Source organism: Tachypleus tridentatus, chromosome 1 (genome assembly GCF_004210375.1).
Source record: "Tachypleus tridentatus isolate NWPU-2018 chromosome 1, ASM421037v1, whole genome shotgun sequence".
Classification (NCBI taxonomy): domain Eukaryota; kingdom Metazoa; phylum Arthropoda; class Merostomata; order Xiphosura; family Limulidae; genus Tachypleus; species Tachypleus tridentatus.
The window spans coordinates 83,297,212-83,425,905 of record NC_134825.1 but is presented as its reverse complement, the minus strand read 5'-3'; the positions used below and the strand labels follow the sequence as shown (position 1 = coordinate 83,425,905).

The window sequence follows — 128,694 nt, the reverse complement described above, 5'->3', positions numbered from 1 at the left end:
AGGGGTTATTTTAATCAATTTTATCTTCATGGAATTAAAGTTAGACTTTGCAGAAAAATGAAAATGAGCAAAGTGATAAAGCTGTATTTCACTCATAAAAGTTGCAATGCCTATTTAAGATAAAGCTAAATATATCTTCTTAGCTAACTACTTATCCACCAGACTTTAAAGTAAATCATGCCAATGTGTTTTCAGGTAACATTTTTCTGAAGATCAAGTCTGATTTTTAATATTAATAATTAATATTAATATTAAATACCTTCACTTAAATTCCTTTAAAATGATTCTAAATCTTTAAAAAACAGTCTTGTTTGTAGTCATTCTCTTAAACCTGGTATTTTTATTAGATGTAACATTTATCTACACTTTATATCGTATAGTCCAAACAACAAAGTAGTAATTTTGCTCTCTCTCTCTCTCTCACTTTTTCTCTAAATTACTTGTCTCATTCTAAAATGTGTTTAAGTGTTTTGAAATATTTTTGAAGAATATTTACGTGTCATAAAATATTTACCTGTTAGGACTTCTTTGTCATTCAATTTATAAAATATCTCCGAATTGTTTTAAGAGATATATTTTGGTATTGTATTAAGTTGTCCAGAAATAAATGTTGGAATTCTCACGATGATATTTAGAACCTGAATATTGAGTAACTTATTGTTGGTCAGTTGGCTTAATCCAACTTTTGTCCCTTACAAGGTGTCTTAATTGTCTGTTATTTCAACTCTACTCAGTAAGTTTTGCAACCCCCAAGGCAGCATGAACAAAAAGGACTTCATCTTATTTTCCTCTGTGACTTCAAACTTGGACAAAAAGCTACTCAAAACTACATGCAATATTGACCAGACTATGGATGTGTTACTGAACTTACAATTCAATATTGGTTCCAAAGGTTTAGACATGGAGATAAGTCATGAAGACCACGAATGTTATGGAAGGGAGCCATCATTAGATGAAAACACATTTAAAGGAAGCAGTTGAGACAGACCCTTGCACAACAGTATGTGAGCTTGCAGAAAAGCTTGGCACAAGGTAATCAAGTATTGTCAACCACCTGAGTGTGATTGGAAAGACAAAAGTTTGAATAAGTGAGTTCCACATGAACTGACTGAAGATTAACAAAATTGGCATTGAGATCTGTCAAGGATGATGCTTCAAAAATTGAACAAATTGAAAATTGAGGTTTTGCTTCATCCACTTTTTCCCTTGACCTTTCTCCTACAGATTTCCATTTTTTTAAAAGTACTTTGACAACTTTTTGAACAGTAAACACTTTTAACACTATGCAGCTGCAGAAGAAGCTTTCGGGGAATTTATTGACCATAGAAACTCTTTCTGTAGCAGGGTCATAAACAGCATCATTACACATTGGCAAAAGTGCTGAAGCAAATGGTGCTTACTTTGATTAAAGCATGTTTTATAACACTGGTTTACACTTTTCCAAAATTTGCAGTTAAAAATTACATTTATTTCTGGACAACATAATATAAATAAGTTGTATATGTACACAAGTGTTTAACATTCAAAATTTGTGGACTTGCACTTCTAGAAACAAGTGATGGGCAGAGCAGACAACCTTTGTGTAGCTTTGTGCTAAAAAACATTTAATGCAGTGCAGTATAGTTTTAGCTTCTACATTTAATCCTAATGTGCTTTTTCTAATTATCATCCTGAAAAGGATGCTTACTGAAATCTACAATAGTACAGAATAACTTCATTTTAGTTCTATAACTTGATTTGTTATGCTAAAATTTAAATGATCTGTGTAAATAGTTGTAGCTGTTACAATTCTTGCCCTTTTGCAGGTATTTTCATAAATTTACGTTTAGAGCTTGCTTCTTGTTGGCTTGGAATATTGTGCATAAAACTGATTTTAAAAAGTACAACTTCTAAAAAAGAACTGTGATAACCTGTAAATACAAATGTCTAATATTATCGTGCACAGATTTGTAACTTGACGATACTGTTTAAAAGGTCCAACACAAATAGCCTTGATTAACATTTATTAGGAAATACAAAAAGTAGGGAGAGTTCGTTATATGGCTAAACAACCAAGACTCCCTCTTAAAACTTGCAATAAAAGGCCAACAACATTAAAAGAAATATCTGGAATAAGATAAAAATTAACACATGCATGCCTTTCTGGAAAAATGTTATTTCAAATATGAAATGATATGTACAAGTCTCAGTTCGTGTTACTTTATAATAAGTTAAATGTATGTGTTAGTTTTTTGGTGAACAAATCAGAAATTTTATTTTTGTGTCTATAAAAAAAAATTCATTTCAAGTACGGTATTTAAGCTTGTCAGGTAACACAGACTAACATTTGTATACTTTAATAAAGTTGTTTGGGTTTTAATAACGAAATTTCTGTAATTCATCCACGTATATTTCGAAACTTTTATCGTGTAAAGAATTTTTTTACAAATCGTCACACAATGAACATTTTTTTACTGTTTGTTAAAAAATACAAATCGAAGAAAAAAGGAAAACATCGATGTCAGACTAATATGCATCGTAATTCATCCATATTTTTTATGAAGTGCGTCATTTAGTGTGAAAACAACGTGTTATGGTCTTTTAGTTTTTGGTCTAGAAAATCCGCAACAACAACTAGCCATCTTCCCTGATACTTCCTCTTCATTTTCTTTAACTTTCCACACCTTACTTATGACGCCAAGATTTTCAGGGAAATATTCAATATACAAGTGAAAAAAAGTGAACTTTCAAGTTAATATTACAACCTTTAAATTTATCGAGTATGTCATTTACAATATTTTCGTAAATTGGGACCTGGTTTTGAAAAAAAAATCAATAACATCATGAAAGACAGTCCATGCTTCATTTTCAACTTTCATCGATGTCCTTTGGAACTGTTAAATTGGAGTAAATTTCCTAATCTGAGGCCCACATATGGTATAAATCTCTTAATTTTTGCTGCCCACACAAATACTTGAAGTATTTACAAACTGCTTCGTCAAGGTAATAGGACTGTGTGTGTGTGTGTGTGTGTGTATATATATATCAAACTTTCATGTTTGAAGATTTTCAATTTTTGTGGCGGGGTGATCTGTGTGGCTGCTGCTGCGTTATCCAAAACTGATTTCATCCTTTGCTGTCTCATCCACACACAAAATAAACTGTATTGTTGACCCAACAACATACGAAGGACTTCCACAAAATATCCAACCATGTTCTTGGTATTTTACCTTATTTAAGAATTTTAAAATCTTTGTTTTCTTTAAGTGAACCGAATGAGCAATGGGGACAGATGTATATGTGTTACCATAGTGAAAGAGAACACCTTTTAGACTTCTGTTGGTGGAATCAATGAACAACTACTTCTCACGTTGCTTATAGACTGTTGCTCCTAGCATGATGTTAATTTTCCACTGTTGTAATAAACCACTAAAACTTCTTGTGAAAAGTATGTTATAAACTTTCTCACGATATCTGTGTCAGCGATATGATGTCATTGAAGAAAGTTCTTAGCCTGAAGTCTTGACCACAAAATCTTTGAAGAATCTTTTGGAAGGCTCAAATTTCTCAACAAATTAAGTTTAAATTGTGTGGTAAGTTTTAATTTGCCAGATGTTTCAGGTTGAAAAGAATTCCTATTATTATTTCTATTAATATCAGACGAAACTGTATCAAAAGTCTCCAGTGGAGTAACAACAGGTGCATTATCAATATGTCTTATCCAAATCTTCAATCTAACTATAAGAAATTTCCTTTTTTATTTTAAGTGTTGTAGCTTTGTAAAAGTAGCAGTCATATCCATGGTTTCTAGGCTTAACTCAGACAATTGTAATACTAAAACGCAAAAATTTGTTATTTTTAGTCCATTGTCTAAAATCTGGCACAAATTGTACAAACAAATCTCATGATTTGACTTGGTCTCCAAATTTTATTCAAAAATACTCATGCACTTTGTATACTGTATTATTTACAACAAGGTTGCCACAAATATAACAGAATAAGTTTGGCATATTTACACAAACAATTTTTGCCTTAGCAACGAAAAAATGATATTGAGAAAAAAGATAATGTCAAAGTGCATGCATAAAGTAGCGGTGTGTTTCTACAATTAATAAAACTCGTACGTCACGATTATTTTAGAGAAATCTATAACCAGTAGTTGTAAACATTATAAGCATAATAAAATGTGATACAATTTCAATAAAAATGGTTCACATACGATGTTTTGTGATGGAAAATTGGATAATTTCAGATTCAGCGCACAGAACTTACTGTAGAGCATGTAACATTGCAATACAGTGAAACTATTGCAGGACTGTGTAATCAACAACACATGAACATAAATTACAACCAAAACAGTTCACAATTGTCATTTTAATGGGACCTTTAATTATAAATCAAGTGATTATTCATTCACGTTTCGTAAATCCAACACTGTATATCACTATGGAATATATTTTACAACAACAAAAGTGTAAAATCACAGACTTCACGAGCATATTAAAACAGTTATTAACAAAACTTCAAGGTATAGCTTGTATACTTTAAACATATTATCTTATAAAATAATGGATTAGTTTTCACACAACTTTTGTACATTATGTTCATATTACTATATAGAAAGTGAATTTATTACGACAGATTGTGCTAAAGATATGACACTACATTAATTAATGTGCAAAGGTTCCAAATAATATTTTGTCACACCAGCGGTATTTGTTCACAATGAATGTAAGATTTCAGTTTGTGAGTTCAGAAAAAACATATTTATTGGAGAGAATATGAAACTATTTTGGTGGCATGTACTATCATTAATTTAACTTGTATAACCATCGGTTACAAATCAGTTTTGCTTGGCGTTATCAGGTGGTTAAAGAGGTCGACTCGTAATTTGAGAGTCGCAGATTCAAATTTCCGTCACACAAAACATGTTTGCTCTTTCAGCCGTTATAATATAACGGTGGGTGGTGGTGATTGGCGTTTCATCATAGCTCAATATATTGGACAGATATTAATAAATGCAAATAAAATCTGATTTATGAAATATCGCGCACGTTCTTAAACATGCACTAATATACTATTTACAAAAAAATCATTGGATTATAAAAACACTGTATATCTTTGTCTTTTATGACAAACTGAGGTATTCATCCTTTTTTCGGGTTATGAACTTAAAATAATATGGGGGTGAATGCAAAATTAACATAAAAAACTTGCATGAAGTGAAAGTTAATAAATGTTCAATAACAACAACAGTGGAGATGAGGGGTTGTAAACCTTAGCAGCAAAACACAATTTCCTAAGAAATATCTTCTGCCTATGGAACCTTAATAGCATCGCCAACCTTTGCAAAATACAGATAATACAATTAAATACATAAATGAAAATTATAAACGTAAGTCGAGGCAGGTTGCAAGCTGTATAAAATCCTCTTTAACACTTATATTATGAGTGAGGTATTATTTAGGTGAAGATAAAATAAAACTGAATAAACTAGGCCTGTTTGTTGAATGTTTCAAAGGGAGTGTGGGTAATTGTGGAGCACAATCAGGATGTAAAGCGTGATAATTCTGTGGTGGTTTGGAGTCATTCGACTATTTTAAGCCAAAAAATGCTAAAGTTTCATGAGAATAATATAGACTATGTAGAAAATATTATAAGCAGTTGTGCTATAACTACACAGACACAGTTTTTTTTTAGATCACCGAAATAAGGAATTTGGCCGAATGTCCTTGAATACCAATACATTAGTGTTGAATTCAAAAGGTATATTGTGCTTTTTCCCAGCTTTACAATTCTTTATTCGCCCTGAGTGAAAAAGTTTGGATTTCACAGTGCTCAAGTACGTGTGTATATACTTGAAAACATTAACTGGTAAAAATGATAACTATGAGTCATGAATCATTACTTGAGATGATGAAATTACTACGACAAGATGAAATGTAACGACACAGAAAATTTAAAGAACTTCAATAACAGCAAAACAAACAAACAAAAATACCAAGAATAGGTTTACAGAAATTAAAAGAAAATCGAGAAGAAAGAGAGATTAAAGTAATGTAGATCAAGTGTAGATTTACAGAAAAGAAAGAGATAGGGAACAAAAATAACACTGATAACTATGAGTACTTTAGAGGAAGAGACGTACTATTTAACGAAGAATTATAATCCAAAATAAATCTGGTTGAAAACAAGATTGATGAAACAAAGGGAAACTTATAGAGAGATTATAAAGAGATGGTTGAAAATGTATGTCAAAAGTGAAGTAAGGAAAGAGATCAAAGAGCATAATTGAGGTAGAATTAACATTATCGAGAGAATAAAACATCTGGAAAATGAATTAGTAAATGCAAGCAATAAACCATTAATATATCTATTTTACTGTCACAGGAGTTCCAGTTTGGAATGTCATCTTCTACAAAATATGAAATAGGATAATTTAGTTGTCCTACATCTATTACTACTACTACTGTACCACCTGTTACCGAAGTACCTTCTTGGACTACTTCAGCCATGACAATACCAAATTCAGTTGAAGAGTTTAAAGGTCAGTTTAATACCAGCCAGTACAGAGACTAATGGGCAATGGCAGCAAGACACCTTGGAAGCCATACCATGGTCAGTTTGAAATAATTTCCAGAGTGGCGATTATAGTGATGAATAATAAGTTAAACATTTCACTACAGATCTAATTAAAAGGAACAGCTTTGATAACATTAAGTAACCTTCCAGCTGGGAGAAGTAACATCTTTTGAACATTTACAGCTGTCTTATCACAACAGGTTCAGAGTGTCACACTAGAAAGAAGTATTTAGAGCAAGTTTCTGAAATGGAGTATGGAAAAAAGAAAATACCTTAGCCAAACCTGCAGAAGATTTGAGAAAGCTTGCATAGTTTTATTATCTCGATGCTCCACATGAACTAATCCGTTCATTGGTATTTAACCAGTTTATAGATGCTATACCAGTCAAAAATATGATGATTGGACTGAAGCAAACCAAATGTACATCCTTAAAGGAAAATCCACAATTGGAAGTGAAATTTGAATCATACAAAGTTGCTGAGAAACAAGTAACAACATCTTGAAATTATGGGAGTATTAGGTTTCCCAATACTGAAACGTCAGATTCCATTATCAATACTGAAAAGAACTAAACGTATTAGTTAGAAAATTAATTGAACAGAACAGAGTAAAGAAAATATTGGACAATAGATGGTTTAAATATAACTTGACTAGATGTATTACAAGGAAATGCAGGCAAATGCTTGTAAGAAATAAGAACTCCTCTCACTGAAAACCTTAAAGAGATAATTATCATAAATGTGGGAAGTCTGGCCTTTAGAGAGTTGAGATGATAAGTAATCAATGGCCATTGTTAAGTCAAACCAATTAGTTCATGATATTACCCAAACCAATGAAAATACTCCTGCTACTGAAGATTCGAAAACTACAAACAAATTCGTATCTTAAATAGCATAGAAAAGCTGTTAGAGAAAATAATCACAATTCGTTTATCATGGTAGGTAGAAAATAACATAATATCAGAGATTCAAAATGCACCGCGCATTAAAATAAACAGTCTATCATTTTGTAAGAGTTACCGTCCATTATCTATGGACTAAAAAACAACAACATACAACAAGCTTTTGATTCTGTTTGGCATTAATGTTTAATATTTGAAATACTCCAATGCAAGTTCCACCAACAATCATCAGATAAGTATCTAGCATTCTTTTAAACAGAAAATCAAAAATCAAAATCAACAATGCAAAATTCAATCCATTTAACATACAAGCAAGTGTTCCACAGAATCATTATTAAGTTCCCTTTTATATATCTTGTTCATTAATGATTGTTAGATGTGCACAACTTTTTCAGTGTAAATTTAATGAGAGTGTTAAATCATTTTCAGAAGCGATAGTTTATCGCAGGTTTGTTTGCATAACTATTTACGAATCATAATTATGAACTAGTGATTGTTATGATATTGCGTCATGTAACTAGAACATTTTAATTTTTTTCGGTTTTTAATTGAATGCTATTGCATAATAATATTTAGTAGTCTGTGGAATGTTCTTGACTTCTGTTGGGATATAAATACGCGTCAGAAAGGTAGTTTGAAAGATAGATCTTGATTACGTAACTGTGAGTTTAGTCACAAAGAGCGTATAGTATTGTAATAACAGAGTAGAGGAGAATAATTTGTCTCGTCAGTTATGTTCTAAAGTAATTGAACTAACCTTTGTGGACTTTGACGAAAAACAGAAAATTGTTTAAAGCTCTGGATACAGCTGTGGTAACCAACAGTGTAACAAACGTATGTATAAAGGTTTGGCTGTATAACCACATATGTTCTGATTTCCCATCCACAGTAGCCATGACCGGGTACTAGTAAAGTAGTTTTATCAGCGCTCTACCAATGAAAGTGAATTTACTCGGGGTACTCCCATTTCTGGAACATTGGATTTGATCCCTTCCTCCCGAAAAGGGGCGACTCAATTAACACTGAAATATTATGAGTTTGAAATTTCTTTTTATTCAAATTTACAGGCTTTACTGCCCTTTTCGTAGGTTAAAGTTTAAACTTATTTATAACTTTCTCTCTCTCTCTCTATATATATATATATATTCTCTCTCTCTCTCTATATATATATATATGTAGTTAAAAATTTCCTCGAAAAGGGGCCGAAAGTTTTCTGGAGAAGTCACCTGTGTTACACACTCGCATCATTATACAGTAGAGTGTTGCCTGTCAATTAGTCAGTAGACACTAAAATAACGTTGCATACGGGACGCTTAACATTGTAATTTGTACTGTCATGCCGTGAACCAAGAAGAGAATTATTCATTCAGTAGGCTAAAACACCGCATGATATATGAACTTCAAAAGCATGAAATAAACATACTTCTTACTCTTAATTTTGATTATATTTACTTTTGAAACAGGTCACTTTCGAGTATAACACGGAACCGAATTTTTCCCAAAGCATGAAAACTTTATCAAAGAAAGACAGTACACATCAAAGACTTTTGGACTTTTCACGGCTTTTTTATTAGTTATCTTCGCTCCAAGAATAGTTAAGGTTAAAGTTAGCATCTTAGTTCCATTTTTAGGCATAAATACCCTTATTGAGTAATAATATATTTTAACTATGAACGTGATAAAGAGAAAATATTATTTTCTGAGCAGTTACAGTTGTTTTCTTTTAGTTCAAAGTCAACTGAAATTAGGAAAATTTATGCCAAAATTACTACCATGATCACTGGAGAGGATCAACTGTCAGCAAACCTAACACATTCTCTTAGGACAGTCCCTTCATGTCTACCTTGGGCCCGGCATGGCCAGGTGGGTTAAGGCGTGCGACTCGTAATATGAGGGTCACGGGTTCGCATTCCCATCGCACCAAACATGCTCACCTTTTCAGCCGTGGGGGCGTTATAATGTAACGGTCAATCCCACTATTCGTTGGTAAAAGAGTATTTCAAGAGTTGGCGGTGGATGGTGATGACTAGCTGCCTTCCCTCTAGCCTTACACTTCTAAATTAGGGACGGCTAGCGCAGATAGCCCTCGTGTAACTTTGCGCGAAATTAAAAAAAAACAAACGTGTCTACCTTGAGATGCCCCTATGTCTAGAAATAATATCGCGTTAAGATTTATATTTGAAATGATCCCGAACTTGAAATACAATAAATCAATGTAAGTAGTTTATATATTTAATTCTAAGTGTTTTTGTCATTATGAATTTTTAAAATTCAAATATATTTAACACAAATTTTATTCCCAATAAAATAATCATTAAAAGGCATGAAGAAACAAATAAAAACAGTTTGAATGTGCAACTTTTAATTTTGAAAGGTGGCGTATAAGTTCGTATGCGCCATCATCCAAAATTTTCAGTAGGTTGCTTACAGTTAAAAATTAACTTTCGTTCTTGGGTATGTATGTATTTAGTGAGGAAATTTTATTAATATTTATAACATAGTGTAGATTTTCTGTTTACAAATAACATATAAAGTTTTGCTTTTGAGTTCTTTTACGGTGTTATAAATTGCAAATAGCAAAATGTATTTATTTGAAATGTTAGCTGTAATTTGTAAATATGTATTTTACAGTTTAGCTTTATAATTTGAGTTATAATATATAATGTGATTAGGACACACTTACACAGGCTTTTTTTACAGTTTAGTCAGTCAGTTTAGTGAAATTATAAAATCCAGCAGATCCATTGCGAGATTACGTAATTTACAGTTTTCTGTCAGTACCGTAACTTGTATATTGCTGTTAGATTTTAAAAAATATTTGTATTGTGAATACTGCGATTGTACGATATTATTGTTAATAGTATTAGTATTGCTAGTGTTCGCATTTTAAATATAATTGATGATATGCAATGCATAGCTGATGTTAGTAGTGGTAGTAGTACTTTGTTAACTTAGTACATTCTCATTTATTTTTGATAATTCAATAGACAATTGCTACGGAAAATATAGACCAGTCAGTTTGATTTCTTTAGTAGAAAACTTCTAGAGGGTCTGATAAAATAAGTTTTGAAGTGAAATATTACAAAAGAAAATAAACATGGAGTCACTGAAGGAAAGTGTTGCTTTATTAAACTGTAAATTAATTTAGGACATTACTTGTTATCTGGATGATAGAAAACTAAATTTAAAAAAAAAAAAACTTTCAGAAAGTGCTAAACAAAAGATTAAGCAATAAAATCACATCAGGATTGCTTGGGAAGGAAGTAATAATTAGTTTATAGGGTGGTTGGGCGAGAGAAAGGAAAAAAAGATTTTGTTCATAGAGTCCAGTAAAAATGAACCTTCATTACTTGTAGAGTGCTTAGAAGAGTGGTGTTTGGTTTTTTGCTTTCATTTAAATTAATGATACTGATGGTAGTCTTGTTAGTATAGAATGACTTGGCAAATTACCTTAATTATAGTCATGGATTACATGTTCAATATAGATGAGAACTTATTTATATAACTGAAGAAAAGCATTTTGGCATAGTAATGGATAAGTCATTCAAGTTATTGAAGGAATGCACTGCTGCTAGAAGTAAGGTGTTGCTAAGAATTTTGTCTTAAATTAATCCCATACCTGTAGTTTTCTCTAATCATGAATTTTTTGTTTTCACCATTATTCTTATTTCAATGAACATTTTCTGCAGTGTGGTCACGTATACAATTTTACATTCAAAATCATATTAGTAGGTTTTCACACTAAGACTAAAAACTTTCAGCATACACAGTAAATGCAGTCTTTATTTACTTAGTTTGTAATGTAGTTTCTGCTGCACTATTGCCTTTAATAAACTCATAAAGCATTGTATGCCTAATGTGCTCCTCAGACACATCCATCTTCATAAGGGTTTATTTAATTAGTGATCTGAAAAAGTGGAGTTGGGTTAAATTCTTTTATTTGTTTGAACATTTTTATACATGTCCTACTACATATTTTAGTCATTAGAGCCTTCTACAAAGACAGAAATAATAATGCTCTTTCTGTATTAAATTTTTGGACATTATTTATGGGATGACCTTATAGATTAGCTCAGGAGTTTATTCCTTTGATGTGAATTAATGTACGTGGTGAGGGAACCTCCCAGAGAAGGTCCTGTTCTTTCAGTTTACCTCCTCTGGGATCCAAACATCCACTCACGTGTTTGCTGTGCCTGGTGACCCGTGAAGGGGAGAAGAGGATCTTGGTAGTTGAAGGGGTCCAACCCTAACACACCACTTTGGCCTTGAATTCTTGTAGGTGGCCTTGGGGTGGCTCCCCTAGGATCAATTGGCTAGTCCTCTTGGGCTAGGGTTAACCAAGTACCAGTGTTGGATGTTCTAACATGTGTTGCCCCTCGATGTGGATTCCTATACATGGTGAGGGGACTTCCCAGAGAAGGTTCTGTTCTTACTTCCTCAGGGATCTAACCTTCCACCTGTGTGTTTGCCATGCATGGTAACCCATGAAGGGAAGGACAGAATCCTGATGGTTGAGGGGTCCAACTCCGACACACCACTTTGGCCTTGAATTTGTGTAAATGGGTGGTCTTGGAGTGGCCCCCCAGGATCATTCAGCTAGTCCATTTGGGCTAGGATCAACTGAGTAGCAGCATAGGACATCCACAACGGGTGTTGTGGACATTGTGTCTGACACTGATGTTCGGATATAGTTCTCACGAAACCCTGGCGTTGCTGCAGTACCCTAAGGCACTGTTGTGCATCACCTTGTAGGGCTCCATGGTAGGTGGGGTCAGTGGGCATCAAAAAATATTCTATTTATTATGGATACTCCTAAAACAAAAATAAAAACACAACTTGAAACTATTGAGAAAAACCCAACTACTGGAAAATGACCACACATTGATGAATTTGTACAGCCGAACTCACCACTTGAATCTGTTCCGCAATTCCTAATTTTGCATTCCTTAAGTGACAAACCTCTAAGGCAGATGTCCCCATTTTTTATTCAGAAGGGCTTCCTGGCTCCCCTAAGTCAGTAAAAAAGCTATGTTCGGGTGACATCTTAGTAGAAACATCTTCACAGCATTCCAAACTCCTCCTGACATCAAAGGCCTTGGGGGACATACCCATTAATGTTACTCCTCATTCTACTTTGAATACTTCCAGAGGAGTCATAGTTGAAAGAGATTTAAGGACTGTTCCTGATTCGGAGATCCTCGCAAGTCTCACCAGTTAAGGCGTCACAGCAGTATGCCGAATTTTCACTTGAAAAAATGGAATTCTGGAACCAACAAATGTTCTAATACTAACATTTACTGTACCACATCCTCCCACCTCAATAAAAGCAGATTATCTGAATTGTAAGGTGCAACCTTATATTCCAAATCCTGTACAATGTTTCCATTGTCAATGATTTGGTCATTCAAAACAATCTTGCTGTGGTTCCTTGACCTATGCCCGTTGTTGTGGTAAAGACTATAATGCCACTGAATGCCAACTCGAACCACATTGTATAAACTGTAATGGTATGCATCCTTCTTATTTTACCTCTTGCCCTAAATGAGTAGAAGAAAAAGAAGTACAACGTCTCAAGACAGTTAACAATCTCACTTACACAGAGGGTCAAAAATTATTATTACCTATTCTGACCAGAACTTATACTACTGTAACCCATTCTACTGCTACAGTAGGAGTCCAAACAGACCTTGCCCTATCCCCTACACAAAATTCACCAGCAAATCTTAATAAAACACTTCCCAAAATCAACAAAGTTCATGATTCAGTGTCTCCTTCCATCTCTGTCCTGACCACACCTTCCAGTCATTGCCTAACTTCACCTTCTTCAAGTCAAGATGTTTCCATGGGGTCTCCCTCTTTTGATACCCCAAAAATTAAACAAACAACTTGTCTGCACCCTCAATTATTAGTACGTGTTCCGATAAATTCAGACCCGACCATTCCAGCTAGGGCATAATCCATAGAGGGCGATAGATGCATATTCAATAAAGAAAAAAAACACGGTCATGAGGAGAAAGACTCTACTGTCGTCTCCTGTGAAATAATTACACATGACCACACTAATCCAATGGAACTGTCAAGGTTTCCAATCAAATGTGACTGACATCAAAGATATGGTTGACTTTTATCATCCCATATGTCTTTTTTTGCAGGAAACATTTCTACAGCCTACAAATACAGTTACTATCTGCCACTATTTGTTATACCGGAATGTCAGGCTATGTGTAGGATGGGGACATGGAGGAGTTGCATTGCTGGTTGATCAGCATGTGTCCACAAGGTCCCTGTCCTTGACCACACCCTTGGAGGCTGTAGCCATCCGTGTCTCCTTGGGTTTTACCATCACTATTTGCTCTCTATACCTTATACCTGATATGAATTATAATCAGACCTTGATACCCTCATTGAGCAACTGCCTACCCCCTTTTTGATCTTGGGAGATTTCAATGGGCATAATCACCTCTGGGGTGGCTCCCGTATTGATATGCTCTTGAACCACAACCTGACTCTATTCAGTACTGGCTCTTACACATATTTTCATGCACCTAGTCAGTCATTTACAGCTATAGATCTTCCTGTCTGTTCCCCTTTGCTACTCGCTCACTTTTCTTGGGAGGTTGACATTAATCCATGAGGTAGTGATCATTTTTCCATCATCTTACGAGAGATTGGCCATGATCAGTACCACCTGACCCATTTACCTCGGTGGAAGTTGGTCTAGGCCAACTGGCTTTCTTTCACTACTCTCTTGGAACTAGATCCATCTTATATAAATCATCCATAGATGATTGTATAACAGCAGTAACCAACAGTATTATACAAGCTGCTACTCAATGCATCCCTAAAACCTTGACATTTTCCCTACGGCATCCCCGCCCATGGTGGAATTCTGTCTATTCTATAACATGGAAAACTCAGAAGCATGCTTGGGATAAATGTCGAAGATACCCCACGCTCTTAAACCGCATTGCATTTCAGCAAGTCCATGCACACACTCGGCAAGTTAGATGTCAAAGCCAGAAGGAATCTTGGATTAAATACACCTCCAGTATTTCTTCAACCATCAGCACAAAAGTTATATGGAATAAGATCTGGAGGGTGAGAGGAAGTTAAACTTCTGCCCCTCTCTCTATCTTAATATCTGATGACCATGAAGTTGGAGGTGAACAGAGCATTGCCAATACTCTTGAGGACTTCTCTCATGTATTTAGCTCTTCAAACTTATCCACTTCCTTTTCAGCCATTAAAACACAGGTGGAGCATCTGCCTCGTTCCTTTTCAACTGACCATTCCTGTGACTACAATCGCCCTCTTACACTGATGGAACTTAAACTTGCTGTTCATCGGTCTGACAATACATCAGTCAGATCTGATAATATACATTATGAGATGTTATGCCACCTCTCCCAGAACTCTTACTATTCTCTTTGCTGTCTTTAATCAGATATGGCAGGAAAATGTCTATCCAGATGCTTGGCGACAAGCTATCATACTCCCTATTCTGAAACCTGGGAAGGATCCAACGATTCCTTTGAAATACCATCCCATTGCTTTGACAAGTTGTCTCAGTAAGATCTTAGAGAGGATAATCAATGCCTGCCTCGTTTGGTTTCTTGAATCAAACAACCTCCTCTCACCTGCTAAGTGTGAGTTTCGAAGACAACGCTCTATGATAGACCACTTAATTTGCCTTGAAACATCAACCATAGAAGCCTTTTTAAGGTTACAATGTCTTGTTACTGTTTTTTTTATTTAGAAAAAGTTTACTATACAACATTGAGATGTGGCATCTCATGAGATCTTCACTCATATGGATTGCATGGAAACTTACCCCTTTTTATCTAGCAATTCTTAATGAAGCACCGATTCCAAGTCCATGTGGGCTCAACACTTTCTCATTTTTTTCCCACAGGAACTCGGAGTCCCTCAGGGCTGTATTCTGAGTGTCACACTTTTCATTAATCTTTTTAGATTAACCCCCTACAGTTGCAAACAGTCTTTTTGTTGATGACTTTCACATCTCATGTCAGTCATCAAACATGAGGTTTATTGAATGGCAGCTACAAACTGCAATCAATCAGATACTGAAATGGACCACGGCAAATGGTTTTAAACTTTCACTTTCTAAAACTGTTTGTATGCATTTTTGCCGCAAACAGGGAATCCACCCAGATTCAGAACTCCATCTTGATGATGTTGTACTTCTTGTCATTCCTGAGGCAAAGTTCTTAGGTCTTATATTTGATTGTAAATTAAATTTTATATTACACATCAAGCAACTTTGTATCAAATGTCTAAAAGCATTGAACATTCTCCATGCCCTCTCTTCTACTTCTTGGAGAGCAGATCGATACTCCATGCTTAAAATTTATCGTGTCCTCGTCCGATCCAAACTTGACTATGGGTCTGTGGTTTATGGTTCTTCTAGAACCTCAGCACTGAAAATGTTGGATCCTGTCCATCACCAGGGGCTTTGGCTTTGTATTGGAGCATTTCGTACTTCTCCTGTGCAAAGTCTGTATGTGGAATCTCATGAACCCCCTCTATATATTCGCCGTTTGCAACCGTCTCTAATGTATGCTTCTAAACTTCAATCCTTACCACAGCATCCTACCTGGAGTTCCCCCTACAGTTTCTGTTTTCACTATTGAATTGTATGCCATCTCTCTTACCCTAAAACATATTGAAATAATGCAATGTACAAATTGTGCAATATATACAAACTCACTCAGCTGTCTGTTGGCCCTGGAATCATTCCACGATAATCACTACCCTCTTCTCATCAATATCGAAAACAAACTGGCCTATCTTTCTCTCTCATCTGTCTCCGTCCAATTCTTTTGGATACCAAGTCATGTTGGTATTTGTGGGAATGAGCTGTCTGTTCTGGATCTATCATCTGAGTACCCATTCCATACATGGTCTATGGTCCAGTTATTAAATCCAGACTGTACACCAGATGGCAGGCAACCTGTAATGAGCAACACAATAACAAGCTTTTTCAAATCAAACCTTCCCTTGGTCTTTGGCCCTCTTGCTTCTGTAAGGATCAAAGAGAGGAGGTTGTTTTGACAAGGCTATGCATTGGTCACATTTTTTTTAACCCACCACTTCCTTTTATCTGGAACTGCTATACCAATGTGTGGTATATGTGGCACTCAGATCGCAATCATCCACATTTTATTATCATGCCATCGTTACAACCTAGAACGATTACACCATTTTAAAGATATTTGTAAGGTGGGTTTACCCTTGACTTTGGCCCATGTTATAGGTGATACTGCCCATTTCACTCACGTTTTTACATTTTAAGAGCCATTAGTATTTTACACTTAATTTAAGGTTTTTTATTGGACTATATTGTGTTTCAGCATGATGTCTTTTACACATTTTAATGTTTTAACACAATTTCTTTTACACATTTTAATGTTTTAACACAATTTCTTTTACACATTTCAGTTTTTATTTTGACTTGAACCCAGAACTGGAAAGGCCAACTTCAGGTGACTGACTGCAATTTCGATCTTGTTGCTTCAGTCTTCCTGGCAAGTCGTAATTTTATACATTTTAGTTTTCATTTTTCTTTTGAACTGAACCCAGGACTTGGAAAGGCCAACTTCAGGTGACTGTTAGTAAGGGTGTACTTTTTGCTTCAGTCTTCCTGCCAGTTTCTAATTTTACATATTTTACTTTTTACCTTAATTGACCTATACCTATACTGTACCACATCTTGTCTGATACAGATAGTCTTGTAGCTTTGTGCCATTAAACATTGAATACCTACCTACCTAGCAAGTGTTGTGGACATTGTATCTGATGCTGGATTTTGAGTATAATGCTCATGAAACACTGGCATTGCTGCAGTGTCCTTGTTTGGCATTGTAGTGCATCCCCTCATAGGGCTCCATAGTGGGTGTTGAAACATACTTTTTAATTATGGATCCCCCAAATATAAACTTAAATAAAATAGTGAAAAAAACAGTCCATAGGTAAATAGCACATCTTGACACCTGTACCTTGTTTTCTTATATTACATTCTTTTTCAGACAAACCTTAAGGGCAAATGTCTCCCTTTTTTATTCAGAAGGGACTAGAGGGACTTGCTGGTTCTCCAAAGTCAGTCAAAAAGCTTTGCTCTGGTGACATATTGGTGGAAACATTCACATTAAGACACAGTGAACTCTTACATTCAAAGGCAATTGGGGATATACCCATAACCCCATGCTACTTTGAATTTGTCATGAGTTATTGTGGAGAGGGATTTGAAGAACATCCCAGAGCTGATGATTATTGCTGATTTCTCCACCCAAGGAGTTTATGCAGTGAGGCATATCTCTACTTGCAGCTGCTCAGTCACTCGAAGACATCGTGTCATGGTTCCTTGATGAGTGTTCATTACAGTGGCAAGGATCATGATGCCTATGAGTGTGAAACAGATCCTCATTGTGTTAATTACAATGGCTCTCACCCATCCTACTTTCATTCTTGCTCTTAGTGATAGGAAGAAAAAGAGGTGCAGCATTTGAAAACAATTCAAAACATTACTTGCCCTGAGGCTTGAAAGTAACTATCCACCACTTCATATTAGGTGTATGCTGCTGCACTTCATTCCACCACTACAGTGGGAGTGCCTTTAAAAGAATTATTCTCAAATCATATGAAAAGTCTTTTGACTTCCATAGTTAAAAAAGTTGATGAATCAACATCAACACCCAGTTCTGTCCCTAACATACATTCCTTCAAACCCCAAGATACACTTCCTTTGGTTCCAGGTATGGGTATTTCCTCAGGTGTATCTTCTTCTCACACCCAAAAATGCAAAATGATCATTTGTTCATGTCCTCAGTCACTTGAATACTCTTCCAATGACAGATCTACCCAATCAAGCCAGTGCAGGATCCATGAAGGTCGAAAGACCTCTATCGAATTAAAAAATAAAGAAAAAGACGTGGTTGAAAACAGAAGGGCTCTCCACCCAATTTGTCTACACATAAATAAAAATGGCCACTTTGATGCAATGGAACTGTCAAGGTTTACATTCTAATCTGGATGACATCAAAGCACTGATTGCTTCCTACCATCCTGTATGTCTTTCCTTACAGAACACCTTTCTGAAACAGTCACCTTTCGTAGTTTTCTTTATACAGAAATGACAAGTTGTGTGATGGACGAATGCATAGAGGGGTGGCACTGTTGGTTAATCATCATGTACCCATCCGTGTATCCTTGGGTCGTACCATCACTGTTTTCTCTCGACCTGTCTCCTGAAAAGACTTCTTATCAATCAGGCTTTGATGTTTTCATTGAACAGTTGCTATCTCCATTTTAAATCCTGGGGGACTTAAGTGGACATAATCCCCTTTGGAGAGGTACTGATATTGATGGGAGGGGTTGCTCTGTAGAGCATATGCTCTCAGATCACAACTCTTTTCTTTTAAATACTAGTTCTTTTACTTATTTTCATACACCTGTTCTGTTCTATACTGCTGTTGATCTCTCAGTTTTCTCCCTTTCACTATTCTTTAACAATTCATAGAGGGTTGGTGATAACTCATGAGGCAGTGATAATTTTTTTGTTATTTTCAGAGAGACTAGCTGTGATCAATGACACCCGACTTGTGTGACCTGGTGGAAGGTGGATCAAGCCAACTGGTCCTCTTTCTCTGCTTGTGTAGAGCTTGATCCTGTTATTTTATGTAAGCCATCAGTAGATATCCTCATCTGTGGTGGAATCCTGCCTGCCACATGGCATGGAGAGCTCAAAAACGAGTGTGGGATACTTTCTGCATTGTGCTCCAGCGAGCCCATGCACATGCTCGATGGGTAAGACATCAAAGCCAGAAGGAATCTTAGATTAAGTTCACAACCAGCATATCCTCTATCATCAGTTCCAAAGTCATTTGGGACAAGATTTGAAAGGTCAGTGAGCAATATCACTCTGATGGCCAGGAAGTAACTGATACCCAGAGCATCACTGATACTCTAGGTGAAAGCTTTTGCCAGGTATCTAACACTTCTGCCTCTTCCACCTTTTTAGCCATCAAGACTTGGGCAGAGCAATCACCTCTTTCCTTTCGAGCTAATTGTCTCTATGACTATAATCGTTCCTTTATACTGGTGGAACTGAAACTGGCCCTTCATCAGTCTGGCAGTACATCAGTTGGAGCTGATGATATACACTATGACATGCTGTGCCATCTATCTAGTGCAGGGGTTCTCAACCTTTTGGCACTTGCAACATGAAAATGTAATTGATGAAATAAAATTAATGTTATCCCAAGCTACTTGTAACAAGGGTACGCGACTCCCCTACCAAGGCTTTGCGACCCCCTTGGGGTCGCGACCCACCGGTTGGGAAACCCTGATCTAGTGCTTTTCTTGTTATTCTTCTATTTGTTTTTAACTGGATCTGACAGGAGAATGTTTTTTCTGATGCCTGGCACCAGGCTATTGTTCTACCTTTCTCCAAGCCTGGGAAGGATCCCAAGATTCCTTCAAACTACTGTCCAATTGCTTTGATGAGCTGTCTCTGTAAGAACTTAGAGAGGATGGTTAATGCTCATCTTGTTTGGTTTCTCGAATCAAACAACCTACTCTCGCCCACCCAGTGTGGGTTCCAATGACAGTGCTCCACTATGGACCACTTGATTCGACCTGAAACGTCAATCATAGAAGTCTTTCTCAAATGACAACATGTTGTATCAATATTCTTTAACATATAGAAGGCTTATGACACAACGTGGAGGTATGAAATTTTGCGAGACCTCCATATCAGTGATGTCGAGAAAACCCACTTGTTGAGAAATATATATGCAAAAACACGTTTGGAAGGTGTTGTGTAACTGAGTGTCGGAATGTAGAGGGCAGTGTTAGATGTTTGAATATATAATTTTATATTATTTATTTTATCATATTTAATATAGGTATAAAGGCGTTCCTTTGTATTGGTTTATTTTGGGTTTAATTTGTTGTATAAGTAAGGCTTTTTTAATTTTGCGTTTGTTTATGTTTGTTTCTTTATTTAGTGTTTGAGTGTTGTCTATGGTTATGTTGTGTTTATTTGACTTGCAGTGTTCGAAAACGTGTGAAGGTGACTTTTTATGTTCTTTGAATCTGGTTTCCATTTTTCTACTTGTTTCTCCAATACAGAAGTCGTGGCAGTTATCACGTATTTTATAAATAATGTTGGTGTGGTGTTTGTCAGTGTAGTTTTTACATAGTATAGAACTCAGTTTTGTGCCTGGTTTTTGAATAAATTTGGTATTAACTGGAATGTCATATTTTGTTACTAGTTTTTTTCCTGCTGATGTTGGGAATATATGGTATGCAGCAGTATATGTGACCAAACATGTGGTCAGCTTCCGGTCAGTTACCTCTTTCTTTCTTTGTGAACCTGACGATGACCGAAGAAGGTTGAAATGTTGTTCGCTCTTCTATGTAAAATATTTTCTCAACCCAAACGAGCTATTTTTGCATATATAGACCTCCATGTATATGGGTTATGTGTCTATTTGCCCATTTTTATTAAAAACTTTTTAATGGATAGAAGATTTCAAATTCGTGTGGGTTTGATACTTTCCCGTTCTTTTCTACAGGAACTTGGTGTCTCTCAGGGCTCTATTCTGAGTGTCACATTTTTCATTATAAAGATTAATGCCATCACTGAACAACTCCCTCTCACTGTTGCAAACGGGCTCTATGTTTACATTTTTCACATCTCGTGTCAGTCATCGAACATGATATATTGATCGGCAACTACAAACTGCCCTCAATCGTGTACTGAAGTGGACCATGGCAAGTGGCTTTAATTTCTCTCTTTCTAAAATGTTTGCATGCACTTTTGCCAACGGAGTATTCACCCTGATCCTGAACTCAGTATCGGTGAAGTTTCGCTGCCAGTGGTCCCTGAGACCAAATTCTTGGGGCTTATCTTTGACCGTAAGCTAATCTTTATACCACACATCAAGCAGCTATGGGTCAAATGTACAAGAGCATTAAACATCCTCCATGTCCTCTCTACCACCACTTAGGGAGTGGATCGATGTTCTATACTAAAGATATATTGTGCTCTTATGCAATCGAAACTCGACTATGGATCACTGGTCTATGGCTCTGCCAGACCCTTGGTCTTAAAGATGCTGGACCCTATTCATCATCAAGGACTTCAGCTCTGCACTGAGGCTTTCTGCACTTCCCCAGTTTAGAGCTTATACGTAGTCTTATGAACCTTCTTTGCACCTTTGTCATTTGCAACTGTCTTAACTATATGCTTTGAAACTTTATTCCTTATCAAAGCATCCCGCCTTGGGTTGTGTTTTCCTTCCTCGATGGGCCATGCTTTTTCAGACCAGAAGGTCTGCCATTGCTTCTTTTGGCCTTTGTATCCAGGCACAGTTAGATGAATTAGGTTTGTCCTTGGATAACATTGCTGTATCCACTGGTCAGCCCATCCCACCATTGCTTCTTACAGGCCACAAATGTGACCTATCTTTAAGTCATCTGAGATAAGTACACACTCCTGATTGAAAATACTGTCTGCTATTTGCTGAACATCTTTTGAACCATTCTTTCATTCCTATTTATACAGATGGTTTAACATCAGGTGTCTCTGTGGGCTCTGCTATGGTTTGTTGCAGTTCAGTGGTTGCATGTAGAATCCCCTCTACAGCTTCTGTTTTCACTGCTCAACTGTATGCCATTTCTCTTGCCCTGGATCATATAGAAGCTAAGCAGTTCTCAAACTGCATGATTTATACCGACTCGCTTCACGTTGGTTCACACCCTGTTCTTGCCGATATTTAAAACCGACTGGCCTGTTTCTCTTTAATGTCTACTTCTATCCAGTTTTTCTGGATACCGAGCCACATTGGTATTCGTGGGAACAAGCTTGTTGACACTGCAGCTAAAACTATCTGCTTTGGCACTATCACTGCTGTGCTTGTCCCATACATGGACTATGGTCCTGTATTCAATGCTTGGCTCTGTGCCAGCTGGCAGTTGACTTGGAGTGAGCAATGCGAAAACAAGCTTTTCCAAATAAAATCCTTCTATTGGACTTTAGCCATCTTGCTTCTTCAGTAAGGATGGGAAGGAGGAAGTTGTTCTTACTAGACTTTGCATTGATCACAGTTTTTTAACTCATTGTATTCTTTTATATGCAACTAATGCACTATTGTGTAACACTCAGATCACAATAAGCCACATTTTACTTTCTTGTCATCGTTATGATTCACAACCACGGCACCATTTTAAACATGGTCTGTTCCAAGGTTTGTTGATAACGTTAGACAGTGTTATTAGTGATGGTTACACTGTCCACCTTGGTAATGTTTATAGTTTTTTAAAGGCCATTAATCTTTTCAATGCCTTTTAAGTTTTTTAATTTATACTTTGCACCTTCTTAATGTGGCTCCCTTTTAAAAATCACAGTTTATCTGGTTCAATTTGAAATTAGAAACTGACCGTAATATTAAGTAAGTCGAAAACCAAGACTGGAAAGGTCAACTTTAGGTGACTAACGGTGGTGTTTGTACTTACTGTTAGTCATTCTGGTGTGTTATAATTATTACAGTCACACTACAGAAAATCTTTTACGACTTGAATTACTGTAGTTTTTCTCTTGACGTGGTAGACTAGATTAAACATTGGTTTTATGCTATTTATTTTTTAACTTTGTTTTGTTTATCTTTATTTCATTTTAATGAATTTTACTGAATTTACTTTTAAATTTTTAACGGATGTACGGTGCAGATAGCCTAATTGCTTTGTGTCATAAAACACTAAATCAATCAACCAACTTTCTCAACAAAGTGTTATGCATTGTCTCATTATGGATTGTGATTTTTGCACAACCTTGTATGTTTCAGTACAATTATAATTTAGAAAAACATAAATTAAGATATTTGCAGATGTGGATTCCCATATTACTGTTGTTGGCAAGACTGCTAATCTGACCTTTCCTACTCCACTTTTGACATGTGACATCTATGGTTGGAGGGGGGAGTAATTTTTGTTTGAGACTGTCTATGTTTTTATCGGATGAGTGATGGGGACATTCATGTGGCCTCGTATGGTATTCCTAGGGCTTGTAAAGTTGCTTTTTTTGTTGATAGTGGGAAGAATTTGGTTTCTTTACTTATGAGTAAAGACTTATGAGTCTGATTTGGATCCTATTCATTTTACTCAATTAATCATTTGGATTTGTGAGAGTTTGGAGCTTTTCTGTGTCCCCATCATGTATACTCCTTTATTGGTGGTGTGTGTGGGTGTGTGTGTTAGTTTCTCTTCCTTGCTTAATTTCTGGTTCAGGCTGTTAGCTATACTGTTTTATTACGTGATGGGATAGATAGACCTTACACCCTCTTTTGTTTATTTTGCTTGTCTTGGTTTGCCACCTCCTGATGGAAGTGTATTTATTGGTTGCTAACATGTTGGTGTTATGACTTGGAGTTGACACGGTTATAGGACTTTCTCTCCCCCCTTTAAGCCCTGATAGGTCCATTCTTTATAATTCTGGCAATTAGGGAAGGTGATATATCCATCTCTGAAATTGTTTGTAATCTATTTCTCACCTTTACTATTGATTGTAATCTCATAATTTGTTTTGGCCAGTCAGGCCTGTTAATGTTATGTGGCCCACTTTAGCTTCTTTTGCAGTAATTGTCTTCCCATGTATTACTCATTCATTGGAATCCTTAAGTTTCCCTTGACTTTCCTCATTTTCTTAGAGGTGCTTTTCAATTATCCTTTTTACATATTTTTGTCTTTACAGGTGAATTGTCTTTTGAGATACGTCTCATCAGATTCAGTCTTTTTTTCATTTTCTGCCTATTTCAATTATCTAGTTGAGGACATTTTATAGGCTAGTATTCAGACTTTTCGCAGTGCTTTTCTCTTACTCTCTTTACATGCTTGTTTCCCTTGCCTTATGGCTGTTTTAAACAGCATTTGCTGGGTATAAGGAGGAAGGGTTACTTTTGTTATGATCTTGTCTCTGTTTTCCAGGTTCTCTTACATCTTGCTTTCACTATATCCCACATTTTAGCAAGTGTTGCCCAGGCAGTTGTGCTTTTACAAATTCAGTTCCACACTGGCAACCAATTTGATTATTCTTACTACTAGTTACAACAACCACAGTAGAAATGAAGTGTTCCACAAAACCATCTTGGCACTTACCAGATGGTAAAATCATGGACTGCCACTCATTGGCTGTCACGAATAAAGTTAAAGGGGATTCTGTCTGCTCCTGGTTCACCTGTTGCAATTTCTTGTATATATTTTTTTTCAGAAAAAAGTTTTTACTCTCCAGGTTTTATTAGTGGAGTTACGGAGCCCTAACTACACCTAGTTTCCAGTTCCTGGTGTGATACACAGAGGCTTTTCCTCAAGACTGTTAGTGTGTTTGTCCACTCTTGGAGAAGAGGGTAAAATTGAGGGCCATTTTACTTGGGTCCTTAGATAATTTTTCTAGATGTCAGTGGGAATGGCATCACCATTCAAGGGAAGTCTATTCAGAATTTTGCTTCAGATTTTACCTTACATTATTCTGTTGAGGTGTGCATGGGCCATCTCTTTGATCAATATTAGTTTTGTATATTGTTCATAAGGTTCATTATCTCCTTATAATTCTAAATGTGTAGTGGTTCCATCCAAGGGTCTTGATTGAACACAGGTTCTACTTTCTTTCCATAGCTTCAGGAGCAAGTGGAATACTCCTTTACTAATTGTGTTACCCCTGCTAGTACAGCGGTATGTCTCCGTATTTACAATGCTAAAATCAGGGGTTTGATTCCCCTCCACCTTTCCTAATTGATTAGGGAATAAGGTTGAAAGTTCATAATTCCAGACAGGATGAGTTCTGCTCCTTTGTTTGAGTATGGCATACATAATCCTGACATTCTGAGCCTGGGATGTTGCTCTTTGTACTTCTTCAGGTGGAGGAAAAAGTTTGTCCACTTATGTTCATCATGTTTCTTACTCTGTGGCTGCAGGTTGGAATCCATTTAAAATTATATATATCTGTGACACTGTGGTCCAATAGTTTTGACACCAATGTTGGATATAGGGACCAAGACTCCTTAATTTCAAACTTGAAATGTGGAACCTTGGCTGTCTGGTTGGGGCTGGCCTGTAATGATGATTACTTGTACTATTCCACCCTTGATACAAGAACTAGGTTTTAGGTAAGGAGTATATTTTTATCGTGGTACAACACTGTTCTGTCCAGGTGTTTTGTGTATGGATTGTCTTCACTGGACCCTCTGATTTGTCAGTGTGGGATACTTGCATTATTGTTAACTTTAGTTTGAAATAAATCATTTCAAAATGAGAAAAATGTTTTCAAATGATACATGTTTAAGTTCTAAAATAAACTTCATACTAGCCACTTTGATTACTCTAATTATGCTATATGGAACTCCTATACCTTTATTATGCTCAAGAAAGTGTCCATTGATTGACTTTTAAGTTTTTATGAAATACAAATGTATGCCATAACTAAATCATTGATATGTGTTTGTATTTATGGCTGAAAACACATCAGCTTTTCATTGTTTCTTTTTAGAGGTAGTTATAGTTTATTTTTTGATGTAAAATAGTTACTTTACAGAACTGTAGATTCCTTTGAATAGTTGAAGAACAGTTACCAGATTTTTATTATTAAGTACTAATACATTAAGTACTATAATGTGAACAGGTTTTTCTTTCATATGCTCTTTTTGTTGTTGTTAATTGTTGCAGTTAAGTTATGGATTAAAAAAGATGAAAAATTGAAACATTTGTTAGTGAATATCCCAAAAAATGGCCCAGGCTGGTGATCCAGCAGTAAATGTGAGTGAAGATGATGAAAGTGATAAGGAGGTTAGTGAATAGATTTAGTCCTACTTTGCTTGACACTTTTTTATTTCTTTATAGAAAAATAGTTTTAAAGTTAAATCACATGTTTATAGAAAGGCTTTAGCAACAAAATGTATTAGAAATGACAGGCCTGAATATACAGAATGACTCCAATTATATGTGTGTAATGAAATGTTTAAAATAACAATCATCACCATTACTTTTTCTTGTTTTTTTTTTTATTTATTTTCAAAAGGTAGGGTATGTGTTCATTTCTGGATCCACCTATGCTACTGTCAATATTGTGTTATGGAAGATTATCTTTTGATAGTTGAAAATGTGTTTGCAGAGCTTCTGTTTTTATGTCCCGAAAAACAAATTTTCTTGATTAGTATACTGACATGCAGAAGGTCTTGTACTGAATGGTTTCATTTAAATATATTGTTGCTACTACTGTTATGAAAGCCACAACAGTGGGTAAAATAATGAAATTATTGATTCTGCTATTGTTTTTTTTTATAGTCATCAATGATTGTGTTTTTCTACTGTTACTCTTTTTAAAATTCCTCACTTTTAAATAATAAGTTTAAAAATGTGTATCTTTGCTTTGCTTCCTACTAATTTTGCTTTATGGTTTTATGATTATTTGCTCTATGTGATGTGAAACAGGATTAAATATTTAATAAAATATGTTTTCATGTTTTATAAATTAGTACAGCTTTAAAATTAGAACATAAATTAAAGGAATTATATTATTTTAGAAGTATGATATATATTTCTGACAGCATGAAAATAATTTTTAGACTTCTGAGTATATTAAAATATTTTAGACCTAAACTTATGATAGAAACAATTATAGACTGTAAATCAACATGAATTTCAGAACTTTGTATTTGAAATGTGGAAATCATTAGTTTCATGAGCATGTACATTATTAAAATGTGAACATTAATCTAAAGCTTAGTTTGTACTTTAATAGTAGGATTATATCTGAAAAATGAAACAATATTAAGATTACTTTAAAATGTTTAAAAGAACTCTTACTGTTAATTTAAGATAAATAGCATTACACGTACATGAAAAGATAAAATACCAGTTTTGTATTATCTAGGATACTCTTCAGTTACTAAAGTAAGGCACACTCTAACAAGACCTGCAAAACAATGTATCACTTCTATGATTTTACCTTAAAGCTATATGTTTTAAACTGACTCAGTATTATAAACTGTGTAATATTCAATGTGGTTTTAAGTTTATTAATAAAATAATTTTCATAGAATTATCCATTATTCTTTTCACAAGCATAATACCACAATGGAAATACAAAATTTGTATAGATTTAGTTAAATATGTAAATTTTCTGTTTCTCTAACATATATTTGCTAACAACATGCACAAGATAATAAAATAATATTATATGAATTACAATTAAATATTTCTCCCCCAGTAGGGCTTGTAATATGTTTAGTATATGTAATGTAACCTTTTCCACATATAAAACAGTTTGGTTTATTGCAGGAAAAAATATCTTGGTTAGATTTCTTTTTATTTCTCTAATTTGAAAAACATGCATTTATACAGTCTAAAGTATTTAATACCAAATTTGAAGATTCAAGTTAAAACAGCTTAACTCTTTCAACTGCTTTTCAGGTAACAATTTTATGGGTTTTTTTTTTTTGTTTTGTATGGAGCTTTATGTCTTATTACTGATCTTAACAAACACTCGTGAACCTCGTGGAGGATAGATATAATAAAATTATATACATGTAATTAGCTAATGTTTCATTGTGATTGGACTGAGCAGATTATAAATTATTTTCATTAGTGTTGAATAAAGGAAGTGGTTTGAATAGTAATTTATTATTTCTTCAAATATTGGCTACATGAAACTCTTGTAGGATTGAAAGAATCAAAGTTTAGGAGAATTAAGAACGAACCATAGATCTGAGAATGTTGAATAGTTCATTTAGATATTCTTTTCATTCCTGAAAGTATTCTTGTTAAATTAGCTGTTTGAAAGCTACAGAAATTTTCTCCTATTAGAAGACATCAGATAAACTTAGGTTTAGCATGTACAGAAAGCAGAATTAAAATATTACAATGACTCAGATGTTTCTTAATTCAGTATTAAGTTTCAGTTTCAATCTCGAAGAAATAAAATAAATTATTGTTTAATGAAAACAAATATTTATAGGATATAAATTGATTTTAACCAAGAATATTATTAAAAATGAGGCAAACACTGGCATTTTGGTAGAATAAAGTGTCAAAATAAATGTTATATTAAAACATACTTATCTTACACTACAGTTATTACTCGGCTGTTAGTTTCTTTTCATTTGCTCATCCAAGCATTAGTTTTGATTTTTTCTCACTTCAGTCTTTTAATTCTCCATTTAATTGCTCTAGTGGTATTTGTCTCGTGACACTCCACCTACATCAGTGCACTCTTTATCCTGATACTGTACATGAGTACTTCGTTCAGATCATGTTGACTTTTTTTTTTCAACAAAACATTCACTAACAGGTTTCTCTGTATTACAGCTGCTGGAAATACTGTGAACATTCTTTATTACTTGTTTGATTTTTATACAAAACATTTTTTTTTTTGTAAGCCAATACACAACATGAATTCCTGGATTAATGTATCTAACATTGAAGCAGATTGGGTCTCTTCTATCCCACCTGTAATATCTAGCATTGCGTAAGAATTAGAGGAGGAGTCAATCTCAGTTGAGACTGTCTATGACCTTCTTCATAGTGAGATGGAAACACACATTTGGTGTGGTGATGTTTCTCTGTGGATGTCTAAGGCTGCACTTGAGGGTGATTCTAGATGTTCCAGAGAAAATTTAAATTCGCTTTTTCCACCACTTTACTCCTTTAGCTTCTTGTGATGCCAATTTGGATCAGTTGCCTCTGGATTCTTTTTCTCAGCTGGTAAATTGAGCGTGTGATGTTTTGGGTCTTGTTTTGGTTGCTTTTGACTGTGCCTTCCTTGATGATGGAAAGTCTCAGGGCATGTACTTAGTTCTTCCTCTATCCATTTATGTTGCAGTTAATGTGAGAGTTTTACTGTTCAGTTACATGAAGAGACATCTATGCCTTGTCTACTACATTTGTCAGAACAGCATGATTTAGCCTATCATAACGAGGTGGAAATGTATTCTCTCAAAGAACAGACCTTCTCATGGAAATGTAGGGGTTCTCAAATGGAGTCTCTGGTCAACCTGAATAGATCACAACTTTGTCATTTTTTGGAACTCTAACTATGGTGTTGAGATGTTTATCCTTTTACCTTTTTCCTTTTCAGAAGCCTCTTGTGGATCACCACATCAATTTGATTATGTGTTGGGGCCACTGTTAGCATCCAGCTTGGCTTGATTGTCAGCTTATGCACTTTCCCTAGTCTTCTTGACTTTATGTGTAGATGTGTAGAAAACCTTTACCATAGATTCATGGGCATTACAGGTCGTTACATCAAGATTGGTCATTCAGTTTACATTACCACTACTATTATTCCACCTTTCCTTCCCCAATCTGTAATGTTTCTACCTCTTGGAGATCCTTGGATTTTGTTAGTTAAAGGGACTGTGGAGAGAGTCATTCTTCCAAGATTTCATTTCTGTTTGTTTGTTGTGTTAAAGATGCGAGATGTCTCTTATCTAAATCAATTCTTAGATCCATCTAAGTCCACAATGGAGTCATTACTTAATCTGCATTGGAATTTTTGCTAGGACTGTGGATGGCCTAGTTTGATGTTGCCAATGCCTATCTATAATGGATTTGTCTTACCATTGTCAACATTTTTGTGCATGATGGTCAGGTACTAGAGTTCAGGACTTTGCTCTTCAGATTAGCTTTGTCAGTGCATGCATTCTGCCAGGTATTATGAAATTTTTCTTGTCACCTTATTCCCTGGGCCTGTGTATACACCATAACATGAAGGATTGACTGCTATTGATATCATTTTGCTAGTTGGTGGAACATCACACCCAGATTCTGCTTTCCAGAGGAAGCAGTCTCCTGCGAGTACAGCGATAAATCTATGGATTTACAACACTAGAATCAGGGGTTCAATTCTTTTCAGTGGCTTGTATCAATATTCTTTGACATTGAGAAGGCTTGTGACACAACATGGAGGTATGTCATTTTGTGAGACCTCCATATATATGGGTTACGTGGCCATTTACCCATGTGTATTAAAACATTTTTAATGGACAGGAGATTCCAAGTTTGTATGGGTTCGACACTTTCCCGTTCTTTTTTATAGGAACTTGGGGTCCCTCAGGGCTGTGTTTTGAGTGTCACACTTTTCAGTATAAAGATTAATGCCATCACTGAACAACTCCCTCTCACTGTTGCAAACAGGCTCTATGTCGCCGACTTTCACATCTCATGTCAGTTGTCGAACATGAGATATATTGAGCAGCAACTACAAACTGTCCTCAATCGTGTACTGAAGTGGACCACAGCGAACAGCTTTAATTTTTCTCTCTCTAAAACCGTTTGCATGCACTTTTGTTGCCAACGGGGTATTCACCCTGATCCTGAACTCCATATCCAAGTTCTTGGGGCTTATCTTTGACCGTAAGCTAATCTTTATACCACACATCAAGCAGCTATGGGCCAAATGTACAAGAGCATTGAACATCCTCCATGTCCTCTCTACCACCACTTAGGGAGTAGATCAATGTTCTATACTAAAGATATATCGTGCTCTTATTCAATCGAAAGTCTACTATGGATGAATGGTTTATGGCTCTGCCAAACCTTTGACCATAAAGATGCTGGACCCCAATCATCATCAAGGACATTGATTCTGCACTGGGGCTTTCTGCACCTCCCCAGTTCAGAGCTTACATGTAGAATCTCATGAACCTTCTCTGTACCTTTGCCATTTGCAACTGTCTTTACTATATTCTCTGAAACTTCATTCCTTATCAAAGCATCCCACCTGAGGATGTGTTTTCCTTCTTCGGTGGGCCATACTTTTTCAGAAGAGATGATCTGCCATTGCCCCTTTTGGCCTTCGCATCCAGGTGCAATTGGATGAATTGGGTCTGTCCTTGGATAACATTGCAGAATCCACTGGTCAGCCCATCCCACCATGGCTTATTACAGTCTCCAAATGCGACCTTTCTTTAAGTCATCTGAGAAAGGCAGATACTCCCGATTGGAAGTACCATCTTTTATTTACTGAACATCTTTCAAACAATCTTTCCATTCCAATTTATGCATATGGTTCCAATTCAGGTAACTCTGTGGGCTCTGCCATGGTTTTTTGCAGTTCAGTGGTTGCATGCAGAATCCCCTCTACAGCTTCTGTGTTCACTGCTGAACTGTATACCATTTCTCTTGCTCAGGATCATATTGAAGCTGAGCAGTACTCCAACTGCACTATTTATACTGACTCGCTTAGTTCTCTGCTGGCCCTGGAATCGTTTCACGTTGGCTCACACCCTGTTCTCGCTGACATTCAAAATCGACTGGGCCATTTCTCATTAACATCTACTTCTATCCAGTGTTTCTGGATACCAGGCCACGTTGATATTCGCGGGAACAAGCTTGCAGACACGGCATCTAAATCTATCTGCTCTGGCACAATTACCACTGTGCCTATTCCATAAATGGACTATGGTCCTCTATTCAAGGCTCGGCTTTGTGCCAGCTGGTAGTCAACTTGGAGTGAGCAACGCAACAACAAGCTTTTCCAAATAAAACCCTATATTGGACTTTGGCTGTCTAGCTTCCATAAGGTTTGGAAAGAGGAAGTTGTTCTAACAAGACTATGCATTGATTACAGTTTTTGAACTCATTGTTTTTTTATTTGGAACTGATGCACCAGTGTTTAGTTTGTGTAACACCCAAATCACTGTAAGCCACATTTTACTTTCTTGCCATCGTTACGACTCTCAATGACGGCACTATTTTAAACATGTTCTGTCTCAAGGTTTGTCCATAACATTAGACAGTGTTATTGGTGATGGTGACACTGTCCACCTTGATAAAGTTTTTAGTTTTTTAATGGCCATTAATCTTTTTAATGTCATTTAAGTGTTTGATATTTATTCATTACACCTTTTTAATTGTGGTTCCCTTTTAAGAGTCTCAATCTCTCTAGTTTGATTTGAAATTGGAAATTGGCCATGACACTAAATAACTTAACACCAGGACTGGAAAGGCCAACTTCAGGTGACTAATGCTGCTGTTTGAACTACCCGTTAGTCATCCTGGTGAGTTATTATTACAATTTTGCTGCATGTCTTTTAACACTTTTATTACTTTTTGATACTGACCATAATAACACATAACCCGGAACCAGGACTGGAAAGGCCAACTACAGGTGACTGACGGTGGTTCATGTACTTACTTGTTAGTCTTCCTGATGGGTTATGATCATTACCATTATGCTATAGAAAGTCCTTTACAACTTCTCTTACTCTGCTTTCTCTCAACATTGTAGACTAGGTGTCAACATTGGTTTTATGCTTTTTCTGTTTTTCAGTGCTGTTTTGTTTTTCCTTCATTTCCTTTTATGAATTTTACTACTTTATTTTTACCTTTTTACTGGACGTTTGGTGCAAATAGCCTAGCTGCTTTGTGCCATAAAGTACTAAATCAACCAACCTACCAACCTCTCAGTGGACTCAGCAGATAGGCTGATGTGGCTTTGCTATAAGAAAAACACACACATACACCCTGAGGAAGCAAGGCAGGATTTCTCATCAGATCTGAGAAATCTATCCTTACACCAACACAAGATATCATCAAGATACCATCTAGGTATCTCTTTTAACATATATCTCAGTTTGGCTCAACTGGCTCCTATCCATTTCCACACAAGGAACAGACAGTTCAAATTTTACTTACATATCACACACTCATTGCCCAGATGGTTCTCTCTCTTTTTGAGGTGTGGGCATCACTTAAATTTCATATTCCTGTACTTAGACAGGTCCTTCTTACTTGAGACACTGGCAGCCAGTGAAGGGGATAAATTCTTTTCTCTAATACATCTGACTAATTGGGTCCTGATTGTTTGTTATATACTCTTGAAAAAAAGAAACGCAAAAGGGATATTTTTTATTTTAAAGAGAAATATGTAATAACGTTACAAGCTCAGAGTATGTGATGTTACACGTGTCAAGGCACTGATTATCAGACCAAAATGACAATAAAATTTGTGCATTTTGAAAATGGAGGAAAACATCGGATTTTTCGCCAAAACGCATTTGTGTCCAATAAATTTGTTTGAGAGATCTGCATGTTCTGCAAGTGCAATATGTGCAAAATCCCTATAAAAGTGACGGGTTCTCGGTTTCCATAGTTCAGTGTTAAGCCACCGACACGCAATACAGTTACACCAAGACTGACTGAAGCACAATGCAACAACGCCACTGGTCGCTTGGAAGCAGGCGAATCTCGATCAGATGTTGCCAGAGCTGTGAATGTCCACGCAAGCACTATCACAAGGCTATTGAATTGTCACCAACAACATGGATCAACTCGTGACCGTCCACGATCTGGCAGACCTCGTGTGACCACGCCCGCACAAGATTGCAACATCCAGTTACATCACCTTCGGGATAGGACCACCACTGCGACGTCTACTGTTTCAACCATACCAGGGCTGCGTAGGATTTCCGATCAGACCATACGCAACTGTCTACAAGATTCTTAGGCCCCATGTGCAACCCATCATGGTGAACGTCAACGACGTTTTTCAACATGACAACGCCCGTCCTCACACCGCCCGACTCACCACTGTCTTCTTGAGACACCACAACATCAACGTTCTTCCCTGGCCCTCCAGATCACCAGATTTAAACCCCATCGAACATCTTTGGGACGAGTTGGACCGACGTCTGCGACGGCGACAACCTCAACCGCAGACTCTACCTCAGCTTGCAGCAGCTTTGCAGGCTGAGTGGACAGCCATTCCACAGGATGTGATTCGTCATCTCATCGCTTCCATGGGCAGGAGATGCCAAGCAGTTATTGATGCTCACGGGGGGCATACTCGTTATTGACATTGAGTGATGTTAAACTTCAACTAGTGAGCATGGACTTTGCTTTTGCAGACTTTGGATGTTCAACAGTGAATGTGCAAAGTTTCACACATGTCATACAGAACTACCCGGAATAAACGTGTTAACAGTTTGTCTCAAATTTTGCCTTTTGCATTTCTTTTTTTTTGAAGAGTATATGTAGTGAGGCCCTTTAAGTGTCATGTTGCCCATACTAAAGCTCTTAGAGCTGTTAGGCAGTAGCTTTCTATTCTTTATGACACTTCATTTTCCTGGGATTATTCAGGGTTATTTTGATGGGGGTAGGTGAAAATTTATTCCAAAATGCTTATTCTGTGCTCTCTTTAGAGGTGAAGAGAATTCTGGAAGTTGGATCTCATTAGATTCTTTATATTCTGTGTTATTAGTGGCCTAGTTGAATTAGTCTATTAGGGGATGATATCTGGACCTCTCCCAATACTTTCATCTCGCATTATTTGTATGATCTGGCAGAAGTTTTCTCTTAAGGGTTTTTGATTACTCGTATAGTTATATTAACCACATTTGCTGGATTATAAATGGGAGTGAGTATTTTCATTACTAATCTCATCTTTTCTTTCTTTTCCATGGTCTCTTACATTCACAGGATCTCACTGTTGTGACCATTGTCCAGTCATGTGTGCTTTTGTCTAAACAGATGCATACTAGCATCAATTAACACAATGTACTTTATCTGGGTTCCAGTAGGCTCGGTAGAAATGAAGTGTTCTGTAAGACCACCTAATATTACTATATTATGCTGCACTGTAACTCAGGAACCATCATGAGTAAAGCATAAGGGGATTCTGCCCATCTACATTAATCAGTAGATTGTATAAATTACGGTTAGTTTGCTTTTAAAAATTTAGGGAACTTTGCTCACCTTTCATACTATTTCCAGAACATTATTCTTAATGTTTCTCCAGTGTCCAATATCCTCCCTTTCTGAGGTGGTGGATAGAGGTTATTCTTCCAGAATGTTTGAGTGATTTTTCCTCCATTCATGGGGAAGAAGGCAAAGATGGACACCCTTCTACCCAGGAACCTAGATATGTTTTCAGATGTCATTAGAAGAGACACTAGCCAACATGGGAACCTACTCATCTATCAGGTTGAGTGGAGTGCAGCAATTCGTTTTTATTAATATTGGTTCATTACATAGCTCATGGAAGAGGGTTGTTTGTCTCCTTGTAACTATAAATGCAAAGAGATCCCATCCAAAGTCTTTAGTTGAGTACAATTTGTTTCATGTCCTCTCCATAATTCCAGTGACATATTAAATTTACCTTGCCCACATGTTTGAGAAGTGGGGATGAGAGTTCATAATTCCAGACTGGATGAGTTCTGTTTCCTCAGTTTGAGTATGGTGTACAAGATCCTGTCATTTCAAGTTTGGACTTCTTCAGGTTGAGGAGAGGGTTTGTTCACTTTAGTGTTGCTTACCTTCTCATTGTGAATTTGAAGGCTCAGAATGCATTACTTTATAGCTGCAGGTTGGGATCAAGTCATAAATAAATAAATACATATATTGTTGTCCAAATGCTTTTACCACCAACATGGAATTTACTAGCCATGGTCCTATAATTGCAATTCTAGCAGTGTCATTTGCTACTTATTTGGGGCCAGGCCAGTGGTAGTGATGTCAAATTCCATGATTTAAGTTCTGGGTGAAGAGCATACTTGTTCTGGATGTAGTGTAGTTTCCCCACTAGGCACTAATCTTCTATTTCTGTTGGCTCACCCATAATTTATGCAGGTGCATGCTGTAAGGATGATGTCCCCACTGGTCCCTCCATCTTCTCATGTATTGGAAGTTAAAATTGTATTTCCAATAATTCTTACTTGCTTTCACACTCTTCTGTCCTTTCTCCCCACTAAGAGCTGGTGTTACAGACTGCACCTTGGGTCAGTCTTGAAAAAGTGGTAACATGATCTAAAGGAGGTGCTTATACACCAGAATAGAGGGTGCATTGACATAGGTGGAGATTGTTAGACAGATATTGCTAAATGCAGTTAAGTGGAAAATAAAAGACTTGAACTAGTGAGAAAAAATTAAACCAATGCTTAGAAGCAAAGTAAAAGAAACTAACAGTCAAGCAATAGCTGTAGTGCAAGCAGAGGTAAGCATTACTGGAAATACATTTTTGATTCAAGAGAATTCTTACATGAAATCAACTAAATTCAAATGGAATGTATAAATAGAATTTAACATTCTGATCAACCTTTGAAAAAACAATTAAATTTTGAGGTTAAAGGATGTACTTGTAAAAATACAACATGAAAGTTTGCAAGTTGAAAGTAGATCTATAATACTTATTAAATTTGTACTGAATGTCACACAATTTGGTTAAATATTTTCACTTTGAGAAAGAAAAAAATCTGGAATTTAAAATACATTCCTTTGTTCTAATTAGGGTTGAAGGAGCTTTGTATTAAAAATAAAATCTAACACTGCATGGATGAGTGATTTTGTTTCTTTCTAACTGAAAATTGTATGGAAAAGTAAAAAAAAAAATTATTTTATAATAAACCTTAACTGTTAAACACAATGTTGGAAAGTATCTTTTGTAACTTTTATGCAATTGTTACTGATATCCTTAGGCTGCCATGGCTCAAGTTAAACCCTTGGATGTGTGTAGTAGAGATAATCGATTCTTACTAAGACATGAAAAACGAATATTTGAAGAGAATCAAGATAATGAACTAAAAGGTCAGAATTTTCATAAAAATGATCATGTTTGGTATAATTTTTCTGAAGTACAGAAGAAAGAACATAGGACAAAGAGATGCATTTTTATTTTGCTATTGTAAAAGCAAGGTATACATTTTTGGAACATGAGTGCTGTGATTCTGGTATTTTGCTAACAGTATAAGAAAAACTTCTAAAATTTGTTAACTAGTTAAAATTTTTCATGTGAAAATTTACACACGTCAATCACACTTCATACAAGTATGTAGATACACTGCTGGCCAAAATCTTAAGGCCAGTGAACGTAAAGAAAAATATGCATTTTGCATTTTAGACTCAACCACTTATTTGAGTAGAGCTTCAAAAGATGAAAATAAGAAAAGGGAGAATAAAAATAAACTTTTTTTACCATTTAATAGGGAAAATGTGAGCATTATGAAATTAGCCTAAATATTAGCTGGTCAAAAGTTTAAGACCATACCAAAAAGAAGTCCTAAACAGGATAGGAAACGCCCAACAAAATGTCTCAGTAGCAAGTTGCATGGCCCAGATTGCAAGTAACTGTAAACATTTGCTTTGCCATGGTCAATATAAGCTTTTGCAAAAGGCTGGCTGGAATGTCATTCCAAATGGTGAAGATGGCTACACAAAGATCATGCACTGTTTGGAATTGATGTCCATTTCTTTAGACTTCCCTTACCATCCACCCCCAAACATTTTCTATGGGGTTCAGTTTGGGTGAACACACTGGATGGTCCAAAAGAATTGGATTATTCGCCATGAAAAAGTCTTTTGTCCTGTGGGCATTGTGGATTGCAGCATTGTCCTGCTGAAAGATCCAGTTATTTCCACACCATCGAGGGCCTTCAGTCAATAAAGATGCTCTCTTCAACATGCCAGTGTAGATAGCTGATGTTTAATGCTCCTGTATAACCTTAAGCTCCATTGTTCCATGGAAGGAAAAAGCACCCCAGATCATGATGCAATCTTCTCCACTGTGTTGTGTAGAAAATGTCTCCGGTTGGATATTCTTATCATGCCAGTAACGTTGGAAGCAATCTGGACCATCCAGGCTAAATTTTTTCTCATCAGAGAACAAATCCTTCCTCCACTTTTCTACATCCCATGTGTGGTGTTTCTTCACAAAGTTTAACTGATCTGTTTCGTGGTGTGGAAGGAGGCGAGGCTTTTGAAGACGTTTACGGTTTTTAAAACCTTTTGTAGTTGTCGTCTTATTGTTCTTGAGCTGCATTCTGTGTCCTTAAAGGCCTTAATCTAGTTCAACAATCTGCTGATGTCTTGCCCAACAATCCGTCGAGTCCTCCTGCTCAATGCCAGTGAATTTTTCTTGGGCTGACCACTTGAAATTCTCCTTCCGTATCCCTCAGGGTTTTTTCAGAAATTTACAACAGCAGTTTTACTATGCCTGATCTTACCAGCAATGGCACGTTGAGAGAGACCTTATTTTTGTAGGTCGACAATTTTGCCAAGTTAAAACTCTGTCAACATTTTAGCCTTTGCCATGTTTTTACCCAATGTAACACAGGAAATGTCAGTGGAAGATGTTGACAACGCTAATGCTCAAACACAAATGACTAAATTTTGTTACGTGTTTACCGATTAACGCTTCGTTTCAGTATGGTTTAAACTTTTGACCAGCTAATATTTAGGCTAATTTCATAGTGTTCACATTTTCCCTATTAAATGCTAAAAAAGTTTTTCATTTTTCATTTTCTGATTTTCATCTTTTGAAGTTCTACTCAAATAAGTGATTGAGTTGAACAATGCAAAATGCATATTCTTTCTTTATGTTCATTGGCCTTAAGATTTTGGCCAGCAGTGTACATCAGAGTTTCAAACAAAGAACAAGACATCATTGATGGTATTAAAAAGAATAAAATAAATATACACTTAAAACAATTAATGTGTAATTGTATTTTTCTGTATTCCAGCTATGACAAGCCACTACTTGTTACCAAACAGTATTGATGGCATTTTTGAGCATGTAGAATAATTAAGGAAGTTTGAATTTAATTTGTTTATGAATAAAAAGAGTAAATCAACATTATGTTGTGACATACAAATTAAAGAAAAGGACTTGTTTTGTCTAGTCATTTTCATAGTATGTAGTGAAGTAAGATTCTCTGTTTTAAGCTGTTTTCCAATTGTGTATTTCAAAATTTAGAAAAACTTACATTACGGTGTAATTGTTATTCAGTTTCATGATCCTTTGAATTTTTCTATTTTTTCAAGCTCTTGGGCTGTATGAAGAAGGAATGACAGTAGAACAGAAACAAGAATTATTGGTAATGTTTTGAGGAAACTGTTATAAATAGTTTATATCTATAAAAATGTGTGTGTGTAATATTGCAGATTTTGTGACAAGTCAAACACAGTTTTGTTTCTTTTAACCTTTAATCATTATTTACAAATGCACAGCATATAACTCATGTTTTTACAGCATGTAATAGCCGCTTCCAAGGAAACGGCTGAAGAAGAAGAAAGAAAACGTAAAGAATCAAGAGAATGTGGAAGTAGTGATTTCTTTGAATCTGATCAGGAGAAATCATTTCCTACAATCAAAGAACAAGGGCAATTTAGCTGTTTTCATACTCTTTCTAATTCTCCTGATGGAAGCACTTTGAGTCCTGATTCTGATGTGAGAATAAATAACATTTGTTTGGTGAGTATCAGTACCACAAGGAAGAACAACTGTTTGCTTTTTAATGTTTTATAGTTAACACCATTTCAATATATATACATATATGTACACATGTTTAATTCAGTTTCTAGACTTAGCTTCATAATACACAAACGTACATACACATCAACAGAACAAGAAACATCTTTTAGTTTTATTATACTTCTGTAATTTAATTTACCATTAAAATGTTAGTCCAATTTAAAGCATAATGGTAATTATACTTTTGAATACTTTGTCTTTTAAATTATAGAGCAAGGTGAGAATTATATCAGATAATCTGTATTTACAAATATTATAAAGCATGATTTTGTACTTAAAAGTGCATGTGTGTGTACACAAACAAATACACATTATACTTTGTTCATAGCCTTCTGTGTGAGTGTGCTTTATCACATTCTCAGTTATTTGTTGTAAAATCGCCAAAATATTTTTTTTTTGTCCTGAAATAGAACTGTGTAGACAGAACCACAGAACCATATTCATTTGAAAATGAAGAAGTAAACCACCCATCTCAAGGATCTCAAGACTTGTTTTTTTCGCAATCAGACAGAGGAAATCATCTCTTGGTAAAATTTGACAAATTCTTTAATGGAAAAGATTCCAGTGGTAATTTAAGGTTAAGATAATGGAAATTAATTGATATAGAAATGTTTAACATAAGAAGAAATTTAACTTCTTAAAGCTTCTACAAAACACCATTTTAAAGGGTCTTTAGATGTAATTTTTGAATTGCATTACTTGTGAATTTTAATTCTTATTTTATTAATTTCATATACCCCTTCCTTTTCCCCTGTGGCTTAGTGGTAAGCCTGAAGGTTTATGATTCTAAAAAGAGGTTTTGAGATCCATGGTGTACCAGCTCAGATACTCCAATGTGCAGCACTGTGTTTAACTACAAACAAATAAATGCTCATTTTATTGTTAGTTGTCAGTAGTTGATGTACTAACGTAAAAGTATGTTTGGGATGTAATGTTGTAAAATATGTCTTTACAGATAACAGGGTAAATCAGATTATTTGTGGTTAAGATTAGTTGTAAATACAGTACAAATGTCAGAAAATTAATACATGGTACTTTTTTTGCATATAAAGTGTAGAGAAATTAGTTGTATAGCACGATCTTTTATCAAAGTTAGTAGATGATATTGCTGTATGTCTTCTTTAGTTAATTGTATGGTACCCTGTGAATAAGAGCATTAATATACAATACTCTTAAACAGATAGAATGTTTAAATTATTTGACATGCTGAAGATATCAGAAAGTTATGAGATAGTATTGCTGTACATATAGTTTGCACTTAAGATAGCATAACTTTCAAAAAATAACAGCTGATGTGTCTGTATGTGTAGACTATATTTAAATAAATTGTATGACTTGGCAGAGAATTAACTGGTGCTGTATATGTAGTTAGTAGATAGTATTGCTGTGTAGGTCATAATGTACAATATAGGACAAATATTTGAGAATTAATAGGTTGTACCAGTGTCATAGAGTGACACGATAAGGACTGAAGCTCTAAGTGTTAATATTTAAGAGTATTAAAATTGAGAGAGATTAATAATGATGTACATGTCAAATTATCTGAATTTGTAAGCATGGATACTCTTTCAATTGAGATATGTATTATAAACTGTAGGCTTTGCATATTATAGGTGAAATTACTATAGTTAATATTTTATTCTCATTGGCAAGAAATGGTGCATAAAGTTTTAATGAAAAGGGGTCAGTTTTGCTTAGGTATAATGTTATAGTGTTGGATGGTGCTTTACTGTTGTACATGCTGGCTATAGACAGGTGATGCTGTTCCCATTGGATACCCTAAGAGGGAATATTTTTGGACCCCCCCTCCCTAATCTATCCAATTAATAGCATATATGTATACTAATTGCAATATTTACACAAACTAAAAATATTAATATACCTGTTAAAAAGTTATTTCTACTTGAACCTCCCACTGTTCTGGTCATCTGCTAGTAACTAACATATTTTTGAATTGCTTTCATTGAAAATATGTTTTTTCATATGAGTATAACACTAAACCAAGGGCCAAATCTTAGTGAATTGAAATGTGTTTGAAGGTTTTTCAAACTGCTTAGGGCATTGAGCAACTGTTTAGTTTGCTTATGTCTAGCACTACCATTGGATGTAGATGTATGAAAAAGAGAATCTTACTTAAAATTAAGACCATCCAAGGAATTAGTAAATGATAAAACTTGTATGGGAAGAGTGTAGTTATTTTTATGAAACAGTGAGATTTTAAAAGTTAGTAGATGTACTAGTATGAAAAGTAAGTTATTACTGATTAATCAGTTTACAGTAATTGATTGATTGTTTTAAGTTTCTCAGTGTTGCCTATTGAGTGTTTATATAGTCTTTGAATGCTATGGGGAAAGGAAGTAGGCAATTTTCAGGTACCAAAAATCTTTGATTTTTTTCAGTGGAGTTTATGGGAAAGTGTTTTTCTGGTATTACAATTAAATCAGTTTAGTATGGAAAGCATTTTTATTATTTAATCATTATTCCAGTGCTTGTCTTTCAAAAATGTGTAATATTTTGTTGATGGACATGAGTTTTCCTTAATGTTTCTTTTGCAAAAATGATTTTTAGATTTACATTTATTAACATGATGGTGCTCTAGGTCAGAAATATTTGTCCTGCCTCTGAATAAATAATGCCATGCATGAAACCTGGATGTGTATAACTCCATTATGTCAGCTGTATCGTCACCCAGCATTGTGAGCCTAATAATTTTTTAGAGGCTATATCAATGCTATAGTAAATCAAAAAAAAAAAAAAGGGGGGGCAATGAATTATAGCTCTATTCATTTTACAGCTAAACCAAAGCATATAGAACCTGTTGGAATTAAAACCAAGTGAACATTGAGTAAAATAATTTATTACAATATCAGAATAAATTGAAAGTATTATCATTTACAGGTGTATTAACTAATAAATTTGCTTTAAGTCTTGTTTAGTGAAAAATTATAAATCCTGCAATGTAGAAATTAAATTACGTATATATATAAAAAAATACACATTGCAGTTAATGGAAACTAAAATAAATAATAATAGATGATTTTTATTTATTTAGCACAACAGAGAATGTGGAATAAAATAACTTTTTGGTAGAATACTGTCTGTATCTTGGATATCATATGAAAAAGCCTGTTATATTAGTTAAAAATTTTATCAAATAACAAAAGGCATGAAAAATATATTAAAATTCTGAAAACTTTGTCCTTTGTGGTGTCCACAGCATTTGAAATAATCCACTGATTTATGAAAATTGATAGCTTATTTCTCATGGAGTGAACAGTAAAATGTGGTTCTTGAAGCTAGTAATTATTAAAAGTGATGCAAATTATAATTTTGATTTTTTCCTATAGAGCTTTCATTGCAGCATTGAAACATTTCTATTTTGCATGACATTTATTGGCAGGTAAACTGATTAAATAGCATATCAGTAATAAATGGCACTGCTGTACATATTGGTATGGTATAGGACAAATCCCAGGGAGAAAACATATGGTGCTATTGTGCATATGAGTTGCAGTTACGTTGTATAGAAAACACTAAGAATTTACCACAGGGTGTCTACAAATTGTTGTGTCCCCAACTGGTACAGCAGTAAGTCTACAGATTTGCAAAGATAAATTCAAGGGTTCAATTCCCCTCGGTGGACTCAGCAGATACCCCAGTGTGGCTTTGCTATAAGAAAACACACAGAAATTCTTGTACACACTTGAAAGTGTAACAACTTTATAAAAATGTTAAATGTGTTTGCAAAATGTACTCTCAGATCTATACTTCCTGTGTGTGTGTGTGTGTGTATAAAATAGCTGTGTGAAGTACAGATGTTACACTTGGTATAGTTTTATTATGCATCTAGGTTTTAGATTATGCTGTTAATGTAGAATAAACATCAGAGTTAATAAATAATATCACTGAATTTGTATAATGTAGTTAAGTTTGGTGTACTTGATGTAGTTTATTTTAATATATGGTACAAATATTGATGAGTTAGTAAATGACACTGTGATAATGTGTTTTATTTTAGCTTAATGCACAGTATGGATAACAGTGAGCTGGTAAATGGTATTGTTATATATGGTATAATTTAATTAATTTAATGTACAGCACAGTAGGAATATTAAACCTAATAAACACTATTGTTATTCATGCATATTGCAGATAAATTAGTTTTGTTACGCACGCATGCACACACAGATCAGATGTAGGCTCAAAGATAAATGTAGTAGAGTATAAATACCAAAGGTAGTACGTGGTAATATTGTAGTAATCAAGTCATTTTCAAGGCCATTGAGGCATATTGAATGCTGCAACAATCAACCTTCCTCCAATTCTTGGCTGGCTTCATGCATTTTGTTAGCTGAAGTCTTGTCTAGTCCTTGGTATTGATATTCCAAATCTTTTGGGTCTACATATTTTTCTCTTCATAGTGCCCTGCATTATTGTGTTAGTAAAGGTGTTTTGCCTTCTAATATGTCTAAGTTTGCTTCTTTCTAAAACCTCTGATAATAGTTTGTAGGTTTCAGTTTCTTGAATCATTTGCTGCTTGACAGACTTGTTATCCTGGTGCTCAGTGTATGAGACATGCAGCAGTCTTCTGGAGCAGCGCATTTCAAACATCTCTGTATTGTTCATATTAAACATCCATGCCTCACAATCATGAAGCAGATGTAACTTTATTTTCAGTAATTTTTCTACTTGTCCAGTAGATGGTCAGTAGATTGTGCTGCTGGACATGTGGGCTTAGAGTTAAATGTAGGACATAATAAATATCTGAGGTAATTCATAATAATGTTATAGTAGAGTGCAGTTAACTTGGATATGTTTCTGTATAAATGTTAGAGTTGATAAATGATATTACTGTGTATTTGAGGTGTAGTTAAGTTTGCACAAATAATACAAATATCAGTTATGATACAGCTGTATGCATGATAATTAAAAAGGTTTCATATTATTATACATTCAAGGCATTAGACATTCAAGAACTTTAGTAATGTTTACAGGAAGAAAACCAACGAAATAGGCAATTAGGTCAAACTATTTTGGAGGAACAACTGAAATCAAGGTTAGTGTTTTGATAGTATAATTTTATTTGTTTAATTTTAGAACAATTATCCTTTATTATATCCATTAGTATTGTTCAGAAATATTAGCCTAGTAATGATTTGTTACTATCAAGCTTTTCAAGATTGAGGTTGATATTACTATATACTAAAATAATATGATCAAAAAGTGATGTTCTTTTGAGATTCAAACAGAGTAATAGAAATAAAATGTTACTTTGAGTCTTAAAAAGAAGAACCACAACTAATATAGTTCAACTATGTAGTTCTCATTTTAAATTAAAAAACATATTTTAATTTTGAGAGCTTTTTTTTCCCATTACAAATGCCTCTCTTCTACTCTCTTCTGTTTTCCTTGTGTTTATGTCAGAAAGATTGCCAATAACCTTGCAACTCCCACCAATTTTTGTTATTTTATATGAATTATTCTATTGCATGAGGATGCCATTGTGCTAAGAAGCCCTGTACCAATAGGAGGGACACATACTTCTATGTCCAGTAACTCTTTTCCTTGACATTATGTTGATTATTTGTTTAAATTTCTTGTGTGATCTCACTTTATTGAGATTTGTATCATTAAAAAACTTTGGGTTTTTGAAAGCTTTATTTTTCATGAATTCTGAAATGATGATGATTTATACTTGGTCCTGAATGAGTGATTTTGTTCCTGTTTAGACCTTATTTCTAATATGAATTTTGGAGACTTGTTAACTATAACGATCATTGCAGCCATTCTTCAGTGTGTTGTGGACAACCACATACTTAGTGGGCTTTCATGCTCCTATTCTGTTGGCTAAATATTTTTCTCTTTGTTTAGGTATGATCTGTTGGTCTGTGACTTTCACTTGATTGGCTTTGGACTGTATCTTACTATTTATGAGATGAACTTACTCTTTTAATCTCTTTCTGTATTTTCTTTGTCAGGTATGTCTGTTCAGTTGTCTTTTAATTATGTTCTTGATTTTTTTCTTGTTTTCATACTCCCTGATTCTTGGAATTTACCCTATCCTTTTCCTGGCTTGTTTTTAGGATTTATACTATTTCTTTTCAATTTTATATTTTTTATACCTATACACTATATCCTTTTCACATTCATGATTACCTTGGTTCTGAATTGTGGTTTTCCTTTTCTTTCTTTATTCTGTGTTTTTAATATCTGTTTTGGGTATCAAACCTGTTACTTTCTATTTTACTTTCTGTTTCCTGGTTTAACAATTTCATCTTTTTGTGTTTACTGTCCTCTGTTCTGATTCTACCTTTTCTCAGAGGCACTTTTTTGTACTTCATATGAACTTCTGAAGACATTCATTCCAGTCTATGTTTTAGCCTCTCACTTTTGCTCTATCTCTATGTGCTTTGTTCTTCTGTTATTGGGACATGTTTGGTTGGTTTATATTACTATTTACTGTACTAGTTCCTTCTTGTTTATCTATTTAGCTCCAGATGTCTTTTGTTGGGGTACATTCTCCATGATATCCCTGTCTGATGTTTTGTGGTTTCTGTCCTCATTTTCTTCTTAGAACGTTTCTGCTGTTTCAAATTTGCTCTCTGCTCTTACTATTTGTCTGGATCAGTTAACTGATAATCTTTCTGTTGCAGTATCCTAGTCTTCTTTTTCACAGACTTTCTCATGCTTGCTTTTCTGTGAGTTCCCTTTTATTTTGCTGTCATTCTCATTTACACTTGTTCTGTGGTTGGCAATTTTTTTTGTATTAAACACCATCCTACATGTCACTCTTGTCTCATCATCTACTTTTTTTTTACAGTCAACTCCTCTTGTATTCATTAGTAACTTTAGAGCCTTTGTCCTGTTCATGACTCAGTGCTATCATTCCATTTCTTTGACTATTTACTTTTGTTTTCTCCTTCTCAGGTGTTTCTTCTGCCTTTCTTTTACAGTTTCTTGGATGAGGAAGTGCATGTCTTGGGATTTAAGTCTGTTGAAATGCCTACTCATGCCTGGTCATTTTCTTTCTCTCTTATCTCAACCAAGTTCAGCCTTCCTTTATTTGACTGTGAGCTATAATTTATCTGGTCACCAGGTTTTACGTTTCTCATTCTCTCTTTGCAATTCCCTGGTGGGACAGTAGTAAGTCTTTGGATTTACAATGATTAAATTAGGGGATTGATTCATCTTGATGGATAGAGCACATAGCCCAATGTGGCTTTGCTATTAAAAAAAAAAGGAGGTTCTTTCACTTTTGTAAACTTTGACTGGGACCTCTCATTTCTTTAGGCTGCACACTCGTATATTCTATAATGGACCTAGCAGAACAAGGGGTTTTTTGTTTTTAGGGTCAATTCTTCTCTTCTGTGAGCTTCTTTTTGTAAGTTGTTATGGTGATTGGGCCATGTTCTTTCTGCTTCCTGTATTTTTTTACTGTCTCTCAGACCTATCTCTTCTTTGATGCTTCCCTCGCTGAAGCACGTTTTTAGATGTGGACAGGACTTCTGACATGACATCAACAAGTTCAATCTTCTCAATACTTGTTCAGCTATGTTCCATACTGTCTATTCCATGGCTGTTTTTCACCAGGCATCTATGAGGCACTCATTCCAGGATCTTTTTGCTTTTGGGCATCAGACATAAACTTCTATACCAACTTGCATCAAGTAGATTTTATTGCTTGTCTTGGTGACAAGTTGCCTCTCTTAGCCAATCCACATTCTATCCATAGAGTTAATTTTCACACTCCCCAATCTTTTGTGGAATTTACTTTTGATTGGACAATGCCATTCTTGGACACAGTTGCGACCCTTCTTGACTTTGTGTTCTTTCTCTTATAGTCTCCTATTCCTGGCTGTCAATTTTCTCAGCCTGGTATGGTTTCATCTCTTTCTGTATGCCTTTTCCTGTATTAATCTTTTCTCTTTCATCTTTGTTTTTCACACTTTTCTTTTTCTTGGGCCCTATTTTTGGTTGTTTTTTGTTTTGGTCTACATCACATTTACACCCCTTTTCTTTCCCTATTATTCCTTAACTCTTATGTATCTCTTCTTCCTCAAGGGATATCTTCCACATATTCTCATGCAGGAATTATGCCTGACCTGCCACCTGTTGAGCCAGGCTTTACAACTAAGTGAAGTTCTTCTTGCTATTTTATTTTTGCCATTCTTTTTTCTTTGTCTTTTGTAACATGTTTTTTTGTCATTGGTCTTTCTGCTACTCCATTCCTTCTGGCCATTAGATTGTGAACAATCTTTATGCCTTTTTTACCTGACTTTTTGGTATTTGCATTGACTAGTTATTAGGAGGTTTTGTCTATGGCATTTTACATTTCCCAGTATCACAAGGTGTTTTACTCCTGTTCCATATACTCTGTTCTGTTCATTCTCCTGTACTCCTTAACCAACTGCTATGTCTATTAGGAAGTTTAGCAAGGATTTTCACCATCTCATATTTGCCCCATCCAAGCCATTTCTTTTTTTTTTTCCTTCTTATTTCTCTTCCTTTTTTACCTGTGATTACTGTTGTTCAGATTCCTGCCCTCTAGATGCCTCTTGTACCCCTCTTTCTGGACTGATCTTTCCTTTCTCAGCCTTTGTTCATTCAGGAGACTGACTATACTTCTTATATATTTCTTTTTCCTTCTGTCTTTCACCTGTTGGACTTTTCAGACTCTGTTTGCCTTCTGTGTCCTGTTGGACTTTTCAGTATGTCTTTACACAGACTTCTTATTTAAGTTCCTGTATTTATCTGTTTGCACTGTGGTAGTTCTCTTTTTCTACTCTTAATGGATGTGTCAGTTACATACTCCAGTTTGTATGTTCATCAAAAAATGTGAATACTTACTATCACATATTTCTTTACATTTGATTAATCACCTTTTTCATTTTCTTACATGTTTTCTTTGCTAGCCCTAAGACAAGCTCCTTTAGATGGGCATGTATGCATTCTCCACACATTAATCTCTTCTTGTACACCTTTTGGCTGTTTTATCTTCTGATGTTTTTTAGCTTCCACAGGCCACCATTCTTCAACCTCCCCACTGTCTTTGAGAAAAATGCTTACTGTTTCTCTTTCAGGGCCTCTTTTTCGTATAATAAAATCTCACCAGATGACTGATGTTGCTTCCCAGGGTATATTCAAAATCTGCATTGAGCAAGGATAATGGAAAGCATGCACTTACCCAAAAGCATACCATCTGCCCTGAATTTACCGATGCCTAATATGAGATGGGATGTTCTGCAAGTTTACTTGAGGTATATGTTTATCTATTTTTACTTAACTCACTGATCTACATTGTACCTATTCCATAAACTATTGTGGAAAAAGCCATCACCAGAGAAGTGTTCCATCAGCATCTATGGCTTGTACTTGCTGTCTTGTAAAAATAGGGTTTGTGATCATCCATTACACAGTCTCCACTAAAAGACCTTTCCAGACTGAAGGACAAATGGGGGGGAATACAGGTACTGTTTTCGAGTCTCCCATATGTCAGTTTCTTCTCTTCACTCTTTCATTGAGTGGAGCATGTGAGACTCTTGCCACTTAGAGTTTCTAACTGCTAGATTGATGGATCATGGACAATCCTAACCAATTGGACCCAGCTGCTGGGGTTAGACAAAGGAATACCTATACAATGAGAAGTTGGATAGTTGTAATGCTGTCACTGTAGTGTTGGTCACCTGTCATGTAAAACATATACTTCACTCGTCCACTTCAGTCCTTTTCTTGCTACCTGAGTCTGCTTATTAGAGTTGAGGTGAGCACATGCTATATGAATGTACCCTTCTACTACAGCCAGAGCCTATTCAGTAGAATTTAGGTGTTCACGTATTGTGTATAGACTAAGACCACATAACTATAATGCCTTCATCCTGCAGCTGGAGTAAGTCCTGTAGTCTGACAGCAGAGTTGAGGTGAGAACATGTTGTACAACAACAACTGCCTGTGTGCAAGTTTGTGGATGTTCATGTTTACATTCTCCCTGTTCCTGTTTCACATGTGACTTCTTGACCTTTTACATTTTCCTATATTGACATATATACATCTATATGAGGTATTAAGTGATCTCCTATGGGTGTGCCTCTGTAGATTGCATGCCAAAGAGAATCATGTCCTGTGGGCTTCATTTAGGCTTTTTCTGAAAGATTATCATTTAGGTAGGTTTTGCACCAATTCAACATGAGATCCTAGAGATGTGTGTGTAGAGGTGAGGTATTCTTTTAGAAGTTTACATTTTCACAACCTGAAAATATATTTCTGATAGATACTAACATCTTCACACAAGAGGCGAGTATCTATCAGAATACAGTTTCAGGAGAAGAAAATGTTAACTTTGATGACCTAAAATTTCATTATGGTTTTCTTCCCTATAACTCATTTAGTCTTTCTCTCTTCAAGAAAGCTCTATTGCTATCCCTGTAACTTTTCTATTAATATAAAAATCTATGTGTTGTTGAACTGCCTACCTTGTTTGTCTCTCTCTCCCTTTTCAGAATAAAAACAAATATATTTTTGTTGTGCCTGCAATGTTGCTATTACTATAATATTAATATGTTGATACACTCTCTCTCACTGCTTAAAGTTATGAATGAGGATTGTATGCTGCACCTGTAGTTATGCTATTAAGGTAACATTTAGGAATCTCTGTGTGGTTTATCTACAAATTGGGAATGACAGTCTTTCTCTTTGACTTTTTTTAGTCAGGTATCAAGTTTAGAACTACATAAATTAAGACAGGGGATAGAAAAGAATGATAATTCTCAATCCAGTGGAGCATCTGATGAAACCGAGCCATTTGTTAACAGCCCATGTCCATCTTTGGAGGTAATATCAAACCCTTTAATAATTGTTTATTCAGTTAGTTTTTTGCCAAAATATATAAAAATTCACTTTTAATGCATGTGGTATTTAATTACCTGATTTCTTAGATTTTAAAAAAAAAATATTAACAATGAGTAATCAATTTCATTATTTTATATCACATTGATAAAATAATTGAAATATTGCATTGTTAATTTGTATGAAAGACTGTTTTTACTGAGCTATTATTATTCTTTCTTTCAAAATTTTTGTGTTTCCAATTGACTTGTTGAACCTTTTTTTTATTTTTATCACACTTTGTATTTTTTTTTAAAGAATTGTACAAACAACTACAGAATAAAACAAAAATTGATAGCTATCCGTATAATTGATTTGAATGCAAATGTGTTTTTCTTTTCTCATGTTATGTCTCCTTTACATTCTCCATACTTTTGGAATTTCTTTATAAGTTACTGTTATGAAAAATTGGGTAATTTTCATCTCTGAGAAACCTTAACAGATTTTTTACTGATATGTGTTTAATACCATACTTTTTCATTGAAATTCATCATAAACTGCTTAATCCTTGTAGATCACAGAGAGAAATATCCAGTAAGCTGTAATAACTTTATCTTGAAAAAGTTGGAATAGTAAAGAATGATTATAATGTTAAACTTAAATGCCCTCATTATGCAAATATCAAGAAAAGATATTTACTATTTAATTACTAAAATAGTTGGTTTTGCACATTTAAGCTTAAAAACAGCCTTGTTTTGTGACTAGGCAGCAAGTCCACAGTTTAAGTTACTGATGGAAAATAACATTCAAGTGTGGCCACCTTCACCCGAAACAGTGCCGCCTTTACTGTGTAGAAAACGGTAAATTTGGATCGTATATATATATATATATATATTCTGAATATAAGATTTAGTGCTTTGAAAGGCTTGGTTTGGTTTGTTTAGTAACATTTTATTTATTTTTAGCTGTGATATTAACGAAATCAGTTTTTTTTGTTATTTAAGTATAAATTTGATGATACATTATTTAGCATGAAGATATTGAGAAGTAAATTCCAAATTTTTCATTTTGCAAAGTACTTATTGGAGGATATCATTTGATAAAAATTTTTAAATGACCTTGAATTTTGGAGGGGTGTATAATTACTTCATACCATTGTTTTAACAAGTTTCTTTGTTAGGGTATAAAACAGTTAAAACCTATTTTCAACTGATGTAAAATTTTGCTTTTTTTTTGACTGGCTGCTTACATTTGTTATCACACTTTAAATGAACCATGCTAAAATATTATTAAATTGTGATTGCACATTTTAGTTGAAAAATGTTTCTTTTTACAAATTTTGTGGGCATATTTTTTCTTAACTTATTACCCAAATTTGGTTATTGCTGTTATCTGAATAACTTCAAAATATTATGTTTTTTCAATAACTTCAGTTTTCAAAACTGCTTAGTTTTTTACAACATTGGAATTTTTCAATGAATTTATTAGAAGATTGGTTAAGAATCTTAACATTGTTACTTTTGCTTGCATTACATTTTGGTATTTTTCAAGAATTAACCTAATTTGACATTATCTGCAAAAGATTATTTTATTTAGTATGTGGAACTTTGGAACATAGGCAAAATTAATTGCCTTTAAAAAAAAATTAACCTCTATTTGGTGCAAATATATTGGTATATTATCATTGAACATAGTGGAAAGCACTGTGCAGATTAAGGCTGATAGACTGAAAAGTTCGATGATAGTAAACATTACTAGTATATTCACAAAGATTAATAAGTATTTTTGATATTATAGAAAGAAATGTCAGGCTTAATAATAAAATGATTTATTGAAACATTTTCTGCATTTCTCTTCATACATCACCTGCAGCTCATTTTGTGTTACAGTATATTATGCAGCAGTTTGCTTAATATTTTTATTGTAAATCTTCATTGAATTAAGAGTAAAGTGTTTTATTATGATGTGTTATCATGCAGATTACCTTATTGTAGAGAGCTTGTTTTCCAAAACATAACTTATCTCACTCTAACAACTATTATTTGACTGCTATAAATGTGAGAGGAGGTAAGTATTATTGGAAATACATTTTCAGTTTAGGAAAATTATTTATTTCTATAGAATTTATCTACAGTGTCATGTACATATTGTTTAGACATTATGTTTATTTTGTTTTTTGTTTTTCTTTTATGGTTGAACCAAAACAACAGAAGAGCTGTAAGTTCAAAGATTTCTGTCATTTTTTGGTAATATAGTGTTCTTGAATAATCCTTAAATAAAGTTGTTTCAAATATTTTCTTCCTTTATAATAGTTTTTTTTTTTTTTTAATTTTACTGTTAATGTTTAAATTACTTTCTTCTAAGTGGTAATGAAATCTTAATGTAAGATTTGTTTATCAGACTGATACAATATGCTAGTAAGCTTGTGTATCTTGATAAATTTATTTAAATACTTGTCTATTTATTAACATTTCTTAACTGATTACACAAGGTATAATTTAGAGGTAGTCATGCAAATTAGTATATTCTGAGGCAGATTTTAGTATTAAGTTCAACGTAGTGTTCTAATTGAAATTATAGGAACAATTGTTGAAAGGCATGATAAGAATTAAAATTAGTGATTTTATTAGTTTAAATGGGATTTTGTGTTAATTTTAAAATTTTCAAGAAATTTATTGTAAATAAAAGTAGGTTTAAATCTTTATTGAGTATAACTGATGTTTATGACTGAGAGGTTACATCTCCTACAGAGCCTTCACACTGTGCCTTACTTCTGTCCACCACACTGTGATCCTGCCCAACACACTCAACAAATTTTAGAGGCTATGGAGAACTACTATCTCCATTTAGCTAAGGTTCAACGCTTATCTTTGTTTCACAGGCCTTGGGGCCAACCTATTTGTGTAGGAAGACATCTACCAGGCACATTAGATCTTTATAAGCGAAAGGGTGTTACTCAGGGAGAAGATGACAATAAATCTATTCCAAAGCCTTTAAAGAAAAGATTTATTGCAGAGTCTGATGATGAGCATTCAGAAGAACTTCCTGGCCTTCAGGTTGATTGTCAAACAGTTATAGACAGTCATGAAGACACATCTTTCCTTGCGCTGAAAAGAAAATTGCGTTCCAGCGCCAATTCTGTTGTTGTTCCAGCCGAAAATTGTGATGAAAATTTGACACGTGATAACCATCTAGTAAACTATAGAAATAAGACAGTTAAGAATAAAACATCTATCATGTCAGATGAAGCTCTACCAAAACAAACATCCCAGCAGCTTTCTCGAAAAAAGAAAGGTGATATAGATGGTAATGGAGAAGAGTGGTTGGAAGCCAGCAAGAAACCAAAGGCATCACATATGTCTAAGGGACCAAGGAAAAGTAAGTTAAATGTAGAGAAAGAGAAATACAGTAGACAGAAAAAAATAGGTAAACTAGAATCATTGGAGATCATTTGTGAAAATAACCTTGAAACAAATAAAAAATTGAATTCCTGCCTTGGTTCTAAAATAAACGTGGTTCAAAAAGAAGAAAATAATGTCTTCTGTGATAACCTCAGTATTCCCTCCAGTACTCATGAATGTGGACTTGGTAAGGATATAAATGAGGTTCTGTTAACTTCTTTAGGTAAAAAAAGTAAAACCTGTGAAATCCGACATCTTTCTCCTAATATTTTGGAAAATCCTAGCCATGAACCTACATCATTTGTAGAATCAGAAAGTCAGAGACTGATAATTCCAGAAAGTCCTCCAGAAGTAAAACCCCAGTCAACAAAAAAAAAGATTCAACTGTTTATAGACAAAAATAAAACTGCAAATACAAGTTACAATGAATCGACTGCCCTTTTACCCCAAATTAAACATTCTTTTGAGAAGTCTGTTCCTGTAGTAGCAACTAATTCTGTTTTCAAGAAGGAAGCTCACAGTGAGTCTGCTATAAAAGATGAACAAGTATTTTGTATTTCCAAAAGCTCATTTGATAACTTACTTCTAGAAGATACAGAAAACACAAGAAAATAATTATCTGGTAAGTATTTAATATGATGAGTTTCATATGCATACAGCTATGTATAAAACAAAAATTTAAACCAAGTATGACATATAAGTTTATTAGTTAGCAAATTTAGTAGATCCTTCATTTGCCACATAATAATAATAAATAATGTTTGAATAACATTAAACAAGGGTTTTGTAAACCATGGTCAAATATTGAAGATTGAGTTACTCACATTATTACTTCTAAGTTATGCAAAAGATAGTAACATTATATTTTCTTTTCTTTTGTAAATGTTTATGATTTTAAATGTTATGACTTACTGCTAATTGGAATAAGGGATAATAAAGTGGTAAGAAAGTAGTCAGTGGCTAATTGAAATTCAGTTCATTAATGGGGTGAGAATGTGGACAAAGCCATTAAAACCTATCCTGTAGTGAGATGATCTGCATTCCTTAATATTAAACCTGTTAATCTAATTCAAGTAGAAAAGAGAAGCTGGAGGTTTTTAGTAAAGAATCTTTCATTAAATTAATAGTCTGCTTGAGGAGTGCAGTACATTATTTGTGAAAAAAAAGTGGATGTGAGGTGGTGCAGTTATCATTCACTATCTCACTTTGCTGTAGTTTCAACTAACAAATGACAGAACATTTAAATTTGTAATGAGCTTTTTCGTATTTGACAAGTAGTTTAGTGGAAGGATAAATTCTAACTATATTTTCAAAAATCTCTCACTAAACAGTGCTGACAAAAACCTTAATATTTGTTAAGGTTTCACACAAGTGTACCATGGGAATGTCAGATATCAATAAGCATGACAACAATTACAGTATCCAAGCATGAAACTTTCATATATTTATGCTAACAACAAAAAATTAATAATTTTAGTTACTTGATTTATATTTTAAAAAGTATGATTTGCATACAGGTTTTACTTTTTAATTTTACAGAGCAATTTTAAAATAAGATAATTAGATGGTGTTCATTTTGAGAAACATGTAGGAGTTGACCAGGAAGCTCATTATAAATCCAGTTGCTTATCTGCCAACAGTACAGTGACTGAACGTTTTTTTTTTTTAAGCCTCTTGTCACAGCTGAGTAGACTGAGAAGTTTGAGAAGTTAAACGGAAATCTAAACTTCATTTGCACTCTTTCTGTAACAGTTAAGGATGTTTCTGGTTGATACGTTACAATTAAACTGTAAATAACATTATAATGAAATATCATGGCTGTTAGACTTGCTATATGGTAGGAAAGATAAATTTGGTTACCAGGAGGAGTGAGGTGTTTGTTGTGAAGAGTGGGAACAAAATCTAACAGGCTTCTAGGAGAAGAGGAGAAATATATTTCGTTGCAAAGAGTAGAAAGAAGATCTAACAATTGGGTTCTAGGAGAGGAGGAATATATTTGGTTGTGAAGAGTGGAAACAAAATCTAACACGTGTATTAGATCATGCTCTTGGCAACTTACCATTCAAATGCTAGTTGCCATTAAGCAGAAGTATATTTATGATAACTGTGCTGTGACTTGCTAATTAGTAATGTTCAGAAATTCTGTTGTTTAAGGTTTATTACTTAGTTTATGCTGAAAAATGTTTTTATGTAAATTGTATGCAACAGAAATAAAGATTTTCTATATGATAATATACATTAAAAAATGTATATTGAAATAGCTGTCTTGAAAACACTGCAAGCTAAAATTGCCATGATTAATGCATATATTTTTAACTTGACACTTCTGTTATTAACATTAGTTTTAAACTGTTGCTTTCTTCCCTAGTTTATGGGTATAGTTTTCATATAGAACTGTGTTTATGCTTGTGTAACTTATGCATGAATGGGTTTTATTTCTTATCTTTACTTTAACCTTGTTTATCCTCAATTTTATATATGCCATTTTCCTGATCACCCTGTGAAATATCTTGTCTGCCTTAAATAGCAGATTTTATATTAATGTACCATTCAAAGTTTTTGGAAATAATTAGTTTGGATGCCCTGTAATAGAATTAATAAAGAATTCCATGTAGTGACTTCAAAGCTCATGTATTTATGTTGAGAATAATCTTTCTCTATGAATATGTATATGATAACATTGATGTTTTATAAATGTTAATATACTTGCTTATGCCAGTTTTGTATCTCAGACATTTCAGATTTTTATTACAGGAAAGAGCAAAACATAATAAATTGTTTTAAACCATTTGTATTAAGAATGATTTGCCTATCTTATAAGTACGGAGCATTCTACACACTATTAAAATAAACTCAAGTGATGGAAGCCGTTAATTATCTAGCTACTTTTATTTTTACAGTTTTCTCAAATACAGATCATAACATTTATATGTTCAGTTTTTGCCACTGCCACTTTTGAAAACCAAAAGAGAAAATGTTATTTTTTTCCATTACTTGTATGACACATGCACGTACTAACGAATCCATGCTATGAGAGGGACATACATTTGTGTGTATGCTTAGCAACTCTTTCCATTGAGGGAGGAAATAAACCCCAAAAGAAGAAGCACATGACCATTAAAAGTCAAGTGTAATTCATTTGCATAAGAAAGTCTTTATTTTTAATTTATATTACATTTCCTTTTATATTTCAAGGAAAGGGCAAGTCTGATAAGGAAATAGTTTGCAGAATATTAGTTGAAGATGTTTGCTATTTAAAATAGTAATGCTCTTGCAAATTATATTTTATTCTTTATACACATGTCAACACTTTATAGATTGAAACTTAATTGGTTGTAATTTTTGTTACTTGCTAATATAAAATGCATGGAACTTTTATCTAAAGAAAAGAAGCATGCATCTTACTCAACTTGACAGAAAAAAATGTTACACCTAGTGAGGTCACCAAATGTTTTGCCGTATTTTATGCCTTAAAAGATGCTATGTCGTGGAAGACACCCTAATTTTGGAATGTCAGTTCTCAAAAAAAATTTTTTTTGTCTCAACAATCAACACCTTGATGTAGCCTTGACTATATTTCAACCTACTGAGCAAATACAGTCAAATACATCATATTATTCACAGTATATCGATAATATTAGTTAAATGTTTTATGCTATTGATAATACTTGTAAGTAATGATATTATGATCTGTACGAGAAGCTGTTTTGAGTAGACCCTAAGCTAACCTCTTGCCTTCACCCATCACTTTTGTCTTGGAAGATGCATGGGAATTTTTCAAGGTATTTTTAAAGAAAAGAAATCCATCTTACAGGGCATAAAATATGGTAGTTGTATGTTTGTGTCAGCTTTATCTTTTAATTCAGTGTTCCCACCTTTCTGCCAGTGTTTGTTGTGTATATAGCTTATTAGGAGAAGTGTATACTTCTTTAGTATCAATTCTTAAGTTAGTTTCTTCAAGAAGCTTACCCATTTCACAGTGAATATAAAAGGAAACAACATTTTTCACCTATTCATAACACATGTACAACTTTCATTAAAATGTAATCTTTCACAATTATTTTTCTTTTTTCACTTGATATTTTTACAGACCAATGGTTAGAAACTGTACTTTTAAATTAGTTTTCTAGATTTCAGTTGAAGTTTCTGCTACTGAGAGTTGTCTGAAAGGATAGTGAATGTCAAATCCTAATCATATTTGAAATATTTAATATATGATTGTTCCATTTTGTAAAGGGTAGTGTTTTTGTATGAAAATGGTATACACTGATATTGGTGTTCCTAAAATGTGCCAACAGAAATTTGCCAAGCAAGTGATGATCCAAAAACAGATGTAGCTTGATAATATGAACACAATTACAAAATAACCTAAAAGAATTGGGCAGTATGAGGTAAATATTTTAACCCAATAACTTAAACTGTTAACTACTAAGTTGAACCAGTAATACATCAGTTCTTTCACAGCAGTATTACACAAAAAAATTAATTAACTCTATTTATGGCTTTATTGTGTATTTTAAAACACTTTATTTTGTATTGTGAACACAGTTAGTAGTTGTGTATTGTAAAAAAAAAAAAAAAAAGTAAATACAAAGCCATTATTCAAAAAGAACTTGACATCCATAATTACAATAACATGGTAATATGAAATGATTTAAACAAAAAGGATACAATACTGTTTAGTTCACAGTGACAGAGTTCTTTCTGTAGGTATTCTGAATTTCTTTAGATGTTTTATTGTGTTATTAGTTTTTCCATTTCAAAAAAACACAGTAAGTTAGCTTGTGTGTGATCTTCATTGTTTTCCCTAGAATGTTTTTTTTCTTTCAGATTTTCCTATTACTTTGGGTTTTAATTTATAGTCTTGTAAATTTCATTTGTATTTCTTAATTTTATCTGGTATTTGACTTGTTATGCAATCATTGTGAATTGATAAAGTTTATTACAAAATGTGTGATTGCAAGACGTGATAAAAACATTTCATTTGGTTTAATTTCTTTATAACTGTTTTCTAGAGGTCATATGAACCATGAATTAAAAATATAATATTTGTAATTTGGCAGATAAGTTGGTCTATGATACGAGATGAATGAAATATTCTGTCTCTGTTGCTTAACATGTATAAGCCAGACTAGCTTCACTTTGGAAAAAACTAAGGAAATTCAGTCAGTATGTGTAAAATCTCTATAGTCAAAAGCTTTTATTGTTCCTCTAATTTAATTAATTTTTAAGTCTGTTTTCTGTGTTGAAAGCTGTATTGTACATATTCAGCCTGAAATGTTTTGGTAGGAGACAACTGAAAAAACTTATCCTTTATTGTTTGCTTAACTTGTTATCTTCAGGGCTAATGAGATTACTCATGAAATTGAGATATTTCAACTATGTTTAGTTTCCACTTTGTCAGTCTAACCTGATTTAAAAAAAAAAAATTATTTGACCTGAGGTTTTTTATTTTTGCATGACATCTTCAAAATCATTAGTTTATTAGCTTTGAGTTACAAGTTACTTTAATACCATTGAAATTTCATGTAATGTTATTATATTGTAGTTTGTGTAGGCTTTTCTTGTGATGTTTATGTAAAAGTTTTGCCCAGTTGGAAATTTCATATCTGTTTGTATTGATAATGCTGAAAATTATTTCATCAGCTCTTTGTAAAGTTATTCATAAAAGTGAGTTTTTTAATGCACATTATCATGTATATCATAAAACTAGCAAACCAATAGGTTTTTCAACCTATGTGCAAAATACTTATTTTTTCAAGTAAACAGCTTTGAAGTTTCAATTCATATGGTGTATAATACAAGAAGCATAAATGTTAGATGGGTTATGTTATGATTCACATAAACCGTGTTTTACAGAGTTTGCATGTATTTCGTAATTTTAAAGCATATATTAGTTTTTTTACTTGTTTTGTTAGCAATTATTTTAGAAATGATAAAGTTCAGATATTAAATAAATGTTTATCACAAACTGTTGCATCTAAGATGAAACTTTTAAGTAGTCTGTTAAAAATGTTTAAGAATTAAAAGATTGTATTAGTTCCTGAAGTAAATGTACTATAGCTGTTGTTATCTTCTGATGAAATACTAGCTAAGCTAGCCTTTCTGTGACTAGTTTTATGTAAAGGAAGTTTTTCATGATCATTTGCTTATTGTGCAACATAAAGTAACTTGACGTCTACTGTATTTATATGAAACTTCTTGAAGAGCATTTTATCTTTTCCAAAGTATAACAAAATATTTTTCACAAACTCCATTTTCAAGGGAGGGCAGGGAGCTAAAACATATTTTAAATGTACATATTTAAGCATATTAAATAACACATTTTTCTTTTGTTTTCAGTCGAGTTGTTGGTTAACCTGTTTTTGAGCATCAGTGTTTTAAAGATACTTTTAGTAGACTACTGAAGTTTATAATATGATTTATTTTGTTGATTGTGGTTTAAATTCAGTATTTTATTAAACATTATTATTTTTGATTTGTGTGAAATTACAGTTGGTAAATGTTAACTTTTTTCTCCCTCTCAACAATTTAAGGGGTGATCATTTTGAAAAATCTTGAACAGTATTGTCAGTTATAGATTTGTATTCCACTAAACCGTACTGAGTTAGTGATGTTTACAGATGTTATTCAAAAAATTATATTAATTAGTGGAAATTTCAGTTTTGATGTTGATGTGGTTCTCTATGAACTTAAGTTCACAATAGAAAAACTTAGTGTAATTTTATGTAACCATCTGAATGTGATAGAATTTTATGAAAGTTCTGTAAAACTGTACCATATTTTAATTAAATAAATTTTATTCTCAAAGCTATGTATAAGATGGAGAGTATACTTTTGTGTGTGCACAGGTGGGGATTAAAGTGTGCATGTCATGACCCTACAGAGTGCAACACAATGTGGCATTGTGTATTTTGTCAGAATTATCAACTATTAAATTTTCTGTAAACTGTTGATTTAGTGACAGTTTGTGGTAGATGACAGTTAAATACCAAATGTGATATACAGGGACACCAATAAACTATATTTGCATTTCAGAATAAGTCAGACTAACATTGTCATTTCACAGACATATCTCAAGCACAAAAGACTTGGACATTGTACTAAGAGCTTGTCACATTTTCTGTGGTTAAGTATTGCAAATTGGACGTTATAGGCTACATTCCTTCTTCAAGCTTGGGTTGGCCCAATGGACCATCTCTGTGCATATCTATGGAGATGTGTACAATTGAAATTTTAGTTACTACACTAATTTTTAATGTAATATTGTGCTTAAAGTAGAAAATATTAAACTATTATTTGTAGTTAATACATGTGACAAGCTACTATATACTGTTCTGTACACACAAGTATAGTATAAACGTTAGGGCAAGGCTTTTTGTGTTGGTTTATATAATTTTCCTCTAAAAGTTTGGTTAATGTTAATATGCCCTTTGGCAGTTTTTATATTTCATGAAACTGAAAACAAGGCACATGCTTAAAATGGCAACAATGGTGTGTACATATTTCAGTAAATGATGTAAATATTTGTATAACATAACTAAAACTATTGTTACAGTACAGTACACACCACCAACTTGTAATTAGTTTATCTGCATTTAAATTGTATATTATTGTCATGGCACACTGCTGCATAAGCTGTACAAAGATCAGCAACTGCCACAACCAACCAGTTGAAGTTAAGATGCAATGAGGAAAGGAATGGCAAAGCACAACCTTTGATGAAGAATGTTATTGCAAGTAACAAGGGAAATAGGTGTCATAGACAGCCAGGTAAGAGAAGATAAAATGAAGAAATAATGCACAAATCTTTAAGTGGGGAATTCTTATTGGATGCTGCACTAGTAATGCAAGAATGTTAAACAGTTCCACATGCTAACTTATACCAAAATTCACAAAAGGTAATGGGCTGGAGTAGTGAAAGTAATCTTGAATATTACTGTCAGTGTGATTTAAAGTAAAGTAGTATGGACATAATCACGTGGGTAAATCTGCTACTTATTAGTGTACTTTGGTTTTATGGGAAATGCTTTGGATATTGATTGTTGACCAGACCATGAAGGGTAATTCTGTTATTTTCATGATTTTAGCCTTTTTAAGATGGTTTTGACTATAGCCACTAATAATAGTTATAAGAGCCATGAATGCCGTTTTATACTGAGACATTCCAGACAACACTGCATTGACGGAATTCTATGGAGAATGATTAGATTTCTGTTAATGTGTGGTAAAGTCATGTCATACTAGATGCAGTGTGAGAGGAATAACATTCAAAATCAAGAACTCTAAGCTAAATCCACTTGCACTATTTTATGATATTTTTGAATGCCACTAGGAGATACCTATAAATTTGTCTACACTTGGATTGGCTTTGCAATGGGAATGACAGTTTATTTGAATCAATTTTTAATTAGTATTGGTGGCATATATTAGTAACAAACTCCATTACTTTTCTTTAGGTTGTGAAGATACTGTTAGGCAAAATTAGGCTGGCTTTGTATTCAAATAGGTTTTCGCTGACAAAATACATATATTACTCTGTTCTTAAGGTGCACTGTCCTAATACTTTTGGCAGTTAATATAGTCTGTGTGTGTGTGTGTATGTACAAATATATATTTGTAAACTGGTCGACACATGAATGACACTTTACTGTGTAACAAGAGCTAAAAGTATACTACTGAAGTAACTATTGTGTGTAATCTTTCCATCAATCATGTAGGCATGTACAATAAATCCACCATTTAGAAGTTTATATATACTGTGTAATTAATTTCAATATGCAGCAATGTAGCATAATCATATAATATTCAGCTGTATAGTACTATTAGGTAGATATTTTGTATCATTGTCTTACTAAGCTTTTAAATTTTTATCATTTGGACATAAAGATAATTTTTCTTCACAATGTGTAGACATGATGACGTGCATAAATGCTAATATTCGCTGGTTTTATCTTTTCTCAATGTCGCTGAAAAGCGGTTTCGATATTCGTAGTGGGCATAGTACAGATAGCCGATTGTGCACCTTTGCTCTTAACAACAATAAAAACTTTTTCTCAGTTTTTTTACATTTTAATGAATTTACTGTGTGTTACAGATGAATAAGAAACGGTTTAGTGTGTTGTTTTTTTTTTGTCAATATTAACCCCCTTAAAAAGTTAATTACACATCTGGCTACGTGCCCTCAGAGGTAAATCTAGTGTTGAACGTGAAAATCTGCGCCAGTTTAGTTTTCTCTTTAATGTATTAATGGATTGATATAGTGAAATGTAACAAACTGTTACATATTTGTTGTTGAAATAGATGTGATTTCACAAGAATGAAACCCGGTTCTCAACAACATTCCAATCCCGACTTCGGTATTTCGGTTAGTATTCTCACTGTCGCGCCAATCAGGAGTTGTAGAGCTACGAAAATTTAACGATCTACCAAAACTATCTGAGAAGAGATAAAACCCCAAGGGCGTGACGACTACCCCACTCAAATGTGTGAACGGACAGTTTTTCCTCTATTAAACCACCTCAGCCGTGTCTCCGTGAGATTGATAAAATCTGTCATAAAGAACTGTGAAGTTCGTTGAGGCGGTTTATCGAAAGGCGCAAGATGTCGTACGCTAGATTGCAGTGTGAGATATATATTATATGGTTAATGAGGAGCGAAAACTCCAGACGTCAGTTTCGGCATCCATTCTGTCGTTGGACGTGTCGCAGAAGCACGACCTCACGTGCTGATTTACAAACATGATCTCACACAGCAAGATCACTACATCCGGCCGCCATTCTGACGGGAATGTAGAAAAACAGAAACTGAAGCGGGAACAGTCGTGTTCTTTCTTCAGTTGCTAGCTATTTTTTAAGAAAGTTTGCATGCATCTAAACAGTGTCTTAAGATTAAACTGACCCATGGTTATTTTTCGTCTGTTTCAGGTTCTAGTTATCGTAGTTTTCACAATCAACTGCGGCAAAGGCTACTTTTTTATTCTTGTTATAAACATCTCAATATTACCAGATTTAATTACACTTTCTAACATTGAAGTTTCGATTTAAAATCGGAATGTAGCTCCCCCTATGTGATCATAAATTATACAGTAAAGTTGTAATAATTGTATCAGTTATGCAAGCTTTAATAATTTGATAAACTAATAATATTTAAAATGCATGTATGATTTATAGGTAGGTATTTAGTCGCGAAAGACAAAAAAAAAATTAGTGGTACTACTGTTGTGGACAAAACGTTAATTTTACTTAGTTTTAGGATTACTGTTTGTTTTGGACAGCAACGCTATTGAATGGGTCTGAGTGACAACTTCCACATGCTTTTTTGTTGTTTGTTCAGGTGGAAAAGATTCCACAGAGCGTGTTGATATAAAGAAACTTCTAAAACATGAAAAGTGTGTTGTTGTCCATGATTTTATTTATTATCTTTGGGGAGAGGGGGGTTCTAACTTTCACTTAATGTTTCTCTACACGGCTGTGACTTGTTTCAGTCACTGAAGTTTTTCATCCTAGCAGTTTTATAAGATTTATACTAACCCATGAATCGTTACAAAAATTTAGTAAGGAAGCCACAGTCCACTAATGACATGTAACAGTAATCACGGTTTAATATTTACAGTTTCATATATTTTGATACAATGATGCCTGATTTTCATTATTATGAAATTTGTGAGATACTAAAAATTTGGCTTTTGAAATCGGAAATTAGTCAACTTTTGACTCCACTGAAAAAAACAAAATCCCCAAAAAGTTACATTGGATGTAAAACATTAACAACACACTTTAATGAAAGGTATGATTTTATAATTTGATCTGTTCAAAAACAAATTAATGCATAACGAAAAGTATAAGGGTTATTCACTTCTTGCTAGTCTGAGAGAAATTTGGACGCAGAAATTGGAATGTTTCGTATATTTTTCTAATTGGATGTACAGTCGTGAATGTGACTATAATAACATTTATAATTTGGGATAATGGATTTATGATTTTTACTTTAGAGCATTTTAGTATGATTAATAAAATGTATTAAAATACAAAAATAACATTTGTTGGCATAATAAATTCTTTATTACAGTCGTTTCAGCCGACTATTTTCGATAACATCATCCGGGTTTGTAAATACTGTGCCAGCTAACAGTATATACGCAAGACCTTATGATGATATTTGTGTTACCGAAATTAATCGGCTGAGATAGCTTATAAAGATTATCTTTCATTGTGTCAAAAAAAAACCAACGTTTTTTAAAACATTTTAATATAAGCAACACAATGTGCCTGAAAAGAAATTGTGACTAACATTATCTCATAGTTCATGAGATCTACAAATTACGTTTAAATAGAAATTAAAATGGAAACTAATCATCCTCAGGATCATAAAAAAATAGTTCGTATTTTCCACCTTATACAATACACTTTATGAACGTCTTGGTAGAGTTTAGGGTTAGCCATCCCTAATCTAGAACAACATATTCGAGTTGAGGAGGTAACCAGCACTCGCTTGTGCGGCTTTGCTCTTAATTGAATAGTGGATTCATTGCTACAGTTATAGCCTCTCTCTCAGTTGACTATACGGCACATGTTTGACGACTATCACGTCTCGAATCTTGAACCTTTCGATCAGCACACCAATCAATAAGCCCCGCCGTACCTAATAATAAAAGAAACTTATTAAAAGTGATAATAGTTTTCAGTCAGCATAAGAAAATATAACTTTTTTATTTATTTATATTATTAATGGGTGGAAGTAGCTAAGTGTGTTATTTACAAGCTTCTAATAATGCTATTTTGTTGACTGTGCAAAATATCATTTATTTACATTACATAATCCAGGCCATTTGAAGACATTAACTTATAAAGGTTGTTGTTAAAGTAACTTGCATGTTTCTACATAACTGTGGATCAAAAGTTTCTGAAGGAAATTTATGCCCTGAAGTAAATGAATTAATAACGAAGTTAAGCTTACATAATACGCTTTATGTCTGGCATATCCATTAGTCTAATCTATCCAGAAAAATAGAATTGCAAAAAATATACTCTAGAAAATAACTGTATTAAATTTAACATTTGCTCTCTCATTTTATGACTTATCAAACACTACACTTAAAGTACTTTGTGAAGGGAGCATTATCTCACTTCAGGTAGCAGGTGCTGCCGACTGGTTGCTTTTCTTTTGGTTCACAACTCCAAATCAAGGACGAACATGTCTGAACCATAAGGTTCTCTGATCTAGCTATTTAGACCATTGTGTATATAAGGTCTCGTTCTAGTAAACATTCTTGTACCTAGAATATTTTATATATCATGTTTGCCTCCCGTTTCTGAGCATCTCAGCTAATGAATACTCTTGAACGAAGAAAGTGACGTACTTGTTTCTAGAGTCCTCAGAATAGGTAAATAATCTATGTGTATACTCTTGAACCCAGAAAACATTCTTGCAGAATTCTGTTCTCTGTTGACTAAACACATTTTTTTACGCTCTTCTATGTTTATAAACTTTTGCTTCCCAGGGACTTAGCGGTAAGTATATATAGACTTAAAATGCTAAAAATCGGGTTTCGATACCCATGGTTCGAAAACACAAATGTCTCATCCTGTACCTTAACAACAACCTAACCAATATAAACGAGTTTCTGCGAAGGATGACGTGGTCAATCTTAAAACCACACTTCGTATTTCTACAGAAGCTGCAGTGAACGTGGAAGTTGGTTTTTAAGACTGTGTTACAGTAGACCAAAGACAAAAATACATTACAGCTACACCGAGGAACTTGACAGCTTTATGGTCAAATAGAATTTCTGTGATTCCAGTTCTTTGGCCATTCTATTTTCATAAAAAACTAGAAATTTGTAAACTATCAACTTGTATGTCTTGGTCAACTTAAATATTATTATATTCTTGTTTAAGGTACTAAGAGATATACACAGGTTCATAATAGTAGCGTGTTTGAATTGGAAAATTAATTTTCGTAATTTCACTTTGTAGGTACGGTTTTTGCTATAGAAAGACTTGGGATGTGCTTTGAGAATTTGCCTTCTAACACTTTACTTTTTTCCACTTTTATTAAGATTAATTTCCAAAATATCGTGTCTTTTGGTGATGCATCATTTAACTACCTTGGTATACGAATATTCTTTTGTATATGATTGTGACACATATCCCTTTATACAAAAGTGTATTCATGATGACGCTGGACTGTTACGTGATCAGGATTTCACTCTAGACCAGAAACAAAGATGTTAAACATGTCGCCCATGACACTGCAGTAACATGTTACAAATCATTCTTAGTCAATGTAATTAACAGGAGTGTCATTGCACAAAAGGCTAAAGGCTTGGGAAGAGGGGGTCTCCATTTCAGCTGGGGTGGGGTGGTGGACAATGTGTATATTTTGTGTATATATGTTAATCTCGCCTGATTAGAAGATGTCTTACAGAAACTGCCGTTTGGAGCCCCATTATGGGCGTGAAACCTTAACTTGGAAAGTTTGCTAAAGTTGTTGTTTTAAAAAACTATCTAGCTGATGATGGCTGGAATGTTTACAGGTTCTTCCATATGACGTAGAAGTAATCAGGGCTTTGAGCGTTAATGTCATTATTTTGAAGTTAGGTTTGAGCCATACACAGAGAACACTGTCCTGCATTCTGGCCTTAAAACTACGTTGACCAGTGGAGAGTGTGTATTTGGAATATCATGGGCATTTGTACATGTAAACGTTTCACAGGCATGTTTAACGCCTTATGCAAAGAGTGCAGTCCCTGCAGACAGCATAAGTCGTGTTATGCATAACAGTAGGTACTTACTAGGACTAAAATGTTCAACAGCTTGTTTTGGACGGATAGATATAATATACGTATAACTAACTATACAGTATTGATAAATAGGCGAGTAAATAAACTGACAAGCAGATAAGGAACAATCTACCTATCAGCTCATTTGTTCACCTATTCATGGATACTCAAAGATGTAGCACTTAAAAATAAAAATGATGTTTGAAAAGTAAGGTTGTGATTTTATTGGAAAACCAAGATAAAACTATTGTATCAGATATTCAGTGTCATTTAGTTAGTATATAGGTGACATGATTTTGGTGACAGGAAAATACGATACTTTAGAAAAACAGTTGGCTTTATGAATATTTGTTGCATTATTATTTGAACTCTGTGAAGTGGCTTAATATGCCAATTTTGATAAAAGTTTTGTAAACAACATACTGGAAAATATTGCCAGACTCGAAATATTTCACACAAAGAACTTGTTCTATCATATATGCAAATAAAGTAATTCGTTCGAGTCATCAGAATCTGTCAAAAAACAAAATGAGCTTAAATATATACCAGATTTTTAATAACTTTAACTGAGTTTTTTTATTCCTGTAATAACTGTAAAAATTAATTAATCTGGTGAAATATACCATATAATATTTTAGGGTCCTATGTAGAAGATCCTTATCTATATATAGTGGTATATCTGCGGGTTTACAACCCTCGAAACTCGATTTTGATACTCGAGGTAAGAAGAGCACAGATAACCCATTATCAAACAAACAAAACATATAAAGAAAGGAGAAAAATACTTCTTTTTGTGAAGGATTTTCACAAAAACAACAACAAAAAAGGGACTTTCTCCGTCGACTGATTGAAAGAAAAAAATTGAAGATAGGAGGATGAACGAAAAAAGACACACACGCATGTAAAGAGAGGAGAGCATGTGAGTATGTATTTGATGTTTTCCTGTTTATATGTGTTTTTATTTTCATGTCAATATTATACATATGCGCGATTTCATTATTCCATGTCTAATCAGTTGATTTGAACTAAACTGGATATCTTCACTTTGATAGTCCTTATACTAATGATAATCATCAAACAGACGGTAGTCGTCTTTTCTTGCACTCAATAAAATGACAAAGAACGATGGCATTCAGCGTAAAAAAAAATCTTCACGGCTATTTAGCGAACGTGAATGCTCTTTTATGCTGAGTTCACTCATTGTATTAAAATCCAAATATTTTTTTACCAACAACGTATTGCAGTTAGCTACCTTTATTAATCTATTCATGGATACTAAAAGATGTATACAAATATTTTTAAGCATTTAGAATTAAAAATGATGTTTGAAGAGCAAGCCTATGGTTCTATTGGTGCAATTTTCCTTAATGAATCGTATTGTATATATAGTGCAGATAGCCCTCGAGTAGCTTTGCGCGAAATTCAAAAAACAAACAAGCTTTTGCACAAATATGGTGTCTTTTATGTAGAGGGCGTCTGAAATTATGACCGAAATTATCATTCAAGTGATACTAATTTTTGCGCAAATACTAAAATTTAGCAAATAGTGTTCGCACGTGAATTCGAATACGAACTGTCGTATTGCCCTAATTAAAGCTCCCTCTCTAATTATTGCACGACAGTATTCTTATGAAGCTTACTTTGTGTAACAGTAACAGTAATCCAACATGTGATTAACTTTTATTGTCGTAACTTTGAAAGGAAAAAAAAAAAAACACACGAAGAAAACAAAAATACATACCCACGCACTTATTAGTATTGAAATCAACAAATTACATGTAAAAATTAGCGCCCTCTTGGCAGTTTGCAACGTTCCCGGGGGCACTAATTGGGCAACAAGGTACTTGTGTGTTAGAGCTCAGCATAAACGTAACGATAGCATACTTTCGACTTTGTTTCGTGCGGTTGTCATTTCTTGTTCCTTGCTGTTGCTGATCCTATACAAGTATTTTTCTTTCGATAAAACTGGTGTAAAGTGTGTTTACGTGTTAGTTTTAAAATCTGACTTATATAGTTAAGGCGCCGATATGGTATTCGTTTCAAATGGAGAATTTAGCGACATGCGTTTGGAAGGAATAACGATCAGCACAAAGGTAGACCTGTCGTAGCTGATTACGGATTAAATAAACAAGAGGTGTCATCGTAATCGACGACTGTAGTTTTCAAACGCTTATCGCTCTGAATTTTTCTGTCAGATGGCGTCAGAGACCCAAAAAATTAGTGTGGTACCCTTCTTCCCTCTCCACCAAGTAAGATCGCTGCGTTACAAACTCGTACCCCGCAGGCAATCGGCGTTTAAGAGCAGTAGGCATCTCCCGGGCACCGTCATTTCGTGAACAGGACAGGTTCGTGTCACGTAAAGAAGTGTGACTCCTCGTTTCACTACTTCGGAAAGTACGCGCAGGAATTGCTGTATCTTTCACTCAGGTAATGTTTTAAATATTATTATTTCTACGTCAGTTAAACATTTGGAAAATTAGGCTAACCGTTTAATGTTGCGTAATTAATAATTCGAAGCTAAGGTTGTTTTAAGATATATGTTGTGATATTAAACAAGTAGTAATAAACTGAAAATACCTCAGTCAAAAGTAACACTATTTTACTGTCCTCCCGAGCGGTGTGGTAACTTAAAAAACTGGGAACTGAGTTCTTGTAATGTAAATAGATGTTGGGTAATAACAACACGGCGTGAGTATTAATGCTATATGGTTCGCACAGAATGGTACAATAACGTACGCTTTACACAATATATACTTGTCAAATATTTGTGTTTTGTAGTATAACGCACAGCTTAGATAAACAGAATGAATGCCCACTTTAAGTTGTATATATATATATATTTACGATTACAGTATTTTAATTGTTATTTTGTATGGTGCCTAAGCTGGTAAAGTAAGAAACTTCTTAAACATAAAAGCATTAGGAGTCACCGTGAGACTGATCTAAGTTTCTTAGACTTCTTTCAACTTAGGCATTAAACATCTGCGGATTGATATGGTACAAATAATTTAAAGTGTTTTATTGAAAACTCTGGGTGTCGTAATCCAGGTAAGCTGGATGTAGATATAAACTTCATAGTATTGTATGTACTCTTGTACTTAAATTAATGTAAATAATATAAGTGGACCTAACGAGGACGTATGTATAGATATTTGGCCGTATTGTATATATTCTTGTGATTAGGATAATATAAACAATGTAGAAAGAACTAATTAGAACAATATATTTGGTTTAGTTGTATAGTAAACACTTTTGTACTTTGTATAATGGAGACAATGTAGGTGCAGCTAAAGAAAATGAGTACAGATGTAATCATATTGCGTATATTATTTTACTGTGAACAATATAAACAATGTATTACTAATGAGGAAGCACACATATACATATTTGTATATTATGTTCTTTAATACTGTCAATGTTTTGAGCAATACGAATATGTATTGCAAGATAAGGAACTACGTATAATATGGGAGTATATAATTAAATACAATGGATATTGTAAACGATCGTGCCAAAAATACCATTTACTTCACAAAATATGAGAAGTCATTATGATTTTAGGTTGGTTTTATTATCTTGGATTTTTTACATGTTCCACAGTACTTCCCATACACAAATCCGAAAATGATATCCATTTTTCTTCATCATATACAGATTATTACGAAACGTCATATGTACTTTTACATAAGTGAATCATTTTCATTAGTATCGGGTCACCTTTTGTTATGCTTCAAATTCTGGCAACCACTGACTATAGATTTCTGTAGACCAATCGCGAAACGAGAATTTTATCGATCGTTCTATAACCCATAAGAACACCACTAGTATATAAACAATTAACAGGTCTCATGACATGTTATTTTTGGTTAGTATTTATTTGTGCGTGCACTTTAACATTATTCTTTTCTTTCTAATATTATGTATTCGTCGCTATGGCAACAAGAAGTTATGTAAGTGACCAAAACATATTCTGTTATATATGTGGCAAATGTGTTATAAATTTGTTATAAGTAAGATTTTTTTCTTCGCTATTTGTAAAAAATCCTTATGTGATAGAAAAGAAAGAGAATGTTTTCGAAATCTGCGTAAATGAATTATGGAAAATCCGTTATTAAAACCAAAACATCGTCAATGAAGTTTAAATTCGCAGGTCTGTGTAATCCATGTTTGAATGTAAAGTTCTAAGTTGTTTTATTTTATGGTAAACAACTCGTGCGTAACTTCGTAAAATGAAGTAATTGAAAACTAGAGTATTTTATTTACTTATTTATCCTCATTGAATAACTCGTTGAGTTTTTTGAATTGATTCATTTCTGACTTGCTATATCAACTACCTTAGAGCATCGAACGAAATGAACGATATATTTGGCATTTAGAAACGTATTTATAAAATGTTCATACTTGTATGTTTAGGTTTCAAAATACTTTCATAATTAAGTACAGCAAACTAACTCACTCACGGATAGTTTTATTTCTTAAGTGTGTTAAAGTTCGGCAGACAAGAATGACCCAGACAACCTTGCCATTAGCTATACCTCCTGACAAAAATGGCAACACCATGTACGATTTAAATAAGATTTAAGCATTACTAGAGTATGCAAATGAACCATCATAGAGATAGCTCAAGTATATAGCAAGTGATGCTCTTAATATTATATAAACACGTATCTTATGTTCAGTATTACATTTATAATAATGAATAGAAATACGTTCTAGTACATTATACTTTTTTATTCATGTGTAGTGAATATCGTATGTTACGTTTTATCGAACTACCGTGTTATCTCTTTACAAATAAAAGATGTTAACACTACACTGCCATGAATCTGTGTTATCAGAGATCTAGCAGACGAACAGTAGTAGATAAAGTCATAATCTACAGACAAAACACGAATTTGATTTTATACTTAAAATGATAAATACAAGAAATTATGAGTGCTATATATTTGTCATTTTCACCTTTCTGGAGGGAGTTTAAGTGAAAAAGGAAATAATGTGTATAACAGTTGCTCTGTATATGTTTAAATATGTGCGTGTGTTTCAAAACGAACTTCAAGTCGCTCATATATGTTGTTTTAAACAACGGAGCGACAATCGCATTTTATAAGAGCTATCTTCCAGTGTATATGTAACCCTTGGAAGCGCTTCTTTCGCTATTGATTTGGGTCGGGTGTGGCTGAATAGGTAGCATGTTAAGACTATAAACTCGAGGACTCTCTAGCTTGCAACCCGTTGCCGCTAAAACGCAACCCACTCTGTGGTGCTGTGAATACTCTATAAGAGTGAAAGCCAATTTCAGATATTCCAACAGACAAGTGTGGTGGCAAACGCCGGCAAGTTCGAAAAAAAGAAAGAAAAAGAAATATTTGCCAATTTAAAAATAAAAAAATAACACTTTGTTCGTCACGTAATCATAGTCTTATTTTTAATTATTAAACTTTTCCAAACATAATTGGTCACCTTTGTTTAGTTTTAAGTCTTTCCTTTATAGAATTTTAACTAAGCACTGATTCATCGGTAGTTTTATTTGTAAAATTCCCAGCTTAGAAGTTCAAAATTAAACCTACTCTGAACCTAAATTGACTAGAATTATGAAAGTATGTTTTAATTCTGTTTCGTTTTATGTTACGATGGGTTTTGTTTTATAACTTGAGTTGTTGAGCACTACTATGCCAATCTTGGGTACTGAAACTCGAATTTTAGCGTTATATAAGTCTTTAGGCTTACCGCCGAGCCAACAAAAATTTTTCGATATTAATTGTGTCATTTCTAAGCAACTGTTTGTTTTTATTTTATTGATCCATTTCGTGTTATTAGTTTGTATTCTAACTCAGTTTAAGTTATTTTGTTTTCAGTAAATACCTGTGTAACTTGTACTGTATAAAGACTGAGTGTTTTAAATGTGTTTTTGTATATTTTTCATGTGTTTGTAGACGATTGGCTCTTGAAGATATTTGCATAAAGGCGTCCTTGATGATGCCAGGTAACGACGGAAGAATTTTTCACTTGCTAATCAGTCATTTATTGACTGGTATCTTGGCACTTGCTCAGAGTAAGTAAGACCTTGATACTGTTTTATTATCATAAAATTGTTTGTATACTTAAATCTTTACTTACCACTTGAAGCTTGTAATTTTTAATTTAGATAAAGAAGCTTCGTGTTCAAGTACATATTAAATAGCAAAACATACAGCAAGTTAATTCTGTAATAATAAATGTTGATGCAAGAATAGCTAGTATTTTGGTGATGATTGTATAAAACATTCAGGCCCCTCAGTGGCGCAGCAGCAGGTCTGCGGACTTACTACGATAGAATCCGGGTTTCGATATCCGTGCTGAGCAGAGCACAGGCAGTCCATTTTGCAGTTTTGCTTCATGCTTAATTACAAACAAACAAACAAACAAACATATCAGTCTTAACTAATGTGTTAACAATTGGAAATAACTACATAGGTTAGATATTACGCCAGTCCACTTCGAAATGATAACAAAAATATTGTTATTATCACTGACGACATTTTAAAAAGGGTCATTCACTTTTATAATAATTCCAACGCAACCAAAATATTTTATAAGATGAATGACATATGGTGTTTTATTACTATCCACAAGTAAGATCCAAACTTTTAGAAATCTATTGCAGACTTGTGTCAAAATTTCCAAACACATGAGACCTGAATATGAATGCGTTACTTTTAACATTAATTCAGCTGTAAGAAGTAAGTATAGTATAGGCAAAGGCTGAGGTCATCTGTATGGTAACCAATTACAAGCGTGATTCATGAATACACTTAAAAATCAGTTGCTGTGTAGTTGAAAAATGTGTTGCTCAGTGCTTGGAAAATTCAGTGGGTGTCTTGCTGAGAAATAAATCTTACTCTGCAAAAACACAAATAAAAACGTTGGTTTGCAACATCATGTCAGTGTACAGAGAATAATTATAATTGGTACTGTCAACTTGAATAGAACCTTGTGCGAAACATGGGCTAGCTGAATGTATACGTTAGAGATCCGTATGGTTCTAGCATAGACATTCCTAATTTATAACTGCTAACCAGTCAACAGCACCTACCAACTGTTATGTGTCTATTCCTAACCAAATAGTGGGATTGTTTCGGATATGACACTCTCACAGCTGAAAGTCAGGGAGTGTTCAGCGACATCTCGAATGTTTGGGCTTTTAAGAACGCAGGACAGCACGTTTATCATTAGGCCACACATTGGCTTGCAACAATGTGTTAGTGAAAGGAAATAAAGACATTAGTTTATATAGTACCATGCTATTTCTCTCTTTTACCTCTTCTTAATTTCAGATTTATTATTGTTATTACTTTTACCATTGATGATGAATGTATAGAGGTTGAGTACGTTGTATTAAAACGACTTTGAAGTCTCACCATGTTTTTACATTATATATTTCCACGTCTGGTCATGTTGTACCCGCTGACTGTGCATATTAACAATAGTCCTGCAGCGTAGTTTCATTGCAATAAGTTTTGTCGCAAGGCCATCATGCCCTAAGTACATCACTGTTCCCTGTTTACTTTATATAGTTTGTCTTGTATAAGAGGATGACGATTTCTCATCGTACGTTTCAACAGTCCGATCACACAGTCTCGTAGGGGCGTCTTGTCTATATGTCTTTACATGGAGAGTATCCTTGATACCAATATTTTTCTCAAATTCACTGAGGCAGATAACAGTGGAAGAGGAAATTTAACCAGAAGCTATATTTTATGAATCAGTACTATCGTCAGCAGTATCGTACTAGTCACCGTTCGTACTACAGAGTTAACTTCACTCGTATAACACATTCATAGGTATAAAGTGCCAGGAATATTTTGTGATATTGTAAGGATTCTAACTTGACTTACTAGCTATGAAACCACAGGGTCATCCCACGCCCTATAAAAACAACAAATTCAGACTGCGAAGTTCAGTGCACACTACGGCCGTATTATCTATTAGGCCTAGAAACAAAATAAACTTGTTTTCTTCGTTCGCATTTAAGCAACAGTATCTGTATTTTGCCAATATCAATACATGTTGTATTTAATGGAGTTGTAAATTTAGCTGTCTTTATTTTGTCTTCACCGATATTTGTGGTAATTAATGGAGTTGTAAATGTAGCTTTCTTTATTTGTCTTCACCAGAATATTTTGTATTTAATGAAGTTGTAAATTTAGCTGGCTTTATTTGCCTTTACCAATACATGTGGTATGTAATAGAGTTGTAAATTTAGTTGTGTTTATTTTGTCTTTATGAATGTATGTGGTATTTAATAGAGTTTTATATTTAGCTGTGTTTATTTTGCCTTCACCAATATGTGTTGTATTTAATAGAGTTGTAAATTAATTGTCTTTATTTGCTTTGATTAATATATGTGGTATTTAATGGAGTTGTAAATTTAGCTGTCTTTGTTTGCAATGATCATTGTATGTGGTATCTGATGGAGTTGTACATTTAGTTGTCTTTAGTTGCCTTGATGAATGTATGTGGTATTTAATATAAATGTAAATTTAGTTGTGTTTATTTTGTCTTTATGAATATATGTGGTATTTAATAGAGTTTTTTTTTATATTTAGCTGTGTTTATTTTGTCTTCATGAATATATGTGGTATTTAATAGAGTTTTATATTTAGCTGTCTTTATTTTGCCTTGTTTGCCTTCATCATTATATGTGGTATTTACTGGAGTTGTAAATTTAGCTGTCTTTATTTTGACTTCACCAATATTTGTGGTATTTAAGAGAGTTATAAATTTAGCTGTCTTTATTTGCCTTGATTAGTGTATGTGATATTTAATGGAGTTGTAAATATAGCTGAATTTATTTTGCCTTCTTCAGTATATGTATAGTTAATGGAGTTGTAAATTTAGATCTTTTTTATTTTGCCTTCACGAATATGTGCGGAATTTCATATAGTTGCAAATTTACCTAACTTTATTTGGTTTGATCAATATATGCGGTATTTATTGGAGTTGTAAATTTACTTGTCTTTATGTTGCTTTCATCAATATATGTGTATTTAATAGAGCTGTAAATTTAGCTGCCTTTAGTTTGCTTTTACCAATACATATGGTATATAATAAAGTTGTAAATTTAGTTGTGTTTATTTTGTCTTCACCAATATATGTGGTTTTTAATGGAGTTGTAAACTTAGTTGTCTTTATTTGCTTTCATCAGTGTCTGTGGTATTAAATGGAATTGTAAATATAGCTGTCTTTATTTGTCATCACCAATATTTGTGGTATTTAATAGCATTGTAAATTTAGTTTTGTTTAATTTGTTTTCATCAATATATGTAGTATTTAATATAGTTGTAAATTTATCTGTCTTTATTTGCCTTCATCAATATGTGTGGTATTTAATGGAGTTTTAATTATAGGTGTATTTATTTGTCTTCACCAATATTTGTGGTATTTAATGGAGTTGTAAATATAGTGGTCTTTATTTGCCTTCAATAGAATATGTTGTATTTAATAGAGTTGTAAATTAATTGTCTTTGTTTGCCTTGGTCAGTGTATGTGGTATTTAATGCAGTTGTATATTTAGCTGTCATTATTTGCCTTCATCATTATATGTGGTATTTAATGGAGTTTGAAATATAAGTGTCTTTAGTTGTCTTCACCAGTATATGTTGTATTTAATGAAGTTGTAAATATGGCTGTCATCATTTTGCCTTGATGAATATGTGTTGTGTTTAATAGGGTTTTAAATTTAGCTGTCTCTGTTTGTCTTCACAAATATGTGTGGTATTTAATGGAGTTGTAAATATAGCTCTCTTTCTTTGCTTTGGATAATGTATGTGGTATCTAATGCAGTTGTAAATTTAGCTGTCTTTATCATCTTTGTCATCAGCAATATATGGGATATTTAGTATAGTTGTAAATTTAGCTGTCTTTATTTTGCCTTCATTTATGTATGTAGTATTTAATAGAGTTGTAAATATGGCTGTCATTATTTTGCCTTGACGAATATGTGTTGTGTTTAATAGGGTTTTAAATTTAGCTGTCTCTATTTGCCTTCACAAATATATGTGGTATTTAATGGAGTTGTAAATATAGCTATCTTTGTCATCAGCAATATATGGGATATTTAGTATAGTTGCAAATTTAGCTATCTTATTTGTCTTCTCTCCAATATATGTGGTATTTAATGAAGTTGTAAATTTTGTTGCCTTTATTTTGCCTTCACCAATATATGTGGTATTTAATGGAGTTGTCAGTTTAGCTATATTTACTTATTCTGATAAATGTTTGTGGTATATAATAGAGTTATAAATTTAGTTGTGTTTATTTTGTCTTCATCAATGTATGTAGTATTTAATAGTGTTGTAAATTTAACTGTTTTTATTTGCCTTCATCAATATGTGTGGTATTTAATGGTTTTTTAAATATAGGTGTCTTTATTTGTCTTCACCGCTATATGTTGTATTTAATAGAGTTGTAAATTAATTGTCTTTATTTGCCTTCACCAACATATGTGGTATTTAATAGAGTTGTAAATTTACTTGTGTTTATTTGTCTTCATCAATGTAACTGGTATTTAATAAAGTTGTAAATTTAGCTGTCTTTATTTGCCTTCATCAGTATATGTTGTATTTAATGGAGCTGTAAATTTATTTGTGTTTAATTTACCTTCACCAGTATATGTGGTGTTTAATAGAGGTGTAAGTTTTGCTGAGTTTGTGAGGTAGCACTTTTTTAAGATATCTTTTACTGTGTTTAAATGATTTTCATGTTTTGTGAAAAAAGGAGGAAACAAAACAAAAGTAATTACGTATTAATAACTGTATACTGGTAGTCAATGTGGCCATAACATATTAACTGAATGTGTCATTGTAGTAGTCAATCATTGAAGAAAATATCTGCATTCTTACGATTGTTTCATGCATACTGTTAGGATAGTGGCTGGTGTAAAACAGAGCCTACATAATGTAGTCTGGAGATTACATTTGCTCTCCATATCTGTAACAGACAGAGATCTACTCAGTCGTAAGTGTGCGTACTGATCTGAGGACATGAAGATCCTTTGTCACCATCCATTTATGTTTCTGCAAATAATGATAATAAATAATAATAGTAATAAAATAATTCCACTCCTCTTGGATGCGTTATAAGAGTAACAGTCAAATCACACTATTTAGTTTGACAGTAGCTGGTGGTTAATGGTGTTAAGTAACAGTGACTGTCTTCATACTAGTCTAACACTTCAAAATTAAATGGCCCTCGAGCAGCTTTGCGCAAAATTTAAAAAAATCAAACAAGCTCTATCCCTAAACCATTTAGGCAGAATTCTGATATATCTAGTCAGTAGAATCCTAACATGCTTACTGAGTAAGTCTAAAGATTTAAATATCCATACCTGTGTGCCAAATAGTATGCTTAGAAATATATTGCTTCAGAATACAAGTCAGAACCCCTTGAACTATGGCAAATACTACTTAAAACATTTAGGACTTATATTAGAAAAATAAAACAGCTCAGTTTTTGTAGTTTTTCATGAATGCCAGTCACTTCACAATATTTGGAGATTGAAGTAAAGTTTTTTTAACTGCTACACAACCAAATATTCCATTATCATTGAGTATTCTAGATACTGTAGATCTGGACACTTTTGTCATTTGGTACATGGTCATTTATCTCATGCTTGAAATCCGTGGCAGTCTTCATTCTGTCCAGAAGACTGCATAACAGAAGATACTTAACATCAGTATCACTGAGTTTAGGTGTTCTGCCTCTTCCTTTCCTGTGTTCAAATTTACCTCTCTTGGTCTCACCATCTATGTTGTACTTCACAGTGTTTGGGGAGCATTTCAAGTCTGAGCAGTTTGTTGGAATTATGTGAACTCTTTGTTCTGTGACATGACAACAAACTTAATATATAGTGTTAAACACTGCTTTTATCAAAAGTTTTTATGAAGTGCTATTAAAATGATTTCTTCTAGCATATCCAAGTACCATATACTAGCTACTTGCTAATTTCTTTTTATATAATTGAGACTCTTCATGTGGTGCCATGACAGTTATTTAAGACCCTAAATTTGATCAGTATGTTCTTTCAAGAAGAACCCTTATGACATACTTTTGGTAAAGGTATATGTGAATTCTAAATAATGGTAAGTATTCTCACCCTGAAATTTACATTCTGTAATAACATGGAAGTATTAGCACTATAAACTGGAAAGAATGATAAAATATTCTCTTGTCCTGACACTTTTTCACAATACTATTCTTGGACATAGAATACATTTCGGTTAAAAAAGGCCATCTATTATGACAATACAAAAAAGAAAACATATTTCTCCAATTTTTTGGAGTTACACAATGGGTTATCTGTGCTTTGTCTTTCACGGGATTCAAAACTCATTTTTTTAGCGTTACAAGTTTTTAGACTTACAGCTGAGCCACCGGGGAGGGGTTTTCTTTCTTTGTAACGATGATCCAGTTTAGCAAGGAGATTGTGAATTTATGCCACATAAAATTTAAGGAGTATTCAGTAGCGATAAATTGTAGAATTTCAAACACAGGAGGTAAGATTTACCTCTGATAAAATTTATGATGTTGAGATTAGTAGACGAATTATTTACTGGTAAATTATAGGTTATTAAATTCAGAATACAGGAAATATAATTCTAACAAAGTGTTGAGGAAAGGAGCCAGATTATTTAATGGTAAATTAGAGTCAATTAATAGGAGATGTAAATCTGATAAAGTATATAATGTTTAAATTAGAAAAGAAAGATATCTTTTTCTCGAAAATTAAACATTTTGTCTCTCAGAAGTCACTGCCCAAAATATCTTTTCTACAATACGAAAACGTGTCTGCTGGTCTGGACGATGAGATATAAGAGATTTGATTAAAAGCTATTTATATATTCGGTATAACAATTTAAGTCACGGTTTAAACCGTAATTCTAAAATATAGATAACAGGTTAGAAAAAATTTGTTTTGTTTGTTTGTTTTTTGAAATTCGCACAAAGCCACTCGAGGGCTATCTGTGCTAGCCGTCCCTAATTTAGCAGTGTAAGACTACAAGGAAGGCAGCTAGTCATCACCACCCACCGCCAACTCTTGGGCTACTCTTATACCAACGAATAGTGGGATTGACCGTAACATTATAACGCCCCCACGGCTGAAAGGGCGAGCATGTTTGACGCGACGGGGATGCGAACCCGCGACCCTCAGATTACGAGTCGCACGCTTTAACACGCTTGACCATGCCGGGCCAAACAATTTGTTCTGTTGAATTTGTACTGCTTTATCAAGATGCTTTAAATATATGAGAAGGTTAAAATACATACACTGCTGGTCAAAATCTGAAGGGCAATGAACATAAAGAAAAAATATGCATTTTGCGTTGTTAGACTCAACCACTTGTTTGAGTAGAGCTTTGAAAGATGAAAATAAGAAAAGAGAAAATAAAAATAAAAAACTTTATTAGCATTTAATAGGGAAAATGTGAACAATATGAAATTAGCCTAAATACTAAAGACCATACCAAAAAAAAGTCCTAAACAGGGTAGGAAATGCCCAACAAGAGGTTTCGGTAGTGAGTTGCATGGCCGTTATTACGAATAACTGCAAACATTCGTCTATATAAGCGTTTGCAGAAGGCTGGCTGGAATGTTATTCCAAGTGGTGAAGATGGCTTCACAAAGATCATGCACTGTTTGGAATTGATGTCCATTTCTATAGACTTCCCTTGACATCCACCCCCAAACATTTTCAGTGGGGTTCAGTTCGGGTGAACATGCTGGATGATCCAAAAGAAACACGTTATTTGCCATAAAAAAGTCCTTTGTTCTGTGTGTATAATTGGTTGCAGCATTGTCCTGCTGAAAGATTCAATCATTTTCACATAAGCGAGGGCCTTCAGTCAATAAGGATGATCTCCAACATGCCAATATAGCCAGCTGCTGTTTGACGCCCCTGTATAACCTGAAGCTCCATTGTTCCATGAAAGGAGAAAGTACCCCAGATCATGATGGAACCTTCTCCACTGTGTCGTGTAGAAAATGTCTCCAGTGGAATATCCTTATTGTGCCAGTAACGTTGGAAGTCATCTGGACCATCCAGGTTAAATTTTTTATCATCAGAGAACAAAATCTTCGTCCACTTTTCTACGTCCCATGTATGGTGCTTCTCCACAAAGTTTAACTGAGCTGTTTCGTGGTGTGGAAGGAGGTGTGGCTTTTGAAGACGTTTACGGTTTTTAAAACATTTCTCTTGTAGTTATCGTCTTATTGTTCTTGAGCTGCATTCTGTGTCCGTAAGGGCCTTAATCTGGTTCGAAGATCGGCTGGTGTCTTGCCGGACAACCCGTCGAATCCTCCTGCTCAACGCCAGCGAAATGTTGTTGGGCCGACCACTTGAAATTCTAGTTTCGTATCCCTCAGAGTCTTTTAAGAAATTTGCAACAGCAGTTTTACTACGCCCAATCTCACCAGCGATGGCACGTTGAGAGAGATCTTGCTTTTGCAGCGCGACAGTCCTGCCACGTTCAAACTCTGTCGACTTTTTAGCCTTTGCTATTTTTTTACCCAGTGTAACACAGGAGATGTAAGTGGGAGATGTTGACAACGCTAATGCTTGAACACAAATGACTAAATTTCGTTATGTATTTACTAATTAACGCCTCGTTTCAGTATGGTCTTAAACTTTTGACCAGCTAGTATTTAGGCTAATTTCATAGTGTTCACATTTTTCCTATTAAATGCTAAAAAAAATTTTATTTTCATTTTTTGAAACTCTACTCAAATAAATGGTTGAGTCTAACAACGCAAAATGCATATTTTTTCTTTATGTTCATTGGCCTTAAGATTTTGGCCGGCAGTGTATTGGAATAAAAATGTGTTTGGTCACTTTGGATTCTTTTTTGGCTATATGTGATAGATTATGAAAAATGGATTGGGGATTAAAATATACTTAAATCCTAATTTAAAGTACAGGATGAGCAAAAAATTTCTAGAACCATAGATGATCTGCAGCCTTTCTTAATTTCAGATACGTGGCTGGTTATGACACTTTCAAAGTATGAGACAGTCGAGTTAATTCTTCGCTTAATCCAAAGCTGTTTCGAATTAAAAGGCCAGCAGGTGGAACACATTCTGTAAAATTTGTGGAAGTGCCTATGGTTAAAGATTTTTGGGGCTCTTTCAGCTGTGGGAGCGTAATAATGTAGGTCAATCCCACTATTCGTTGGTAAAAGAGTGATCCAAAAGTTGGCGGTGGATGGTGATTACTAACTGCCTTCCCTCTAGTCTTACACTGCTAAATTAGGGACGGCTAGTGCAGATAGCCCTCGAGTAGCTTTGCGCGAAATAAAAAAAAAACAAGATATTTTTTGGACACCCTGTATATGTGCATTTACAAAATGGATTTGTTAAATAAGGATATGTCTGTGTAGAGAAATAAGTGATATATACCGTGACAAGACTCCTTTAACTGGAAGTACAGCCAGTATATACTTGTAAAAAGTCATATTTATTGTTAATTAAAAGTTTTCCAGTGGTGTATGAGCAACTGCTTCAACCCACTTTTGCTCACTGTTAAGTAACCAGTTATTTTCATTCCTTATGAACAGTTACAACTATTCATACTGTGTACCATCTTTCGGGTATTATATGAATACTTCGGACAAACTTGATTCTCTTTTTTCCGAGTTAGAACTTGTAACAAACGAGAATGAACAACTGAAGCGTGGACGCCCCTAGGAAGAGACAAGAAATGACATTTGCCCCCCTTTCACAAAAAAAAATGCACGTATTATGATGTGAACTTAACATCGTATTTAAACTAATAATTATTAGTAACTTTTATTAAAACTGTAAATTTGTGTTTGCCTTTAAACATACATAACACACATCCTTATAGTCTGTTGACCAAAAAAATTGTAAAAGCTGATCGATTCCCTATAAACATGTTTTGCACCCTCCCCCGAAAATATTTCCATGGACGCTTATGAACTGAAATGAATTAAGAGACCTTTCTGACCAGATGAGTTAAAATGGAATCAGTAGGTTAATCGGTGGGCACAACAGTTAGATTATAACAGTTTAGGTTTCACAACAAGTAGACTGAAAAATCTGATGCATGCTCCAGTCTTCTAGTAGTAGGAGTAATCAGTATATGAGACAGGTGTCTACTTACTATCAACAAAAAGATAGTATTTAAACAGTGGAAATTTGTTAAACAACTGGACCTATTAAAATATTAACTTGTAAAATCAAATTTAAAAAAGATTAACCACTCATATACGATAATGAGTAACTGTATTAAAAAAACTGAATACTTTAACCGCATAATTTTTACGCAGTAACTGAATTTCATGTTAAGAAAATAACTTTTAAAAATTCATTTAATAAAAAACTGTTCAATAAGTGGCCTAATTTCAAACTGTAGTTATATCTTTAATGTATTGACTTTTCCAAGAAGTTGTTATTTTTAGATCATTTTATTTACCGATCTTGAAAAATATACATGGAACATCCTTTAAATACCTGTATAAAGGTGAAGAAAAACATTAACCTGTTATAGTTGTAATATATCTGACTTGATTCTTTTCCTAGAGTTTTCTAATTGTTTTATACAGTATTGGACTCGAGCTGTAATTCTTGAGTTATAATATCAGACTTAATTTTCACATAAATTATGATACTTTTACTAGAATTTCAGATTGATATAAAAATGTGATGCTTGTATTTGAATACTGGACAGCTACATCAAGTTGTGATATTTGTTTCTAGAATAGTTAATAAAACTGATATTTTGTGGTATGTTTGTATTCTAAACTATACTTCTGAGGTTTTGATTTAACGTTATCTTTGAAATCCGGTATGTGCGCTTGAGGCTCTTGTTTGAACTAACGTATCCAGCTTTGATCTGTAGGGTTTATCACCTTTACGGTAGATGTCGTTGAACAGATTCTGCCTTCACGTGCGCTTGTCGATGTTGGAAACCATTCAAACTGACCTTGGTTGATAGCTGGCTTGGCGATCACGTGGGAGGATGGAAGTATTACAGATTTCATACGTCTGGATGTGATTGGCTCATACTGGACGAGGACCTTTCAGGTCGAGATTTCCAGAACTCTGAATTGAGATCAAATTTTGAAGGTATCAACAACTAGCAAAACTATTATTTTGTTACGCGTGAGCTAAGTTTCTGACAGAAAGACGACTGTCATAATTAAAACCGTCACATTATTATTATTCGTAAGCAAATTTCAGACAGAAAGCTGACCTTCATCACTTTGTGCTTTGCAAATTAGACTTTCAGTTTTAACAGTTTCATTTCTATATCTTTTTATAAACAGTATTTTTGACAACTTAATTGGTTACCTTATTTTTTTTAACTTCCAGTTTGTTTTCTTTGCGGATCGACGTGCACTTTGGTCAGAAATCTAAAGCTTTGAACTGGATTGTATCACGAAACTATTATATCTGTATCAGAATATTGAATCTTGATTTTTTAAAATGAAAATAAGATACTTGAATTATGACGTCCCATTTAAACTGTTAATCAAGCTGCGACAACAAAACAATTCAATAGTTAAATGTGTGACAAACCAAGACTAAAGTTTCATGTTTCTTGCCTAAACCAATAAATTTTGAAGCATAATTTGTTATTGATTATTTGTTTTGAATTTCGTGAGCTATCTGCGCTAGCTGCCCCTAATTTAGCAGTGTAAGACTAGAGGGAAGGCGGCTAGTTATCACCACCCACCGCCAATTCTTGGGCTACTCTTTTACCAACGAATAGTGGGATTGATCGTCACATTATAACGCCTCATGGTTGAAAGGGCGAGCATGTTTGGCATGACATGGATTCGACCCCGCGACCCTCAGACTACGAGTCGAGTGCCTTTAACCACCTGGCCATGCCCGACCAATTTGTTATTAAAACTACAAGTATTTTGAGCGATACATCGAGGATTTCAGAATTATTTGTATAATATATATTTTTGACGAACATGAAGCAATTTTAAAACACCGTGGCGTGAAAGTTTAAAAAAAACAGAAGAAGTAGCTGACATTATCTGTTTACTGTCTAATTTTAATTTTGACAAAGACTGAGATTAAAATCCTGAAAGGAAGGGATAGGGGAGTCGTTTCGAATGTAGGATTTCGCTTTGCTTTGCCTCAGATTCATATTCTCACACCACAGTAGCGTGGAGTTTGTTTTTTTCTTCTTCTTTTCCTTATGTAATCATTAGACTTGATTCTGAAGGCGGGCTAACACTTTAAACTAAACCGCGTGTGGTTTGGTAATGAGCTGAGTGATAAGAACTGGTAACTTGCTGTTAGTAGTGTAAGACGAAGGACAATCAATCTCTTAGCCATCCTGTCTTCTAATTTTCTAAAAACATGTGGCCACAATCTGACTTTTGGCGTGGAACGGCTGTAGGCGCGTCTGGACACGGGAAAGAGACAGAGCTACACCAGCGCTCAGAGCCACATTCCTTGTTTAACTAATGAAATATGTCCGTGAGAAATGATACATGACACGTGAAATTGTGTTGAACCACACGTGCATGAACCTGGCCATAATGATGCATGCGCACGCAGTTCAGTGTTTATCTCATATTATGATAAATGTTCTTTCAAAATAAAACACGTTTATACTCTCTTCAACTGTATATATAAGTTAGACGTCTGAGAGGTTATGAGGAGGTTAAACTTCACAACAGACATTTCTTATCCCACAACTAAAGCAAACTAGAATTTAAGTGTTTGTCAAACATTGACTCCGTATGTTGCTAAGTATTGATCAAATTTAGAAGTTAACAGAGTAGAATATACAAATACAAGAACGATCACAAGACATTTCGGTTTTGTGAATATTGTTTTTGTTTGCTAAATACTAACATAAACTGTGTTAAGACGACAGCAACCATTTGTATTTTATTATTATCATTGTTAGAAAATATAAACAAACGGGATTCAAAACTTTTTGAACATTTTGTACATTTTCTTCCATATTTATCTCTCAGTGGGTTAGCAATAAGTTTGAACTTACAGTTCTAAGATTCGTGGTTCGATTCCCTTCAGTGATAGAGTGTGGATAGCCCACTGTGTTGTTTTTCACTAAGAAAAACACATCTTCCACATTTACAACAGTTTAATAAATATAGTTTTAAATGTTTAGTTTACGTATCGTTTTCTAAATGAGAAATTAGGTGATAAATATACCGTTTTACTAAACTTGTAAATGCTCAGTTAGGGAAGGTACATAACCGTAGTCAATATATATTATCTTTTGTGCTCAGAACTATGAACACTGAATCGCGTTACGACAATGTATTAAAATTACTTACAACTGAAAATTCAATAGCGTTTAAATGACAACTCTATAAATATAAAGGAATCTGGACGCAATTTCATTTAACAAAAAAACCGGACTTCAAGTGCTCAGGACACTAGACAGTGTTCTGAAAAGATCTTGCAAGTAAACAGATTGAGAAAACATTTAGGAGCTTTGAAATATTCAGTGACGTCTAGTGTAGAATGTAAGGTCTAGAAAATATGTTTATTGCCTAGTAGAACTGATATTTGTAAGCAGCACTTAAAAATGCTCGAAAGTGTTCCGATTATGAACAATGTTTGTTGAGATATTGAAAGAGTTCCAAACAACGCACGTGCCATAAAAACTGATCCAGTGCGTTTTGGGATGTTTTGTTTCATGTTACTTTCACGAACACACAAAACCTAGCCGACTAATATTTTGTTTGTTTCGTTTAGAAGGCGAGTTAGTTTTACCTCACAATGCTTGGAATTTATTTTTTGTAGTAAAATACACGTCACCTCTTTTTGTTTTTACATGAGGTCGTATTAGAAACAAAAATAAATTCTGTAATGTACCAAAAGATGCAAATAACCACTGATCACGAAGTTCGAGCCCACTACTTTGTTTCTTGACTAAATTAGAGGGTACAAGTCAAGTGTGATGAACTCAGTCAAATGGAACTAAAATAAAGTGTTGATGGACCCAAGTTACTTGAGCATTAAGTCTATTTATTTTACGAGTTCATTTACTAAGTTTGATCGCATTTCATCTTGTATAGTACTCAAACATGACAGACAATCCAGACTAAATATCCGGCCTATTCCTAAGTGGGTCGACAGAAAAAAAAGTTACGTGCAAAACAAAACAGTGAATCCTAGAGGGCGTTCAGAATAATAAACGACAGTTCACCTTGACGTCTAGTTGGTTACCTGGAGTGCTTCAACGAGGGAACTTTGATAGTTATTTAAAATAAGGGGAAGATGAAGGGGATGACTCGTCACAGACACGCCACACCGAGACCACCAGTACTGTTTTGTTTCCCTTGTGAGTCAACAGACTGGGATGAATTAACCCTTTCTTCCCTTATTTAAGAAAGCTTCCAAATTCTATGCTTCACGTCTATTGTACTAGTCACTTGTTGAAGATTTTTTTTCGCCATTCTGCCCTCTTATTTATTGTAAATTTAACCTTGCTAACTTTTCTCTCTTGCCACTTGTTTCTTTGTTTAACTTTTAACTTAAATTTTATATTCATTTGTATATTGTTTCTTTGTTTAACTACATGTCTAAACTCTTTAATGACATTTAACAACAAACTAAGACCCCAAGGAATCAGTGGAATGATTTAGCATCGTTTGTAGATTTTTTCCATAAACTTCAAACGAAATAACGTTAATTATTTTATTGAATATGAAATCATTTCGTTTTCCACATATGTGTTTTGTAAATACCATCTTCCACTCACTTTCTCCCTTTTATTATTAACATTATTTTTTCCTCACTCAAGTCACCTTAAATAATGTTCGTGCAAACCTATAGGGATCTTGAGAAAAGGAGTCAGTCCTGGCGTTCCCCTACCGGCTCCGATTTATGACCATGTAAAATTTGTGGTGTTAATCATGCGACAACACGCGTTCTTTGCATCCAGGATACCATATACTAATATTCTCATCCAACATAATTTCTGTGGTGAAATTAACCTGTCTAAACTTGATGTGTTAAGGTAGTTTTCTAAACAAACAAAGCCAGCAAACTAGTCGCACACCTTTAACATAATTCCTTCTCGAGATCACTACGAAGTTCTTTATTTAGCCAGCTGATTAAATACAAATAAAATAGGTAGTCATTTATCTCTGATCGAACCACACAATATTTGCATTAAAGTTTGTCAACTATCTGAAATTTATCACTTTTGGTGTAGTCTTCAGACAGCGAATGGTTTATATCTATTTTACTTTTTTCTTCACTGTTCTCTGACAGTGCTGGAATGCTGGATTGTTTTTTTGAGCGGTAAAAAATCTCACTATAGTTACGAGTCTTTCTGAACAAGAGGAATTAATTTTGTTAGGCAACTCCATTTGCAATATTTTTATTATTATTTTTTTATAAAGCAAAGCTACACAATGGGCTATCCACTATGTGTCCACCGCGGAGAAACGAACACTGGATTTTGCGTTGTAAGTCCGAAAACCTACCGCTGACCCCCGGGGACTCGAAACGTGCGAGAATATGTTGCTATAAAACAACTTTCTCTACGGGAAATCGAAGCCATAAGTTGCAGTAAAACTCGTTATTAGAAACATCTTTGTGGGACTTACTTAAGCTGAATTTGAAAACGAAGCCAAACACGTGTAATGTTTGTGGGAAGAAGTGAATTGATTCTGGAGTGTTTCATTTAAGTGCAAATGTGAGTGAAAGTCAACAAGGCTGAATGCACATGGATTTACTTCTCTTAAGTGTAGAGCTAGAATTGTTAATGTGGGGTTAACTTAAATGCTTTCATTGTTTTAACCGCTCTGTCTAAACACACACACATATCAGACGCTGTTTTTTCAGTTTTTACACATGCACATTCCACACATAAACATTATTATCGTGTTCGTTTGTTTCTTTGTTTTGAATTTCGCGCAAAACTATAAGAAGGCTATCTGCGATAACCGTTTTTAATTTATCAGGCTGCTAGTCATCGCCACCCACCATGGTTGAAAGGGCAAGCATTTTGATGCAACGAGGATTCGAACCCAAGACTCTCAGATTATAGCGAACTTGCATGGGTATAGTATCGCTCATAAATATGGAGTGTTTTTATAATAAAATACGTAAACTTATTATGTACGTTAGAATTTTTTTTTTTTTAAAGAAAGAGGATACCCTGCTTTCAAACAAACAGTTTCACTGAGGTATCTCATTAACCAACATTCAGTGTATATATAATAAACAACTTCACTGAGATATCTCATTAACCAACCTTCAGTGTATATATAATAAACAACTTCACTGAGATATCTCATTAACCAACCTTCAGTGTATATATAATAAACAACTTCACTGAGATATCTCATTAACCAGCCTTCAGTGTGTATATAATAAACAACTTCACTGAGATATCTCATTAACCAACCTTCAGTGTATATATAATAAACAACTTCACTGAGATATCTCATTAACCAACCTTCAGTGTATATATAATAAACAACTTCACTGAGATATCTCATTAACCAGCCTTCAGTGTGTATATAATAAACAACTTCACTGAGATATCTCATTAATCAGCCTTCAGTGTATATATAATAAACAACTTCACTGAGATATCTCATTAACCAGCCTTCAGTGTGTATATAATAAACAACTTCACTGAGATATCTCATTAACCAGCCTTCAGTGTATATATAATAAACAACTTCACTGAGATATCTCATTAACCAGCCTTCAGTGTGTATATAATAAACAACTTCTCTGAGATATCTCATTAACCAGCCTTCAATGTAATGTATAATAAACAACTTCACTGAGATATCTCATTAACCAGCCTTCAGTGTGTATGTAATAAACAACTTCATTGAGATATCTCATTAACCAGCCTTCAGTGTGTATGTAATAAACAACTTCATTGAGATATCTCATTAACCAGCCTTCAGTGTATGTATAATAAACAACTTCACTGAGATATCTCATTAACCAGCCTTCAGTGTATATATAATAAACAACTTCACTGAGATATCTCATTAACCAGCCTTCAGTGTGTATATAATAAACAACTTCTCTGAGATATCTCATTAACCAGCCTTCAATGTAATGTATAATAAACAACTTCACTGAGATATCTCATTAACCAGCCTTCAGTGTGTATGTAATAAACAACTTCATTGAGATATCTCATTAACCAGCCTTCAGTGTATGTATAATAAACAACTTCACTGAGATATCTCATTAACCAGCCTTCAGTGTATGTATAATAAACAACTTCATTGAGATATCTCATTAACCAGCCTTCAGTGTATGTATAATAAACAATTTCACTGAGATATCTCATTAACCAGCCTTCAGTGTATATATAATAAACAACTTCACTGAGATATCTCATTAACCAGCCTTCAGTGTGTATATAATAAACAACTTCATTGAGATATCTCATTAACCAGCCTTCAGTGTATGTATAATGAACAACTTCACTGAGATATCTCATTAACCAGCCTTCAGTGTATGTATAATAAACAACTTCACTGAGATATCTCATTAACCAGCCTTCAGTGTATGTATAATAAACAATTTCATTGAGATATCTCATTAACCAGCCTTGAGTGTATACATAATAAACAACTTTATTGAGATATCTCACTAATCAGCCTTCAGTGTGTATATAATAAACAACTTCATTGAGATATCTCATTAACCAGCCTTCAGTGTATGTATAATGAACAACTTCACTGAGATATCTCATTAACCAGCCTTCAGTGTATGTATAATAAACAACTTCACTGAGATATCTCATTAACCAGCCTTCAGTGTATGTATAATAAACAATTTCATTGAGATATCTCATTAACCAGCCTTCAGTGTATACATAATAAACAACTTTATTGAGATATCTCACTAATCAGCCTTCAGTGTATGTATAATGAACAATTTCACTGAGGTATTTTACTAACCAGCCTTCAGTGTATATATAATAAACAACTTCACTGAGGTATTTTACTAACCAGCCTTCAGTGTATATATAATAAACAACTTCACTGAGATATCTCATAAACCAGCCTTCAGTGTATATATAATAAACAACTTCACTGAGGTATTTTACTAACCAGCCTTCAGTGTATATATAATAAACAACTTCACTGAGGTATTTTACTAACCAGTCTTCAGTGTATATATAATAAACAACTTCACTGAGGTATTTTACTAACCAGCCTTCAGTGTATATATAATAAACAACTTCACTGAGATATCTCATAAACCAGCCTTCAGTGTATATATAATAAACAACTTCACTGAGGTATTTTACTAACCAGCCTTCAGTGTATATATAATAAACAACTTCACTGAGGTATTTTACTAACCAGCCTTCAGTGTATATATAATAAACAACTTCACTGAGGTATTTCACTAACCAGCTTTCAGTGTATATATAATAATGTAAAACCACTTTTCTAAAATTCTCTTTCAATAATTAAGATATTAAATATAGTCTAATGGTGAAGGCACTCGACTTGCAATCTAAGAATTGTTGGTTCGAAGTCCCGTCATCGAACATGCTCGCTCTATTACCTGTGGGGACATTATAATGTTACGATAAATCCCATCAAGAATAGCCTAAAAAGTGGCGGTGGGTGGTTTGGAGTATCTGTTTTTCCTCTAGTCTATCACTGCTAAATTAGGGACGGTTAGCTCATATAGCCCTTGTGTCACTTTGCCCGAAATTCAAAATAATTCTCTCAGATACTAAACTTAAGGACAATATTTTGACATGACCCACCTGGCTCTACTAGACCTGAAGCCCAATGCTGACAAGAGGTCATCTGCACCTGATCTTCCCAGGTCTACAAAATCTGACTCCCGATGCCGACAAGAGACTTAAAGAGGAAAAGGTCATTTGAACCTGACCCTTCCAGGTCTACAAAACCTAAACATCGATTAACAGTAACTTAACCAATTCATATCATTTTTACATATTATTAAACAATGTGATTCACAAAATATATGAATAAAATCAGACACGCCTAGGTTCTTGAAAACCTCTAAAGGAAAATATTTATTTCCAAACCAACGTATTGGTGTCGCCGGAAGATAAGTAACAACAAAAGATGTGTGCTATACAACATGCGCATGCCCATGAGGTGCATTCGATGTTTCAGTTTCACTGGGTGTGTTTTCTATTTACTGACAAGTAAGGCTGAGATACCTTATGAGAAGCTAAGAATCGCTTATCCTTTGGCTTACTGCTATAAACTTGATGATCTTTTTAACCTGCGATGTTTCACACAAAATATCAAACGCTACACTGCAAGCATCCATTCTATACAGTTCACTCGAACTGAGTAACACAGTTTTACGATAGTTCGTCGATTTAATAGAAACAAAATGTCGCCTTATTATTATATTAACAACTTTAGGCTACATGTGTTCGATTGTACGGAATATCCGGCAACAAAAGCACTCTTTCAGGACGAACATTTCTTTGACTGTACTTTAGCTTCTGCCTGTGCTTTTATTTCGATTAGAACACTAGGACGTAAAGGAAATTCTTCTGAAAGAGACGAATCTATGTAGAAATTACTATAAAATAGCGTCTATCTCCCTCTTCCCTTGTTGTTAATACAGTTAAACATATGTAAAGTGTGTAACGAAGAAGAAAGGTCATTTTGAATAATTTCAGTAATCCAGTTCACCCAGAATATGATATTAAAGCATGATAGGAATAAATGAAAGGTTAAATATTATAATAAGTTTGTTAATATTTTACATATGTTTATTTACTGACCTGTACAGTAAAGAAAGATTTGGATAAATTAATTATAAGTTTTGCACAAGGCTACATAATGGGTTACCTGTGCTCTGCTCACTGCGGGTATCTAAATTGGATTTTCACTGTTATACATCTCCAGACTTACTGCTAAGGCACTGGGAGCATTATTATCAGTCACAATGAGATGTAAGTCACACGAACTACTGATCAGTATGTTACTCCTTGTCAGTATAAAGCGTTATATACCATTATAATGACACACACAAAAATGTTTCTAAGTATTGCTTTCAATTGATTTCATCGTTCAGTGTGTTATAACTAATAAACACTTAGGAAAAACAGTTATCCTATTTTAACAGGCGAATTGAAGAAATAAAACTGTATACGTCCATATATTCTGTGCAACAAGTTCAAATAAGTAACGGCTATATTTGCCGGACTCTTCAATGTTTTCTACCACGTAATTAAATATTTATAATCTTAACCCTATAATCACTGATGGCGTCCGTGGCTCTTTAGGCACGTTTTCTCTGAACCATTTATGCATAAAATAACTTGTGAGTTAGTGACTTTGTTGTTTACAGAGTCTTTAATAAAAAAGTAGATAATAAAAAATACCACTAAAGTTGCGGTTAATCCCACTGGGTATTTTACAAAGAAAATTAGTGATTCAACACGTTTTTGTTCAGTTTCTTTTTCACCTTCAATGTTGTTAAGCAACATGCTTCGAACCGGAGTATCTGTGCTATGGCTATCACGGCTATCGAAATTCGTTTTTATTGTTAAAAGTTTGTTGAGCCACTAGGGAGCTATCCTGAGTGTACAATACACAGGGCATAAATTAAAACTACTCAAAATAATGCAACACGGAAAATCCACCAGTAGTGAAGCGTATGACACGTCGGTAATATGAAGGTTAATTTATTCCAAAATATTCTTTGTTTCAGGTCCCCCTCGTCTATTACATCAATTCCATAATCCACAACAAATTGTTATGACAGGTTCGGACGTCCAGTTACCCTGTCCGGTTGAAGGTGACCAAAACTCTTTGTTTATCGAGTGGTACAAAAATCGTCAACCTCTTTCCATTTTGGGTGGGGATCATTTTCATGTTACGAACCGAGGTTTTCTGAAAATCAGAGGGGCAGTTACAGACGACACTGGTTTATATGTCTGTCAGGCAGTCAACGGTTTCGGTGGTCTTGACGTCAACGTAACCTTGATTGTATTAGGTGAGACCTATGTATTTGACATTTATTGATTTATAAGTAAGGATATATATGTTTATGATGCTTAAATCTGTCACTTATCATGTTTCTAATGTTAAATCTGTCACGATCTTTATACCAAGTCCAAACCAGAATTTGAAGCTTGGATTTTTAATTACACAGTAACTTCTATCAGAGGACTCGTTAAATTTCTATAATAATGATTACGGTTCATAATAAACAAATTCAATTATGGCAAACTACAAAAAACAGCTATTAGTTTTGTTTTCGGTCTTTAACTCAAGAGCACATGACAAAGTTTAACCTGTTTAGTGAAATCACCAGGCAGTGAAACAGAATTATTCCATGTAATAGGCACGGTACACGAAGCTTTACTAAATGATACTTAAGTCTGAACGTGTTTTTGTAATGTGTACTGTTTTACAGTATTAAATTTAAATAACCCAATATGTTTTTTTAGGTAATTATAATATCAGCTAATTTAATATATAGCAATGTGACAAGTCAACAGGACAATAAATAGCACAGTCTATGTGAATATTTGACCACTAGTGTACCTTGGTCTAATTCTGTTCATTTCAATCTTCTTAGTGTTTGAGCGAATCTTGATAAAGAAAGTCTGCCCAATTGTTCTTAAAAGCGGAAGGATAACTTTATAAAACGTAACATAAAATTATTGGAAAGTAAGAAATAAAAGATGTAGTTTTAAATATTTATGATGTGATAAGTGCCTATACTGCTTTGTATTATGTAAAGTCAGATTAAAAGATGTAGTTTTAAATATTTATGATACGATAAGTGCCTGGACTTGCGTTGAAGTATAAAGTCAAGATAAAAACAAAGATGTACACATTATGTGATTTGTAAACAATGAAGTCAGTTGATTTCAACATTATAGTAAACAATTTAATTTGCATAACTTTCAACATCACGATAAACGATGACTCAGCATAATTTTTGATGGAGTTTTATAAAGTGGCTAGTGCATAAAATTGAAAGCTCAGGTTTGTGTTGGATTATATACGTATATGATGAAGAAAAATATTGATATTCTAGATTGATCATGCTAATCATGTGAGTTGTTCTGAGTCAACGATCACACCGTGCAAAACAACTGACTCATCATAACTTACATTAAATAAAAATTTTAACTTTAGAAGGAGGAATGCTAAGGTTTGAATTAGATTATGTAAGGCAAGGATTATAGTTGTCTGTCAGTTTGTTTTCAAGTGACAGTGGGCTGTCTGCGTGTTGTGCCAATCACGGGTAACGAAACCCGATTTTTAGCATTGTAAGCCTTCAGACTTACTGTTGAACCACTGGGAAGGGAGGGGGTGTGAGGTGAGGATAACGAAAATTTCGTTTTGTAAAATCTGTTGCTATTATGTTAAATTTTGAAATCAGCTTTCATCATATGTTATTTGAAAATTGCATTCAAATGGCAAACTTGTCAACGTTATACATTTTAGTTTAAGTTTCTTTTTTTTTTTCTTTTGAATTTCGCGCAAAGCTACTCGAGGGCTATTTGCGCTAGCCGTCACTAATTTAGTAGTGTAAGACTCGTAATTTAAGGGTCGCGAGTTCGCATCCCCGTCGCACTAAACATGCTTGCCTTTTCAGCCGTGGGGGCGTTATAATGTGACGGGCAATCCCACTATTCGTTGCTAAAAGAGTAGTCCAAGAATTGGCGGTGGGTGGTGATGACTAGCTTCCTTCCCTCTAGTCTTACGCTGCTAAATTAGGGACGGCTAGCGCAGATAGCCCTCGTGTAGCTCTGCGCGAAATTAAAAAACAAACAAACAAACTGAACTTGTCAGAAAACTGAAAAAGAAAATGATATGTACAAACAGTTTCATAGCGTGAATTACCTTGCTAAATGAAGTTTGCCTAATGACCAACCAAACTTGAAAGGACTGTTTTATGAAGTAAAGTAGAATCTTTTTTGTGCGACATCGGTGAAACACGATATGAAATGTAACAACTTTCCATACATTCAAATAACCATTAAAATTCTATTGATTGATGACTACATCAGTATGGTTCAAGTTTAGATTCACTATGCAGTCAGTCAGTGGAAGTATGGTGACTGTCTTCAACAAATTAAAAGTCTTCCATGTGTTAAGCAAGTTGTCTCCAAGTGTAACAAAAACATACAGTTACTGGAAACGATCTTGTAGCAACACTCTTTTAAGGATATTTGACACGATAAAATTAGAATTTTCGTGGCTCCTTTCACGTAAACGCAGAATCAGTTATTCTGTGAAGGGGTGGGGGTGAGAGTATATACCAAGCTTGTTTGGTTTACACTGAAGTTGCATAAAAACTACTTGTACCATGTCTGCTGCAGCGAGTGTATCTCGAATTCTTGAATTAGAAGTCCTAATGCTACTGTTGGGCTACTCGTATCTGTCAGAATCCAACAGGAATATTACAAACTAAAGTATTCATCTGTTTCCATAAGGCCATTGTAACATTTGCTCGTTTTGATAGGACTATCATCCTCATTTAATAGTCTATGGCATTTAAAGAGCAAAAACATCACTTCTTAATGACATTTGGTTGAATGGAAACTAACTGCTTGTTGTAGAAATACGGGCGTAGAGGACGACGTTTCGAAAGTGTTCCGTCTTTCATCTCCTGAAAAAAAAAAGGCGGAAGATTTTCGCAACGTCGTCTTTTACACTTTTGTTTTAATAACAAGCAGTTACTGTCCATTCAATCAAGTTTCGTTTGTTTTTGAATTTCGCGCAAAGCTACACGAGGGCTATGTGCGCTAGCCGTCTCTAATTTAGCAGTGTAAGACTAGAGGGAAGGCAGTTAGTCGTCACCACCCACCGCCAAATCTTGGGCTACTCTTTTACCAACGAATAGAGTGATTGACTGTCACATTATAACGCTCCCACGGCTGAAAGGGCGGCATGTTTGGTGCGACGGGGATTCGAACCCGCTACCCTCAGATTACGAGTCGAACGCCTTAATCCACTTGGCCATGCTGGGTCTACCAAGTTTCGTCACGAATACTCTGCCTGTACAAGATATCAAAGTATACGCTTCTTTTATGAACAACACCTTAATAATATCAATGAAAGCTATTATGTTATCCATAAACATGTTTTAAGAAGTTCATTAAATACTTAGTATCATGTTTTGAGGTAAACTTCACACCACAACATGTAATTTCAATAAATATTTATTATTAATATTTTGATTGATTGTTTGGAATTTAAGACAAAGCTCCTCAATGGGCTATCTGTGTTCTGCCCATCATGGGTATTAAAATCCGGTTTCTAGTGGTGTGAGTCCGCAGACATACTGCTGTGTTAGTGGGGGCTAACACTTTAAAGTAAACTTCATACTACAACTTGTCTAGCATGGCCATGTGGTTGAGGCACTCGACTCGTAATCCGAGGGTTGCGGGTTCAACTCCCCGTCACACCAAATATGCTTGCTCTTTTAGCCATTACTATTCGTTGGTAAAAGAGTAGCACAAGAGTTGGCGGTTGGTGGTGATGACTAGCTGCCTTTTCTCTAGTCTTACACTGTTAAATTAGGGATAGCTAGCGTAGATATCCGTCGTGTAGCTTTGCGCGAAATTCAAACTAATACTCCGACTTACAAATTCAATAAATACTTATTGTTAATATTTTAAAGTAAATTTCACAATACCATTTACAAGGCAGTAGTTAATGCATTATGCTTTTCGTTAATACGCAGATTATGTGCATAATTCTTTAGGCCACAGGAATATCCTTTTTATTTACAGAATGAGTAAATTTGCGACTGTAATGTAAATCAATTTCACGTATCAACCCTCAAATACAATCTCCCAACATGTTTTCGTTATACGCTACTTGGTAGCAGCATTCAAAGTCCAGTATATCTTGGTGAAAGCGCTCGCCTTGCCCCTTTGAGTATGCTTCCATGTTCTCCTTGAATTTGTTAAGATGAGCGTCAAGGATATGGACTTACAGGGACATCCTGCAGCCCATTTTGCCGTAGTTCTTTACCAGAGCATCAGCTAGTTTCATATAATTTTTGGCCTTGTATTTGCTCAAGAAGTTTTGAACCACTGCGGCAAAGCTGCCCCAAGCTTTTTTTCCCTTCTTACTGAGCTTCTTGGGGAATTCTGTGCACTCCAGGATCTTCTTTATTTGTGGTCCAACGAAGACATCTGCTTAGGGAAGAAGTCACGAAGGTACTTGAAGGCTGCAGACTCTTTATCAAGAGCTGTGACAAATTGTTTCATAAGACCCAATTTTATGAGCAGTGGTCCACTGGAGGTCCACTAGTGGCTCACACTTGACATTGTGCCTCCCCAGAGAGAACTCAGACCGTTGTGACCAGTGCTTCCTGTTGTAGTGCGCTGTGGTGTCCCTGCTGTCCCAAAGGCAAAGACAACAAGGAAACTTGGTAAAGCCTCCTTGGAGACCCATCAGGAATGCCACTATTTTGAAGTTTCCGATAACCTCCCAGCCATACTCATCATACTTCAAGGTCTTGACGCTGTTGTATTCCTCTTTGAGGTGCACCGAATGAGCCAGGGAAAGAGACGGATACTTATTCCCTTTATGGAGTAGCACAGCTTTGAGGTTTCTGGATGAGCTATCAATGAAGAGCGTCACTCGTTCGGGTTACAGGCAATTTCAATTGCCTCACACAGACCGATAGGTTGTGGCAGAAGCAGAGCCCGTCTTGACGAGTGAATGCGTCTGGAGAATGCTTGCATCTTCTTGATGCCACCTCAGATAGGTCTATGTGTTCACTTAGGCAGCTAGAACTAAGCTAAAGTGGTAAGTGGTGAGCCCCTGTATATATATTACTATGGAAAGTTCTAGAAAATACTAAAAGGTTCTTGAAAATTCTCGTAAGTTTTACAACATTCTAGAAAGTTCTTGAAACTTCTCTATCAGCTACTCAACATTGAATCTACCTGGAATGTTCTGGAAAATGGGTAAAAAGCAAAGTTTGAAGAGAAAAACAGGTATTTTCCATTTATTTTAGGCACAAGTAATTGGGAAATAACGGTTTCTAACCAGGAACAAGAAAAAGTAAACATTTTGTTTCGTGGTGTTATTAAATTGACCAAATAATAAATGAGAGACTTGGTCAGTTACAAGCAATTTCAAACTGCTAAACCGACTGTTGGGTTTTTCACTTCCATCACGTTTCATTTTTCAATGTTTTACGCACTAACTATTAAACCGTTATTACAAATTTCACATTAAAATAACAGTGAAGAAAATTTCCTTTGTCTGCATTTTTCAACGTTATTTGTTGCTGATTATCTCTTTTAATTTTTTGAAACGGAACTTACGAAAATAAAAAAAATAATATTTAAATAAATCGAATTTTCCGTTTTTTAAAATTATATTCTATTTTCTAAATCGTTCTTTTATTAAAAGTGCGGTTTTTCGAAATAATTTTGGTGTGTCTTAACCATGTTTAGGCTCTTTAAACAACGTTCAACACATTTGTCTTATTTAATGGTGAATTTTATTTCGTTTGTTTGAAGTTAAGTACAAAACTATGCACTGGGCTATCTGTGCTCTGTCAAGCACAGGTATCGAAATCCGTTTTCTAGCTTTGTAAGCCCGGAGATATACCACTGTGCCACTTGGGTTCATTAATGGTTGATATCCAAATCACATGCAAGATACGGAGGTAGCAACTATAGCTTAACATTAAATAAACAAGTTTTATCTACGAAACCTCGTGTAAAGTATAGAGTGTACTATGCATAGGTAAGAAGTTGTTTTCTGTTGGTTGGTATCTGAAATCGTTTGCCATATTGTTGAGCAATTAACAATATCAAGACACTAAATTCATTGTTCCAGTAAGAACGTTCTCATTTCTAATTACAATATCCAAAAACCGATTTAAGTTCTCTTTTACAACATACAGAAATAAGTGATTTTTACTATTTGTTTCAGTTTGAACCATGTTGAAACATACAAAGTTTAGGGATAATGTTGAAAAATCATTAGTTAGTCATTACAATAAACTAAATTAAAACGTGTTGACTATTGAAAGTATGAAAATAAATGTACCATTATGAAAAAATAGGATGGATCAACCACACTCAGTTTATGTTTAGAAATGTTTAGTGATTGATGTGTAGTTGTGTTGTGATGCTATTTGTGAAGAGTATAATTGTTTTTATTTTTATTATAAATCAGTATGTGGGTACAATACAAAAAATGTAGTGAAAGATTCACCAGTAATGTTCACCAACTGTTTCTTTTTCATGTAGAATTTTATGATGAAAATTGTCTTTTGTGTTGAATTTAGAGATATAAACATTATCAATAAGTTATGCCTCTTATTATAGTTATAAGTGATCTTTTTTACTTTCTCAAGTTGTAAAAAATACGCGAGAAAGGGGTGTTACAATACCACCTTATTTTACACTAAAATAGCAACTTCCATGGCTCTTGCTGTAAAAGTGTTAATAAGTTCACCTGAACACCTGAAATTAAGTAATTTGTTATAATGAGGAAAAATCGAATATTATGAAGAAGGAACAAAGTTAAAATTAGATATTGTTAAAGAGAAAAAAAAAAAAGGCCCAGAACTTTTTAATACTGAACTGTGAATTTGTTGACACCACGTAGCGTGCGTTTTAACAGTGATAAATTAGTTATGGTATTTGACGCCATCTTTGAAGTTTGTATGATAAAATATTTTTTTTGTATTATTAACTCAGAACAAAATATATAACAAGGTCTTGTTGTAGGGATAGTTTAATTAAAAAAATGCAAAAACAAACACACTAAAAATACAACAACCGATAAAAACAGTTTGAAACTAAAAGAGCGAGATATTCTAAAAACTCATGCGTTTCTTATATACAGTAAGTTATTAATGACGAACATCTGTCGTATGAAAACAAATAGAAAAATGTTTTTTATTTTCAGAAGATGACAGTTTTCGAGAGAATGAAGACTATTCATCAGAGATGTTACCTATTGATATTGAAGGTGAGTCATCCTATACTTATATGAGTGTGATTTCTGTTCAGAAGTTATTGTACTAAGGATGCCGCGAGTGATTTTAGTTTACCGCTAAGCCACGATCGAGGCAAGTGAGTTCGATAGTTAATCTCATTAACTTCAAGTTTGCAGTGGAAATATATTCACCGGCTTTTCTTATCCTATTGTTGGAAATATGATTCTCATTTCAGCCTTTTATTAATTATCTCTTCTAAGCAGTGCTGTTTTAAAAGTCACATATCCTTTGAGGCCACTTTGTGCCAATGTGTGTCTTACTGTTTTTAAAACAATATGGACATCTATACTTATAGCTAAGTTATCGGCAAACCAACTTTGTTGTTGTGTATCACGTATAGAGTACACCCTGAATTACTTCATATTGTTTTTGAACAGCTTGGATCTTCTATCGTAACCCCTTCTATTATCAACATTACTAATTTCACATGCAACGTTTCAGTACATTTACTACCAGAAAATGAAATTTCGCTTCAATTTATTGCATGGAGTAACCTTTACTAGACGAAACATTTTTCATGTGTTTGCTTCTACTTTTAGCCAGGTGGTCATTTCCGCTCGACTCGTAATCTTAGGGTCGCAGGTTCGAATCCCCGTCACACCATACACCTTTCAGCCGTGGGTGTGTTATAATGTTATAACCAATCACACTATTCATTGGTAAAGGAGTAGCTCAAGAGTTGGCAGTGGGTGGTGATGACTGGTGTCTTCCCTCCAGTTAATCACTGCTAAATTAGGAAGAAGTAGCACAAATAGCCCTCTCGTAGCTTTGCGCAAAATTAAAAACGGAGAGTTCTACTTATGTAGGCATTATGCTGATGTACTGTTTGATTCTTTGACAATCGTAGCGTAAACTGTAACCATATGACTGTCTCTAATGCAATTTGTTTTTGTTTAATAGAGGAGAAACAGCCAATATCTATGTATTTTACATCAAATTTGTTTATTGTTTCCACAGTTATTTCCAATACTGTATTTATTTACTTTTATTGTTCAACGATTAAATTTATATCAAGCTATTCTTTAAAGAAAATGAAAATTGATGGGTTTATCTGAGTTTGTTTAAATTTTATAATTATTTCAATTATAAATGAAGCTATAATTTTGTTTTTTTAACAGGAGAGCCAGAATTGACCAAAACGACTAATTTTCAAAACGGAAAGATTCAGCGGTCAGTTGGAAGCTCTTTACGCTTAAAGTGTTTAGTGCCAACGAATGATCATATATCTTGGCTGAAAGACGGGATTTTTCTGTTCGAAGGAAACTTACCAGTGGGCTCCAAAAGAGGTCGCTGGTATCTACAGCTAGAAAACCTTAGAGTTATTGATAGTGGAAATTACACTTGTGTAGTTCGTAATAATTTTGAAACGGTACACAAGTCATTTCAACTTGAGGTGATAGGTAAGTATTCTATTTGGAGCGGTTTGTAAGTTAAAACTTTAATTTCTTAAGGTCGTAACACATCAAAACGCCCAAGATCTTGTTTTTAGAAATAATTACATTAAAGGTATTTTTATAGCCTCAAATAGTTTTTGTGTGTTACATTTTTATCTTTATTTAGGCGAAAAATGGAGAGATTTGAAACTAGTTCTTACAACGTTTTCAGATTAAGGAGTTTTCACTTGAATACGTCGATAATAAAACAAAACACATATAAATTCACACAATATATTAATTATGCAATTGTTCATAAACCTTGATGACGAAAAACCCACTTGAAGTATTGTTTGTTTTTAATTTCGCGCAAAGCTACACGAGGGCTATCTGCGCTATCTATCCGTAATTTAGCAGTGTAAGACTAGAGGGAAGGCAGCTAGTCATCACCACCCACCGCCAACTTTTGGGCTACTCTTTTACCAACGAATAGTAGGATTGACCTTCACATATAACGCCCTCAAGGCTGAAAGGGCGAGCATGTTTGGTGCGACTAGGATTCGAACCCATGATCCTCAGATTACGAGTCGAGTGTCCTAACCACCTGGCCATGCCGGACCTCCACTTGAAGTAAAAATGTATTCTAAAGAAGGCCAGTATGGGTATTAGAACTTTAATTAAAATAAAGTACAAAATAACGTTTCAACCTTTTTAGGTCATCTTCAGGTCAGCCTGTTAATATACCTGTGGTAGTCATAAAATACTTAAATAAGAGAATTTCAACAAGTGTTGTTACTTTAATATACATAAATTTGTAAAACTTACGATAATTTATCAATTAATGAAAACCGTTATAAGAGCCACGGATATTCCTAAAAAAGTATATCTTATAAAAACTGTGCGGTTTTATCGTCTTTCGGTTATGATTAACACATTTTCGTTTTTTTGAATCAACTTCAGTTTGAGCAACAAAAATAACAGGTTCGAATCAAAGTGTTCAGTATAACTGTCGCCATCTGTTGGCAACTTTGCATAAATGATTATAACTTAATGATGTCAATTTATTAAAGTGCTCAAACACAACTATTGTGCAAAATTTACGTTAGTTTAAGAGTTTAACTAATATAGAATAACTTTAAGCAACAAATAAACTAAATTTGTACGATATGAAAATACATTAACCTCATTCTTTATATTAAAGGATATCGTATTAGTTGTATTGCCTATTAGTAGATGGCGATAGGTTACAAATATTTTCGCTGTCCTGTGTCTAAATAATCGTAATTTTATTTTTTCCTTATTAAAATGTATTACTTCAGTGGAAAAAAGAAAAAATACAAGAATGACAAAGAGACTTAGTCCATTCTATGTTTCTTTACTCCATCTACAGTAGATTAGTTTCTCCAATGCTTTTGATCCGTAACTTTCATAACTCTGTAGTTATGTCATATTCACAGAGCCTAAAGCGAAAATGTCTCGGAGAACCAAAGAACAGATTAAAATAATAAAACAAAATGGAAGTAGAACAGCACAATATTTGGTAGAATTTGTTTATCATTCCTGGCAGCAACACTATCGAATGTTGACAGCCTCAAAACAATGAAAAAAAGAATAAGTGTGATAAACTATGCATGTTTGTCAACAACGAGAAATAATATATATCTAACCGATGTAAAAGTTAGCGTGTGTCACGTCACGCTTGATGACAAGTCCACCAGGCCATGTCAGGTACTATATATATATATATTAGTTGTTGCTACAACTTGCTTTTCTTACATGTTGAATGTGAAAGTAACATGTTTACCTGGCCGTTATGAGTTTTACTCAATGGGTACTTTTGGTAGATTAACTTGAACTTTTCCTGTCACTGGGGATGGGTACTTTTGCTTGTGTTTTAATAATAGTAGTTCCCGTTTAGTGTGAAAGTTTATAATCCATTTAAGTCCTTTTATTATAATTATATTCACATTTAGTATTGTATTATTATTCTTTTTTCCCATTCTGCATCAGAACCAATCCAAACCAAGCCTAAACTTACAGGTGAGCACCCAAAGAACACATCTGTAGAACTTGGGGAAACAGCTACGTTTCAATGCCATGTAGAGAGTAAAATCCCCCCTCACATAACGGTGAGCCAAAAGTTGAGGTTTTGAAAGTTGTTGCAAAATTTAATACGCTCTAAGTGAATAAAATAATAATAACAGATAAGCATTCAAGAAGTGTATTTAAGCTCATTTATATTTTGCAATGGAGTTTTCATGTAATGTAATTTTATGCAGTTCTCGTGTTTATGTATTAAATTTATAGATAATGTCATATTGCTATAAAACATTGCTCCTCTATACTGCTGTGCAATAAGTATTTCCCCAGCTTAGTAGGTATTAGCATGATATATATATCCTCCTTATAGTGGCTCCGCCTTCTAGAAGAGAGTGAACTGTCGAGCCAGTCCAATGTAATCAAACTTCAAGGGCGCTACTTCAAGGTTCTGAATTCTTCTGTAATACTCAGACGCTCAGACGGATCTTTTATCAGTAAAATACAGCTCCACGACACTCAGGAGTCAGACAATGGGAAGTATTTCTGCCTCGGAACCAACGCTATGGGCTACAACTTCCGGTCTGCTTTCCTTGTGGTCAGGCCGCAAAAATTAGCAAACAATCGCTATTTACATCCACACCACTCTTCTGGTATGTAATAATTTTTTTAATATTGAAAGGCTTTTTAAAGAAACAAATTCAGTATTTCAGTGTGAAAATTCAGTTAACAGGACTGTTTAACTTTAAGGATCATGACATGTCAGTTTGGACACTGTCAACGTAATAACATTTTGACAGAGTTCCAAGTTTCGGGAGAATAGATTAGAACAGCTTTCTCACTCTGTAAGATCACTCAGTATTTTCTACATCACGGTGTTTCATTCTGCATTAATTTACGGTTAAACAGTAAACTTCCGCAAAAGTCTTTATTTTATGCTAAACACAAAGCCACGCAATGGGCTGTTTGTTCTCTTCTCATCGCTGGCAATGAAACCCGTTTTATAGCGTTATAAGTCCGTATAACTTTTGAGGAGCCACCGGGGCTCCTTTACAACTGAAAAATACAAAACAACAACTGAAACGAACAAGATTTAATTTGTGATAAAGTATGACCCAAAGTTTAATTTATGATCAAGTATAACCTAAGGTTTAATTTGTGATCAAGTGCAACCTGAGTTAATTTTGATCAAGTGCAACCTAAGATTTAATTTGTAATAAAGTATAACCATAGTTTATTTTTGATAACGTATGACCTAAGGTTTAATTTGTAATAAAGTATAACCTAAGGTTTAATTTGTGATCAAGTATGACCTAAGATTTAATTTGTGATCAAGTATAACCTGAGGTTTAATTTGTGATCAAGTGCAACCTAAAGTTTAATTTGTGATGAAGTGCAACCTAAGGTTTAATTTTTGATAAAGTATGACCTAAGGTTTAATTTGTGACAAATTATAACCTTCTTGTGAGTAAAGTTTGCACTTAAATATGTGGCAGCTATTTCACCTGTACTTGTTAATTTTAAATTGTTATCGTGTCAATGATTGATGACTTATAATATTCTATCATATAGTTTTAAGTTATATAATTATTTAAATTTTCCTTTCCAGGTAGCTCTTTTAGACAGTCTTCAAGTCTACCTTTTCCAATAATTATCACTGTGGCAGTTGTAGCAATAATAGTATTATTTATGGTAATTATTCTAATTTTCCACTGTCGGAGACGAACAACTGAAACACCAGATGGCAACACTATGAAAAGTCCTTGCACCAGTCCAAAGTTAATCACAAAAACCGGTGTATCACAAAACAAAGACGATTGCTCAACTGTAACTAAGGTCTATTTTTCTAAACATGAACGAACGTTACGATATTCGCAACCAGTGCTTCGGTGAATTAGTGTATAGATTTCTAGGAAAGAAACATAGATTTATAATGAGACTACCAGTCCTTCTTAAAGAAGACAGGAAGGAAAACCCGATGCCAAAAATATATGTATCAAGGGGATCATGATATATTTTTCTATGTTATTGTTTGTGAATTATTATTGTATAGTATATTTCATACGCGCGTATATAATACAATAAAGCATCTCAAAAGGTTTTGTTACGTTTTGCCATATATTTTTCAGGTTTGATGTGAAATATTGCTAATAATTGTTGTATGCGATGTTTGGATTTTATATTTATGAGCTTTAAATATAATATTGCTAAGAATATGCCCAAAGTAATGCTATAGTATATTTGAGACTGCAAGGTATCTTCTTATTTGTTTTAATATTCGTCAAAAAAAGCTCTTTATTAGCTTTTGTATTTTATCACGGTGACTTTTTTTATTGATTAATCAACTGCGCCACCTAGTACATGCTCAAATTTTAATTATTACGAATGTGGAAACATAACTATGTCAAATTTGAATTAAATTGTGTGCTTTCTAAGAAAGTGATCGATAAATATTGTGAAATAATTTTTCACTATTTATATGTTGAATTCTAGCAGGTTTTTTAAAAGCTTTTTTTCACTCTTAGTTTACATGTCTGTTGTTTTTTCTCCTTACTTATTTTTTTGGTAAGATTAATAAAAAATATGTCTGTTGTTTGTTTGACTTTGATTACTACTTTAAAACAGGTTTTACATTTATTAGATCGAGTTTGGACTTTTACAGCTGTTTTTTGTCAAGTAGTGTCAGAAAAGTTTTTACCTTTCGGAAAACGAGATGTGATTTTTTTTTCTTTTCCTTTTCGCGGCAACACTAACGAATTGTTATATTTGTCGCTACCGCCAGTAAGTACATTTCGGAAATTTAGTTATACTGTATTAGTACATTCGTAGTTACAAAGTCGGATAAAATAATGGTATGTAATAGTTCATGCCCACAAGTTTTATTAAATTTTGCGACGGTCGTTAAGTCAAAAATACCATTACAGACTATTATCACTCCACCACAACCAAACATTCAGATGTCGGGTGACAACGCGTATATCAGTAAAACTTCATGAAAAAATACAATGATAGATGCTAGGAGAAAATTTATATAATCTGTATAAATATAACAGCACTATCTGTTTTATGTGGATGGATCTTCACCAAAATTAGTACCCATGCAGGGGTACACACAAATTTTCAGTGTAGCATTTTGCTGTTTTTATGGACGTTTTTAACAGGGGATGCCCTGTATATGGATCTTCATCAAATTTGGTATGCAAGTTCATTGGGTCCATGAGGAGATATATGTAAATTTTCAGTTTTACATGTCGTAGTTTTTATAGGCGTTTTCTCGTGTTTTATAATTATATATAAGTGAAACAACTCTTGATGTCGTAATATAGTCTTTAATTAATTACGGATTTACAGAACTTCCGTCAAGAGAATGAGTACTTCAGCTAATCATAAATAATTTAATACTCGCGTTTATTATATTGGTAAACAACAAAACATATGCTTCTGGAGAAAAATCAAGTGATTCTGGGTACTTTGATTGCAATGATTTCAAATGTATATTCAAAGTTTCTCTATTGCTTCTAGAATTTAAATTATTTCAATATTTTATCAGCATAATGTGAAATACCAAAAATCAACTCTGTACAAAAGATATACTCTGTAAAATTTAGTTTACATGGGCTAGTTAATGGATAAAACTATACATTTTCAAGCAATTCAAACACCGACTGCCTTGTATTGGTATAAAATGCAAATATATTGCTCATATACGCTGTTTGTTCACGACATAATTGTAGCGAATTTCACCATTTTTGCTTCATTCCCATGCTCACCTACTTCACCTGGGAATCATGAAACCCTGGCGTTCAGTTTTCTAGAACATTCAACAAGTTCTTCAATTGAGCATAAAAGGGGCGAATTCAATCGTCCCTCTCTCTCGTTCAGTTGGTTATTTCGCTTAGCTGCAACTACAGTCCGAACGAAATTCGATCTTTTTCCTCGAATCATACCCGCTATATAATAAAATTCTGAAAACTTTGTTTTTAAAAATCTCTTAAACTCTAAACATAAATTACTTTATAGTTTTCAGAAAATCGTTTGAAATGCTGGCTGCCTCCAATTCAAGCAAAGTACAAAATCACCCAAACAGTTTCAGCCACATTTGTAGAAAATATATTACTGTTTTACGAAGGAAAAACATCAGACATAAGGTAAAGGCAGTTTACTATCACTATTGTGATCAAGAAAATAATTGGGCATCACATATATGTTTTCAGTTTACACATCTGGCTTGACACAGTAGATGAATAAAAATAGATCAGATATGCTATTTATAGTTCTATGCGTGAGCCAAAATATCATTACTGGTCTGCATGCTTAAAGGTGGTTGTTCACACAATAATATAAAATGAAAATAATAATAAGAAAGAGATACAATACATTAATGGGGTGACAGCGAAACTTTCCTTGAAGATAGCATTCCAGCCCCAGTATGATGTTTGGACATAAATACACAAATTATTTGGCAGGTTCTTTTCATAAACATATTACTAGACATTTATATATAATAAATGTTTGTGGAAAATCGTAGAATATGATACTAAATATAAAGTAGCCATAGAATATTAAAAACAGGCATTTAAAATTCTATGAAGAAAAACATAGATGATTGTTAACAATCGATGCATTCACAGGAAAATAGTTTCACAATAAATTTATAATAGAAGGAAACACTATTAAACAAAAGAAATACATCATTCCTAGTTAAATAACTACAACACATTGCTGCAATAACGACAATCTGATAAAAATTAAAACACATAGAATGTGAACAAGAAAATAAGATACTGTCGTAATTAGAAATGTGTGATTTAAAATCAGACTGCTTGTTATTGATGAAAGTTGTTGATTAGGAGAGTGTCTTTAATTGGTAATTCCAGTTCAGGATTGCCCTTTAAAAAAATATTAAAATTTGACATGTTAAGTTTATGCCCTCTTTCTTCACTACGTTGTCGTACAGGGGATACTTAACATTTAGTATTTTCTTTGAAATTGCCATATATTCATTGTCTCTAAGTAGACGGCATTTGGTTTTGCCAGTACATTAAGAATTACGTTCTACACCCGCATAACGATATAAATACCAAGAAGAAGAGAAATTGGTGAAAGGTCTATAGTATGAGAGGAAAAATCCTCTATGCGTGTTGTTGGTTTAAAACCTATCTGAAATCAACTTTGGAGTACTAACGATGAATTACACGTTTAATTTGACTTTTTTGAAAGTTAGAATGTGTTTATCAGTATATGGAAGACAAGAGTGTTTACAGGGCAGGATTAAGGACAACTAATGCCCTAAGCACAGCCTAACAATGGTGTCCCTCTCGGCCCCTTCATTGCTTAACTGACAAGACATTAAAACTTAACAAGTGCTGAAAAAGAAATATAAGTTTGAAAACATTATAACTCTCCTTCAGTTTTCTTCCAGACCTCACAACTATATTGAATAAAAACTGTTATATTTATTTAACACATAGGGCATGGATCAAAATCAAGCAATGGCTGAAGCCTTTTATGTAGAAATTATCAGGGAAATCACTTCTTTGATTAATGATAATTAAAAAGAATTATTTTTATTGTATATTTGTTTTCACTCTGAGTTAACAATTCTCACTTTAATGTTCACAAAAATGAAAAATTTACTCAAAACCCATTTATTCAAAAAATTCTCACTTTGAACTTAGAACCCTGTAAGCAGATTATTTACTTATATCTTAATATCTATTTTCAATTTTTAAAAAAGTTTTCTTCTAGATTTTTTAATTGCAAAGTCTTTGATCAAATCCTCAAACTAATCTGTCATAACAAATCTGCTTCTATACTTAGCAGAGACAAGGCATTCAGCCTGTCTTGTCGCATAGTTGTTCTGTTGGGACTTTTAATATGCTTGAGTTGAGAAAATGAACGTTCAGCTGTGCAGTTTGTGCCCATTAATGTTAAAAATATACGCAGTGCAATGTCGACGTTTGAACATGCGCACTCAATTTTGTCTTCTGAAATTATTTTATAAAGTTCAGCATGACTGCATCTGGTTCTTACAGTTTTTGTTGCACTGAACTTATGGCACACATGTAAACGAAACTGCTGAAGCTCAGCAGAGAAATTAGTGTTAAAGTCCTTTGGGTAAACATCAGTTAGTTTTTGGGAACACTGAGAAAACCTTTCAGTTTCAGGAGGTTGACATCATTTGGCACATCACTTAAGAAAGAAAATCTGTTTGTTATTTCTTTGTACTCCTCTCCTCATCTGGGTTTCTAGTTTGTCAACAATTGTACAGAATGTGGTAATACGAAATTCATCTCTGACATTCGGATCTACTTCTTGTGCATCTCCGTCATGGATTACATTCTCTCTGACACGTTTGCGAGTTTGAGCTGCATTGTAATCAACATCTGGTTGTATTTTCTTTACAACTGCTTCAAAATTTTTAAAGTCATCCCTTAAAGTGCATAGTTGGTCAGCTAATGACTCGTACAGATCTGCACGTGTTCTTAAGTTCACATGCTCATTTTGTAGAACTTGACTTGCTTTATGAAACTTTTGCAAAATATCATCTCACATGACCAACATAAAAACACATAGCTCTTACATCTTATCTGTAATATTGTCTGCTTCTCTTTTAGTGTCTCCCTTTTGTCACTGGTCTTCAACTAGACATTCTAAAGCTTCCAAAATCTTAAAGAAAGACTTCAAAATTGCTGTTGTTGCTTCAGCATGTGCCATCCATCTGGTGCCAGAAAGAGATTCTAACACACTTTCATTTCCAAGACAAGCTTTAAGAATTTTCAACCGGTTGGTTGAGGCTTAAAAAATGTATAGTGCAAATACATTGCAGAGAAAAAAATTAGCTGTCCCTTGACAATAGTCAACAGTACTTCAGCCTACCAGATTTAGTGAATGGGCTGTACAGGGCACACATATGGCAAACTTATTTTCTTCTATAATCTTTTGCTGCATCCCCTTATAATTTCCAGACACGTTAGCAGCATTGTCGTAAGACTGACCCCTACATTTTGAAAAATTAAGTTTGCAAACTTTACGTAAGTATAGCAAAACCTGGATTGCCATTTCCTCACTGAAAGTCCGACAAGATTTTCCAAATGGCCCATTGTGGTGTTGACAGTCAGTGGGTCCACAAGCAATTCAATAAGCCACATCATCAGCAGAGAAATCGAGCCACAACCCTGGATCTTTTGCTTTAGTTTCTTCATCTTTTGTAGACTGAAGCATTTTACCATAGTACTGTAGATTTTCATTTTCAGCAATTATTTCAACTTCAGACTGTCTTGTAGAGCGACTTGCCTCAACATTAACACTAGAGATATCAGGAGAATTTACAGGCAAAGTGAGATCAGTTGTGAGGCTTGTGCCAGTTGAGTCAGCCTGTGACACTTCAACGTCATCATGATATTCTGACCTTGAAGTGGACAAAGTGGTACTTTTAGGCGTGGAGCTTGGTTAAACTTCAATATTGTCAGTGTCAGATGCAGTAGAAGTGACTTCGGATGGCGGAGATCGGTTTTGATTTGGAAGATCATGTTGTGTAAGTTGATTGAAAACATTAGTCAGTTTTTCAGTCTTGGCCACTAAATCCGAAGCTTTTTGTTGATTCTTTTTACTAGTGTTTTCTTTTGTGCACCACTTAATTGAACACGTTTCATCTTGCAGTATGAAAAATACAGAAACAAAAACAAACACACACAAACGAATATGGATCATATATAGTTAGAATGATTAGAAAAAACACTAATATTAATAAAGAAAAACGTTGGTAAGAGAGTCAAACATACTAAACTCTAGGTCTACATTTAGACAAAGATTGTCAGAAAGTTATCCTAGGACCTAGGTCCATCAGCACATAAACATGAATTTATAAATACCTTTACTGATTTGCTGCATTCTGATTAGTTGAAAACCATTCGAGACCAGTCTCGAATAGATTCGAGGTTGGCTCCAATCCATTTTAGTTTTCAGTCATTGCAAAAGTTTCATTAAAATTGTTGCTATGGTAGCTGTATGCAAAAAGCAATGTCAGTAACAATATGCAAATCCACTGTGAGCTAAAAAGTATTCTGAAACAATTTGTGATCAACAACTATATACATAGTGATCATTCTGTACTGGTATAAGTACATAACATATAATCAATTGTAAACTGTACTGCACATTGAACTACTAAATACTCGGTTAGACCTAGGCTAAAGTACCTTAATCCTAATCAAATATCTGAGAAATGAGTTGCAACTTCAACTATCAGTTCAGTTTTGACCTGGGGACTTATAAGCCAACAAACCATACATCAACAAAATAGGCATATTTTTGAAACTTTATCTGCATGCCTGGATGCGAAGACAAATTCAAAACGACGGCCTTAAATTGGGAATAGTCTACTTCATTATTCCTGGCTATAGTACTGTTTCCAGTGTAATTACACTAAACTAGTTACAGTATTTAGGCCTAGTGTTGTTATATGAGAACCGAGTGACAATAACGTTAGGCTTTAATACTGTAACTAGTTCAGTGCAAATACACTGGAAACAACACTGTAGCCTGGAATAATGAAATAGACCATTCCCAATTTAAGGCCGTCGTTTTCTTAATACATTGCAATTGAGACCACTAACGTTAAGCCTAATACCCAATACTAACCTTGCTCACATGAACTTGTTCAATTCATGCACTTTTTTAGACAATCCTAAATTGATTTTGTTGATTTGTCAGTTCTTTACAATATCTTTGTATAACCACGGTGCCATACTACTGTACTACTGCTAGTAGTATAGTATATACATAACGTTAAGAATCACGTTGTCGAAGTCTTATGCAATTTGACCTAAAAGATCAAATTATCGCCTTTAGACTGCTCCGATCAGTTAATTGTTTTCCCAACTTTTCAGAAATATACTTGAACTCATACTGATCTGAATTTATAGTCGCAAAATAGTTGAATTACACCTAAAAGTTTGTCGTCGTTATTTCTGCCTCGGATTCTTCGTTCGTCTCATAAAAAATATCACCAGAGGGCCGGTGTGATCTAAATTTTTGGGCCTAAAAATAGCATATTTGACAAAATTATGTTGGCTATTTATAAATGGGGATGAAAACAAGGGTGCCCCGTCTTAAATCACATTTAAGACCGAGCACCCTTGTATTTATCCCCTAAGTAAATCTCAGATTCAGACCTGTTTATATTATTAAATAATCACAAGGGAATGCCTAAATTCTCAAATGATATTCAAGGTTACATGCAGTCTATGAACGGTGGCATTGCTACAAGGTCATTCCTTTCTAATTTGTTTTCTTGGTATGATAAATTTCAAAACATAGACAATAACCCAAATATAACGTGCGAAAACTAGCCACGTGTCTGTTCACATCTGTCACCATTTCGTTTGACTTATGTTTCTGTGGTATTACACTCTTATTTTTCTGTAGATGTGACTGAATAAAGGAGTAAAAGGTAAAACAAAACAGTTCCACTGTCTATAATTTCTTATAAATAGCCACAACAGAAGGAATGATTGAGAAAAATATTTCATCTTCAAGGTCAGACATCATAAAATACGATCATCTTTTACAATTTGTGTTGCTTTTTACAGTAATCTTTCGCAAATCAATGACTTCTTGCTTCACATAAATAGTTTAGTAGTTTCTCGAAACTTTAGTCACTCACCAAGCCAAGGAAAACGTTTTTTTAACAATGCAGAGTAAAGTCAAACGCGGCAGATAAGGACAATTACAAAAAAATCAACTAAAGTTGAGTGTGGCAGTGAAAAAGTTAAGGGCAAAGATAGCTAGGGGAAAACTCTGTGGTGCCTCCCTTCCCTTGGTGTCCTAAGCACTTGATTATTTTGCATAATGGTTAATCCAGGGCTGAGTGTTGTGTAGTAAGTTTGGATACAGCTGGTAGTCTGTGTGGATTTGCGAGTTTCTTCATTGTAAAGGTATTAGTAATTTTTTGTAATAAATGTAATGATACCCGTTACATTTAAACGTATACTGTATGAGCGAGCTTTCTGTGTATAAATTGAGGTATGTGAAATACAAGTTATAAGTTATGTTTAATAAACATGTTACAAGTTAGCGTCTTTTGCATATGAGTGGAACATAGCTGTTAAATTCTGTAAGGAGTTCAACAAATATCTTTTCTCTATATATTGATGTACCAAATCTACTAGTGCTACGGTTAATGAGGATGTCTGAAAAGAGTAAAGAATTCTTGTTTTCAACCTCGCAGTTGAATTTAATGGCAGAATAAACTGTGTTTCATTTTATAATGTGACAATCTCATTGTAAAAGAGTAGGCCAATTGCTGACGGTGGGTGTTAATGAAAAAGTACTGCCCCTCTAGTCTTTCCATTAAACATTCGGGGTATCCATTGTGTATCTTTAAGCGAATTTTTAACAAACCAAACCTCTTTAAGACTTACTGTTGGGTGGATCTCTTTTAGCACCATTTAAAATTCTAAACTAATAGATAAGAAATTCTAGTTACTAAACTATTAATACACATCTCTTAATCACAGCGTCTTTATAAATAATTGCATAGAGAGAATAATAGTTGTATTGATTATTCACTTCTCTTAGTAACCCATTGCCACAAAAAATAATACAACACTCTTGAAATAAGTAAATATTAATAAATTAGCAGATTTTTATTGAGCATTTTGCTATAAACTTTAGAACATAAGAAGAAGACGCTAATTATCAACAAACTATCTTATTTGCTTATATGTTACGTGATTCTTAAATACAATAAAATTAGATGTTACCCACGATTGAAAAATACGAAAAAAAATTGTTTGTACTGGTTTACAGAGTATAGTGAAAGAACCACTTGCGTAATTATGAGTATATAAATAGATAAAAAACACAATGCACCATAATATTTGGTAAAAATTCCTGAGTGTAAATGTTGCATTAATTTTTCAGTGAATAGTTTAATATTTTAGACGGTACATGTTGTTCTTAAGTGAAAACACATGTTTCTATGAATGTCTTAAATATATTTAGGCCCGGCATGGCCAGGTGGTTAAGGCACTTGACTCATAATATGAGAGTCGCGGGTTCAAATCCCTGTCACACCAAACATTCTCGCCCCTTCAGCCGTGGGGGCATTATAATGTGATGGTTAATCTCACTATTTGTTGGTAAAAGAGTAGCCCAAGAGTTGGCGGTGTGTGGTGATTATTAGCTGCCTTCCTTCTAGTGTTACACTGCTTAATTTGGGACGGTTAACGCAGATAGCCCTCTTGTAGCTTTGCGCGAAATTCAAACCAAACTTAAATGTATTATACAAGATAAGCAGGACGTTGTTTTTTTATTGTAGCCTCCTTACGTTTCAGTTCTATATCTGCTTCTTTCAGATTCGTTGTTCGCTTCTTTATGGTGCATACTGCACTTCCAGTCACGTCAACATGACTAGAACATCCATATTAAATCAGATCATGTATATTACATAAATTAAGACTGAACAAGAATTCCAGATTAAAAATGGCACAAAGACTGTATACAAAATGACTGTTAACCGATAGTTTACTGTGCGTTGGGTTGTAGTTTGCATACTTATAATATGCTTAAGCAAAAACACAAAATATAACCAGAAGATTGTTCTATTGTAATATTTTGGCAATGGTTCTACCCAGCTCACCCAAACTGCAGAGCTGTTGCAGCGCATGCACCAGAACTTAACCGTAAGTATAAATCTTCAGCAATAAGAAATCCTTCGCTAAATCTAATTCGATTTTGCCACTGAATATAAGTATACTTTTCAAAAAAAGAAACACAAAAGGCAAAATTTGAGACAAATTGTTAACACGTTTATTCCGGGTATATCTGTATGACATGTGTGAAACTTTGCACATTCACTGCTGAACATCCAAAGTCTGCAAAGGCGAAGTCCACGCTCATTAGTTGACGTTTAACGTCACTCAACGTCAATAACGAGTATGCCCCCCGTGAGCATCAATAACTGCTTGGCATCTCCTGCCCATGGAAGCGATGAGATGACGAATCACATTCTGTGGAAAGGCTGTCCACTCAGCCTGCAAAGCTGCTGCAAGCTGAGGTAGAGTCTGCGGTTGAGGTTGTCGCCGTCGCAGACGTCGGTCCAACTCGTCCCAAAGATGTTCGATGGGGTTTAAATCTGGTGATCTGGAGGGCCAGGGAAGAACATTGATGTTGTGGTGTCTCAAGAAGACAGTGGTGAGTCGGGCTGTGTGAAGACGGGCGTTGTCATGTTGAAAAACGTCGTTGACGTTCACCATGATGGGTTGCACATGGAGCCTAAGAATCTCGTCGACGGTTGCGTACGGTCTGATCGGAAATCCTACGCAGCCCTGGTATGGTTGAGGCAGTAGACGTCACAGTGGTGGTCTATCCCGAAGGTGACGTAACTGGATGTAGCGATCTTGTGTGGGCGTGGTCACACGAGGTCTGCTAGATCGTGGACGGTCACAAGTTGATCCATGTTGTTGGTGACGATTCCATAGCCTTGTGATGGTGTTTGGATGGACATTCACAGCCCTGGCAACATCTGATCGAGATTCGCCTGCTTTCAATCGACCAATGGCGTTGTTGCGTTGTGCTTCAGTCAATCTTGGCGTAACTGTATTGCGTGTCGGTGGCTTAACACTGAGCTATGGAAACCGAGAACCCGTCACTTTTATAGGGATTTTGCACATATTGCACTTGCAGAACATGCAGATCTCTCAAACAAATTTATTGGACACGAATGCGTTTTGGCGAAAAATCCGATGTTTTCCTCCGTTTTCAAAGTGCACAACTTTTATTGTCATTGTGGTCTGACAATCAGTGCCTTAACACGTGTAACATCACATACTCTGAGCTTGTAACGTTATTACACATATTTCTCTTTAAAATAACAAAAATATCCCTTTTGCGTTTTTTTTTCTGAAGAGTATATATAACGCCACTTAAACTGGCGTGCACAAGGAAAACAAACAAAAAAGTCCAACAAAGCTGGTTGAAGATATACATTTTCTCTGATCATTTGACGTAATCCACCAGGCGTTGCGTTAGGTTTTACAAAAGTTAGTCACCGAAAGTATTCTAGATCTGGCGTAAAATCCTCTAAGTTTGCAACATTAACTATCTTGAAGAGCATCATTTCGTCCTAAGAAAGTAGGAATTAATATATAATATCAAGATTCAAAACTGGTATAATAATAACACCACGAGATAAGTACACTACACTTAGTGCATGTATCACTTGTATGAGTACACTAACACATGACCTTCCCTTTCATTTTTAATCAAGGTAATTGAACTTAGATTCATTAAGTGTCATACGTTTTATAAGTACGTTATCTATGCAACGCCAGAATCGTTCATATGCAAATTAAACAGTTTGAATCATGTTTCCCTACTCTTAATATAAATATATGTATGACTTGAGCAAGTAGGTTTTCTGTTTTTCTCTTCAAGCAGACAGAAATGGAGTAATGATATTCCTTGGCTCTAATACTCTTGCCAGACATCTGTACTTTGTATTCACAGTGTCTTAAGATTGGTGCAAGTTCATTTCTGTCTATTTTATTCTGTCTATCTACCTGTCTTATTTATTAGATAAAGTCAACAACCCCCGAAGCCTCTCCCAGTCTCTCTGGGGCCCCCAAAGTAGTTAATATCATTGTTTAACGATCCACATGCAATTTTGGTCCAAGGACTGTATGAGGTCTAGTTGCACCAATTAGACCTAGACTTATTAAGCTTAGACTAATTCCAACCTTTTTATCTTGACTCAAAATGGCAATGATACTATCCTACAAACATTCTGGCTCCAGTAGCAGTATGATCACTTATCTGGAGAGAGAGACAGAAATAGCTGGTGTTTGAAGAGCCAGGACTTTACGTGGCCTTGCTGCGTTGAAGATGCATCTCAAAACGGCTGGTATGGGTATTAACGTGGTGAGCAGAGCATAGACAGCCATTTGTGCTTAATAATAAACAAGACCCACAATTTACAATCACAATGCTTTTCTATGGATTTCTTCATGACAGCTTGAAAAAGTAAGGGTCAGTAACTGTTGACCCATATTTCACGTCCTGATGTCTTCCAATTCTCCTATCATATAATGTGTAGAGAATGATCGTCAACGCAATTCTTGATGACGAGAAATCCACTTGAATTAAAAATATATCTCTTTTAATGATAAGCAGAGAACAATGTTTCGACCTTTTGTTAACCTAAGAAAGCTATCTATGCTTTGTTCACAGCGGGTATCGAAACCCGGTTTTTAGCAGTATAAGTCCACGGACATACCACTGTGCCACTGAGAAAGCTGGAGTACTGGGTGAGAACAGCTAATTTTAAACTGGTGATAAGGTAATTGCAAAGGAAGAAAGATATATGAGAGTCTATTCATATCACATGGAATAAATATTTTTACATTTATGTGGGAATAATTTCTGGTGCTCAGAAAAATCGTGAGAAAATATCCACATTTACTATAGCGTTGATTTATTACTGTTTTACAATACTAGATGGCAGCATAGTAGTACATTCAACTCAGGTATGGTAAGTAGTTGATCATAAAATAAGTTTAGCTATTAATAAATAAATTTGAAGTTCAATCTGTTATTCTTCTTACTACTGGCTTGTATTTTGATTCTCGCTCAAAGCTACATAAGTGTTATCTGCGCTAGACATCCTTAAATCAGCAGTGTAAGACTAGAGGGATGGTAGCTAATCATCACTTCCACCGTTAACTCTTGGTATACTCTTTTACCAATGAATAGTGGGATTGATTTTTACATTATAACGCTTCCACGACTAAAAGGACGAGAATTGGGATTCGAATCCGCGATCTCAGATTACAAGTAGAGCACTCTAACCACCTGGGTTACACTTATTTCGGATAGCTCCATCCTTCGTCATCTCTAAAAATTATGATGACCCATAAGAACAGTTGAATAGTAATGAAAGTCAAGAATAAAAAAGTATGAAACATTTTTCTGAATACAAAGCAAAATGATCAAACACACATCTTATTGATGTCCATTTAGTGCTTTTCTAAATTCAATTAAATAATTTGATTTATATGACATGTGAAAAATATAACACAACGTTGATGTCAGACAGTGTAGTGACGTTTGTATTTCCCTTAGCTCAATAAATTTAATATAAAAAAAATTGAAAAAGTGCAAGCTGGGATTTCCACAAGTAAAAGTTTAGGTAACATGATTGAGTGTCCAACTTTAGCAACGTGACAGCATAATCAACTGAAATGAGTTGTACTTGACATATCTATTCTTCTTACTCCCGCCCTACGTGTGTGTGTATGTGCAACCTTCTATGTGTATGAAAAGCATAATTCAAGTGAGAAGATTTTATCTGATTTAGTAAGAAGATTTAAATTTCTTTAAGAACTAACTTCTTAAATTTTAGAGAATGTAGCTTAATGGTCAGTGTCATACTGAAGGTCAATCACTTTCATTATAATGGTTATAATTTTTTCTTATGGTCAAAACTCGAAAACAAATTGAGGCAGAAAAATGATCTTGGAACTTAGACCTACGTCTTTCAAGGAGAGAAATAATTTAGTGTGTATTCTAATTTAGTTACTGCAAAAATCGAAAGCATTACTGGGCGGCCGTTGCATTGCAAGAGTGCTTTTCTAGTATTATAACATAATTCACGTCCAAGTTTTTACAATGAATCTAGATAAAGATTTGAACATAACCGAAGCCTTAGGAATCAGAATATTATATTCAGCAACAAGTGATATAAACAGTTAGCCAGTACATAGCTTACGGTTGAATTATCTGCATACCAGCTAATCTTTTCTATTGCAAACTCAAGTTTTCATTCAGTATGTGGACAAGGGTAACAACTATGTGGTTTTATTAGTTTATTTAATCTGATTCTGTTTGATTAATGTCGAGAAGCTTTGGATGCCATTTATTTACTAATACGCATTGACGCCAAATGTGAGTATTCAACTAATGTATGCCACTAGTATAACCTGCATCCAAATTAGACCTGCTGGTATACTGATATTGTCACTATCCAGTACTGACTCTTCTCAAACTCAAGTTTTGAAAAGTAAGAACCGTTTTATTTAGACTGCTTATTTTCAATCTGAGACTTAAAGTATATGCTAACAAGTTTTGCTATGAAAGTGTTACTGGCTGGGAAGTTTAACTTTGTTTATGTCATATCTGAGTAATAATACTGAGGCAACCACTAGTACCGTACAACTAGTACAACTAGTATCTTCATACCAAGAGGATAAAATCTAACCACTTCTAGTTTTACTCCTCCAGAAGAGCCGATGATGTTCTTCTATCCACTAAGTAGTCGAAAACGATGTAACCAATTTTATAGCATATCATGCACTCGTTACAAACCTACCGTGTTAAGTGTCAAGTGTGTTTTTGTTAGTTTTAACTTGTTTTACAATTAGAAATTTCTCCTGTAAAACTCTTCTCACTGTAAACTGCTAATGCAACGACATCAAAGATGCTTTTTAAATCTCGACATTATATTTTAGGGTTTGTTTAGTTTTTTTGTGTTGTCTAGTTTTGCTACGAGATGAAACTATACAGTAAAGATACATCTCTGTTGTATGGCAATGCACGCGGTTTAATGTGCAGTTCAGCTGAGAAAGATAACAGTAGTGAAATATTTGAAGATTTAACTTTTTATTTTAAGTTAATGTTTGGCAGGGACATTTTAAGAGAAAACATGAGATTATTATCATAAATATTTCTCAAGCTTACCCTACCTTATTGATTTTACCAACTCTGAGAAGAGTTGTAGGTTTTACTACATGGCATCCTAATAGAATGTTGTCTTAACATTACTCACATATGTAAACAGTTCACCCTCGTCTAGTAGCCGTGAGAAGATGAAGAAACGGCATATTTACATGTTTCTGATTAACTGTGAAATGGAACTGCTTTTTTTTTTACTAATTTCATTTTGAGCTTCTAGAATGAAAATAAAGGTTATTATTTGAGCCAGCAAAGATGTCTTCCGTGTTACTTGTCTGACTTCTTTGTCTGAGCACAAATCAAGTATAGTGTGTGTCATTGCACAATGTAGTGAGTGTGTGTCAAGTTACCTCTATACACTGCAGTGAGTGTATGTGTCAAATTACCTCTATACACTGCAGTGAGTGTATGTGTCAAATTACCTCTATACACTGCAGTGAGAGTATGTGTCAAATTACCTCTATACACTGTAGTGAGTGTATGTGTCAAATTACCTCTATACACTGTAGTGAGTGTATGTGTCAAATTACCTCTATACACTGCAGTGAGTGTATGTGTCAAATTACCTCTATACACTGCAGTGAGTGTATGTGTCAAATTACCTCTATACACTGCAGTGAGTGTATGTGTCAAATTACCTCTATACACTGTAGTGAGTGTATGTGTCAAATTACCTCTATACACTGCAGTGAGTGTATGTGTCAAATTACCTCTATACACTGCAGTGAGTGTATGTGTCAAATTACCTCTATACACTGCAGTGAGAGTATGTGTCAAATTACCTCTATACACTGTTATATTAAGTTCACTTCTTATTTGTCTTTGAATTTAATTTCACTTATTTCAATATATTTAATTTTTACCGTTTCATCCAATGTGTAAGAGATGCTGGAATGAAACAAATGGTTCTAACGTGATTCAGTCTTGAGCTTATCTGCAGGTGTGGCTCACATAGTATACTACTCTGACGTCATCGGAAGGAGGATGAGTGAAACCTAGATTTCTTAATACAACAGATTTTTACAATAAAAAGACAAAAAATCGTGTCCGTGATAAGATGATAAGTTTGATACTCAACTGTGATGTTAAAACACTCTATTGTCTTAATTTTCCGCGCTATTTCTGCTTGGATCCATATCTTTCACAATTCAGACTGAAAGTTCGATACCACAGCCATCTTCTTCAAATCTATGATCCAATTATTTTAGGTTAGTTGTTGGGCTACTTAAATTTATTAACAGTTTTAAAGGCACTTGTAGTAGCATTCGCTTGTGATGACTCCATTTACAACCATTCCTGACTGTGATATTTTAGGATTTTATGACATATTGTAAAATACTTAAAGGAAACCCTTATCTTCTAGACGCATTTACTTAACAAATCTGCCCACCCTAAAGAGGCAAATTCCTTCTAATTTAATCGATATATTATGTTACTAATAATAACACCAATGTTAAAACTTTCACTCAGATTTTGTTTGCCAAATTCACTTACCAATCCAATCTCTGACAACAAAATATAACGCGCTTGATTCTTAACTAGATTTTTTATTTCAGAATAATGGATGACTTACGTACTTATTGGAGGTTTATAGTGGAAAATGTGATGTGTTACTATAATAAGTAAAAATAATACAATACAAACCATAGTCATTCAATCGGACAACAAAATATAACGCGCTTGATTCTTAACTAGATTTTTTATTTCAGAATAATGGATGACTTACGTACTTATTGGAGGTTTATAGTGGAAAATGTGATGTGTTACTATAATAAGTAAAAATAATACAATACAAACCATAGTCATTCAATCGGACAACAAAATATAACGCGCTTGATTCTTAACTAGATTTTTTATTTCAGAATAATGGATGACTTACGTACTTATTGGAGGTTTATAGTGGAAAATGTGATGTGTTACTATAATAAGTAAAAATAATACAATACAAACCATAGTCACTCAATCGGACAACAAAAGTGAAAAGAGAATGTCGCCACTAATAACATCTAGTATTACTTATGAATTTAAAATCCTAGATACAATTCTTAGTATACTGGATCAGCCACCGGATGACTTATCGTAAAACATGTGAGTACTCAATCTAGTATAAGAAATCATGTTACTCTTGAATGTAACGTGGTGTTATGTTTGACAGCATTTAAGATTCTTCCAAAGAGTGAAGACAGGAGAGGTATTTAGATAAAACAAATTTTCTCGACAAGACGAGTAGGATGACAACTTCATGAAACTAACTCTGCAATAAATATATTTCTGGAGTTATGGTAGCTGGTCGTACAATTAATTTGAAAATTACATTCTGTCATTCTCCGATCGCGACACCTGGACTCGTCTGACCATTCAGCTATATCTGAGTTTCCGTGTCGTTCCAAGTCCGTTATCGGACAAGCTTTCAACCTTGGGGGCGTTATTATGTGAAGGTCATTCGAGCTACTGGTTGGGAAAAGTAGGCGGATGGTGTTGTTTATCTGCCTTTCTTCTAGTCTATCACAGCAAGATTAAGAACGAATATCGCAGATAGTCTATAAGTACATTTACCCGAAATTAAACAAACAAATGAGTTAATGTATTCTAAAAATGTTGCAACCATGATCATAGTTCCTTCGTTTCATAGCGACGTGTAACATTTCCAGTTTTACGACTTCTCTTGTACAATACAGTTAATGTACAATAAGCAATAAAATATTTTCAGTGGCAACTGTAAAAATAAAACTAGGAATAACAGACAACCGAACAAAAGACTTAAGATGATAAACAGATTCTTCTTGGTGAGAAAATAGATACAGTTAGCATTTTAAGATAGTTTTGAGCAACTCCACCAGATACAATATAACACCACACAATTATATTTTAAATCAGTTATTCGGTTGATACGATGACCACAATTTATTTGTTAACTCTCTAAAGATTTCAGTATTTTTAGTTAAGGCTTGACGATTTATTTCAAATGTACTGAAATTTGTTGACTGAATAAAACGTTTAAAATATTTTTGAAGATGAAGACACAGAGCTGAAAATGCTGTTATGAATTATATTTTAGGTATGTTAAACATACAATACATTTATTTTATGCCAATTTAACACTGAAGTTATGTCTCGAACTATAGAATAGTTATGCTAAAATAATAAAAGTGCTTAGAGCTTGTACTACAATTTAAACCGTGTTAATAAATGTTTATAACGGATTCCGATGTCTTGCTGCTAAGTAAGTTCGTAATGAAACATTATTAGAGTAAGCTCCGAGAGATGGCGCGACATACTGGTATTATATTATTTCGTTTAAACATTATTTGCTACTATTTTACATATGATCAACAGATAACGCTGTGTTCTGTGAAATGTTAGTAATAGAAATTCGATGTTCTTTGTTACGTAATATATATTAAACAAATCTCGTCAATAAGTTACGCCCTTAACTAAATCATAAATTACTCACCAGACGAGAGAAATTAAATGTTATTTTGAGAAGGACTGACATGTATTCTTTTTTTTCCGGAATAAACTTTTAAAACCTCTTGATATGCGAAAGCGGTGGGATCTGAAAACAATTATAGCATATGATCTTCTTTCAATAGTATGCGCTAAAATACAGAAATTGAACTTTATTTTTTATAAAAATAGGTTTATCACTGCTTAGAAACTCTACTTTAGATAAGAGACTGTGAAAAACGAAATGCTAATGTTTTGGTGTTTTGTTTTTTGCCTCATGTAATACACCTTCATCGTGAGAAAGTTTAGCTTCCCAGCTAAAATTCGCCTTAGATTTTCTCTTATAGACCGCAGGGTAAGTTACAGTAAGAAAACACACGGGCTCAAGCGTAGTAATATAGGTAAGTATGTGTCTTAAACTGCGCCAAACCATCTACCCCCACACTCAAAGCCATATAAAGCTCGACTAGGCTACAGTATATATATCATCGACCTAACTGAGCTAATGAGAGGTGATATTTCTTGAATCTGCAACTCTCAGCTGGCCATGGTCTGGATGGATTTGCACTTCAATATACGCTTATAGATTAAAAACCAATGGTTTTTCTAGGTGATTAAGGGCCTTTCTAAGAATATTGGCTCAAAACACACACACACTAAATGACCAGCAAGGAGTTTTATAAAAATAAAATACTTAGAAATCATTTCAAACGACAACATTTAAAATCTGGTTTTGAATTGTCAATTTGTTCAACAATTATTATTTTATATCCTTTACCAAACTTAGCGAGAAACTTTCAGCGTTACATTCTACAAACCAATAAACTCGGAACAGTTTTTATAACTTAGCAAATTTAAAGAAATTATTAACGCGTCCTTCAGGAGTCAAGGGATTTCTTTACACTATAGTTTGTAGAATATTAAAAGAAAGTTTAATTCTGAAACTCTCAGTAAAGGATATAAAATAATAATTGTTGAACAAATTGACAATTCAAAACCAGATTTTAAATGTTGTCGTTTGAAATGATTTCTAAGTATTTTATTTTTATAAAACTCCTTGCTGGTCATTTAGTGTGTGTGTGTTTTGAGCTAATATTCTTAGAAAGGCCCTTAATCACCTAGAAAAACCATTGGTTTTTAATAATTAAAGAAATTATTAACGCGTCCTTCAGGAGTCAAGGGATTTCTTTACACTATAGTTTGTAGAATATTAAAAGAAAGTTTAATTCTGAAACTCTCAGAGATGGTGATTTTGGATGTATCTCTTCGAAACAATTTCGAGACATTTTTTTCAGTTTGTTAATTTATAGATATTTAAGTAAGATACAGCTTCTTCACGTCTCCAGTCTAGTTAGTACTAAGGTCTAGCTGTTGAGAGTAAACTCGATATACATCCATAAAGACACAATCTCAGCATTGTTAGTTAAGCAATTTCAAACCGTTTATGTTTCTGTTTTCACCTTTTTATATCTGGCTTTCAACTGAAATAGCTAACGATTTCACCTGGAATTTGGTAGGTAGGTCGAAGCATTACCATAGTCAGCAATAGGATAAGAAGAAAGGAACACTTTGAAAGCAGTTACAGACATATTACTATACTTAACTTGCTACACATGTCTACCAAGGTGGTTCTCAGTAGTTTCTGTTTGTCATTTAGAGACTTCCATGCTCGTTGTGCTTGTCCGTTAAGCTCGTGATGCACTGACGGATTTCAGTCATCTTACCACTTCAAGTCACTTTTCGCAGCTCTAACTTTAAAAGAGTGCAGGAAGTGCTTTCTTTTTCAATCAATAAACATGACCAAAAATTTCAGTTCAAAGTAAGAAAAAAAAACAAATTGTTCAACAAAAATGTCCTTCACTGATTTGTGAGGGGATCTGTTAAAATTGCTGCAAAGATGTGTTTGTGCTAGACAAAAGCCACATTAGAATATTTACTGTGTTCACCACGGGAATCGAACGGTGGATTTGTGCGTTGTAAGTCCATACACTTATCGCTGTTCCACCGAGGAACCGTTTTGTTCGAATACCCTTGACGAGAACAATACTTAGTTATTTCACCTTGTAATGCTTTTAACTATTTCTTTGTATTTCCAGAGCTTGTGAAGCTATAGCTGCATTTCTTTGTTATTCGTATTATTTTATAACACAATGGAAAATCGTCCTACCAAGATAACTGGAAAATGTATCATAGATAACAGAAAACGTTGTTACATACATTTATGTGCTACATTTTTTTTTTCTCATAAGTTACTCGTTATGGTTATCTCCTCCCATTACACACACAATACACATACGATCTCTGAGACTGTACGTCGTATTACGTTGACCGCGAGTGGCTTATTGGTTTACATGCCAGAATGTATGGCAAAGAAACAGACAGAGGGCTTTGTAGCTGGTGTCCCGTCGCTATAAAACTTAAATATAAATAAATAATAATAAAGAAAGATCTCAGCACTTTGGTGTGTGTTATAAGTGAAACAATGAAATCCCACTTACCGTTATTCCAAGGGTTAACAGTGTGTGCCGTTGGCTAGCTGCCTTTAGTTCAGTCTACGATTTCAAAATTAGGGAAGACTATTACAGATGGGCCTGGCATGGCCAAGCGCGTAAGGCGTGCGACTCGTAATCCGAAGGTCGCGGGTTCGCGCCCGCGTCGCGCTAAATATGCTCGCCCTCCCAGCCGTGGGGGTGTATAATGTGACGGTCAATCCCACTATTCGTTGGTAAAAGAGTAGCCCAAGAGTTGGCGGTGGGTGGTGATGACTAGCTGCCTTCCCTCTTGTCTTACACTACTAAATTAGGGACGGCTAGCACAGATAGGCCTCGAGTAGCTTTGTGCAAAATTCCAAAAAACAAACAAACAAACAAACTATTACAGACACTTCTTGTGAAAATATTCGAAACAAACCAGATCATATTGCGACTGTTTTGTAATTATATGTAATATTGCGAAAACTTATTTGAAAAGAGAAACCTTGTGAAATGTAGAGTTCTCTTTCAGGATAGTGGATAACTGCGAAAACAAGTTTTTATATAACATTTTCCACATCAGGTCATAACAAAGTATAAGTACATCATGCTTTCTTAACTTCAACACCAAATTCTATTATTTACTCTATAATTAATTTTCCTGTACTTTTGACAAAAAAAAAAACACAACAACAAACCAAAACCAACATTGTTTTTGTTCATGTTATCCGACATTTACAAGTATCATTCGTAAATCAAACTAACAAAGTTGAATACTAAAAATAGTTCAAGAACTGAAATGAAAGACTTTGATCACCACATGGCAATTAAGCTGAGTAAATAACTCTGAACTAGCCTGTTGGTCTGTT

The 128,694-nt window shown here is 34.2% G+C and overlaps 2 protein-coding genes across 10 annotated transcripts; both read left to right on the top strand.

Annotated features, from left to right (window-relative positions):
- Positions 1–9,832: 9,832 nt before the first annotated feature.
- LOC143253872 (uncharacterized) lies at positions 9,833–60,813 on the top strand. Of its 7 annotated transcripts, XM_076508402.1 has the most exons (12): positions 9,857–9,917; positions 19,050–19,286; positions 26,202–26,321; positions 36,947–37,055; positions 39,288–39,340; positions 39,496–39,717; positions 40,188–40,304; positions 44,772–44,833; positions 50,481–50,604; positions 51,364–51,458; positions 52,809–52,844; positions 53,349–53,482. In XM_076508402.1, coding segments are annotated over exons 3-12 (879 nt in total). In that variant the 5' UTR covers positions 9,857–9,917; positions 19,050–19,286; positions 26,202–26,261; the 3' UTR covers positions 53,350–53,482. The 7 variants fall into 7 exon arrangements, 6 of the variants coding, with proteins under 6 accessions (XP_076364508.1, XP_076364527.1, XP_076364517.1 ...); XR_013029882.1 differs by lacking the exon at positions 19,050–19,286 and having other exon boundaries at positions 9,833–9,917; positions 51,368–51,458; positions 53,349–53,448; XM_076508393.1 differs by lacking the exon at positions 19,050–19,286 and having other exon boundaries at positions 9,833–9,917.
- An 8,789-nt stretch (positions 60,814–69,602) lies between these two features.
- Positions 69,603–107,769, top strand: LOC143253862 (fibroblast growth factor receptor-like 1). Of its 3 annotated transcripts, none has more exons than XM_076508343.1 (8): positions 69,603–70,209; positions 73,716–73,834; positions 94,534–94,764; positions 101,676–101,738; positions 102,885–103,166; positions 105,150–105,268; positions 105,550–105,829; positions 106,786–107,769. In XM_076508343.1, the coding sequence occupies exons 2-8, from the start codon at positions 73,756–73,758 to the stop codon at positions 107,067–107,069; spliced, it is 1,338 nt and encodes a 445-aa protein (XP_076364458.1). In that variant the 5' UTR covers positions 69,603–70,209; positions 73,716–73,755; the 3' UTR covers positions 107,070–107,769. The 3 variants fall into 3 exon arrangements, with proteins under 3 accessions (XP_076364458.1, XP_076364447.1, XP_076364468.1); XM_076508332.1 differs by having other exon boundaries at positions 94,480–94,764; XM_076508353.1 differs by lacking the exon at positions 69,603–70,209 and adding an exon at positions 84,674–84,900 and having other exon boundaries at positions 94,480–94,764.
- The last annotated feature ends 20,925 nt before the right edge of the window (positions 107,770–128,694 follow it).

Excerpts from the sequence above, each read along its gene's own strand:
- LOC143253872 (XM_076508384.1), top strand. The coding sequence starts at position 53,424 with ATGGAGAACTACTATCTCCATTTAGCTAAGGTTCAACGCTTATCTTTG.
- LOC143253862 (XM_076508332.1), top strand. The coding sequence starts at position 73,756 with ATGATGCCAGGTAACGACGGAAGAATTTTTCACTTGCTAATCAGTCAT. Across the intron at positions 103,167-105,149 it reads ATTTCAACTTGAGGTGATAG|AACCAATCCAAACCAAGCCT; the intron begins GTAAGTATTCTA and ends ATTCTGCATCAG. Across the intron at positions 105,830-106,785 it reads ACATCCACACCACTCTTCTG|GTAGCTCTTTTAGACAGTCT; the intron begins GTATGTAATAAT and ends TTTCCTTTCCAG.